Source organism: Balaenoptera physalus (genome assembly GCF_965194825.1).
Source record: "Balaenoptera physalus genome assembly, chromosome: 16".
Classification (NCBI taxonomy): domain Eukaryota; kingdom Metazoa; phylum Chordata; class Mammalia; order Artiodactyla; family Balaenopteridae; genus Balaenoptera; species Balaenoptera physalus.
The window spans coordinates 47,550,542-47,694,720 of NC_138898.1; the positions used below are offsets into that span (position 1 = coordinate 47,550,542).

Here is a 144,179-nt window from a genome sequence, read left to right on the forward strand (position 1 = left end):
ACAGGCAACTGTACTGAATATTTTGTAATAACCTATAAGGGAAAAGAATCTGAAAAAAATAGATATTTATGTATGTATAACTGAATCACTTTGCTGTACTCCTGAAACTAACACGACATTATAAATCAGGTATACTTCAATAAAAAAAAATGTTAAGGTATTTCCTTTATGCCTGGAGAGTCATGTTTTCCCCAAAGGGAGGATAATGTTATTCAACATTTTGGCTGTAGAGGGGCTTACCTGGTGGCACAGTGGTTAAGAATCTGCCTGCCAATGCAGGAGACACAGGTTCGAGCCTAGTCCAGGAAGATCCCACGTGCTGCGGAGCAACTAAGCCCGTGCACCACAACTACTGAGCCTGCGCGCTGCAACTACTGAAGTCCATGCACTTAGAGCCCATGCTCCACAACAAGAGAAGCCACCTCAATGAGAAGCCCATGCACCACAACAAAGAGTAGCCACCGCTCGCAGCAACTAGAGAAAGCCCATGCGCAGCCATGAAGACCCAATGCAGCCAAAAATAAATAAATAAAAATTTTTAAAAGGTGGAAGGAATCACTACTCAATACTGAGGTTTAAAAACAAACAAACAAACAAACAAAAATTTTGGCTGTAGAATGTCATGGGACAAGAGGAGATGACCTGAAGGGGCGGTGTCAGGAGATGGTGAGAAGACTCAGTCCTCAAAGGAATAAATCTTTCTCTCCACAAGTCCATATCCATTACTATACTAATGTTACTTCTCAGCTATCTCCTTTGACGTATCATGGGTTGCCAACCTCTGTAATAAAACATGGTATTTTAGGAAATATGTCTTTTTGTTCTCAGAAAGAAAGCATTGAGAGAAAAAGAAAGGAAGCAATAAATAAAGCAAACACTTTATGCAACAGCTATGATCGGTGACTTCATCTATTATTTAAACCTATTTAATCTAATCTTCACATTTTTACAGATGGGAAAACTGAGTTCAGAAAGATTAAGTAAAATTTGCCATCAAATTTTACAGTTTGATAGAGTAGGAGTCAACTGAAGTCTAATTCTAAAGCATGATTGCTTTTTACTATGCCATATTCCTCTCAAAGAAAACTAATCGGGATGAAAATACAAATATATCAGAGTCCTAAGCTAAATCTTCTAGCTTGAATACTTAAGAGTGGTTATTTCTGAATGTTATTTCAGAGGACTTTCCCCTCGCACTTTATATATTTCTTGGTTCATTTTCTTTTCTTTTTTGGTTTTTTAAATGAGCAATAGTACTTTAGCAAATAGAAGACTATTAAGGAAATACTAAGTTATGTATGTAAAGCTGAACTAGACTGGTAAAAACAATTTTTTTTTAATGATTATCCAGTGTTGGTGAGAGATGTAGGGAGAAAAGGTTACATCACACACCACTGACACGTAAACTGATACTGTTTTTTTTTGGAGGCTAATTTGGCAACTCCTACTAAAATGTATAATAAACTTACCCTTTGATCCAATTTTACTTCTAGAAATCTATCCTGCAGAAATATTTATACCAGTACACACAGATCTGCATGAATGTTCACTGCAGCACTGTTTGTAATAGAAAGCGAGAGGGAAAGGGAGAGAGAGAGAGAAAGACAGGAGGGGAAGAAAGGAGAGGAAAGAGCCTAAACTCATTAACATGGGACTGAAAAAATAACATATAGTAAACCTGAATCATGGGATATAAATAAGTAGATTCTAGAATGAGAACATCTACGTGCACTGCCATGAAAGCACATATTTGTACTAACAAGGAACATATGTATAAGTACTAATTTGGAGGGACTTCCCCGGCGGTCCAGTGGTTAAGATTCCATGCTCCCAATGCAGGGGGCACAGGTTCGATCCCTGGTGGGGGAACTAAGATCCCACATGCCACACAACATGGCCAAAAAAAAACAGTACTCATTTGGAAACTGATATAAAATATCTTTAAGTGAAGAAAAGAAATCAGAATATATATGAAATGATGCCATTATATTTTTAAAGTGTGAATATAAGTTCTAGATACATAAAGAAACAGAACTACAGAATATGTGTAGTCATACAGATCTAGAAAAACTCACACAGAAAACCCTTCATACCTTCATAGTGATTACTTCCGGAGATTAGCGTGGGATTGGATATTTGTAAAGGTGACTTTCACTTTTACCTTGGCTGAGTTTGACCAACATTTTCTGTAAAAGCACCAGCAAGTAAATATTTCAGGCTTGTGGGCCATATGGTCTCTGTTGCAACTACTCAACTCTGCCACTGATAAAGGTGTGTGGGTATGTTCAATAAAATGTTATTTATGAGCACTGAAATTTAAATTTCATATAATTTTTACATGTCACAAAATATCATTATTCATTTTTCAACCATCTCAATGTAGAAACCATTCTTAGCTCCTGGGCTGTAGAAGAACAGGTGCCTGGTTGAATTTGGCCTGGGGAGTTATAGTTTTGGAGCTACAGATAAAATTTTAATATATTGGGTTAAATAAAATACATTTTAATTTAATCTCACCTGTTTCTTTTTACTTTGTTTAATGTAGCTACTAGAAAATTTTAAATTATGTATGTGATTCACATTGTATTTGTATTGGACAGAGTTGTTCTACAATAATATACTTCAACAGTATTTTGAATTGTTTTTCAACAAGATTCTATTACTTCAGTAACTGTAATAATATTGAGCAGGTATCAATAATGCCTATAATCTACAAATCAAATATTTACATAATTTTGAGAAATTATATTGTAAATATTTTTAAGGACATTGTTTTATTACTGCAGTAACTACAGAAAAAACTCTTTTTATCACTGCTCTATTAACTCTGCTTATAGTCACTAGAAACTTCCAAACTTTCTGCTGTCCTTATAAAGAAAATGTATAGAAAACGAATATCCAGTTGAATAGTAAGTTTTTAAACTTTATCTAGATAGCCATCAGAATAGTCTGACAATGCAAGAATAGTTTAACAATAGTTACTCAAATATCACATAAATCCTAATCCATCACCCTTGTAAAGATGCAGGAAAGAAGTATCTTTGAGATCTCTTTCCCACTCCTTTTCAGAATATTTTTTCATTAGAAAAGATATATGCACCCCTATGTTCACTGCAGCATTACTTACAACAGCCAAGACATGAAAGCAACCTAGGTGTTCATCAATAGATGAATGGATAAAGAAGATGTGATGTATTTATACAGTGGAATATTACTCAGCCATAAAAAAGGATGAAATCTCGGCATTTGTGATAACATGGATGGACCTATTATGCTAAGTGAAACAAGTCATACAAAGAAAGACAAATACTGTATGAATTCATTCACATGTGGAATCTAAAAAAAATGAACAAACATAACAAAACATAAACAGAATTATAGATACAGAGAACAAACAGGTGTTTGCCAGGGTGAAGGGGAGTAATGGGAGAAAAATAAATAGATGAGGAAGATTAAGAGGTACAAACTTCCAGTTGCAAAATAAATGAGTCATGGGTATGAAATGTAGTGTAGAGAACATAGTCAATAACTATATAATGTCTTTGTATGGTAACATATCAAAACTAGACTTATCGTGGTGATCAGTTTGAAATGTACAGAAATATCAAATCACAATGTTGTGTGACAGGAACTAACATAGTGTTGTAGGTCAATTATACTTCAAAACCAACCAACCAAACAAACAAACTCATAGAAAAAGAGATCAGATTTTTGGTTACCAGAAGCGGGGGGTAAGGGGAGGGAGAATTGGATGAAGGTGCTCAAAAGGTACAAACTTCCAGTTATAAGATAAATTAACACTAGGGATGTAGTGTACAACATGATAAATACAATTAACACTGATATATGTTATATATGAAAGTTGTTAAGATAGTAAATCCTAAGAGTTCCCATCACAAGAAAAACAGTTATTTCTATTTCTTTATTTCTCATATTTTGTACCTATATGAGATAATGGAAATTCACTAAACTTATAATCACTTCACGATGTAAATAAAATCATTATGCCGTATACCTTAAACTTATACAGTGCTATATGCCAACTGTATCTCAATACACCTGGAAGAAAAAAAAGAATATTTTTTCACTTGAATCACTGTCAATGTCAATCACACTTTAAGTTCTCTTCTATTATAACTGTCAAATGAGATAAACACCTTAAGTTCACGAACGTACCTAGCACATTAGTAAAAGATTACTGTTAGTGGGTTTCAGGATTTTAGCCTTATCTCCACCTTACAAATGGAATATGTTCTAAAAAGTTCATTAGTAAGTCAATTGTTTAGAACCTGGCATGTGTATATATATATATACACATATATATGTACACACAAGCATATGTTCATATGTACATATAATTTAAAATAATAAAGTAATACACACATACGTACACACAATTTAAAAGTACCATTTCAAGATCAGAATATGGATGCCAAGAATAAGTTTCCTCTTTCTGGTACCAGAAGGGCTCCCTTCCCAATTTTCTAAAGCACTCAGGACACTCCTGATAATCACCTGATAAATAGTAATCACTTGATAAATTCTTGGTTAATAATTGTGTATGTTCACTACAGACTTTTTTTGTTTTGGGGGACTTTTTGTATGAAAAGGAGAAAACATAATATGATAATATGATTAATATAGTATCTTCTTATATTTAGAGGGCTTTATGGGAGACCAGACTTATAATTTGGCATCAAAGGGTTGAATTGGGACTGATATCTGCAAATGAGAGGGACATAGTTAGCCTCAGTATAAGAACTTTCTAATAACCAAAGCATAACAATGTTGTGGTTTTTATGAAGTCTTCTTTGAAAAGTGTGGAGTTCAGTCCTGGAACATCAGAAGGCTACACATCTGGACCATATTACTTACTTTGCTCCCACCCCTCAGTTACCTTAATTGAGCTGATTTGGTGTTGAGGTCTCAAATTTTTGAGGAATGGCCACTAAAACAAGCTAACTTTAGGAAATAACTCTGCTAGAAAACTATTAAGAATGTTACAGTATTCAGTGTTTCCTATATGAAGCCCCCTGTGAGGAATTTCTTTTAGAGTGCTTCTTTTCCTGAAGAATCGAGGCGGGGGGGGGGGGTGTTTGTTTTGGGTTTTGTTTTGTTTTTTCCCCTAAAAATAAGGAAAGTGTAACTGGCTTTTTCAGCTGACCACTAGGAAGCTTACAGCCAAGGTTGAGGTTCAACTACAGAAACTTGATAGGCTTTATGGCCCATAGATTTGATGTTTTTTCCAGCCATATCTTAACTTCTTACTATTACAAGATCCTTATTTACGAGGTCATGATTCTTACTAAATGTTTGAAGTATACAAACATATTTATTTAAAAGCTGCCTCATATCCTTTATGAATCAAGGTAGAAGAAGAAGTATATAATTAAGCTTTTCTTTTTTGCATCATATAACTAATTCCCCCTGAGTCTATGTCAAAACATTTACATGAGAGATACAACTTTCTGCTTGAATATATGGAAATGTGGCAATCTATACATACATAGAAAGCTAAGGACAATTGTGGTTAGACTTTCTGGGGTATGAAAAGTGTTTGATTTTCATGAGTATTTACCTATATTCATTTATTGCCTATGTAGTTAAATGCAGGCACATATGGAATACTGAATAGACAGAACATTCTGCATTTCTCCTTTTGAAACGGGTATAGAATAGACACTCTGATTTGATCATTTAAGATCCATGACCAAATCATCTCTTTATGCCACATAAATATTTTTTTTCAAGAGCAGAGCACTTAAACAACACTTGTACCTACTAAACCTGGGTTTTATGTGAAAATGATTTCAGAGGGCACTGGAAACCCCAGGTTTCTTTTCGATCCTCTCGTGTCTTTAGAAAGCAATTCCTAAACCACCATTTCCATCATCCTTTTAATCTTTGCAAATTGTTCATAAGAGCTGCAGCAAGGCAGTCTGTCATCAATTATGTTCATAATGACAGCTCAATCATATATGCACTACCACTGATTATTCTAAAGAAACACTGCATTTAAAAGAATTAACTCTAGAAGAAATCATCACACATACCAGACTGTTTATAGAAAACTAAAACTTCATACGTGAAATAGTTTTCTTTCAGATCTTTCAGAGTATTTTATATGTTAATAACAGTAAGCATACAAAACACAAATCAAAACAATGACTTTGTATTCCATCATCTAACTCCTAGAACAACTTATGCACAACACCCAACCGTAATACACCCTTCACAGTTCAAGATTTATTTATCCTATTAAAAAGTGAACTTTAAACAATTATAAATTGTATTTTAAATTTCTTTTATACTGTGTAATTTTAAAAAAATCTTTCACCCACTGAAGTTTGCCATTTATTCTTACACTTGTTAGTTTTGTTAGCTTTTTAAAATATTTTGCATATACATATATGCTTTCTATTTTAGAAGAAATGACCTATGCCAAATTTTACCTATTTCTTCTGTGAGATAATATTTATTTCTAAAGACATGCTGTATACCAATGATAAATTGCTTTCATTCAAGTTGGTACTGATTTTCTCAAGTAATTCTTACTTGGCAGTTTTGGCCAAATTCCAATAGCTAGTAGCTTGTGACACTTGTGAAATTTCCACTAATTCTAAAAGCAAAAAACCGTTTGAATCATCTTTTCAGTATTACCTCATGTAATTCCCTACACAGTTATAAGATCAAATTTAGTACCTAATTTTCAAATACTTACTAAACACTAGGTTTACTGAAGAGTCATCTTATTATTAGTTCAAATAACTGGGTATTTTGAGGCAATATTTAGTAACCTTCAAGTCCATCTGACAGGTATGTTGTGATTTAAGACTCATTTTACTAGGTTTTTATTTTTTGTTTTTTTAAAGGAAAACTTATGAGGAAACTTTTATCAATCAGTTCTCCTCACTGCACTCAGTGTCTGTATAAAGTAGATTAATAAAATTATTTCATATCAAGCTTTGTAAAGCGAATTATTGAACCAAAAATTAAATTGTTTAAAATCTACCAAAACTGACATTGAGTTATGAGGTGAACACTAGCCTACTGCATCAAGCACAATTCTCAACCTAGAATGCAGATAGAGACATAACAAATAGCTCCACGACATTCATAGTACACAGAACAAAAAGGGCAACGTTGGGCAACATTCTCTAATTATGTTAATTTCATAGTTCTTTCTTCTAAAATGTGTATAGTAAAACTTTATTAATAAATGCAACAAATAATTTATCAAAATGCCCCAAACTGAAGTTTCTCCTTCAAGTAAATGATAGCAGGTGTAAAGACTGATACTTTCCTTGATAATCACAAATTAATTTGTAAACATAAGGTGATAACATCTTTAATGTGACATGTAGGAGAGAAAGAGACTTTAAATTCAATGAACCTTAGATTTGGAAAAATTGCATGCACTTGAGAAAAAAAGTTATAAAAGTATATATTTAAAAAGCTATATGTATTCATGCAGGTATGTGTAGAGATATGGTACAACCTTTAGAATGACTAGCTCCTCACACAAAATAATAAATAGAAATACAATTTTGCTTAAAATTCAAAGCATTCTTTTTTCCTATAAAAGAACCATTTAATTACATTCCAAGACATGTAAAAAATGTCAAAGATATTGTTCAATGGAAATGCTATTATATTCTAAAAAGTTTAAACTTTCTGTGTAAGCAAGATATACAAGTAAACTTGTTATCACAATAAAGAATATATTTCAATATTGCCCTTGTTTCCCACATCATGTAATACTTACTCTAAAAATAATTTTTATGGACTTCCCTGGTGGCACAGTGGTTAAGAATCTGCCTGCCAATGCAGGGGATACGGGTTCGAGCCCTGGTCTGGGAAGATCCCACATGCCACGGAGCAACTAAGCCCATGTGCCACAACTACTGAGCCTGCACACTAGAGCCCGCGAGCCACAACTACTGAGCCCATGTACCACAACTACTGAAGCCCGCGCACCTAGAGCCTGTGCTTCGCAACAAGAGAAGCCACCACAATGAGAAACCAGCACACCGCAACAAAGAGTAGCCCCTGCTTGCTGCAACCAGAGAAAGCCTGCCAGCAGCAATGAAGACACAACACAACCAAAAAGTAAATAATTAATTAATTTAAAAAATAAATACATAAAAATAAAAATAATTTTTAAAACATAGAAAAATTTAAATTTCTAGCTTAAGCTCATAATCCTAGGGTGAGAGAGTTGTGCCATACTGGTCAATTTTCATATTTTTACCCCTTTGGTGTAGCCTAACGTTATTAGAAGGGGAGGTTTCTAGTTTTTCTTTTTGTTTTTTAAGAACCATTTAATTGGCCCTCATTATTATGATGATTCCAACAACAATCATGTCTTAACACCTACTACTCATTCTCACATTGTACTAATAATCATTTTAATTTAAAATGTATTCATTGGTCAGAAAACTATTTTCAATCTAAATATCTGAGTATCAGGAAAGAGAGACTCAAAATTTTTTTAATAGGAGTTAAACTGCAAGGAATTTGCATTTGTGAAGAAATTATGAAAGGATGAGGTGGGGGGTGTCAAGTTCTCTAGCCTCTTCCTCCTGTCCTCACAAGGAGAGACAGTCCCACTCCCCTCGGCCCTAGCTGCATTTCAGCACACCAGGGAAAGAGCTGAGGGTTAAGAGAAGGAGGCTTGGCAGGGAGGCATGTGGGTATTGTGGAAACCCTCCCCTCTGCCATCCCCTGTTGGAGGAGGAGGAGGAGGGAGAAATAACAAAGTCATATAAATACAAGTGTAAAATTATCATAAGAGACTCATAATAATTGAAATGAACATTCAAAACAGTCTTTTAGAAGGACTAAAAAGAAACCAAATTTCAGAAATTGGCAAACATTTTACAAATAATTTTTTAAAACTTTGTGTTTCATCTCTGTAGCAGTTTTGTTTCCTCTTTATAATCTCAAATTTTCCTACAAAATACTAGTATCCTGACCTGCTTCATTTTATTCCTTCCCAACTGCAAAGACAATATTTTAAAGCTACTTCCCAAAAGTGAGAATTTTATTAATCAAATTATTTCACAACTATTTTAAACTAATCACAAATGTAGCAAGTGTCTCATTTCTAAAAAGCACTTATCTTCTTGAGTGTCAAGCAGAAAGTTATATTTTCAAACAAAGTTTTTCTTTATAAGGAAATTCAGGATACATCAGAAATCTACTTGCCACCTTAGAAAAACAACATTTCCCTTTAAGTAACTGACTGGTTTCTCAAAGTCTCTCAGGCCCCTTTCTCTGAGCTTCTGTCTGACAACAGCAAATCCTCTATCTGGGGAAGGCTCCTACTTCAGAGTTGTTTTTGCCAAATAATTTTGGCCCTAAGGTTAACAAACACATGAGAAATTTTCATTAACTACCACATTTTTGTCAGAAAGCTAAGAGAGTCTACTGAATCTTTTTATCTAGGAAATGTTTCTATATATCTGCCACAACCCATGTATTAAGTTTTCAGTGGTGTGATGTATAAAATTACAAAAACCTTAACTGTGAAAAAAGCAAGGTATCAAACTATATGCTACCCCCTGTGTGTAAAATGGTAGTATGCTTCAAGATGTACAGACTATGCCAGAAGAAACAGGTAATAGTGCCTCTGAGGAGGGAAAGTGGGGGGCTGGAGGATGGGAAGGGGAGGAACATCTTTTCACTATGTTCTCTTTGGTAGTGTTTGTTTTTTGGGTTTTTTTCTGACTGCCAGCATTGTTTTTAAGGAAAGAAAAAAACCAACGAGAAAACATTTCTCAGAAACATATTTCCTATGAAATCCAATTTCACAAGTCAATAGTATTTAAGAATCTACTGAGTATAAATTTCCATACATAATTTAGGCAGGCAATATGATGAAATGAATTTGATAAAGAGCTTTCATGGAGCATCAGTTGGATTATTCTAATTTGTATCTGTATATAAATGTACATACACATCCTCCAGACTACACCTATTTCCAGAATCATCTGCACACATCCAAACAGTGTTTCCAGCATGAAGCTATGTAATTTCTGGAATGAGACACAAACAACTGATAGGGAAAAATGTTGAAGATTGTGGATTTTTTTTTCCAGAACTGGTCACCTCCAGTAAAGAAGTACTAATTAGGGTATCAAGTTCCCAAGCAGCCAGAAAGTGACTATCTGCAGAGAGCCCCCAGATATGATAAAGTGCTTTTTTATTTAAAGGTGGGAACTTTCCAGATGTAAATGAACTTGTAGCAGGACCCACTACAGTTGAAAAACAAAATAAGCAACAAATTGTAGTTTAACCACTCAATGTGAACTGCTCTCCTAAAGTTCTATAAAAATATTACACACACACACAAAAAAATTACACAAGATGAAATGTATAGCCTGAAAACCGAATAAATAATAATTGTCTAAAAAAACTATAATTGTAAACACTTTTGCACTTTGGGTAACTCAACAACACGAATGAAGACTGTGATAATAGGTTTCACTTCTAAAACATGTTTCAACTTGAAAAATAAAATGTAACGGTTCACAAATGACTTTTATATCCATAGATGTTATAAAAACTACTTTTACTTACTCTCTTGTCTCTGAGGAAAGTTTGAAAGGAAAGACTTCTTACTATTTTTAAGAGAATCAAGTAAACAATACAACTTGAATTAAACCAAAACTTAAAAACCAAACTGCAGTTTTGAAGATTCTAGCAACTACTTAAATACACACATGAATACTTCTTTGTATTAAATCAGTAATTTTAAAAAAAATTAAGTAGGCAATTCCAGTGCAGGTGAGGATGAAGACCTAGCCCAAGTGTTTCAAGCTGAGGAAAGACCTGTAAAAGTAGAGAGGTGTAAAAATTGTAGCAATACTAATCTTACTAAGTCAGCAACTGACATCTGGAAACAATCATGATACCTTGTCTTTCGGGTCTTTCAGTATTTTAAAATATTAATACTCTACGCACTTGCCTGGTTGACACTTTCTTCCCATAGGTGAATACTGGTCCCTCCCCCCCAACCCTCACCCCCAGATTCGTTGCAAAACTCACTGAAATGAACAAAACAATGATTAAAACAATAAGAGCAAAACCATGGAGGACATTTCAACCAAAGCACTGAAACCAAACAAGGAAAAGGTAACTGTTCTTCCCTTCAAGACTGTGTACTATTAGGTCTTATGTTCTATCAGGTTAAACTGGAATTGTTTTCATACATCCCGTTCTTCTTTTTTTAAACAATAAAACCTTGCTTAAGAAAGCACTCTCCTTGTTTTTCCTTCTCCTGCCCCAGTCTCCAGGAAAACTTTAAAACTGCATCTTCATTTCCCTGGTTGTTTTGTTTTTTTAACTGCAGGGCTGTTTTAAAAATTTAGTCAGTATGCTTCTCACACTTCTTTTGTCTTATTCTTTGTCGTGTTCAGCATTCAGAGGAAAGTTCACAATGTCTAAGTTCTTTGCTACGCAGGTAAATATGCAAATCAAAGGATGACAAAGTTTTTTTAAGAATCAGTTTATCTACAGTATTTTTCAAGAGAAACTACCATTTTCACCTGATCTGTGCATCCATTTCATAATCCTTGAGCAGGTTATATTTTTCAAAGAACAATAAAAAGACCCATTTCGAATAGCTATAAATATTTGGATTTGTGGGGTGTTTTCTTTCTCTTCTTTTTTTTTTTTTTTTTTTAAGTTTCTTTTGCTGTTTTTATTTATTTATTTATTTATTTATTTATTTATGGCTGTGTTGGGTCTTCATTTCTGTGTGAGGGCTTTCTCTAGTTGCGGGCAAGTGGGGGCCACTCTTCATCGCGGTGCGCGGGCCTCTCACTATCGTGGCCTCTCCCGTTGCGGAGCACAGGCTCCAGACGCGCAGGCTCAGCAATTGCGGCTCACGGGCTTAGTCGCTCCGCGGCATGTGGGATCTTCCCAGACCAGGGCTCGAACCCGTGTCCCCTGCATTGGCAGGCAGATTCTCAACCACTGCGCCACCAGGGAAGCCCCTTTCTCTTCTTTTTGATCATTGTAGTGATAGGCCAGTAAACCCTAAGTTGGATATTTGTACTTGGGGGGGGGGGGCGGGGGCGGGGGAAAAAATGTGTGTGTGGGTGGAAGAAACCTGTAAAGAATTTTGCAGGTGCAAGCTGAACAGGAAACATTCGAAAAGATAAAAATGTACCCTCTTTCCCTTACCCGACCTCCATCCCTACAGAGGAGAAACAGAATACTTACAAGTTAGCATCTGTGTATTTGTATCTCTATGTGTTTTCTCTCTTCTTTGGATTTGGATACTTTGAGCTAATTTGGAAGGGCCCGTTTGGTTGTCCACAAAATGATGCTTGAGAGTCTAAGGATGCATAAATTAGAAGCCCTACAAAGGCACAGGCCGGTCATTGTACCTCACTCTTTATTCGCTCTTATGGTGGGACCCAAGAGCCTTTCCTTTTCTCTTTCTTTCTTTCTCTTTCTTTCTTTCTTTTTTTTTTTTTTTTTTTTTAACACTTTAGATGAAGGAGCGAGTGAGAGGCTGGTAGCTGGAGACGAATAGGCGAGCCCTGCACCACCCCCCCCCCTCAACTTAGCACCACATCCCCCCTCCCCAATTACACTGGACTTTGCTACGAAGTCAGTAGTTTTAGGAAAACTGGGGTCTGGATCGGTAGAGGCGCGCAATCCTTCACTTCAAGCCTCGACGCCGGCCTCGGAGTTTCTATTTCTGCTGCTCGAGGGTTGGGATAACGGCCGGGATGAAGGCGGGAAGCATGGAGAAAGCAAAGGGGGGTGATCTTTTCAAGAAACACCCAACTGCCCCCTTTACCTTTTTGCCTCCACTATGGGGAGGTGGGGGGCCGAGAGAAAAAGATGTCAATGACCATTGTTTGCTCGTTTGCGATGTTGCTCCGCCCCCCGAGTCTGTCGTAAACCTGGCGCCGGACTAAAATAAACCCCAGATCCCGCAGCTCCGGGGGCTCGCCGCGCCGCCGACTCCTGGTCACAGGCGCTGCCGCCCCGGCCCAGGTGGCGGCGACCCGCGGCCGCCGCGTCCCGCCCGCGCCCGCGCCCGCCCCGGGCCCTCCTACCTGGCCGTCCGCCGAGCCATGTCGTTGAGCCCCAAGCACACGACGCCCTTCTCCGTGTCCGACATCCTGAGCCCCATCGAGGAGACCTACAAGAAGTTCGGCGGCGCCATGGACGGTGCGCCGCCCGGCCTGGGGGCGCCTCTGGGGGCCGCGGCCGCCGCCTACCGCGCGCCGCCGACCGGGCCCTCCTCGCAAGCGGCGGCCGTGGCGGGCATGCAGCCCCCGCACGCCATGGCGGGCCACAACGCGGCGGCGGCGGCGGCGGCGGCGGCGGCGGCGGCGGCCGCTACCTACCACATGCCGCCCGGCGTCCCGCAGTTCCCGCACGGCGCCATGGGCGGCTACTGCAACGGCGGCCTGGGCAACATGGGCGAGCTGCCCGCCTACACGGACGGCATGCGGGGCGGCGCGGCCGCCGCAGCCACCGGCTGGTACGGCGCCAACCCGGACCCGCGCTACTCGTCAAGTGAGCGGGGCCAGGAGCGCGGGACGGAGGGCAGCGGACCGCGCGGGCTTTTCCCGCCACAGTCCGAGGCGCGGGGGGCGCTGGGACCGGGCCCGGGGCGCGCGGGGTGTCCTGGGACCCTGAGCGCGCGGGCGGCGCTGGGACCCGGCCGGGGGCGCGCGGGGCGTCCTGGGACCGTGCGCGCGCGGGGGGTGCTGGGCCCCTGGGCGCGCGGGGCGTCCTGGGACCCGCAGGGGCCACGCCGGCGTCGCGGCCGCCGCGGTGTGAAGAGAGCTGGGCGGCGGCTGACCGGCATTCCCTTTGGGCCCCTCCCCAGTCTCCAGGTTCATGGGGCCGTCAGCGGGAGTGAACGTGGCCGGCATGGGGTCGCTGCCAGGCATCGCGGACGCCGCCAAGTCTCTGGCGCCCCTGCATGCGGCGGCGGCGGCGGCGGCGCCGCGGAGGAAGCGCCGCGTGCTATTCTCGCAGGCGCAGGTCTACGAGCTGGAGCGGCGCTTCAAGCAGCAGAAGTACTTGTCGGCGCCCGAGCGCGAGCACCTGGCCAGCATGATCCACCTGACGCCCACGCAGGTCAAAATCTGGTTCCAGAACCACCGCTACAAGATGAAGCGGCAGGCCAAGGACAAGGCGGCGCAGCAACTGCAGCAGGAGGTCGGCCTGGGCCCGCCACCGCCGTCCCCGCGCCGCGTGGCCGTGCCCGTGCTGGTCAAGGACGGCAAGCCCTGCCAGAACGGCGCGGCCACGCCGACGCCCGGCCAGGCCGGCCCGCAACCGCCCGCGCCGACGCCCGCGCCCGAGCTGGAGGAGCTGTCGCCCAGCCCGCCCGCGCTGCACGGCCCGGGGGGAGGCCTGGCGGCCCTGGACGCGGCGGCGGGGGACTACGGCGGCGGCGCGCTGGGCGCCAACCTGCTCTATGGCAGGACGTGGTGACGGCGCGGGCCGGGCGGGGTCCCTCCTGACGCCGGAGGGTCTGCTTGGACCGACGGCGGACGCGGAGCTCGCAAACGGCCGGACGGGTCGTGGAGGCGGGCGGGCGCGGAACCTCTCTACTGGGGGTGGGGACGCGACAGCCCCAGGATCGAATCACGAGCATCGCGCCAGGGGTCTTTGAGGTGGTCATTTCCTCCTTCCAGAGGTTCCTAAATTATGTGAAAAGCCGGCCGAGTCCACATCCACCACGTTCCTAACCAAAGCTCTCAGAGTTTTAAACATTGGAGACTTCGTTGGTGTTTGTTGCTCTAAAAACCAACCCAGCTTTAGCAATGAATTCTTCTTGGAGTGGAACTTAACTTGGGAGATTAATTTTCGAATCCCCCTCCCCTTAAGTGCAATTTCATTAATGTTTGATGGAAAGTAAATTGAATTGTAGCTCAAGGTGGATCATGCACATAGCAACATTATTGCAGAGGAGTTATTGCCATTTACAGAAATGGAATAAACTTAATCAAAATATTGCTTATACGAATTGATACAGCTTTTTAAATTTAATGCTGTTTTTTAAATGTTTTGATCATTATTTGGCAATGAGTGTTTGTAAATTACCCTAAAAGAGGATTTTCTCCCTAATATGCAGTTCATCAAAAGAAAGAAGGGTTGTAAGCTACTTTTTATATGGAAACTGGTCTCCCCAATGAATGGATAAAATAAATGACACCCTGTCTTTCTGTAGACATGTTATTTACTCTTTCTAAGATATTTGCTTATCTTAATTTGAATACCGTGATAAAACACTAGAACAAGTAAGCAAAATTGCTAAGATAGACATCAATTAATTAACCTGTTTGAAAGCATGTCAAGAAGAGAATAAGGTGATTTACTGAATTGTAATCAGTATGTAAAGAATAAGTAACTAAAATATTTATAATTTTCTCATATTTAGAACTTAATAGGGGTTACACACCGATTTTGTTGGTGTTTTCTTGTACAAATAATGTATTTACTCTTTAATATGATGATTTATATTTCCTGTGTTTCAAAAGGATATTTAAATATAACTTAAAAGAACCTTAAGTACTTTTTTTTTTTTTGGTAAGAGTCAAATGGTTATTTATTTTTCACTAAGGTGTATAGGTTTTTTTTTTTAACACTAGTTGGCATGATGTGACAACACAGCTCAGTTGACTCATGATTTAAAGAACTGGTAGCGGAGTAAAAATACTAAAAGAAAGCTGAAGAACATGAGCTTATGAAATGAAGAAAAATTAAAGACGTAACATGGATAAAACGTGATTTATAAATGACCAAAACATCTACCAGAGACCTTAAAGCTCTTCTACATTTGAAGTTTTAGAATTATAGTTTGAAGTGAAACATTTTATTTAACTTCATTGTTTGGGTGTTTTTCTGAATGTGCAAAGTGCATTCTTTAAGAAGGTGTTTTAAAAGTTGCACTTTCTCTAAATGTATTTTATATAATAAATAATAATAATAGTAATTTAAAACTCCAGTTCATTCCACAAAGAGAGAAAAAAAAAACACTAAAGAAGCAAGGGGATCAGCCTTTATCAAGGGGCTGTGAATGCATTTTTGTAAAATGATAACTGATTTTTAAAACATTTTACATAAAAAGAAATAATTTAAGCAGAAAAAATAGTATGACAATGGTGCAATACACCTGCAGGAAATTTTCCCAATTTGGGTTTTTGCATACTAATAAAATTGACTTTCAAAATATTAGCCAAGCTAGCATAACTATTACTGATGTGCCACATTTCAAAATGCTTGTTTATATTGATCGGATTCCTTCAAATTCTGAAATTTTACTTCTAGAAAACATGTTCTAAAAGTTCACATGGTTTGTAATTTTTTTTTTTTTTTACAGCCCAATACTTAACAAAAGCAAGAATAGCTTATGGACTAAGGGCTCCAAGTAACATATTTAAAGAAAATAAATCTTCATGGACAGTTTTTTCCTTGCTAATTTCTGGAACAAAAAATCCCTTAGACTAAGTGAACTCTCTATCAAAAAGACCATTAAGAAGAAACAGCCTTCTTTATACAATATCTTCTGAAAGTGTATTCGGTACAGGCATATCTTTTCCCTTTCAATGTTCCTTTAAATAGTAAAGGACCCAAGCCAGAAGTAATTGCTGCAGAGGGCTTAACATTCTACACCCAGAAACTTACTGAGTTTATGTGTGCACATCCTGAAAGTAGGACAAGGTTTGATTTTGAAACATTAAAATAGAAAATGTTTTTATTATAGAATTCCACATTCTGATTAATGCAAAACAAGAGCTTTTTTCTTCTTTTGCAGTTAGTGCTTTGCAGATCTTTTATAAAAACACAAACGGCCAGACTAGGTGAAACTCATTAACTGAAGAGGAGGATAAGTGTCTTCACGACCAAGAGGGAGGGCTGGCGCAGGGTCTAAGTGGAACAAAGCCCCTCCAAACTTTAGCAGAGGCCACAGTAAAACTCGGTTTCAGAAATGCTAACTGCAGATGTGACACTTTCCTAAATGTTTTGGAGTTTTACAGCATTCTAACGTATCTTTTCCAACTGAGGCACAGAAACCAAAATCCAGAATCAAAGTTGCAGAGAGGAACGGCAGGGATTGCAGGTACTTTTCTGAAATCTGTGTTGGGATGTAAATTGAAGCGGGGTGTTTGTGTGTATGTGTGTATGAGCGCAATGTTGAAGGATACAGGAAGGGTGTTTTGTATATGGAAGGGGGGATGGTGTGTGTAACCCAGTTGTCTTCTATTTAAGGCTTTGCTTAGAACTAAAACCTAATGGTCGGAACAAGTAAGTCAATCAGACTTTTATCAACACAGATGTTGTGTTCAAACTCCATTCTGCTATCAACTGTTTACTTTCAATTTAAAGCAAATCAGAGACGCAATCCTGTTCACTAAATGCAAGCACCTTCCAAAGACTTGCTTTGTTAGCTGCATTGAATACTGATGATTTATAAACTTTTAGAATAAATTGGTGAACCATAGTCACATAAAGACCCATTGATTGGATTTTTAGCTATGAATTTGTGCATCAGATAATGCACTGTGTAGTGGCAGTATAAATTTCAGATGTAGTTCAAAGCATGAATGATACTGCCCAACTGTTTAATATAACACTAACGTGTGGATAAAACCCTGTATGTTAATTACTCAAGTCCAGTTTTTAAAAATACTGCTACTTGCCATGCCCAAATACAATAAGACAGGGCACTAGGATACATTTTATTAAAAATGAATTAAATAAATAGACTTTTGCTGCTAGTGAGAATTGGTGAGCATCTAGACAAGATTCAAAGAAGACTTGAAGTCAGGAATTCGCTCTCTCCAGTAAGTATTAAGATAACTTTGTGATTTTAAGATCACTTTTATGTCATTATTTTTAAGCCTGGAGGTAAGCTTAAATGGAAGCTTCTGAAAGAGGTGTTTTGGTTTCATTTGTCTTTGCTTTAGAATGTTTACCTGCAGTTGAATGAAATGCCTTTTATTTCAGTTTCTAAATTCCATGTAACCTCTTATTTCACTAGTTGCTTAAGTGATTTCTAATAAAAGTTTAACCACGAATTTGCCCAAGTCTAAGTTGTGCAAGCTATTTTGGAGTAGTGAATAGCTCCATTCCCATTTCACACACACAAATTAAAGCATGTTCCTCTTTGGCCCTCGTGCATGTATACGGTGTCAGACAACAAGCAACGCAGGCATTCACTTCACCCCGAGTGGGGCGTTTGCTAGTTCATTAGTTTGACTTTTTTCCCGGTTAGAAGTAGCAGAGCCGTCGCTCGCGGGCACGCGTCCGGTGGGTCGGCTCCAGGCCGCCCTGGGGGCGGGAAGCGGCGCCGATGAGCGGGATGCGGCCGGGGCCGCAAGCCGCCTGCGAACCGGGCGTCCAGGTGACTTCGGAGAATGTTTACATTCTAATTTCGAAGCAAAGCGGAATTCGCTTACGTTCAGGCTTGGAACTTAAAACAGCAGCCTCGGGAGAAGACCCTTTCCGCTCTTTTCTTCCAGGTCCCGGTGTTCGCACCCATGCGGAGAGCTGAGACGACGCTGGGCTGGCGGAGAAGCTGCGGCGCGGGGGCCGGCCGGGGATCCGGGCCAGGATGCGGGGCCCCCCGAGCCTCGGGGCCGCGGGCGTCCCCGCTCCCGCCGAGCGCCCCCCGAGCCCGCCCGGCCGGCCCTGGCTCGGGCTCTGCCTGCCGGTCATTTCCCCGCCTGCCTCCCCGACGCTGCACGGCGGCCGGACAGCGCTTCCGGATGGATGGCCATGGGCTCTAAGAAGGCTTTGTGCCTCACTGGACCCTACGGGGAAGACAGCTGCTCACCACGGGCTCTTAGCGCCGCGATGAAGTCGGGCTGTTTCCAGGTTCTAAGATTCTTAAAAATCTTTAATGAGACCCTGAAAAAACTTGGCCCTACGTAAACATAGTACAATGGAGTTAATTACATAAAATTGACCCGTTGACTTTACATCCGAATATGGAGGGGATAGTTATAGCTTTAAACATGCCATTTAAAGTTCTAAAAAGCGTTTACTTGTTGGAATAGCAGGGCATTTTTCTGGGAGATTCAAACGTGGGGACAAGTTAGAAAGAGATGCAGAGTAAGGAGAGGGAAGGAAGCGAGGTCTCACCACCCGCTCGCCAGTGGGACTCTAGCCAGCTTAATTTTTCCGTCAGGCTTTTTGCTTAGGTGTCTTCAGAACACTTTAAACATTAATTTTCAAACTTGTTTTCATCCGTTACATGTAATGGTGAAAAAGCCAAATCAGAATTATTTTAGACACGCTCATGATAGCTTAAAACAAAATTAAAAACTAGGCCAAAATTAAAGATCTGAGAAAATATAGGTTCTGCAGAAGTGTGGGTATGGGGTACTTACGAAGCTCTGTACACTCCGAGAGACATGTATATGGGTTCCTTTGGAATATGCAATACTGATTTAGGCGCTATACATTTTCAGTATTTGGAAGATAGAGAAATCTAACAGAAGGTATTATTCCCACTTTAATGTATTGTGAAGTAATATATAATGGTTGTGTTAATTCCCGGCGGAGAGACTCTTTATCTCAACAATAAAGGACCCTGCTCTATTCACCCATCATCAGCAATGAACTCAATAGCTTCAAAATACCTTCCTATCCAAGGTTAAGGTGGGACTTTTTCTGAATAGATTTAAGATTAACAAGTGTGCCTTTGTAGAATACTAAAGCAAAAATGTCCTAGGTCAGAAAGTCAGAGAGAAACCTTACTTTACAATCTGAGGCTAGAATGGAAAGGTTTGGAAACACGGCAGCAAGTCTTCATACGTGTGTCTGGGTTTGTTGTGGCAATGAAAATGCATATGGAAGTGCTGCACGTGAACTGCAAGCGTAAATGTAAGGAATTATAGTGTGCTTAGTAGCAAGAAAAAAATAAGTACAAATTGGCATCTATTGTGAAATAATGCAGAAACTTGCCAAGGAGCATAGGCAATTTAGCTAGGAATTAAACTTTTTAAGTTTTCTTTCTTCTTTCTTTCTTTCTGCCCTCCCATTGGGTTCTGTGTACTGTTTTTTCAACTTAAGTACAACTGACCTACACCACTGTGTTACTTCCAGGTGCGTATAATGATTCGATATTTCTATACATTACGAAATGATCACCACAATAAGTCTAGTTACCATCTGTCACCACACAAAAATAATATTATTGATTATATTCCCCATGTTGTACATTCCATCCCATGACTCGTTTATTTTGTAACTGGAAGTTTGTACACCTCAATCCCTCTCACCTATTTCACTCATCACCACGCCCCGGAATTTTTCAACTTTTCTTAGAGATTTAAAATCAGTCCTTAAAACTGCAGTACAAATCTACATGAAATTTGTAAAATGTAAATAATTTATTCTCATGAAGATTTTATAATTCGCCAAATCAGTAGCAGACACATACATGGGTCGGTTGGGTTGTCTTGCTGACCATATCCTCTTAAAATCTACTTCTTCATTGATTTTCTTTCGACATCTAATTGTAGAAATAGTTTTCTGATATATTGATTAAAAAACAAAAAAACAACAAAAAAAAACCACACATGCTTGGCCAAGATTTTCAAAGTTTAAATACTGTAAAAGAAAAACAAGAGACCAGAGTTTTAAGTTTTTTTTTTTTACTAAAGTCCAGAAATTTCCATATGACAAGTACATTAATGAAATGTTCCCAAAGAAATACTGAACAATATACACTCTAGTTGGCTGAGAGTTCCAGCTCAAGAGTTGATAGCTAATTGTGCATTAAAAATCAGCATGGATCTTAGATGATCTAGAATACACTGTGTTTTGAAATCCACAGCTGGTTTGATTTTTGACCATAATGAAAAACCAGTATTCCTGTTCCATCAAATGTGTTTTACAAGCAATAATAAATTCAGATCCACTGTATTATGCAACACACATCTTTGGAAAGCAACATAAAACAGTGAGATCGGATCAGTAGAAATATACACAGTTAAAAGAAATACACAAAGTACTGTAGTTTTATTAAAAACTACTACTTGAGAAAGAAATCTTTCCACAAATAGCATAAAACTGTAGAATGACGGAAAGGATTTTGGAAAGCTTTACAAAAGCCTAATTCCAACTGTATCTTCCTGAAGGTGGTGGCAAAGGGTATTTCCTTCCTTCTCTGGGATATCCCTGAAAAAACAGCAAAAGAAAGAGTTCATCTTCTGGATTAACACTCCTGCAAAGAAATCTTACTTCTCTATGGAAAAACACACCATAAAGAAGGTGAATATGTCTTACAGGTATATCACATGGAAGATCTCCATAAACGGGTGCTTTTGGTCTGCAGCTTTATAGAAAGCTGCATGCAAAGTGGGACATCAGCATAAATGCTATCACTGACAACTAACCAAACAAGCCTTAACAAGCGCTTGAGAAATTCCTTAAAATGCACACAAATGAAGGATAGTTAAGTGTCTTGCGTAAAACACGTGTCATTCTCAATTCTCCCTACCACCCCCTCCCCAGCTCCTAATTCAAGCCACACTGTGGTAAGGTGCCCACATCATCTTCACACATATTATACTAGGAAAGTCGTTTTGCTTAACAAAGGCAGGAGCTTGCTGCATCAGCTGAGGCCTAATGAACTATTAATTTTAGGGTTTTTTGTTTGTTTAGCTATAAATAATAGTGTACCACATTAGGTTATTACATAATCAATTACTGGCAGTATTCATAACAGTTCCTAATATGCTTGCAAATAACATTTCTGTACAACCTGAAGGTAAATGTGATGTGTCTCCCATCACAATTCCCTTCCTACGGAGGATTCTGAAATGGACCCCCTTCCCCATGTTGCCACTCAGAGCGCTTCACTAGTTTAAATTATAACATGAATATGTGTAGTCCTTCAAGGTCATAATGTAGGCTAAGGACTTGTTTAGTCATATAAACTACACTAAAAATATAATGAAGTCATAATTTTACTGCTTTTAACAATAAACTTCTACAATTTAATAGCGCTTCAAAATTCTGATTTAATTTAAAAAAAACATCTCCGCAGAAAAAAGACTAAGAAAGAAATGTATTTCCAAAAGGTCCTAAAAGAATTATAATGTACAACCGGTTTGCATCTCCTAGGTGAATAAGAATTTTACCTCGTGTAACAGCGGAAAGCTCCTTTAAAGGGACGCGCTCCCCTAAAGGAGGCAGGGGAGGCGCTGAACTGGGGTCAGAAGTCACAGGCGTCCCCAGCTCTGCTGCCCAACCCAGCGGCAGGAGGGTTAAGCTTTCGACTCCTGACTTGGAAAATGAGGTGACTGGACTAAACTTCCTCCAGAGCTTCTTCTAGTTGCAAGTGTGCCTTCCTTTCAAAAATATTCATCATTTAGGTTGCCCAGTGTCCCCTCGACACTAGAAGCATAAACAGTCTCAATCTACTGCACCTACCGATAGCATCTGTAGAGATCTCGGGCTGAGAGTATGCAAAGTCATATTCTACAAATTGATTCTAAAGAACTGTAACAAAATTCTCTCAAAAGACAAGATGATTACTTTCTTGTAAAGTGAACTGAGACTTGTAAGAATACACCGAAAAAGTGTGGAAAAAAAGGATTTTTCTTAGCTGGCAGAAGATTTTTCTCAGCTGTCAGAACAAAGGGACACATGGCAAGAACCTGAGTTAGAAAATTAATATTCGAAGCACTGCAAAAGGCTGTAGGCGACACCAGGTAAGCAATTTAAAAACCACTTCACATCACCACAGGTGCCAACTCCAGGAATAGCACACACTCTGAATCACTGCATTCAGATCCTGGCAAGCGTTTGATTAAAGAGCATGTAAATACTGGCCAGGGTGTCCAATGGCTGGGGGACAAAGAGACTGAGGCAAACAGACCTCAGGCTTAAATGCTGCTAAAAGTGGATGCTATAAAGAGAAGGAAATAAAGCTTACATTTACTGAATCTGTCTAGGAATTATTATACTCACTCAATGTATAGCTGTTTAAATTTAGTTAAAAAAAGTGGGAAATTAGATAGGAAAGATTTCTTTCCATGAAGATAGAGAACAGATAAATCAAGACCGAAAACTACCAAGAGGAATAAAGATAACAGCTGAAAAGGTGAAATATTACTTTCAGCTTCTAGAACATTACATTTTGAGAGATCTAGTTTCTATGAAACTAAAAAGCAATACCCTAAGGATAAACAACGTGTTTTGGTGATGGACCATATTTGTGCTAAATATCAATCAGATTGCTGTGATTAAAGGGGCTTTTGGTCTGAAAATTCTTCAGCATCATCAAAGGATAAGCTATTTAGTGAGGCAGATACTCACCCCGTATACATTTTTAATGAGGGATCCAAGTTCAACTGAGCTATACTCTATCAGTAACTTATCCACAGATGTTTCAGAAAACCAAAACCAAAACCAAACTAAACCATGGAGTCCCAAGAGGCACGGTTCCATTCAAAGTGAGCAGTAAGCTTTCCACGCCACAGCCCCCGCTGCATCACCTGTCTCCCGCCGCGATCGTCACGTCTGGGTGCATACCCGCCCGGCCCGGCGAGCATCTGGTACTGGTTTGGCTGGAAGGCTGCGTTTGGGGTTTGGAGCATCCGGTTCCATGGCAGCAGAGGTTCGGCCCCAACGCCTCTGTGGAAAAGCATCATGTCTGCATTAAAAGTCAGAAGCCTAAAATCTGGCAGGTATCATCATCTCCAAATCTGAGGACAATCCGGTTTGCCTGGATTTGTCATAGGGGATATGTAGTATCAGAGTGGCCTTTATGTCCCTCACAGCGAGTGTAGTTTAACATGTTTCAGGAAGTATCAGCATTTATTTAAAAGGATGTTTAAACTCAACTGAATCAGAACGGTCTGACTTAAAAAAAATTTTGTTCACCTTCAACTGTCAAGTTTCCTTTTTAGTCAGTTAAAGTTTTGGACCCAAGATCACCAAGTTGGCTACATTTTAAGATGCTATCCAAAGAGTAAACATGTACAAGACAGGAGAATGAGGCTTTATTTTTTAAAATGTCCAGGCTGGTTCTTGGAGTCCATTCTTTCTAGTTAATTGCACATTGCAAATGAATTCTTACTGCTGAGTATTTTGAATCTAGGGTAGGGGACTTGGCTGTTTTTTCCCATCCATTATTCTGCTCAATATGTCAGAAGGTCTGATCAGGAGGAAACCTTTTCAAGTTCTATTGATGCAGCTTTCAATTGACCACGGTGACCTAGCAACATGAGCACTAATTGGCATGGGCTGACTGGCATTTGGTGTACAGTTTACATGGGAACACAGATTCAACAGCTATTATAACCCAGTTTGCTGGCCCAGATTATGGTCAAAAGAAATGTTTTAATTGTCTTCAAGTGCCTATTTTAACTTTGCAGATACAAAACAACAGGTATGATGTATTAAATCATAACAATTTAAAACTGTCACATAAACAATGTAGCAAAGATTTACCCTCTAAAAGTAATCACCATGTATGACATAACTTTCTTGAAGCATTTTCCTTAACTTCCATTTTATAGAACAGTCACTACAAAGAATAAACAGTAGCAAAATTCTCCAGTATATTTTAGCATTAGAAGCTTTGGGGCCATTACAGATGTTGGGAGGAATTATAAGCAAACTTTAAATTTGCTAAAGCACTGACTAGCTGGTATTAGCTATAACCGATCAGCATATGAATTTCACTTCCTAGGTCTTAGGGGGAAAAGCCCAAAGCTGGGCTCACTGGGTAATGCATTCTTCTCACAGCTATTCAAGCTTGAATCCATCCTCTCTACCCCCCACTCTCCTCCCTTCACTTGGAGCTTGCCTTCTTTTTTTTTTTTTTTCAAACACCAAAGATAATTATTTTTGTGTGATGGCTCTAAGAACAGCTCTTTTAAGAACTCTAGAAAGGCCAATGCTATTCTTCACAGTTCGTGGTGAAACAAGGACTCTAATAATATAATTTGCTGTGAGTCAAAATAAAATGAAAAATCTGTACCTCAGAAAGAATATGCATATATTCAGGGCTTTTAATTATTTTTTGGATTCATTAATACAAATATATTTTAGTGAGAAGGCCTCATCTATTTAGCAAGAACAGCTCCATATGTAGAGAACATATGGTCTCTTCCACTCTCTGCAGGACTGAGGGGTTAAGGTTTGTGCTGTGACCAAGGAGGCTCATCAGAACTGGGCATGCAAAACCCACTTGCATTAAGTGCAACTCACACATTGTATTAACTGTGATCATTTTTTCTTTCCAGTTTTATAATGCTAAAACTCACTCAACTGAGTTTCAGGAAAATCTGCTGGTATGGATAAAATACATTATAAATGCAATTTTACATTATTTTATGATTTAAAAATAGGTTAGGAACAAAGCCACAATTTAAAAGCACAAAGTTCTCCTTTTTTGCTTGAAATGATTACTTGAAATGTTTTTGACAAAAATAATATTTATAAAAATAATTTAAATTAAATGGAAAGAGCAAGTAAGAGGGACATGTACTACTCTTTTTTGCTTGTTAGTGGCAGAAAGGCCTTTATTTTACACAAGTTTATCATTTTTCTACACTGTACTAATTATATTAATTATATTAGTTTGCAAATACTTACAAACTGAAATTTGCCCTGGAAAATACATTTTAAATCTGGGATGGAAGCGCTGAGGCTGACACATTTTAACTTTTTAAAATCAGTAGCCATCGATTGAGGCAACTTATTTGAGGCATTTGGCATCATGGATGGCAACAATATTCTTAAGTTTCTAAATTACTGCTCTGGAAAGTAGCTGGTAATGTGACATAACTACATACTACCACTGGGATATCTTTAGTTTATATGTGTGTGTGTGTGTGTGTGTGTGTGCGCGCGCGTGTGTGTGTGTACATATATATATATATATATATATATATATATATATATATATATAAATGCGGCAAATCAGCTTTTAAAAATTTTCTGCGACTGAGCTTAGCACCCATTTAAGTTAAAAACTAAATGGCCACCTTGGATACGGCCAGCAAAGAGAATGCTCCGCTGGCAAAGAGACAGACAACAGGGCAGAAACTCAGGTGAGGAGGCACAAGCTGGACCTCACTCGCCATCAACACAACGATTGCTAGGTTGTCTCTGTGTGGGGAGAAGAAGGTGGGTGGGGGCAGGGATGCGCCCAGTGTATTTTTAAGTGAAATGAATATATGAATTATATATACCATTTCAAAGTAGGAATTAATTCAAGAAACAGTGTAGTTTATTTAAAAAAAAAAAAGTACACTCAAAATTTTCTTCTCTAATAGGGTTTTCAACCAAACACTCAAAACTGTGCAGTGGAAAAGTACTGAACTAATGATCAGTAAAACCTGGTTCTAGGAAGAATTCTACTTACCAGTTGTGACATCTCAGCAAAGTCAAAGTGACTATGAGTTTGTATTTTCTCCTCTATGTCTTGTAAGGTCAGAAAGGTTAGACTGACACGTGCTATAGAAACGAGTGATGTACTGTATTTGCTAAGAGGCTGGCTAATAGAGAAGTTCAGGAGGCTGAATTCAAACTTTGTTTTCTTTATGAATAAATGGTGTGTTTCTTAAATGACCACGATTTAAGACGTAAGAAAGAATTCTATCACGCTCACACGTAACTTCTGCTTTACAGCATGATTTTAGTTTCTGACTAAAACTAAACCAAAAACATCCACAAAATATGTCCCAGATCTGTTGGGTTCACAGAGTCAGTCCAGAAGATACCAACTTGGCTAGGGCAGAACAAAAAATAAACGATGGATGTCAGGACACAAGGTGATAATCTTAGGGAAACAATGTGTAGAGGGAAGGAAAGCTTTAGGACTGAAGAAAGGGTGCCTTGGAAGTGGAAGGGGCTCCTTTTCTTCTATGAAGTCCCCGTGGCATTATGGAATATGATGCTTAGAGTCAGTTTTCTGATGAGTTTCGCTTGAGTGAAAAGTTTCTTAGTAAAGGATGGTGAGGAAGAGAGACCTCAGATAAGCTACTGAACTGTGTGCCTCAGTTTCCTCATCTGTAAAAATAACAACATCCACTTCAAAGGGTCGCTAAGAGGAATAAGTGAATTCATGTTTCTAAAAGCATGTTAGCATAGTGCTGGCACTTCATAAGCAGATGATAATACTGGTGATTATTAATAATATGGGAAAAAAGCAAGCAACAAAGTGGAGAAACCAAATCTTAAAATCAAACTTGACAAATGTAATGGAGAAAGACAGTTATTAAAATGAGATCAGTGTGAATGTGATAATATGTAATTCAGAAAAAATTTACCCCTCACTCATTTAATCTGTTTGACAATGGTGCTACTCTGAGGATGCTGAAGTGGTACATACCGTGTGCCTTGAGCACTTATACTGAAAACAAAACATAAACACAGGCAGTAGCAGTTATTTTAAATTAAAATGCAGCTTGCACTAAGTAGCTGATACTATTAATAAACAATTGAATAACATAATTTCTTTTATCTTCTTGAAGAAAATAATGAAATGAGGTTTTGGAGTCTCTAAACAAAGACCTTTCTTAAAGGGGGTAGAGGTTATAACCCTGTTCAAATAACAAAACTTCATCCATTTCAGATGTGAACAGCTCAGACTGCTAAAACGGCAGAGGAGAGGCAAACAAAACAGATCAGAACTGGGAAGGCAAAGAAGGAAGCCGTGCTATGAGGGGGCTTAAACTCGTCTTAGCATTTACTGGTGCTGGCAAGACCAGCATGAGACGACAGACTTTAAAGCTGCCCTTAAAAAATTATTCTTCAGATGTTAATATAATTATTCATAACACGCCTGGCTGCCTTGTCATGCAGAGACCACCTGACTTCGGAGAGCACAACTTATCAATGAAAGAACACATGTCAAACATCCCTTGTTATTAAACCATGTCACATTCTTCCTCGTCCGTGGTACTTATTAGACTGCAGATCCCATAATCCTCTTCTGAGTCCCTTCTGCATTTAATTCAGTTCAGTCTTAAGTAGTTAAAGAAACTGTTTTCAGTGGCAACTAATAACTACTGACCTACAGTGACACTGCACTACAATAGGCCTGTCAGCCCTGAAAAAGTTGTACCAAAGAAGCTGATTAGGACTTCAAGAGGTTTGCAGCAAGAATCAATGGTTGGTCTGTACTGACGCTGCGCTGCCGGCACAGAAATGATAAAAGTGGAACCCCATTAGTTATGCCTCATTAAGCTGCACAACACTTCTAAAAAGAAATTTGTTTAGCCTGACCAAAACCTAATACAATTTTAAGCTCTCTGTGTTGCATTTTTCAGGGCACCTCAAAAGCATCAATAAAATAAAGGCCAAGAACCAAGAAAAGCAGGAAAGTATACAGGCATGAATCTTTTACTTCAACGTGTTAACCATCTATTTTCCTAAAGAAAGGGCACAAGAGAAACTATTTAGAGGGAAGAAAGTATATTTCATACCACAGAGAAAGCCCAAACTTCAAATGCCGATGTGAAAAGTTGCTGAAAAGTCATATTTGCTTTAATATTACCTGTCAAATCTTTGCTGCTGGAAAAGGGGAGGAGGACCTCGCCAGGAATCCTGGGGCCTCATATCTGGAAGATAAACAGGAAAGGATTGAACAGATTTTTTTTTTTTTTTGAAAAGTAGTCACTATTCAGCTACCCACATATATTGTAATTAAAAATTCTTGAAAAAAGTTGAGACTGAATATAAATTAAATAACTAGCATAATTACACACCCTGGAAATGTAAAAAGATATGAAACCAACAGCGTCAGTAAATCTGTCTGTTAAATTATTTCTCCTTTGATAACAAAACATAGTTTTAGAAGCCTTGGTCATTAAACTCACGTTTCTCTCTCCCTCACTATCTGTGTACGTACGTATGTAAAGGTATACATATATTTTACATTTATATTTTAAACGCTGTGCAAAACGATAGTATTTTGGTTTTATCCGTAAATACAAACTGAACGAGTAGTAACTTTAATAGAAATCCTAAAATTTGCCCCCGAAACGTGTAAACTGGAAAGAACGCTGACTTGCCTAGCTGTGCTACCATGAAGCAGACAGTACACAATCTCTCCAACAGGTCAGAAGACATGTTCATAAAGGGACTGCCCACTTCCCTATTGTTTCTGAGAGTCAAACCTCTTCCCCTAACAGAAGCTAAGCTGGGAACATAGAACGAATTACAAGGAATAGTTAAGTGGCTGCTGGTCCTCTGTGTAAATGGGATGAAGGGCACCCCCAGCACAGTCGGCAGGTTGGTGTCAACCAACCACCATTCCAGTCCCCAGTCTCAGCCATCTCGGCCACCTTCCGGCAGGGTCTGAGTGTGACCTAATTAAAGCAGCTGTTCCAGGAGTTGTCTAATGAGGTCTCCGCCTGAGGACAGCAACCTCCTCCAGACTCCCAAGGCCCAAGGACAACAAGGCTTACCATAATGTATTCAGGCTCACATTTTAATGGAAACACAAACTAGAAACATGCTTTTCGAAATTACTTTCTTAAAGGAAAGAAGAAATGAAAGCTTATCTCTGGTTACCAACCAAAAAAATGCAATCTGGGTTTACCTGGGGGCGGGGTGGGGGGAGAAAAGAAGAAAGAAAAGTAGAATTGTGCTATAAAACCCCCTGCAAAAGAGAATCTGGAACAAGTAAGGCACCTGGCTGCTCACAAGGGTTCCAGCATGAAACACCCAGCTGCTGCTGCTCTGGAAGCAACACAGTCGAGGTACTGGCCCAAAGAAAACCTCCTAGATGGACAAACCACCCCAGGGGAGCCACCCCAGCCCCTGGCCCAACGATCAGCGCACGCGCGAGGCCTTCACCACCATCACTTCCAAGCAGAATTCCATTCTGAACTGAAAGAAAGGTGGCATCCCTAGTCAATCTGCATTAAGTCCCCCTTTTATCTCTTAAAAACCAAATTAGTAGCGGTCAAACTGAGAACAATGCTGAGGAGGTTTCTCGGTGGTCATTAGATATTCAGAACCTGAATGGAAACTCAGGAAGCTCATCGCCACACAATCCACAGGAAACAGGGCCAAGATCCCTAGTCTAGGCCCAGAATAACTTCTGAATCACTATAAAGACTGTACACCACCAGAAAATCTAAATCAGAGGAGGTAAAACCAGAAATTCTTACAAGACAGCAAACCACCTGTGCAGTTTACTTCTATAGAGAAACTTAAAATACACTATACGATTTTCAATGAGTTACGAGAAAGCAATCTACCGAAAGTAAAACCAACATTTTGGCCACTTTTCCTGATGATGACTTTGTTAAACTTGTAGTCCATAACTATTCAGATACTGCACAAAACTTAGGTCAGTGAAAATTGGTTAAAATGTTCCCAGAAGTATTATATTTTAGTGTCTTATTATACAAAATTAGCTAATATAGCAAAGGTCAAAAGAAATACAGTAAAATTTCATTTGGACCCCTGTCTAGCTCTGTACTTCACATGTCCCAGAATCACTGTGGTCACCCTGGAAACACGCCTCTTTTTAACATAAACGCTTAATTCCGTGACTCTGGTTGCATGATGTCATCACAGAACACACTCTGCATGGTACTAATAAAAGCTTCCACACAGGATCCCTAATAAATGTGAAATTGAATGAAGGTAATAAAAAACACATTTACATTAAGAAAAGCCTTCAGAGAAATGTTTATCCTAATGTTTTATGAAATATAAAGTCAGGGAAAAAGCTGGTATATTTCCTCCCAGGAACAGTATTAGGTGGAGGGAAAGTCCTCACCATCAGATCCAAATACGCTGTGTGTTAGATTAAGCACACCGGTATTTCTAAGTAGAACTGGCATGTAATGTTCACTAAGTGTATATGTTTTTTTTGGAGAGGGGGAGCCCTTCTCAGTAGTCTGATTGTATAACTGTAAGTGTCTAGAAAAACAGCCAGAGCTCCTACCCCACCAATTCTGGTATGCCAGGTGCTGCCTCCTCTGTTTTGCTTTCACTATTTCTCACCTCCAGGACAACTTTTTTTTTTCCACACAAATTCAGCACATGCAAAAACTATAGTTTTTTGTTAAAAACCTAAGCAAATTGTGTTAAGACTTTAAAATATCTCTTGCTTTCAACCCAAGAAGAAAAATAAAAAGGAATGAAGACAAATTTCAAGGATACCTTTAAACAAATCTCTTCATGTGGCTCTGAGCAATATATATGGCCCTTAAGTGTTCATAAAGCAGAAATATTTCCTGGCTGAGAAGTAATGAAGTAGAATGTAAAACAAACTTATTATCATTCATTTATATGGCTCTAAAAGATCCATTTGAGAGGGAGAAAAAAAAAATGTGAGATAGTGAATTGCACTTCACAAAGGTACAAGCAAGAGAGAGAAAAAAAAAATGACAGCTAATTTTTTCCTGTGGTCTTTAAAAACGTATCCCTTTTCTAGAGCTCTACGGCCACAGAAACCAAGGCTTCACCAATAGCTCCTCAAGTGACAATTTACCTAATCAGCGCAGCAATCATGGAAAAGATTCCATGTTTAGTGATTGCACTAATCAAAAATCACTTTTCAAATGCAGCTAATTGACAAGTTTACCGACTGAAATGAAGAGAAGTGACATGTCACGTTCTCCAGGTTGCAGAAGCGAACGCTTTATTCATGTTGAGCACTTGGGGCTGCACTTGACTCTGACAAGTTCCCAGTACCGGGACAATCACCCGTCAGCCAAAAACTGACACATCAAAGACAAATCAAAGACTGACAGTGAGAAATGCCTGCAGCAGACACTCGACAGAGCTGGCAGTATGACCAATGGCTCTCCTTGATGTAACCCTGCACCACATGAAAAACCAGCTATGATATTGATACTACAAATATTTAAAAAGACTGACTAAACAGTTTCGATCTCAATTTTACTAAAACTATTTCTAAACAAATTTTAAAGTTCAAAATTCTATAAAGAGGAATGCTTATCTTTTATCACTGAATACTTTCTCAGTATCTACTAGGTGCCAGGCACTGTTTCAAGTACTTAATAACTTAAACTCACTTACTGTGGATATTTTGTGAGACGGGTGTTCTCTGTACCATTTTAGACGTGAGGAAAGGGAGTACTGACAAAAGCCTGCCTGAGGTCACAAGGCTATGAAGGGGTGGAGGGAAAGCCAGGACCACCTCCCCGACACACTACGCTGCTCCATGGTTCACGTGCACTTGTGCTATCAGCTGAGGTGACTCTTCATGTTATTTTATGTCAGAAGGACCAGGAGAGCTGCCTCCTCAACCAGGAGGCTCAGAAGCTCAGGGTCTCAAGAAGGCAAGACTGGGGCTCTGCAGACTACTTTCAATATTACCAAAGTTTAGAATTCACATGACTACACACACCCAATTAAGACAGGAAGGAAAAATAAACATACTTATTAACACATGCACTTCGGGAGTAAGCATCTTGACAAACACAGATTCATGGGGAGAAAATAAGAAAAGATCTTGGGTAAAACATCTGGAATCACTGCTCTTTTTTCTTTTAATACGATTTTTACATTCACTTTATTAGTAATTGAATGTGGAAACAGTTAAACATTAGAAAATAATTCTTTTTGACATCTGACCTTTTTTTTTGAAGTCCATAATTACTTTTTTTCTGTTTTGTAAGTTAGTTCATTTGTATCCATTTTTATTTTAATTTTTTTTGAATTTCATTTTTTTTAATACAACAGGTTCTTATTAGTTATCTATTTTATACATATTAGTGTATATATGTCAATCCCAATCTCCCAATTCATCCCACCACAACCCCCCACCCCGGAATCACTGCTCTTCTTAAAAGGGTAATACTACCTTAAAACACTTTGTATTCAAAAAAGATATGTAAATATAAATGTAAACGTAAGGGATCAGATACAAATTAGAACAGAAAATACATAGAGAGAGATGAATGGATAGACAGATGGATCAACGGATGGATGGACAGACTAGCTGGCATATACACAAGGATTAGGTCTGTCTGCATAAATATGAAATCTAGAGGTCACAAGAGACCATGAAATAAATATGCCAGAAAAATCTTAATGACAGTAAACTAAAAAAAAAAAAAAAAGAAAAGAAAAGAAAAACCAAATCTTATGTTGAGCCACATGTAAAGAGTATTGGGGAAAACATCCCAGAACATGGAATTTCCTTTCTTGACAGTTGGCAGCATTTGTCTGTGCTTATCATACAACTGTGACCAGTTTACTACCATGCAACAACTATTCTAGATTAGGCCGATTATTTCTCCAACACATCTCTTACAAAGGTTATCAGGGAATACTGTGTGAAATGACATGGTTGCCTTCTAGGAAGTCCAATCTCACAACCCCAGGCTGTTCTAGGTTCCCGTATAACCAAGGGCAATTAGAAATCTTTAACCTATCCCAATCCTGCTTAAACTTTTACACTTCTGGTTTATACGGATATGATTCCCAATTTCCTCTCTCCTGAGCAGGTATCAGATCCTTATCGCTACCTCCAGGCAGATGGCATCAATGTCTTCAGGCATTTCAACCTCCACACACATCAGAACTATCATGTTCTTCCATCTTCCTCCATCCTCCTGTGCTTCCAAACTCTCTAGTCCCCCAGGTGCCCTCAGTGCACAAGGAGCCTCATCTGGAATCTTCTCTCTCCCGCACTTCGCACGTTCAACTACACAGCCCTTTAGTGCCTCCATTCCCACCTTCTCCACTTGGAATCCACTTCGCCACAGATCAGTCCAGACTTTCACCATCTCTCCCTAAACAGAACCACCACCAAGTCTTTCCACAACCAAGTTGTGGTTCTAGAAACGAGATGTAACTGCACACTTTTTTGCTTTAAAAAGTTTTTTAAAAACTCTTGCCAAAAAAAGAGAAGAATTCAGTGGTTTGTGTGAGTCTAAGGATTAAGACATGACAACAATCTCACAGTAACCCTTACTAGAGTACAAAAATGTAGGAAACACTTTCTAACTTGTTTTATGAGGCCAGACGTGTGAAGAAAGCTATAAACTAATCTTTCATAACACAGAGATGAAAAAATAACCCACACTATGCTGACACACACACACAAAATTGATATATCACAAACAATTAGGCTTAGTCCAGTAATGCCAGGTTAGTTTAACAGTCAAAATCAATCTGTGTACATTCACCATGTAACAGAAGGAAAAAAACAAACAAACATTACCACCTCAAGAAATGGAGGAAAAGCATCTGATAAAATTCAATACTCACTAGAAACAAGGAATAGAAGGAAACTCCTTCTATAAATGAAAAAACTATAGCAAATATCATATTTAATAGTGAAATATTACAAGTTTTCCCCTTAAGACTGGGAATGAAACAAGGATGCCCATCATCACCACTTACACTGACTCACACTAGAGGTCCCAGGCAGTGCAATAAAACAAAAAGACCAAAAGACATCAAGATTAGAAAATGAATATATAAAACTGTCACAACTCACAGATGACATGACTGAGTAGGGAAAAAATCCAAAAGAACATACAAACTTTCAGAATACACGAATTTTAGTGAAGTTGTCAGATAAAGTCAATATTCAAAAATCAACTCTTTATATATACAAGCAAGCAACTGGAAAACGACATTTAAAAGATATTACTTACAAAAACATCAAAATACATGAAATATCTACGATTTCTTTGTCCTCGATTTTTTATTGTGATGATTCAAGACCCAGAGAAAAGCTACAAGAGCACAAGGAGTTCCCACAGGCACCTCACCCACTTTCCCCAAATGCTGGCTCATCAGATGACACTAAAAGGAAAAGGCAAGCTTTCAAGTGGAAAAAGATACTTCCAATACAAAAACCCCCAAACAAACTCATAACCAGACTATAAAAGAACTCCTACAAAGTAAAAAGAAAAAGGTAGACAACCCTGTAGAAAAATGGACAAAAGACCCAAACAAGCACATCACCAAAAAAGATATCCAAGCAGTCAATGAACATGAAAAATTGCTCCAAGTCACCAAGAAGAGGCTAATTCAACGTGAGTGAGCTTCCACTACCCGTCCAACAGAGTGACTAAAAGCCAACAGGCCGACAACACCAGGGGCTGGTTAGAGCAGGGAGCAGCTGCACCTCCCCCACACTGCTGCGGGGATGTAAACTGGGCCGTGTCTGGCACTTCTCACGAAAGCCGACCGTGCACACAGCCCTGACCCTGCAGTTCTGGGAATGGACCCACCAGAAGCGCTTACAACACGCACCAGGACGGGAGAGCTTCACAGCGGTCCGTTCCAAGCACCCCCAAGCTGGGGACCAACTCCACACTATCCCAACTGGACAGATAAATGACGGTCAGTCACATAATGGGACACAGGAAGCAATGAGAACAAATGAACTCTCGCTACAGCGACAGGCGGATAAATCTCAGAAGCAAAACATCCAACTAAAAAGGGCAAATTTAAAAAGGGTAACGGTGTTAAGAGACTGTTAGATACTACGTTAAAAAAAAAAAAAACAGACAAAACTAATCTATGGAAGTCAGGTTGCCTTTAATGGGCAGGGGCAGTGCCTGGGGGAGGACACAATGGGGGGCTTCTGGGGCACCAGTAACTTTTTAATTAATTTATTTATTTGGTTGCGCTGGGTCTTAGTTGCGGCAGGCAGGCTCCTTAGTTGAGGCAAGCGGGCTCCTTAGTTGCGGCTCGCCCGCTCCCCGGTTGTGGCATGCAAACTCTTAGTTGAGGCATGCATGTGGGATCTAGTTCCCAGACCACGGATCGAACCCAGGCCCCCTGCATTGGGAGCGCAGAGTCTTAACCACTGCGCCACCAGGGAAGTCCCAACTTTCTGTTTCTTGATCTGAGTGGTGGCTACATGACTGTGATCATTTCATAAAAATAAAACTGTACATTTATGATTTGGCATTTTATGTATGTTACATTTTAATAAAAAGTATACGTGAAAACATATGTATGATAACCTAATTTTCAAAAATTGCATATATGAAGAATTAACAGAAGAAACACTGCTTATTTCAGGATCATGGATTTACTGGTTTTTAAAATATGTTTTACTATTATACACCATATTTTATCTAACTAACATGTATTACAGTTAACATACATTTAAAACATCAGTTAAAAAAAAAAAAATCAGCCTCCCTACCTTCATAATCAGTTCCAGTGCATACTCTCTGACTAATTTTATATTCTAAGCTTAATACCACCTGAGTACTTGCAATGTACTTCAAGCTCATTATTTTCTCTCAGCCTGGAGTATTCCAAATTCCCCCTTGTTGGCTCGATTTAAATATCGCATCCTGGTTGATTTTTTTCCATAAACTTTTTCACTCCTCCCATCCCCACCCCCTTTGAAAAGATATGTTAAATACAATGAGAGTCCCAGCACTGATCCTCAGGTGACTCGATGTTTACAAGTCACCAGGCAGAGAGGGCCACTTGTTTCTTGCTCAAAGTGAATCCCTACTTTACAAAGCATATTTCCTATTTTTTAACGATGTAATTAAAGAGATTCTAAGTGGAGCAGATTCTAATCAAAGTTTCTAATCAAAGCTTCTTTGTAAGTATAAACAAATTTTATCTAATTAAGTGCTATAAAACAGCAAATGAGGAGTTAGTCAAAGTAATAAAAGGGAAAAGGGGACCCCACTATTTTAAATAAAATGCCCAGATGCTGACAAGAGCTGTCTGTTTCCAAAAAAGGCAAACTAAGAACTCTAGAATTGCAGGTCCCGAAGGGTATGAAAATCTTTACCTCTGGTATGACCTTGATAAATAAAAGAACTTTCTGACTTCTTTCTCTTACTGTTGCGGCAGGATCCTGCAGGGTGGAAGGGGACCTCGGATGCAGTACTTGGATTTATATGAATCCCACACTGAGTGATTTTCTGGGAAGGGACTCCATGACTTTTACAGATTCTCATACGGCCTATGATTCCCTGATTAAGCACCACTGATCTAGGCAATACGTCCCAAAGTGTGGTACATATCACAGGTGGTACAGAAGATGATTTTCTGGGGGTCCATGAACAAGCTTGTTCTCTTCGTGGTTGTATTCATTTTGATGTATATTTGAAAAAATACAGCAAGCACATCAAACCCATAATGTATTGATATACTTTACAAATTAAAAATAAGTCAAGGGCTTCCCTGGTGGCGCAGTGGTTGAGAATCTGCCTGCCAATGCAGGGGACACGGGTTCGAGCCCTGGTCTGGGAAGATCCCACATGCCACGGAGCAACTGGGCCCGTGTGCCACAACTACTGAGCCTGTGCGTCTGGAGCCTGTGCTCCGCAACAAGAGAGGCCGCGATGGTGAGAGGCCCGCACACCGCGATGAAGAGTGGTCCCCACTTGCCGCAACTAGAGAAAGCCCTCGCACAGAAACAAAGACTCAACACAGTCATAAATAAATAAATAAATAAATAATAAATAATAAAAAAAAAAAAAAAAAAAAAAAAAAGTCAATTTAAGTTAGTGAAAAAAAAAGACTTCAAAGTTTTAAGTAAGATGTCCAGGTGCCATCTGGATAAGCTATGGTGGCAGCAGGCCAGCAACTGGGCCTTAGGAAACAGGAGGTGGAAGGAAGCCACTTAACACAGAGCACGTGCTTTCACCTTTGCTACTCAAACCTCCTGCCACACCTCGGAAAGTCTACTCAGTGCAACAACCTCAGAAATTCCCCACAACCATGGTCTTGAGAAATACTGGCTAAACTAAGCCACAGAGATTATAGCTGGTTCTAGCACTCGCATCTCATTTTGTCCCTGTATGTGGAAGCTCTGATACCAGTAGAGACAGAAATAAATGGCAAAGAGCCACAAGGAAAAAGGAACTGATAACGAACGTGTGAGTAAACAGCTGGCTTTAACAATTAGCTGGAGATGTTCTCACCGCTCACTTGTGAGATCTCAGGGCACAGATAACTCTTTCAAAGTGATTAGACTTTTCTGTTGTATGTGGTACATATTGATACATATTCTGCATGCATTACAAATGGAAATACTCAGAAATGCTATTTGCTAAATTTTCGGGGGAAAGCAGCTGAGGGAACTACTGTACCGAGAAGATCTCCAAGAAGCCCATTAAACCCTGTGCCCCTTCTGTGCTTCCTTCACTAAATAGAATAAAACCGCTGAAGTCCACAGATTTCATGGTGGAGTCTAACAATTCAGTGTCATTAAGCCTCACAGAGAGACACACAGACAGACAGACAGACAGACAGACAGAACACAGTGAAAACAGGACCCTGAGAGAAGGAGACCATCAGAACTCCTTTCTTACAGGGCTTCAGGTTAAAAATGGTTTTGTAACTAAATCAGCATGAAAACAATACTAAGTACAAAGCATAAATATTTCCCAACAATCCTCACTTTAATCTGGTTCTCTCTTTGACAGGTGTAACTTTGGTTTAAAAGGAGTTCTGAGGGTTCTCTGCAATACAGTAGCCCTTCCTGTTTTTTCTAAATTTAATTTTTATGAACTATTTGAAACATTCAGAAAAAAACTTAAATGCTACGACACTTGGATTTAACAAATGTTAGCATCTCGCCGCACTGTCTCCCTCCTCCCCACGCAGGGGCTGGCTGGTGGGGCAGCAACCAGACGACACGGAACGCAGAAGCACAGGCTTCACCAAGAAAGTGGCTCAGAGCTTGGCACATGACCTACACTTCCCTGAAAATGAGCCCGGCCACAGAGCTCAGACACAACAGTTAATGGGGATACAGTTTAAAATTAATACAAAATCCGTGAAGCCCAACACTCAACTATTTTCTCCCATTTCCACTGCAATCCAAATGCCATATAATCACTTTCATAGTTAACATTTCTCATTCACTTCTGCCCACAAAACAAGTTATAAGGGGTGAAGGAAAGGCCACAGTCCTCACAGAACCACAAGGTTAAAGGCATATTTCTACCTAAGGCAACGCCCGTCTTTATGTTAGGCAGTTACTAAGATACAATTTGAATTAAGAAACAGGTACTGTTGTCTTTCAAGTAATTCCAATTCCATGTCTACTGCACCTGATTTAATTGCCCCATTACCTGTATTAATGGAATAAACAGGAGCTTGTTTCGCATACCTTTTTCTGCATATGTTCACCCAGAAGCAGATTTAGAAATGAAAATAAGAAATCCAATTCATATTATTCAATTAACTATATACAGATCAGATAAAAATATCTGAAAGTCTGTATGAAGTATTCTTATAATTCTTCTAAACATTAGGGTTTTTAAGTCCAATATGTTTGCACTGACATAATAAATCTTTTTAGCAATGAAGATCAGAAGCCACCCTTTGTTGCAGTACTTAATTTAGCAGGTAAAATAATCCATTACTGAAAACTTACTTGACATAAGCTTTGGAATCTGGGCTTGTCCTCTCAACAGTGGCCGGTACAAGTTTCCCTGGTAAGTCGCAGGTGGTGGTGCAGCATTGCTGTAAACGCCAGTTCCAGAGCCTCTGGGCATAACATGGCTATAAAAGGACCCCCCAGCCAGTGAAACAATTATATAGACATATATCCAACACATAATAAATAAATGCTGGCAGCCATCTTTTTACTACTAGATCTGATTAAGACAATGCAAATTTAAAAGATTTATAATGGACAAAGTTCAAAACAGTACCTGATAATGGTGACAGCAAATATTCACTTATCACACTAAAGATTTTTAATAATCATGTAAATATTTATTAATTACTTCATGCAAAAAATAATTTGAGTCTATTTCTCTTTTTTTGCATTATATTTAGTTTTGTCCTCAAAGACCCATGCTGTTGCTATCACTATGCAGTGGACCGTTGAACAACGTGGGTTTGAACTGTGCAGGTCGACTTATAGGTGGATTGTTTTCAATAGTAAATACTAGAGTCCTATACAATACACGGTTGAGGATTTTCGACTGCTCAGAGGGTCAGTGCCCCTAACCCCAGAGATGTTCAAGCGTCAACTGTATATACTACTACTCTATATCTTACTATTTTCAGTTTACTACTGATATATCAAACATTTCCCTATATCTTTCATAGTCTTCCTAGGTGTTAACATCTATACCTATAGAATATTTACATGTTGATATCTCATATTTTACTAAACCAGTCCACCATTTAGCACCAGTAGTACAGACAACAATGCCTAGAGAGATCTGGGCATATAACTAGGCTCCTCTAAAATATCTTCTCAGGATCAATTCCAATAAGCAGGAATCTGGATCAAAAGTTCAGAGTACCTTCAGAACTTAAAACTCTATTTAGAGGTATTTCTATGTTGCTTTCCAAAATGGCTGAAATAATGCAAAAAAGAAATCTTAAGAATATTTTAGATTTGCATTTCTTTTACTATTAAGAATGCAGACGACCAAACAACCACAATAGAAACTATCCTAAGCAGTTAATCCCCACAACAACTTCATGAGTTAAGTAGGTGTGATTATGATTCCCATTTTACACACAGGAAATGGAGGCACAGGGCGGTTCAGTAACGTGAACAAACGTATCAAGTGGTAGACAAGGCATCTGATCCAGACGTTTAGGATCCAAAGCCCATGATCCCACTGTCCCTTACTAGCCACTGTATAAAGTACATGCTGCTGATGGTAACCTACTGCCTAAATCCCATTTTGAATCTTCAGGTTTTCCTATGAACTGGAAATATCTATTTATGAGTTATCATCATTAATTCATAGATGATAACTCATTAATATTTACCCCAGCACATTGCTCTTTTTATCCCAGCTTTACGTGTTACTGTTTCAAAGCCCCCTCTTTCATATACGGTTGTCTCCATAACTAGGAAAAAGACAATTTGATAGCTAATAAGGGCAGAGGATAAAAATCAGAAATTCACAGCAGAGGAGATACAAATGGCCAGCAGACATCTTAAAAGAGACTCAACCTGACTAACAGGCCATGAAACACATTAAGGCAGCACGGAGACATCAGTGCTTGGGTACAAGCCCAGGAGCTGATAGCTCTGCACAGAGGTACTGGGGACACCCGGACATGAACTCGGCCAGAACTTTCTTGAGGGTGAAGAGCACGTTTTTTTCTTTTGAAATAACGGTCTTCTAGACAGCAAAATCTCTTAAGAGAAAATAACGGAATTCTCAAGCAACACGTAAAGCAATATATAGACCAAAGAAACAGAAGTAATTTTAAAAAACGAAGAAAAGCAGAAAAGTATCAAAGTCATTAAAATATCTGCAGAATAGCTGTATTTAATGGTCTTAAATATTTGTGGCATAAATGCTGACTTAATGCTTTGTGGAAGACCCAGAAAAAGCAAAATACACACACAGAAAAACCTACCACTCACCCCAAAGCCCTGAAGGCCGCTGGATCCAGGTGGACGGGCCGCCGGTCCCGGTTAAAGCTGAGCTGGGGCTTCCACTGCCGCCCGTTGCTGGATTTCTCCCAGTCGCCAGGTTTCAGGACCGGTGCAGGTTTTCTAACCATTTGAAAACACAAACTTTAGTTACAGGGATGAACTTCGTTTATACAAAATAAACCCAGAGAGTTTTATAAATGCATTATTGTTTACCTTGCTCCCGGAAGCATCACGGCTTTAAAAATGTAATCTTCAGCAAACTGTGGGTCTTTAAAATTAATACTAGAAGAGAACAATACATAATTTAATGATTATACTGGATTAGCCTCGCTTAACTACTATCATGTAAACTCTGGTACTTTTCACCTTTATTTTATTTATTTAATTTTTTTTAGGTTTTTTTTTTTTTGGCCACGCTGCATGGCTTGCAGGATCTCAGTTCCCCCACCAGGGATTGAACCTGGGCCCCGGCAGTGGAAGCCTGGAATCCTAACCACTAGGCCACCAGGGAACTAGGTACTTTTGACCCTTAAACAAAATAACTAAAATTCAAAAGTGTTCTCCAAAAATGATCTTAGTCACTGGATTTTGCCAAATTGCCAAATGGCTAAACATCTTCCTCACCAAACTGCCACTAATTTCCAGGATGGCCCTCGTGTAACTTTCTGTGCAAGAGTCATGTTCAAGCTAATTGTGAGTGATCACAGAGAAATAACAAGACATTGCCCACCCAACTCTTGAGAAATTCCAGTATAATATCAGAGACAGGTCCAAGAGGTTTGCAACAACAAAAAATAAAAAACACCTTTCATTTTTTTCAGTCCATGGCAAAGACCCTCCCTCTGGCATCTTAGAGAAGATCAGCTCTTGTTACAAGAAAGATGCAAACAACAACAGAAACATTTACAAAATCAAAAAAAAAAGAACACAAATAATCCATAGGGGAAAAAACACAAAACCTCCCAGTTGGAAGCCTGTATCCCGCTCTACAAACGTGTGTTTGTGATAATGTAATAGCCACCATTTGAACACTACACGAAGGCTGTACATTCAGACTAACAAGCTGGGCCAAACTGCCTTTCTGGTGGGGGGTGTGTGTGTGTGTGCACGCGCCTCCCAAAGCACACAAGTCTTCCTTCTGACACAGCAATGTCTCTTCTAGGACTCTGGATACGCGCCTGGTTTATACTTAAGGATGCTCATAACATCAGTATTCATAATGTTGAAAAACTGTAAAACCTAAGTGTATGGACAATAGTGGACTAGTTAAAAAAACTATGGTTCTTTCTAAAAACGGTATCCTCAATTGATATTTTTTAAAATGTAGTAACAAAATACTTAATGACATGGGAAAAGTACACATGCAACAGACTAGACACACATTCACCAAAAGGTTATTTGTACACTCAACCATTTCCTTTCCTTCTTTGTGCTTTTTTATATTCTCCAAAGATCCTCCAAAGATTACAGATTACAGTTGCAATCAGTGAAAAAAGGTTTTATTGAACTGGCTGACATTTTAGATAGCTAACTTTTTTTTCCTCTTCAAATACTGCCACTTAAAATAATTAGGGCCCATCTGTTATAGAGAAATTTTCGTTGCAGTAGGATTTAACTGTATATTTGAAGTACACAAAAATAGTTTCATTTATAATAAAGATGCTATAAGCTCAAGAACAGCTGAACAACACTTCATTTATTCAATCTGTTCCTCTTACAAACTCACTCTTCACCGCAACTGTCTTTATCTCAGATGTTCTCTATTCCAGATGGCTTAGGGCAGGGCCAGGCACGACAGGCAGTATGAAAGGTTTAAGAGGGTGAGAGAGAAAGAGATAGGTAGGTATCTGGGTCTGTTAGGGCTTTACAGATACATAGTAAAGAGAGAAAACTGGGGACTTCACTGGCGGTCCAGTGGTTAGGACTCCGAGCTTCTATTGCAGGGGGCACAGGTTTGATCCCTGGTTGGGGAACTAAGATCTCACAAGCCACGCGGCGTGGCCAAAAAAAAAAAAAAGAGAGAGAGAGAAATCTGGTGATAAAGCAAGACGTGCAACTAAAGTATCTCAAAATAGTTCTCTTAGTGTCAGCAGGCCTTTTCGGCAGTTTACCAAACAAATTTTCAGAGTGCCCACTGCATACACGGTCTCACCGTGGGAGCAGGGGCACAAACACTGACCAAGCATGGAGCCTGCCTCCCCTTCTAATAGGGGAAATAGATAGAAAAGGTTTAATAACAGTTTAGTAAGGAAGAAAGTGGAAAAGGCAACAACAGGCACAGGAAAGACGCTGAATCAAAGCATGTGAGTGCACATGCCTTCCACACACACGCCCTTGTGAGTGTGGGCTAAATGCATGTATGTATGGGGGAGGCGGGCCTTTCACCTGGGACCAAGGAAAACAGCACCCAACAGGCTATGGTTGAAGGTGGGACAGGACTGGCTGCAGGATGGAACAGACATGGAAAGTGGTAGCTCTGTTTAACTGGAGCAGCCTTCTCAATGGGGATCTGGGAGAGAAGTAACAAGCCCTACAAAAAATGATTTGAGTGACTACGTACATTCTCAGTTCTCCCAAGGAAGATACATAACCAGTGCCATTCTAAAGGCACAGGATACAAACTGGTTCATTACATGCAGCAAATGCTTTAAGTTCTCAAGACTTAATTCTCAGGTGAGACCAGAGTTGAGAAGGGCTGGACTGGAATGAAAAAGTATGTGAACAGAAGTGGGCAGTAAGACGGCCTGGTTGAACTGGAATGTTGTCATGAAGGGCTTGTTCTGACCACAACGTAAGGCCACTTCAAGTTGTCAGAGAGTAAAAGCAATCCAAGATGCAATTCAGAAAGAACCACCCGGCCACACTGCATTAGAAAGATGGGGCGAGAACCAAAAGGAGGTCACAGTCGTAGCCTAGGGAATGCTGGGCGAGCTAAAGAAATGGCAGGGCTGGAGCTGGAAGGAAGATCATGCTTAGGTGAGGGCTCTAGGGGAACACCTGCAAGGCACCCACAGAAAGAGCTGAAACTAAGAAGTGAAAGAAACAGCCAAGTAACAAGCTCCCAGGGAGAAGAGAGAATCCCAGGTCATAGTGATAATCTCTCTCAAAAGACAATGGTTACAAGAGGTTTAATAAGAGAGCTGAAGCTAATGTTTGAGAAAACAAATCCATTTATTCGTCAAATATGTGTTTATTATATGTCAATTATTCCTCAATAAAACTGTTTTTAAAATTCCATTATTCATGTTCATGCTCTGAAAGGGAAAAAATTTCCAAGCTAATAAGAAAACAATCTCCAAGATCTCTCCCACTTCCCCTCAGAACTGCACTCAACAGAGTGATCTTATACTTAATATGGTTCAAGCCATTGGGAGACAGAAAAGGATTTAAAAATAAGTTTGGAGGTCCCCCACTGAAGGGACAAGGGACACTACTTATAATCTGAAAGATTAAAGCGTTCTTTCCCCTTGGATCTTTGAGAAAAATTTGAAGACTTATTCTCTCCTAGAAAGAGTTAAGCTTTTACTGGTTGTGAGATTTTTTGTATTTTAATTTGTTCCCCAAAATATATACTAAGAACTATTATGTTTCTAGAAATTAAAGTAACAACAGAAGCTAAAGCACAACTCTACTGTACTTTTTTCCAATGTGATAACATCAGCCACAACTTAAACTTCCTAAAAGTAAAACAGACTTAGGCAGGAACCCATTAGGCAAAGGCCCAAAGGGTAACTTTTTATTTGGATCCAAACTTTCAAAGTGCTTTGTTTTTTTTTTCAGGTTAACGTAATTCAAATTTTTATAGGTAGAGCATTAAAAATAATGGAAATAATTCCATTATACTAAAATATATAGATAAAAATAATGGGGAAAAAATATAGATTACTCTGAGAAATTCCCACCATTAGAAACAAGAGGCATTAATTGTGGAGAGTTTACTGGGGAGGGAAAGCAGTAACATGGAGATAAAGTCAGAAGCACCCTCAGGGAGGAGACGAGTTAACAGAACAACCTCTGGACCCAACAGGCTGCCCGGCTAGGGTCAGAGAACTGTGCGTAGATTCATGTTGTTTCATCTAACTGGTGAACAGGGGAGGGAGCTTAACCACTCCCTCGGGGTGGAACAGTGCCGACTCAGCCAGCATCAGCTTCTACCCTCCAGACCAGCTCCGACGAGGGCTTGTAGAGTAGATCCCCTCCTTGGTAGGTAACCTCTCTATTATTTTAATCATTTAATTGTCTTCATAAACACACTAAGGACAATATAAATTAAAAATTTTAAACCTAAGCATAGTTGTAAAGTAAGGAAACTCAACAGTGCTTTTATTTTTATCACAAGTAGCACTTTAGACGCTAGATGTAAGAAGAAAATATTGCAGCAGTCTCAATAGAAAAAAAACACAATGCACAACACCTTTTCCAATTCCATTCACTTTAAGAATTATCCTTAGAAGTGCTACTTAAGTACTACTATTGAGAGTGCTAGCACACATCACAAAGAAAGCAGAAAACTCCAGAAATCTTTTCATTTTTACCTTTCCCTGATACATTCCATAATTAATGCTCAATCAGCAAACCACTGCAAACTGTTCACAATCCATATACTTGACATTTTAAAGCACTTAAAGAGTTTATAGGACTTAACAATGTCTTTTCTGACATCCTATCAGAAGAGGTTAACCAGTTGTGTCCTATGAAGTATTACAGGCAGTGAAAAGTTAAACCCTCCCAAGTGTTCCCAACCATCAAGTCTGTTACTGATTCCGTGTCCTCCACTTCTTCAGGTTTTGGATCTCAAGTTACCTGCTTGCCAACCATGAGTCTTACAAACACGGCAGTAATGGTCATTACATTACAAATCTATCTTCACGTACATCCACATTTTAAAAACATCTCCTTGGGGCTTCCCTGCTGGCGCAGTGGTTGGGAATCTGCCTGCTAATGCAGGGGACACGGGTTCGAGCCCTGGTCTGGGAAGATCCCACATGCCGTGGAGCAACTGGGCCCGTGAGCCACAGCTACTGAGCCTGCGCGTCTGGAGCCTGTGCTCCGCAACAAGAGAGGCTGCGACAGTGAGAGGCCCGCGCACTGCGATGAAGAGTGGCCCCCGCTAGCCACAACTAGAGAAAGCCCTCGCACAGAAACAAAGACCCAACACAGCCATAAATAAATAAATCCCATTTAAAAAAAAAAAAAAATCTCCTTGAAGACAGAAAACATTCTATCCCTTGCCTGATCCATCCAAAAGTGAACACAGAATGTTTGAGAAGCAGTCCTCTGAAGAAGTAAGTCTGGGCTCTTAGAAGACTCTGGCAAACACGGGTTCCAACACTATGAACAGCCAAGCTTTTACATGGGTTTAGAAGGATGCCAGGTGCCATGAGAGAAAAAGAGAAATCTGACAATGCCACTAATGAAAACATCTCTAAAGATTACATAAACCCAGATTACCTCTGAGAAGAAAAGCAATGAAGGGTAGGCAAAGGGAAGAGCATTCCAAGCACTGGGAGGAAGGCACAGAGATGAGTGGGACATGGAAGGGACCAGCCTGGAGAGCAAGGAGGCGGCGTCCCTGAGGAGCTGTGGGGACTCAGGCACAGAGCACGGCTCCACCAAATTATGGCAGGAACCAAAGATCGCCGAGGGGTGGCAGTGTTTAAGAAAGATGAGACAACAGATTCAGTGGGAAGGAAGGTGGCGTAAAAAAAAAATCAGCTGGGAGAGCACCACGGTAATCCAGGAGGAGAGAGTACAAAACAGGCTCACTGGGAAAAGCCAGATATGAAAAATAATTGGGAAGAAAAAAATATTCCAGAGCAGTGGTGTAGGTACATGGAGTCGTGTAAAGTGAGAAGCCAAAGCTCCTAAGTCTGGGCATCTGGGGGAACAGGAGGTCGAGGGACAGAACGGAGAGATGGGCAAGGAGGCGTGTGAGGGGCGCAGAACAAAGCAGCCAGTGTGGACACAGAGTCCGAGGTGAGATCAAGGGGGTGTGCGTGCATCTACTCCGCCAGACGGATAGAAAATTGTGCTGCTACACCAGGAAGATAACTTTTTTGTAATTTAAAAATCATATACAGGTTTTATATATTTAAATTTGACAAAGAATTATTCTAAAATACTCTGCTAAGCAAATTACAATGGTGGAGGAAGAGCAGAACGAGGAAAACTCAGGGAGATGGCTCAGTTCTGTTCAAGGTTACACTACTGCTATGTTGGACGATTTATGGAATCAGAATTGGAAAAAAAAATCCTAGGTAACAGCTGATTGTATTCTCTAAGAATCCTTCTATGAATTTAAGACACTTCAATAACTTCTAAAATATACTTTCTCAGTACTACAGATAAGACCTAACACGATGGGAAGAATCTACCTAAAGTCAATGTGAGGAAATAACTTCTCAAACATGGAATGCAATACCAGATGCATGCAAACAGAGAAGGGGGAAAATATTAAGAGTCAAAACAGACAGAAATAACTGGCAGCTGACTCTGGAGGCTACCTTTTCAGATTTTTTGTTTATACAGCAAAAAAACCCACTAGGATACACAAGAAACCCTGAAACAAACACACGCAAAACTACAGTAAACTGCATCTCAGCCTCAACATGACCCCTCAGAGAAAACACTGAAAATCACCTCATACGGTACGAGTTAACACTTTGGTCTTTCACGAATCTCTAGGAAATCAACTCAATTAAGTCAATTTTATTATGAAGTTATAGTCAACATATACCTGAATTTACAGCTGAATCTGAGATTTCTTTTATAAATTAATAAATCTTGTGAAAACAGTGGATACCAAACAACACCAAAGGCCATTTCAGGCTCAGAAATCACCACCACCATATCATCATACAAACAAACACTCCAGGATCTGTCAAGTTTGTAACTCCTCCCTTGGGCAAGTCTCTATCCTAATTAGATAGCTAAGAAGAATTAACTATTTCTAGAGGGCTGTGACGGAAGACCTTTGAGAACATGCTGAGAAATTGAGGAGCACAGCAAACAACGAGGACAGGCGGGAGTAACTGGCCCGAAGCTCGGCTGGGAGCCAAAGACCCCAGGGGTTACTACACAGAGTCCACACTGGCTCTGCTGCAGCCAGGCTGTTTGTGGTGGGCACAGCAGCTTGGCTTACGGTTCTGAATCCCACCCTTAACAAAAGAGCCCACAGACAAAGAGCCAGGACAAATTATGTGCAAAGATAAACAAAAATCGTGGGTAGAGATAAATAAAGGCAACTAATTTAGGAAGATTTTCCAAATTCACAATGGTTTTCTTTAAGTAAAAGCCTTTCTAGAATGGCAGTTGCTATCTAATTCCATGAAAGACAGGAAAATAAACATGCTTATACGTCACAATGAGAAATCTAAGTAAAATCCAAAATATTCCCTAAGAATGAGAGAATTAATGTGGGAAAGGAGTATTCAGGAACAGCTTTTACAAAATCCTTGAATTACTAGAATATTTGCCCTACTCTCATCTAAAGACTGAAGAGGGCTTCCCTGGTGGCGCAGTGGTTGAGAGTCTGCCTGCCAATGCGGGGGACACGGGTTCGAGCCCTGGTCTGGGAAGATCCCACATGCCGCGGAGCGACTAGGCCCGTGGGCCACAGCTGCTGAGCCTGCGCATCTGGAGCTTGTGCTCCGCAACGGGAGAGGCCGCGACAGTGAGAGGCCTGCGCACCATGATGAAGAGGGGCCCCCACTCGCCGCGGCTGGGGAAGGCCCTCGCACAGAAACCCAACTCGAACAGAAGACCCAACTCAGCAAAAATAAATAAATAAATAAATAAATATTAAAGACTGAAGAAAACAACAACATAAACCCTGCCATCAAGATTAGTAATTACATACAACAGTTACATAAATGAGTAGTAAGTTTGTTGATTTTTATCTAAATAGCTATATTATATTTTACATACTCAGTAGTAAATGCTGTCACCATTGAAGAAACGAAGTATAAGTTTTCCAGATAGCAGAAATTAGCCCCTTAAGTTTATAATTGTTGATAAAAAAATTCCACAAATTCATTCTATTTCATCTTAACCAAAATAAAGTATAGTAACAGTTTTGTTTTTAAAATCTGCAGGGCCACGACTATAAATGTAATAAATAGTCGTACAATACGGTGAAGCTGTGTGGGCCTCTGGGGTGAAGAGGTCTGTTTGCACATACACAGCAAACTACTCCTGGAAACTCCTACTTTCTACCTCCCACTTTTCTAATCCAGGAAGAATTAGAGGTTGTTAGGGGAAACCAGAAAGCAGAGAAGCAAGCTTGTTAAATCAGTAACCTTAACAATATACATAATTTAAAGTCAAGAGGCTCTACTCGGAGGTCTGCAACACAGGGACTCTCCAATCTCAAAGCACTGCTGTAATAACAGCTACCATTTCCCGGTGAACCAGTCTTCTTAAACTTATCTGCAAGTTCAGAGCTGCATTCTGGGCAAATGTCAGCAGTTTGGGGAAACTTACCTGATCGCAGCGTTCTGTGTCAGATCCCTTAACATGGGAACAGGAGAACATACTATTCTAAAAAGAAACAAGAGAAGAACCATCTATTTGTGAATTGTAACCTTTTAGATAAGTGGAAGCAAGATGTTGCTATGTTTCTGAGGAATCATTAAAATGCACCAGCAAAACAATATAATCGTATATATCTTTAACAAAGGGCCTTGTCTTCCTTGCTTGTGATCTCACTAACAGAAAACAATTATGGGCAAAGGGCTTTTATCAGAATTTGTAAAGAATACCTACAAACCAAAAAGAGGGAGGTGAGGGAACAGATAACTTAATAGAAAAACAGAACAGGTATTTCATAAATGAGGAAAACCAAATAGTTAAGAGATATACCATACGGCATTCAATTAGTAATTTCATTAGTAATCAGAGAAATACAACTGTCAACCACAAGATCCCAACAAGCATCCACCAAATTGACAAAAATTAAGGTCGTGACAATCCCAAGAGTTTACAAGAACACAGAGCAATAGGATCTCTCACAAACTGACACAGATTATAAAACAGTGTAATCACTTTGGAAAACCCCCTGATATTATCTAGAAAAGATGAAGATACACGTATTTTATGACCCGCAATTCTATTCCTGTATCTATACACCCTTGAGCAGCAGTTCTCAAACTCTGATATCAGAGCCCCTTTACACTCTTAACAATTTGAGGACCCCAAAGAACTTCTGTTCATGTTGGTTATATCTGTCAATATTTACCTATTACAAATTAAAACTAAGAAATTTTTTAAACACTAATTTAAAAATAATACTATTATTGAAATAAATAATATTTATTTATATATATATAAATAATATTAATAAATATAATAAATGTAAATATTTATATATATATTTATTTATAAATAAATAAATTTATTTATATTTATTTATTTGTTTATTATTTATTTATAATATATTTATTTACTATTTATTTATTTTATTATTTATAATATATTTATTTATATATTTATATAAATAAACCTATTATTGAAAACCTAAGACAATTTAGTAATAAACCTACCATTAATTTATATAACATTTTTATGAAAAAACCACTATATTTTACAAAGCAAAACAAAAAACAAATGAGAAGAATGTTATGTTTTGATTTTCTTTAATACATGGCTTAGTATCTATCTTAATAGCTGGATTCTGTTATCCACTTCAGATTCAATCTCTTGAGATATCACACTACATTTAGCCTCTGGAAAACTCCACCATACACTCAAGGGAGGAAAAGAGTGAAAAAGGCAAACAGCATCATAACACCTTAGTATTATTATAAAAATAGTTTTGACCTTGCAGATTGCCCCAAGAGCTGGGCTTTGACCCCAAGTCCTTTTTCATTCCAGGGGTATTCTGTTGTTGTTTTGTTTTCTCACTACTTTCTCATTATTACTAGAAAATGAAACATTTAGGCAACAAAGTAAAAATGCTAACTATACATCCTCCCAATCGTTTCAATTATATGCAATGAATGCTTACTGATCTGGAAGAATGGCTTCTTCATCCAAAGAAAACTTTCCTTGAATCCCATGACATAGTTCAGGTGGTACATCCATTGACTGTGGAAAAACACAGCCCTGATTATACACCCGAAAGAATGGAAAGCAGGGACTAAAACATATGCTTGTTCGTCAACGTTCACAGGAGTAACATTCCTAACAGCTGAAAGGTGGAAACCACTGAAGTTCCCATCAACAGATGAGTGGATAAACAAAATGTAGTGTATACACACAATGGAATATTATTCAACCATAAAAGGAAGGAAATTCTGACACAAGATGGCTGAACCTTGAAAAATTATGCTAAGCGAAGTGAGCCAGACACAAGAGGATAAATACTACTGTATGATGCGACTTATGTGAGGTATCAAGATTAGGCAAATTCATAGAGTCAGAAAGAAGAAGAGAGGTTACCAGAGGCTGGGAGGAGGGGAGGATGGAGAGGCAGTGTTTAATGTTGTTTAATGGGTACAGAGTTTCTGACTGGGAAGATGAAGAAGTTCTGGAAACAGACAGTTGGTGGTAGTTGCCCAACTTTGTAGATGGTCTTAATCACAGAATTATACACTTAAAAATGCTTAAAATGGTAAATCATGTTTATATTTTACCAAATTTAAAAAAGGTATTCCTGATTAATTAAACAAATAAATATACTGTTTAAAAACACTTCATGATGGAAGGGAGACCGTACCTCTGTGGAACCTGTCTTGTACAGCTCTAAAAGGAAGTCGTGCAGTGGGTGATGCTTCCCCACAAATAAGACATCGCCTCCAAGACTGTTTCTTCTATCTGGGGGGAAAGTAGGAAAAGAATAAAGATCAAACAATTATACCTGCAAGAGCAATTTTTATGACAACAAAATTAAAAGATGCATCTAAATTTTAAAAACTTAAAGTTTGTGAAAAATAATTTAACAATAATAGGTCTAAACAGGTGATATGTCTCTGCAGAAGAAAAAAAAACTTTGACGATAAGGTTTCAAAAATCAATGACTATCAAAAAAAAATTACTAAAATATACCTGAATTATTATGGGATTGCAAGATAAGGGTCAGAGTTTTCTTATTTATACAGAACTCAATTTCTTATTATAAGAAATAAACATTCCCTGAGGAAACACAAATTGTATCATCTGAGGACAAAAATTATACTAAGGATGGAGATACTATTTCTATAGGTTTGTTACACTGGTATTAAATACATTTTCCAATTGAGCTCAGCCTTGCAATTTCCCAATATTTTAACTGTCAGTATTAATGACAAAATCCCACTTTTTGTGAAAAATAACATTTCAAGTTAACACTCTGAGAGCAAATGCTTTTGACTCAACTTAACCTTCAAGCAAAGTTATTGTTATTTGGGGGGTAGGGGAGGAGGAAGGGAAGAAGGGAGATGGAGGAAATCTAACACTTATAACTTAAAAGTTTCATTTAATTACTATTCAATTTACAGATAATAAATTTTAAGAAACAAATTTAACTTTTGTTACAAAGAAGTAAAATCAATGATTTATGCCCCCTTTGTGAAAAACTCACAAATGAAAAAAAATGGTCTAATTTTATAAGGAAACGTGAAGTCTGTGTCCCACAGACTCACTGCTGCCTGAGTGGGGCGCTGGCCTTACTCTCTTCGGGGGTGAGGTCCGGGTACACCTCTTCCAGGGCAGCTCGCAGTCTTCGCTCATCCACGAACGGCAACAGAGCCACACCTGGGAACATAAACGCACACCAACCACCCAACTATTAGGGTCACCTAAATTCCAACTGGTCCAAATGAACATTTCTAGTAGAATATCCCTGCTAATATAAAAACATTCGGGAACTGAACTCTAATCTTTAGCCAAAATTCAACTGTAGAAGAAAAAATTCCAAATTTCCCACCCTTTATTAAAATGGCTCATATGGAAAACCATGTTTGATCTTAACTCTGTGATAATAAAATTTTTAAATTAAATGAACAAGTGGCCACCTAGACACCAGCCTCTCTCTGTTCTCGCCCTCCTTACTAGATGCCCTCGGGCAAACCAGTCAATCTCCCAAAGGCTTGGGTTTATCCTTTCATCTTTTTAGGACCTTGGTTTCTTCTTTTGTACAGAGATCATTCAAAAAAAATACTCAGAAGTTTTGTTTAACTAGAATACTTGAAATGACTCTTGCAGCTCTAAAATTGCATAATATTCTATTACATTTTAAGACCTTATAATTAACTTATACACACAAAAATTTTAGATACTTGTTTGCTTAAATTAACTTTAGGGGCGGGTAGAATAGATGATTATTTTCAGGCTGAAAATTGTTCCCTGGAGTGTGCTAGAATTGAGATCATTGCTTTATCTGGACCCATGTGCATAATCTTCAAAGAAACACACCAGTAATACAATATCTATTACTAGAAAAATATACGAAGTTATTGAAGCATAATAAGTGCTGCTGTATACAGTAAAAATAGTATTTTGGCCAAATAAAAATTTTAAGATAAATAGCAAAGAGAAATGTTAAATAAAGCTAAATAATTTTGAAACTATTGCCACTCAAAACTGCTGTATTTGTGATTTTTTCCCTTTAAAATGATGAGAAATGAAAGGTTTCCAAAGTTGTCATTAATTATTTAGCTACCATATTTTCAAAGTTAGGAAACGTCTTCAATTGTACTACAAGTAAGGAGAATACCTAGTTAAGGAGAATACTAACTTCTAGTGTGAATTTTATGGGGCCTAAAAAGCTGGTAAACACTTAGATGGAAAAAACCTAGAAAGTTGTTCAAGTGGTAATTAGTCATTCACTTAACAAAAGTTATAACATGAAAAACTACAACATTATCTAGCTTTCGTTTTCTACCTAATAGATTTAGGATCTAAACAAATTATCAGAAAGACTTTCCTACAATATCAACTCCAGAAGCTAACTCCAAACAGTAAGCAACTTGCAGTGCTAATGACAGCAATATGGTTAACAAGTAACAAACGAGCCCTACTGGCCAAGGGAGGAAGGACGCCTTACACCCAGGTGTGACAGTGGTAGTGCTTGAGAATGAGCTGATAGTACAAATGATAGCAGCAGCAGCTACTTTTTTCTGAGCACCTATTTCCTATGTTACATGCTTTGGTTCATTTATACCTCTCAACAGCCCAGAGGCAGCCCAAATGGTGATAATATTTAGTTAAACACAGTGGTCAGACTCTCTGGGTTCAGATCTTAGTTCTGACACTGTGTGACTCTGATCAAATTACTTAAATTCTCTGTTCATATATAAAATACATAGCATTCGAAATATCTATGCTATATTATTATATATAATAATTGTAAGTACACATGGTCAATAAATGTTGGAAAAATACCCAGATACATTTTATCATCTATCATTTTAAGATGCACTCAACTTAGGCAAGAACTTAACTAAGTATTATCATTACTTTCCATAAGATTTAAAGATAGGTATGGAGAAAAAACGACATCTCCTAACAGTAGTAAATTTAACCTCAAGAAAGGTGTGTTCTTGCTACAGAGTCTAATAAATGAAAATATTTATATAAAATATAAAAATATTAAGGTCTGAGTTCAAACCCATGCTAAAATTCTTTTGGAATCTTAAGGGACCCCAGACAGCCAAAACAATCTTGAAAAAGAAAAATAAAGTTGGAGGACTCACATCTCCTGATTTCAAAACTGACTACAAAGCTACAGTAATTAAAACAGTATGGTGCTGGCATAAGACAGACATTCTGACCAATGGAATAAACAGCCCAGAAATAAACCCTCATACGCACTCAAATGATCTTCAACAAGGGTGCCAAGACCACTCGGTGGGGAAAGGGCAGTCTCTCCAACAACCGGTGGTGGGAAAATGGATATCCACACGCAAAAGAATGAAGGTGGACCCTTACATTACACCATATACAAAAATTAACTCAAAATGGCTGAACATCCTAAATGTAAGAGCCAGAACTATAAAACTCTTAGAAGAAAATATAGGGAGCAAGCTTCATGACACTGGATTTGGCAGTGATTTCTTAGACACCAAAAGCAAAGGCAACAACAACAAAATAGTCCAACAAAAACTGGACTTCATCAAAATTAATACTATATAAAGTACACCTATAATGAAACAACAAAAACACAATTCAAAAATGGGCAAAGGACCTGAAAAGACAATTTTCCAAAAAAAGATACACAAATAGCTAATAAGCACATGAAAAAAGAAATGATCAACATAATTAATCATTAGGGAAATGAAAAATCAAAACCACAGTGAGATACCACTTCACACCCATCCAGATGGCTATTATCAAAAAACAAAATAAATATTGGCAAGGGTGTGGAGAAACTAACTGACGTGCACTGCCTTACTTTTCCTCTGGAAAATTTCTACTACAATGATAGTCAGCAAGTCATCTGCATGTTTATATATTTACTTATTCATTTAATGAACACTTACATAAATAACTTTATTTTTACTTTACTACTTCCTGTTCTCCTATGCCTCCTCTCCCTCTATGTTACTCCTCTACAAAGCATCTTCAAAAACAACCTAAGACCCCAATCTTTTTACCTATAACACAATATGCCCACAGAGTACAACACTTGCACAGCCCCAATCAACGGGTTGCATTTCCCACTATCATTCTGTTAAAGTAATATGAAATTCCTGTTACTACATAAATCAAAAGTCAACCCTAAAATCTCATAAAATAATTATTTCAATTGGTAAATTATTATTTATTCCCCTTTTCCTCCACAGTTCTCTTTGAGTTATTTTACTGGTCTCTGTACCCCAGAGAATAATCAGGGAAAAAGAATGAAAGCATGGTATTACCAAACATGCTTATCATTCTAGAAAAATATATGGTGGAAGAAGAGGTTAAAATGATTTGCTGAAAGGGACTCTGGTGTGAAACAACAATTGGCTTACTGTGTGAGACGCTTTCTTGTGTTTTACTGTCATCACACATTTTTTGAGTGGGAAATATCACCTTACATTTAGTACTAATTTTTATTGCCATTCTTTCTACAAAGTCTGTGAACAGAATGGAATGAGAAAATAATGTACAGATAAATAAGAAATAAACTTTAAGTATGATTAATGTTAAGTATGTAAACTAAATTTCTAATACATTTTTCAAAGGTTTCCACAGAGTGTAAGTATATCTCCACATGGACACTCTCATGTTTCTACATTGCTCAGCAACCTCACAAGGCGTCAGTGACTGAAAGGAGCAAGTCCCAAGTCCCATTAATTAATCACAAAGGAGATAAAAAATATGATTAATGTATTTCAACCCATTTATTGTTTACCATAGTGTGACTATTAGAATATCAATCATTGCTAATCCCAGTTTGGATGGCAAAATATAGAAATTCTTTCATCCCATAAATCATGTTTGTGCACAGTTTTACCGTGAGAAAATTATTTTAACGAAAAGGAATAATGTCTTAATTTTACCTTGCCATGCATACTTCTTCCCATTCAAATCAACAGCAAAATCTTCCGGGTAGAAGTCAATTATACTAGAATCCTATACCAGGAAGACAAGTAAAGATTCAAAAAGTGAAGTCACATATTTCTGTTACAAAGAATTTGATATAACATTTGATCATGTTATCATGCTTGATAAGAAAATGAGCGTCCTTTCCTTTTAAAAATGGTATTCTTTAAATTGCAGGTCTAGTGAAACAAAATTAACAATTATATTTTAAAAGATGAAAAAAAAGGCATTATTATAGAGGAATTTTAAAGCAGACAGCTGTGGACCCAGTGTAGAGTGAAGAGCTTACTGACAACCCCACCTCCCAGCTGGGTCTCACTCCTCGCCCACAAAACCAGCTGGGAGGGGATTTCAAGCGGGCCAGCCTTAGCTCTAGCAGCCACCACAAAGGCTGGAACAACCAAAAATAATGGCTTACAGGTAGGCTGAGAATAAAAAAACTGTTCTAAGAATTTCTCCCAAACACAAATGATTTTTTTTTTACTAAGTTGGGTCCTGATGGCCAAGGAAAGCAGAAAAAAATAAAGTGGTGAAAAATATATGGAACTCAAATACTTTTACTTTTTTTCTGCACTTCGCTCTCTTAACTATGAGATGCAAAACAAACTGTGGCTAATGTTGGTAAAATGTACGACAAAAACCCAGTTACCAACACACTCAAAATACTAAAAGACTCACGGGATCACTCATGAGCTTCCGCCATGATGGAGGTAGAAAGTTACCACTTGCAGCTGGAAAAACCCCCATAAGTTGTTCCAGTGGTTTAAACTGTAAAAAAGAAAAAAAAAACTTTAACATACAACACACAATTTTTATCTAAGCCAAAATTCTATAAATTTTATGGCTCTAAATAGTTAAGCTTACCGGTTTGGTACCCTTCTCAAAATCAGAAGCCATATCTGCAATACCTTCAAAGTCTGAAGCGAACGGTGCATAATGGAATGGATAATACCACTTCCAGGACGCACAACCCTGGAATCATTAAAAACAGCAAACCCAAAAATCTATGTTAATGATATACACAGAAAACAAATAAAAATTAGACTATTAACCTATATATTCTATTTATAAAACACGACTTCTAGTATATATTCCATGCATTAAGTTTTTCCATGAGTCCTAAGTTATTTTGATTAAATCTGAACTTTTTACTTCGTATCAATGGCCCTTTGATTTAAAAAATACTGCAAAACACCTTTAATAATCAGTAGTTAATGCCAAACTTTATATCCACAAACACAATTTGGTGAAGATTTTTATCCTTATAATGTGTTTGGTGGCATTTCTTTCAACTCTAGAGCTGCCATCATCAAATAAAATGAAGAGCAGCTGCAGCTGACACTTACTAAGCCTACAGGTGAGAAAGGGACATCACCGTGATTGAGAGTAAAACAGGCAAAAGCTTCATCTTACTATTCCCTATTATTTTCAGTGAAAACTTTCTCTTTATTATAAAAATATTTAAGTTAAGCTCATCAAAACGGAAACAAGTTATACTCATAGAAAAAAGAAGTCTTCCTGATATGTGTTTTGACTCTGTGCCTGGTGAATTAAAATCTTGGTAGGAGTAAAACATTAAATTAAAATATTTTATAGTTGATACTCAGCACATTAAATTACTTTCTACTTACTAATTTCAGATCACACAACAAACTGAACTTGCTTCACTCTCCGAGCACAAAACCAGATATTAACTATCTGTGTTACAATTCCCATGTCTACCTAACCTCTCATCAATCTGACATCCCAATTATCAAAGGCTTTAAGTCAGATACAGATGACTCCAATTAGAAAGCACTTCAAGTAACATCACTACGTTATACAGAGGAAATGGTATCATTCAAATTGCTTTCAAATTCTTACTAGTATTTTCCAGGCTTTGTCCTTTGTTCAGTCATTTAGTGACTATCTATTAGTTCCTCAGTTATTTTTTATTCCAATTAAAAAAACACTACACTTTAGTCATTTGAAAGACAAAGTATACTCAACCATACTCCTTGGTGTTGAAATCTTTTGACACAACAAAAAAAATAGCTTTGTTTATATATTAACACCTAAGGAGCTTTAGAAACAAATATTATTCAAAGTAATGAATTTCTAAATAGGAAGCTTAAAAAAAAGTCTAGGTTTAATCTCAGAATACAGCTCAATAATACATATTATTATAGAAATTATGTTCCTAAAATGACTAACTAGAGGCTTAGAGGAAAATATTCTCTTTGTACCTGGTAATAATATCGAAGAACCCAGCAGAGTCCTTCAACGTAAGACTGCACAACTTTACGTCGGAATTTCTCATCAGCTGCGTCAACATCAAATTTGTTCTTGTAGTACCGCTGTTTCCAACCAGCTTCCCATAACCTACAAACCAGGCAAAGCCAGTGTATGCTGAATTAATATGGTAACTGTCTACCTGTTTATCACCAAATCAATTTATATTTAATGTCCAGGTGAAATGTAAATGAGTTAATAAACAGTAATGCTAACAAACACGGTTTCATTTAACTATTTCTAAAAAGTCCACTTTCACAGGATTTATTACCAACTTAAAGATAGTTAAACATCAAAAACTCAAACACTGATTCCAGTAAGATCATTATAAAACTACATTTAAAAAAAGAATAATCACTTATGCTAATAAAGTAGATACAGTACACTTGTTTGCTCAAATTTTCATACTGTTTTACATGCTTTTTGATTGTGGAATAATGCTAAAACTACATTTCTTTTTTTAAATTAACTTTTTGGCTGCATTGGGTCTTCGGTGCCGCGCGCAAGCTTTCTCTAGTTGCGGCGAGTGGGGGCTACTCTTCGTTGCAGTGCGTGAGCTTCTCATTGCAGTGGCTTCTCTTGTTGCGGAGCACAGGCTCTAGAGCTCGCAGGCTTCAGTAGTTGTGGCACGTGGGCTCAGTAGTTGTGGCTCATGGGCTCTAAAGCGCAGGCTCAGTAGTTGTGGTGCACAGGCTTAGCTGCTCCGTGGCATGTGGGATCTTCCCAAACCAGGGATCGAACCTATGTCGCCTGCATTGGCAGGCGGATTCTTAACCACTGCGCCACCAGGGAAGTCCCTAAAACTACACTTTAAAATTTGCTGTAGATATTTTTATATAGTTCAAGTTCCTCAGTTTGTTAAAATATATTTAAACTATACAGAGAAAGTCAATTAAACACCTTAAAAAAAAAAGATTTGCATGGGTAATTCTTTTAAAGGTAAAAAGTGATTTATAAAAGAATAATCTAGAAACCAGGCAGAAATCATGTGTATACCTAACCTACTCTCCCTATGCTTGGGCCTCTTTGAGCTAAGAGTTGAAGAGAAGGACACGCATGCACATGTACACACGTATGTATGTATGTTCTGGTAAAACTTAGAAGCAGGTCAATTAATTCACTAAGTTATCATTAATCACTGAAAATACAACGTGAAGAACCACAAAGTACTCATTTCTCATTCTCCGAGAGATTAAAACATTTTCTTGAAGGAACACAAAGAAGCCAAAAAAATTTTTTTTTAATCAGGACAGATCAAGAACATCAAGATGATTCTACAGTAAGGCCATTTTCTACCATGTGCCAGATCTTACAAATTAACTGCAGTCATGTTTCAGAATACAGGTATGTCCTGCTTTTCAAAAGTTCACTTTACACCACTTTGCTTTTACAAAAGACCCCCATTAATACCTGTTTTCTCTAATCAAAAGAAATGCAGAGATTTCGCTTAAAAAAAAAAGGCAGAAAGTGGGAATCTCGTTTAGCACGTTTGTTTTCAGCGTGCACCCCAGGAGCAAGAGTGGCCCCGCCAGCCCCTTCCCCAGGAATCACACTCAGCGCCTTAGCATCTGCCGCCAGAGCTGTGAGCTGTGTCTGTGAGCATCTGGGCTTTATCTCCATTTATTTTGTGCAGCAAGATGTGACCTACGGTAACTGCCTCTTTACGCCATTTCGGCTCTGAAAGGTTTCATAGGCCCCCTCCACTTTCGGGGGAAACCCGCACACATTACCAATTTTAATTTCCCGCATACACAAAGGATTCACAGAAATCAATCAGGAGAACTATCCTCTATCCATAATGTGGATTATCACCATTTTACAGAAAATATGAACAAAATAAATGCTAAGAATGCCAAGCATTTCTTGACAAGCATTTCTACCTTGATTATCCCCAGCACCTGAATTAAATAATAAAGTACTAAATAAATCAAGTTTACTATTAAGCTAGTATTGATCATGATGACTTCATAGTAAAACAAAAGACACTCTAAGAGGAAATCCATTGTTATAGAAGCATAGGATAAAAACTCAGGTCAGGTAAATGTTCGATGACCAGTCATCACAGATATTAGAATCTAACATCAAAGAACATTTCTAATTATAAATACACCATCCACATCCTATATAAGAAGCACGAGATATGGACCATCATTGTTTGCTTAACTTTGAACTATATCATTTTTGCTAAATTCTTAATGAGTCACATTTATTAAGGCTGTTGGCCTTTTGCACTTCGAGCCCAGGATTCAAACCTAGATTTAATCACAGGAGAGGCTGTTAATCTTATTATATGATGATCTCCAACTTCTGGACAAATCAAAGAATCAAAGTTTCCTATTATAAATGTTAAGTATGGGACTTAACCACTGGTGGCACAGTGGTTAAGAATCCGCCTGCCAATGCAGGGGACTCGGGTTCGAGCCCTGGTCCGGGAAGATCCCACATGCCATGGAGCAACTAAGCCCGTGCGCCACAACTACTGAGCCTGAGCTCTAGAGCCCGTGAGCCACAACTACTGAAGCCCGTGTGCCACAACTACTGAAGCCCACGGGCCTAGAGTCCGTGCTCTGCAACAAAGAGAAGCCACCGCAATGAGAAGCCTGCACATCGCAACGAAGAGTGGCCCCCGCTCACTGCAACTAGAGAAAGCCCGCGTGCAGCAACGAAGACCCAACGCAGCCAAAAATAAATAAATAAATAAATTTATTTATTTTTAAAAAATAAAATAAATGATAAGTATACAGCTACAGGGAAACTTCTCTGTCATGAAATATAACTATGCATATACAAGTCTGTGGTTTTTAAAAATATATATATTTATTTCTTAACCAAATAAGTTCTACATATTTCATCTTGAGGAAGAAACTTTTCAACTAAGAAGATTAAAGCAAACTATATCAAGTATCCAAGTGTAACTGAACTTTCTGGGTTAAGCAGCTTGAAAATGTAATCTCCACACAGTGACCTTCAGATCACATAGTCAGAGCTAAACACCTCATGCTTAGCCCATCTAGCGCCTGCTCTCAGAGGGAAAAGTGGCTTGGAGGACGAAAACTTGCATACTAATCTAGATACTTAGGTTTAACAGCTATAGCTTACATATCTCACTGGAATTTACTGACTATTCTAACCCTCCACATTAATTACTGGTGGATAAAAAGATCACAGGCAAGCATCTGAAGGCACTGTTGCTCTGAGCTAATAGCATTAATTAGACCGCCTCTATTTCAGCAATTTGCTAACAAAGTGCTACCAAAAAATGGCTTCACCTGACGTTATCCTCTGGTTCAGGTTCACTGTCACTGTCTTCCGCTTTTCGCTTAATTCCTCCTCTCGGAGATGGGGAGCCATCAGAAGTGAAACTCGCATTAGGAGACACTGAAGGACTCTGCAGACAATTACGACATTAGAGAGGAAGGACTTAATTATTCATTTCACATAAGAAGTTACATCCAACTGCTACTACCACCATGCTTCACGGTAATACATTTTTTAAGGCTGTTAAATAGATATTGGTAAACGTATTTTGAAAGCACAAAGACTGATCTTGGACTACTGCACTTCCCCAAAAAAGAGTAATATGGTACCAAGCTTCCTATGCTTAAACTCAAAAGAATCTGAACATTCTTAGGGTAAAAACTGCTTCAGAAGAAAAAAGAACAATTTAATTTTATAAATTTTAAAACTTAATACTTAAATATTTCTTTTCTTTGGTGATTCGCTGATCTTATGAATTCACGATCACTTTCCACCAATCAAACAGCAAAACGGTAAAGGGGGAAAAAGATAAATATATAAATTAATAATACATAAAATAGTCAAGCTGGTGAAAATGAAGTTAAATGGTATGTGTTCAACCTAGTATAACCACTCTGGAAAGCAATAGTTTAGTAATAAGACCCTGTCAGATAACTGTAAATTGTTTTACATACACTATTTTAAAATTCAATGTACAAATAAAAATCTATTGGTCATCTTAGAAAAATGCACATCTTATTAGTATTTCAAAGACTTGGATACCACTTTAAATTCAGTATTATCTCTTCCCTTTGTACTTAACTCAATGAAGATAGGCACACCCTACAGTATTTTAATTTTAACTAAAAAATTAAAGTCTTCTGCAACTTTAGTTTTATGTTAAATGACAAAAAACAGAAGTGGCAAAAAAGGTTTTCATAGTAGAGGTTTTATTCTATTATTCACAATATATTAGACATTTTGAGTAAACTGAATTTTTTAAATTGAGAGCTCAGGAGGCTATTTTGTTGATACTATAATTAGCATAAAGGTAGTTCATACCACAGGCTAAGAAAGTTTGTTACAACAAAGCAAAATTATATTTCACATAGAGCTTATAACACTTTCCTTTTAAAAATGTATAGTATCAATTTTACCCATGATACTGTATGGCCAATACTGTCCAAAACTCCTCACAAAACCCAGTAAAAAAATAAATCCAGGAAGGCACTGTTGCACTGGGAAAATGAGATGGGTATTTTCAGTCAGACAGACCTGAGTTTGAAATACCAAACCAGCCTTTCTCGGTGCATGGCCTTGGGCAATTTATTCAACCTGTCAGCCTCAACTTGAACTGGGGATGCTACTGTTCTCATCTTCACAGATTACTGCCAGGATTAAATGAAACACCACATGTGACAGATCAATAGCACACCTGACTCACTAAGTCATCACTTTTATTTTTAAACCCCACACTAATCCATTTGGATTATATTATGAGAGGAAGTTGGGTAAAAAGCAAACTTTCCCAAACTGACAAAATATAAATTCCATCTTTAGATAACAAAAGTAATATACCTTCAAGGAAAACACGAAAGGCGGGTGTCTGCTCTTTAATGCTAACCCCCCCACTGCTCTTTTCTCCTCTCCCCCTACCAACAAAAAGACTCCTTCCAAAACATACCAGATTCATAACAAGTCATAAAAAAATTTTTTTTAAACAGCTGCTTTGTAATCATATTCTGTTAAATTGAGAATGGCTGCAGATACAATGAAACCATACTTCAGAATGCAAAAATTAAAAACACATATTTATGAAGAAACAGAAGCCATCTGATAAAACACTGACAATGTTGACCATCAGCAGACACTGGTCAAGTACTGCAGACTAACATGCCCAAACAGCTCAAAAAATCAATAAACAAAAATAAACAAAAACACGCCAAAAGAGCAAAAATCCGTAACTTTAAAGGCCACCTTTAAATGAACTGGTAATATGGCTTCATGATTACTTTAAATTCAAAACATTCTAGATGAAAATCCCTCTTTGCAAGGACTCCAAAAGAAATAAATGTGTCAAGAGGAATTAATACAGGATCAAATAAGCAACGTAAACACCAACCTTCCCACTCTCACTCCCATGGGAGACGTCACTAATCAACAGTGGGTCTGGTTCTGTGGAGCCTGACTGTAATATTGCAATCCTTCTCAGGGCAATCACAGGTGACGAAGTTTAAACCTACTGCCTCCCTGACGTTAAGAAAAAAGCATTCTATCATCAGTATGGTGTTTGAGAATGCCAGTCACTTTCAGTTCCACTCTGTGGGGACTGTAGTCACTATGATCTTAAATGATGGACATCAGCTTTTTCTGTCCTACTCAAGTGTCTCACTGCAATCCCTTTCACTGACCCTCCACATCTCACTCTGTATAAGAAAACAAAAATCAAAAAGAATAGATACATGTACATGTATAGGTTTGGCCAAAACGTTTGTTGGTCTTTTCCCATTAAGATGGCTCTAGTAGCGCTTAGTTGTCTTTAACTTCATTTGAAACAATTTTCTTTTCTTTTTTTTGGCTACATTGGGTCTTTGTTGCTGCACGCAGCTTTCTCTAGTTGAGGTGAGCGGGGGGCTACTCTTCTTTGCGGTGCGTGGGCTTCTCATTGCAGTGGCTTCTCTTGTTGTGGAGCACAGGCTCCAGGCACGCGGGCTTCAGTAGTTGCAGCACGTGGGCCCCAGAGCGTGTGGTCTTCAATAGTTGTGGCACGTGAGCTCAGTAGTTGCACCTTGTGGGCTCTAGAGCGTGGGATCAGTAGTTGTGGCGCACAGGCTTAGCTGCCCCGCAGCATGTGGGATCTTCCTGGACCAGGGATCGAACCCGTGTCCCATGCACTGGCAACCAGATTCTTAACCACTGGACCGCCAGGGAAGTCCGAAACAATTTTCTTAGATTGTATTGTGACAGCTGTCACATCAGTGTGTATTTAAAAAAAACATCAAGATTGGTGAATTTTTGTGTAGCCATTTTAATATTGAAGATGGAAGAAAAAAGCAGTATTTTTGGCATATTACGCTTTATTATTTCAAGAAAGGTAAAAACGCAACTGAAACGCAGAAAAAGATTTGTGCAGTGTATGGAGAAGGTGCCGTGACTGATCGAATGTGTCAAAAGTGGTTTGCGAAGTTTCGTGCTGGAGATTTCTCGCTGGATGATGCTCCACGGTCGGGTAGACCAGTTGACGTTGATAGCGATCAAATTGAGACATTAACTGAGAACAATCAATGTTATATACCACACGGGAGACAGCCGACATACTCAAAATATCCAAATAAAGCACTGAAAATCATTTGTACCAGCTTGGTTATGTGAATCACTTTGATGTTTGGGTTCCACATAAATTAAGTGAAAAAACCTTCTTGACTGTATTTCCACATGTGATTCTCTACTGAAACGTGAGGAAAACGTTCCGTTTTTAAAACAAATCGTGATGGGCAATGAAAAGTGGACTCTGTACAATAATGTGGAACAGAAGAGATTGTGGCGCAAGTGAAATGAACCACCATCAACCACAACAAAGGCCAGTCTTCATCCAAAGAAGGTGATGTTGTGTATGTGGTGGGATTGGAAGGGAGTCCTCTATTATGAGCTCCTTCCGGAAAATCAAACGATTAATTCCAACATATACTGCTCCCAATTAGACCAAATGAAAGCAGCACTCGACGAAAAGCGTCCGGAAAACAGACAGAAAACGCATAATCTTCCATCAGGATAACGCAAGACCGCATGTTTCTTTGATGACCAGGCAAAAACTATTACAACCTGGCTGGGAAGTTCTGAGTCATCCGGCTCTCTTCACCAGACATTGCACCTGTGGATTTCCATTTATTTTGGTCTTTATAAAATTCTCTTAATGGAAAAAATTTCAATTCCCCGGAAGGCTGTAAAAGGCACCTAGAACAGTTCTTTGCTCAAAAAGATAAAAAGTTTCGGGAAAATGGAATTATAAAGTTGCCTGAAAAATGGCAGAAGGTAGTGGAACAAAACGGTGAATACATTGCTCAATAAAGTTCTTGGTGAAAATTTAAAATGTGCTTTTATTTTTACTTAAAAACCAAAGGAACTTTTTGGCCAACTATATACAAGTGAATCATTTTGCTGTACACCTGAAACTAACAGAACATTGGTTTTTTTGTTTTGTTTTTTGTTTTTTAATTAATTTATTTTGGCTGCATTGGGTATTCGTTGCTGCATGCGGGTTTTCTCTGGGTGCGTCGAGCGGAGGCCACTCTTTATTGCGGTGCGCGGGCTTCTCATTGCGGTGGCTTCTCTTGTTGTGGAGCACGGGCTCTAGGTGCGTGGGCTTCAGTAGTTGCATCAGTGGGCTCCGTAGTTGTGGCTCAGGGGCTCTAGAGCACAGGCTCAGCCGTTGCGGCGCACGGGCTTAGTTGCTCTGCAGCATATGGGATCTTCCCGGACCAGGGCTCAAACCTGTGTCCCCTGCATTGGTAGGCGGATTCTTCCCTGGTGCTACCAGGGAAGTCCCAGAACACTGTTAATCAACTATATTCCAGTATAAAATAAAAATTAAAAAAAGAAAAAGAAAACAAAAATCAAACAGAACAAAAAAAACACAATAGAGAGGCAGTCTTCTTCTCTTGGGAGATGCAAAACCTCATTTCTCAAATTCCAAATCTAAGGTCCTAAAACTTCTAATTGTGAATTGATGGGAATATAAATTCAATCAGTCTCTTGATATGGCAAAAATTCCACGTATAGGATTGCCCTATAATAAGGGATTTTATCATCAATAGGATAACTAATAGAAAAATAAAACTTAAATATCCAAACTTATGCAATTTCCTTGCATCTATCATAGTAAAAGTTTACATGGTATCTTTTCTCCCTTTACAAAACTCTCTCTCTCTCATGTCTACTAGCCTGAAATAAGCAATAGCTTTATCTGCCGTATGTGTGCGTTAGTTCATGGTCTATTCCCTCACCCCTGCTTGCTGTCTTGCCACGTGCTCTGAGCTCTTGGTCTTTTGTCAATACAACAGGAAGCTAATGCACAGAGTAAAGCCTTGCTGGCTGAAATGACCTGCTCACACAGCTTGGATTACAAAGTTCAAATAAGGAGGGATACCATGAGGCAAATCCATTCTGAGTTCGGTAGCGAGAGCTACCTTAAAACACATACTCGGATCTATTCTATGACTGAGCTGGAGAGTGAAGCTTAGGCAGTAAGGAGTACCTGTATTTAACAGACTGAGGAATACCATTCTGCAAAATGCCCATAACTGATCCCTGGAAGGAAAGGGGAAATCAGGCAGCAAAACCCTCCCTCGATTCTCACGCCAGAGACGTGAGACATTTGGATGTCCCCTCATGCTTCTAGCACCATCACCACTGTACCTTTGGGGGAAGAGGGAAGCACTGTGGCCCATGTGCATTACAGAGACACTGCAGCCACTTAGCCATCTGTATTTACATGCATTTTCTTTCCTTTCACATCATTCAGATATTTTCATATTGATAAAGAATTTAATAGAATTAAAAATATCTCTCAAGGTAAAAGAAATTGAGAAAAACTATAAAACAAAACAACCCCAGGCTAAATGATCAAATTCACACACAACTACAGGGGCATCTGGTAAGTCACCACCCTCCAAAGCTACATAAAAGTGAGTCACTTACAGAGTTATTCTGCATCCTCATTTCATAGGCTGCTTGTCTCGGATTATGGGCTACTTGAGATCCTGGTGAGTTTCTTGAACCAAGGGCATGAGGGGTTAATATTCCACCAGGAGAGAAAGAAGGTTGATCTCTCTAACATACATGGAAATAAATGAATGTAGAAATTAAAATTAAATCACAACACAGTTAGATGACAGGAAGAAAAGAGGGCAATAGAAAGAGTCCCCACTGTAAGCACTTAAAAGACGAAATGGATTTCTGTTAACATTACAGGGTTGTCTACACTTTGATATAATGGTAACTTACCCTGTAAACAACAGTTTGTAATAGTAACTCTGCTCTAAAAGTACATATAATTCACTGTTCTGGTATATACACGTAGAGTTTGAAAATGCCCGTCACTTGCAGTTCCTCCCTGTGGAACTATTCAAGTCTCATTAGGCTGTTCTACTACGTTTACTCACAATTTCTGGACACATTCAAGACATAATTTTAGGCAAATAAAAATAACAAATAATAAATAACTATAACATTTACCTTAATGGTAAAAAAAAAAATAAGTCAAGAGTTTGATTTCTACTCAGGAAATACAGCTTTTATTTACCCTTCACCTTGCTAGAATTTAACTCTTTATTGCCAATTAATTACAGCTATGACTATAGCTATACTAGGTGACGGTTGTGGCTGACTGATAAAACAGATGTTTTAAAAACAGATATTGACTGAAAGGAAATAATAATATATGGTACAAACTATTATATATAAATTAAATAAGCTACAAGGATATATTGTACAACACAGGGAATATGGCCAATATTTTATAATAACTGTAAATAGAATATAACCTTTAAAAACTGTGAATCAATATTATATATACTATACTGTATATAATATACTCTAATCACCTGATTATATAATATTATACATCAAATATACCTCAATTTTTAAAAATTAATTTAAAAAAAGGAAAAAAAATAAAGTAGAAACCAAATATGCTCCTCCCAATCTAAGTGGTTGGCAACTACCTGCAACAATAAATTACTCTTCTCCCTTCTAGGTTCCCAAAATTGCTCAAATCCAATAAAATATGATAATAAGAGGCAGTCCCTCAACTCCATGAATTTAAAACCCAGGAAGGAAGACAAGATTCACCAGAGATAAAGGAAAGGACTGCTCAACCTGGACCACAAGCAGAGGCAGCAAGGGAGGCCGTGGAGAAGGCAAGGTGTGCGGGGCTGGAAGTAGGGACCTTCTGGAGGAGCCAAAGGGGGGCAAGGCTCTGGGTCAGGAGCGACATGGTGTATTTAGAGGACAGCAGGGGAAGAGCTGGCGGCCAGAATTCAACCAGACCACGGTGCGCTCTGCAAGGCAGACTGAGAGAGAACTGGATTCTGAGGGGACTAAGGAGTCACTGGTGATTTCCGAGCAGAGAAACAACAAAGCTACGGGTATCTTGTTCTAGGAAGATTAACCTGACAAAGATATAGACAGAGTATAGTGACTTGTAAGGGGAAACAAAGGGTTGACTGCTTTTATTACAAAAACAATATCTGATTATTGTAAAAAAAAACTCTTAAACAGCTAAATGCAACCTGCCCCCTCCTGACCATCAAGTGTTTCCCTTCAGACTCCAGAGAGCTTAGAAAGGACTTCTTTAAAATCAATACCAGGTAGGAAGGCAGCTGGGTGGGCGCCACGTCCCTAACCAACTCCCAGCTGGTAAGGAATAAACAGCTATTGTAATGAACATCTTCCTCCCAAATCGTAAACTGATACCATTGCCAGTCTTATGATATTAGCTAAAACTCACCTTCATTCTCTTTCTTTTTTCTTTCTGTCGTCTTCTAAAACTGTCCTAAAAGTATAAAATCCACATATTCTGTCAAATAATTACACAAAAATGTAAGAGTTAAACATTACCAGGAATGATTCGGGAGACAATTAAAGTTTTAAAGGAAGACCCCAGAAACCTAGGTACATAATTAAACCAGGCAATGGACTGTATGTTCAAAGTGCTGCTTATCAGAACTGCAGATGGATAGAGAGCATTCTAAATTGAGTTTAGATACAATTTAAAATGTTCCTCAATTTTTTTTTCAGGTAGTTTTTAACATCATTTCAGGAAAGAATGCAAGAGTCATGACAAGGACCCTTGGTTTTTCCCTGGAGTGAACAGGCTGCCAATAATGGAGAAGATACACATAAGTAAGAAAACAATTCTTTAAGTTGTAGCTGAAGATAGTTAATAATCAAGATGACAATTAAAAAAAAATCAACACGACAATTTAATAATGGGCCTCTATTACCAAAAAAGGGCTGGACAGTTTCTAACCCTGTCACATGTGTGGCACAAGTGGGTAAAGAGAGCAGCGGGGCTCTATGCAAACACTACCCACCAAGATTGCAACAAGTCGACCTAACGAAAGAAGGAAGAAAATTCAGATGTCTATACTGCTTATTCTGGGCCAGTTTAATTCACAGGAAAGTGTCCAGTCTGCCTTGATTCTTCCCTCCTCTCATTTTCAAAATGTAGCCATGGTTTCAACTAGACAGGATTTAGGGTTGGCCTTGCTCCCCACCAAATGAGCCATTCAAAGGCCCCCTTTCCCCAGAAAGCACTCCTCCCACGCCTGCATTTCTGTTGAGTGTCCAGGCACTGAAACGACAGCTAAGGTGACCACGGCAGGTACTATACTGACTGTCACCCTACTCGCAGCACTTCCACCCCTCCAAGGAGTACTGCCACCCGCAAGAGGACATCTAGCGAGATGTGAGCTTTGTGCTTTCTGCAGGAGGGGCTGAATGCTGGATACATGGTGACCTATTTCTGAAAACCTCCTAAGACGTGAACACCACCCACTTCTCTGATGAAGCTTTGCCCCTGTCGTTAAGGAAACGTCTCTTATCTGACCACGACTCCTCCTTCTGGAATGGTGCCCTCTGCACTGGGCTGCCAGGACACCACACTCACCTGGTTCCTTCACTCCTGCTGCTGCCTTCACTCAACAGCCCCCCAGCCCCCACACTGTCCCTGTAACGCTGGCGCCCCTCCGGGCCCGATACTTGGACCTCCCCACTTCCCTGCGCTCACAGAAGGAATCCTCTCATCTCATGACTCTCCAGCCAGAGCCTCTCCCAACTCAACACCCCCACCCGCACATCTCAAGCTTGATGTGTCCAAAACAGAACCCCACCCCCAGCCCTGCACCTCCCAGTCGTCTCATCACAGCTGCTCAGACCAGACGGTCTTTCATCTGCTCAGAAAAAATGCCTTAGAGTCATTCTTGACACCTTTCCTTCTCTCACACCTAGGATTTCATCCCCCATTGGTTCCTGCTTCAACACACATTCAGAATCCAGCCACCTATTCTCACCTTCACTGCCACCATGCTGGCTCCCCTGGATTATTGCAAAGGAGCCTCTTAACTGGGCTCGCTGCTGCTGCCTTTACCTCCATACAGCAGCTAGAGTGATGGCTTTACAGTACGTGTCAGATCTTTGTCACTTTTATGCTTAAATGATGCAGACTGAAAGCTGAAGTCCTGTTAATGACCTAGAGGGCTCTACGGGATCCACTGTCTTTCTGACCTCTTCTCCTGCTCGCTTCCCTTTGCTTCCTCTGCTCCCACCACAGTGGCTCCTGGCTCCTGGCTGTGCTCACCATCCTGTGTATGCTCCTGCCCTAGAGCCTTCGCACGGGCTATTCCCTGTCTGAAATGCTCTTTCCGCACACATCTGCATGGCTCACTCCCTCACATCCTTCAGGTCTTTCCTCAAAGCCATCCGTCAGTGAGGCCTTCTCCAGCCACCTTTTCTAGGGTTGCAACCCCCCCAGACACTTCCTCCCCTGCTTTAGTTTCCTTCATGGCACTTAGCACTCTCTAACACCCTGCACACTACACTTCGTTTTTGTCTTGATTGTCCATTTCCCCCAGAAGAATGTTAGCTCCATGAGGTCAGAAATTTCGTCTGCTTTTTTGTTTCATTTTTTGTTGCATCAGTAGCACTCAGAATACTACCTGGCACACAGTAAACAAGAAATATTTGCTGAATAAATGAACATTTGCAAGATGAAAGGCAAACATCAAAACTCATTAAATAAAAACTATACATTTCTGACCTAACTGTTCAATTTTAATAACAAATATTGATGTATTCCTATGCTACTATCTATTTTGCTATTTTTAAGGGAGGTGGCTACGTAAGCAGAACAGGTCCACCTGGATGGACCTTACTGACCTTTAATCTTTTTGTGTGCTATGAATTCCTTTGGAAATCTGTCAAAAGCCGTGGACACACTTCCCTAGATACTTTTATACTGAATTTCCCAGATACTTCCCCACCAAGTGAGCCAGATACTTTTACATTGAATTTCCGAGGGTTCATTAATTTCCCCAATGCCCAACCATGCTAACAGATATCATATGATGTCAAGGACACCAAAACCGATCCAAAGCTGTAAAATGCCCTCTCTGCCAGGCCAGCTGGAAACCACATGGCATACTTAAATCTGAAGCACTTTGCAATCTATCAAATCCTATACATCCCATTCTAATGCCAAATACCATCAATATTTAATAGTACAGAGTCTGCTAAAGCCACATAAAAGGACTTGTCTAACATGAGATTTTTATACCAAGTAGTACACAGTATATATAGTTTATTTCTTAAGCAAAATGGCAGCAGTTCAAGTGGAGCCACTGTAATTGTTGAAGACTTAGTTAAAAACAGCTGTTCTGGTAGATATTTGATATCCCAAAGTTAGTTGTTTGAATTTTACATGTGAAGATTATCAAATACCAAAGGCTTTGAAAGAATGCCTACAGTCCACTCACTGTTACACAAAATGGTACCCAAAGTTCTAAAGAAGAGGCCACTAGCTACAGTACACAAAATTGAAGAAAACATAAAATCTTGTCAGAGACAATGACATGTTTTAATCTGTTAGGAAATCGTGAAGCAAGGCAGTGATATTATGTTGCTATTTGCTCACAAGAGCCATATGACTTTTAGAAAATCAGTCTCTAAGGGATTTCCTCCACATTCTCTCTGCTCATTTCACCCACTGCTGGCCTCCCTGGCGACTCCCCCCCGTCATCCTCCAGCCCACTCGGCCTCCAGGCTGCTGCCCCTCCAGCCCTCAGCTCCCGAGGGCATCTCAAGCCCTGGCTGAAGACTAGGGGCCTGTCCATCCCGCTCTGACACCTCAGGCAGCACCGACGGCTTCTCCTCTCTCTAGGGACCTCCTCCCCTGGCCCCGCCTTCTCCTTAAACGTCCACACTCCTCAAGGTTCCTGATGGAGGCACTTTCACTCTATATGAGCTTCCAGGGACATCAAGTTCACACTCATGATGGGAGGTATCTCCCACATGCCAATGGTTCTCAAATCTCCTTTCAAAAGACTTATGACTTATGACCACATATATCCATCTAATTGGTTCATGGACTTTTCTCCTATCAGGTGTCCTGTGGCCCCTCAAACTCAGTACCTCCAAAATGAAACTCACTTCTACCTTATCCCCACCCCATCCTGCTCTACCCCTGGGGCTTGCTACCTTGGTGAATGGCACCAGCGAACTCCCAACTACCCCAGCCAGAAACCTGGACTTCTCACCTAAGCACTCACCCTATCACAGGTAACTAATTCCCGAGTGCTTTGTGACTTTTCCTTTTTTTATGTCTACATTTCTTACACAGAGCTGCAACCACCTGCCTTGACTGATGTAATCCCACCCAGACCCCCTATACTCTGCCACCAGAGTACAGAGTTCTTAGGTCCAGAGCATAAATAGTGCCTATAAAACACACTAGTTCAATTCCAGCATTCTTCTAGCTTTGGAACCCTCATTTCATGTCCTATTGATTAGACAAGTGTTTGGATTTATACCTTAATTAAGATTAAGAGAGAAGAAATCACAATGCAACTCACACAGGGTGCAGTACATAGTTCCACACAGCAAGCATCACAGCCTTTATAAAATCATCAAAGCACTGACCACTCGTGATTACATTGGTGTTTGATACACTACAATGATTTAACAGCGCACTCAAAGAGGTTAAAAGGACAATCACAGGATCATCACAGCCTATTAGAGACAGGAGCAATTTAGCTACTGCAATAGAAACACTTTACCTCATCATCCTTTCTCTTTTTAAAAATGCTATCCTCAACTTCACCAACTGCTAACATGATCATCTGTACTCTCTGCAGATTGACATAACCACTTTCTGTAAGGTAACCCTGTAAGTGATAAAATACATGTAAAATGATCTTCTTATAAAAGCAAATACTTCTGTTTTGAAATTATTCAAGAGTGAACTTACCCCAGTTTTGTGTACCACATTTTTGTATATGTTAACCAAACGGTCAATTGCACCTTCCCTGCCACCAGGAAACAAACATTATGCATTAGGACCAGCGTGCACTGTAAAGGCAAGAAGGCTAAAACAACAGTTTGAAGACCGACACAAACACACATACCTAATCTCTAAGGACGGCAGGTGAGGAAGGAAGTCATTTCCCACAAAGAAGCACATGAAGACCCAGTCATCAATGCTCCTCTCAACATCAAATGTGAACGGCAGGCTGGCCATGGTGAGCTCTCTTTCCAAATACTGCAACCAAGAAGGAACGTTGCCATTAAAGCCATGAAAAGGCACCCTGGTTTAGCGGACCGATGCCAAGGGTCACTGCTACATACCTCACGAAGAACACTGAGACGAAGGAAGATAAACTCTCCTTCTGCACAAGGGAGACTGTCTGCCAGTTCATCGTGCTGCAAGAAAGGGGATGAAGACTCAACACATCTACTCTGAACCCTGGAATTTTCTCCACCCACACAAACACTACGGCTTTTTCTAAAGCAAGACCCACTTTAATATTACAAGTATTAAATAAAAAAGAACTCACCAAACCATTTTAAAAATAAAAATTACCCATAACCTCAATCAGACCTAGACCAGGGATTGGCCAACGTTTTTTGCGAAGGGCCAGACACTAAATATTTTAGCCTGGGGAGCGGGACGTATATGGTCTCTGTTGCATATTCTTTCATGTTTTGTTTCGTTTTTACAACTCTTGAAAAACCAAAAAAAACCCTCTTAGCTCATACGTCAAATCTGGACAGCTGCAGTTTGCCAAACCTTGACCTCCACCCAACCAATATTAACATTTTAATGTATATGCCTCATCCTTCTCTGTGAATACATATACTTCTTACCTGCTTTTTTCACTCAACATGTCTTTTAAAGAGGTACCATATTCTTAAAACAGAAACCCCTTTAAAGGAGAATGGATATAATCAAGGGAACCCAGAAAATGTAGAAACTAGGAGTAACTTAAAAGTAAGTACCAAGGGGACTTCCCTGGTGGTCCAGTGGTAAAGAATCTGCCTCCCAATGCAGGGGACGTGGGTTCAATCCCTGGGCGGGAAACTAAGATCCCACATGCCACAGGGCAACTGAGCCCGCGCGCCTCAATTAGAAAGCCTGCATGCTGCAAACCACAGAGCCCACACGCCACAACTACAGAGAAGCCCAAGTGCTGCAACGAAGAGCCCGCGCCGCAACAGAAAAATCCCGTGTGCCACAACTAAGACCCGACACAGCCAAAAAATAAATAAATAAAATAAATAAATAATTTTTTAAAAAAACTAAATAAAATAAAATACATATGCCGTTAAAAAAAATACCAAGAAGTTTAACATACCTGATTTATAGTTCCTTTTAAGAAGAATAACCATTTGAGACAAATAACTTCTACAAACAAATCAAGTGCAATGGGCATTATTACCTATATGACCTCAGCCTCATGTAGATATAAGCTGTGTTAGGAAAGTGGGGAGTAGAAAGGATGAGTTCATGCGTGGTTGTGAATTTGTGTTTACTTTAAAGAGCTTTGAAAGATACATCTCTATGAGGGGTAACGGAGCAAGTAGGTAAAAATCTAATCAACCACTGTCTTCTCTTTCCATTTTTAAAATGAGGCAACCTAAATATACTTAATGCCATCGCACTGTACATTTAAACGTGGTTAAAAAGGTGTATTTTCTGTTGTATTGATACGTATCAATATCTTATCACAATAAAAAATAAAATTAAGAAATTTTAAATGAGGCTACTACCATCTCGAAGTTCTTACCTTTCCCTTCTTTTCTCTCGGCAAACCTTCACAGTCTTTGACCTCATGTCCAAACTGATTACAAAGACCACAGGGTTTGGGTTTGTTTGGCTTGAATTCTTCTCTGATAATGGTAAAGTTGGGCTCATGTGTAGCAAGGCCGAGCATAATGAGATCAGCTATCAATCAACAACAACAAAACAGCAAACAGTGAGTGCTCTAGAAGACCCTTACCCCATAACCAAAGGCAAGACATTATCATAACACAAGACACCAACGCAAAGAAAAGCCCAAATGAGCACACAGAGGCAGCAAAGCCAAAAAGCCTAAAACTTCCTAGAGGCCAACAAGATCTCCTACAGAAATGTGGGCCTAGAATCTAACTACCACTCAGGAGTCAACACTTGGAAACATTCCATTTTAAAGATATGTGTGGCCATATTAAAAAGTTGAAAAAATGTAACAACAACAACAAAAATTCAAGATAGGTGAATGTTAATCACAGATTGAACAACAACTCTATACTAGTTCCCCCTCACACATAAAATAAGCAAGGCATTTTAGAATTTCCAGGCAACCACAAATAATCCATTACTACACACCAACCCATCGACTTGCTATGGTTTAATCCAAGAGACTCAGATCCCAAAGAAGAAACTTACCATCTGCTCCACATAAGCAATGATGAGTGTTTGGGTCGTGGTTAGGCTGGGCTAGAGAGAAGGGAAATATATATTATATTTAAGTAAATACATTTTATACTATAGGAATATCACATTTTACCAAATATTTTCTATACAATGGCTTGTCTTTTTTAAAATGGAACATATAATCAAATATTTATAAGTAAATTTTACCTCTTTGTCTTCTAATGTAATCCATGATTTTATGTTCCCCTTCACCAGGAGCACTAGCATCAGATAAAATAACCTATAAAAAACAGTTTTTAACATTTGTAGCTCACCCCCAGTTTTCCAGCACAAAAATCAACAGAAGTGAATGTCTTAAAATAAACTGGGATAATTCTATTAAGATAGTGTTACTAATTGGAAATTTTTCTTAATTAGGTGTGCATGTGTTAGACATCGAAATTATTTCATCGCTAAACTTACTACTTGCAACAGAAAAAAATGAAATGTTTGTGTCAAACTTAGCCATTAGAAAAACAGATTCAGTTCACAAGTTTCTACTCTTCTCACTGCTACTCAAGTATACCGCACCGAACGATATAAGCCCTGAGAGTAATCAGTAAGAGATATCCATTAAATTAATGTACCATATCTAATTAATAGGGAAACAAGCTTATTATAATTTTTATTATATAAAAGTTTTGCTTAAATTCTCAGGAGAACACAGCCATTCTTTAGAGGCAGTCCCATGACTTTAATCTTGCTGTATTTTGATTTCTAATAACAGAAATGACTTTCATATATATGTATTTTAAATCATGAGTCCCATCTTACGGCTTCGCAGTGATGATAAGAGTACAAAATTGGCACTGAGAGAAAATCAGCTGTCTCTAACTGGACCGTGCAAGGCACCCCATCTCTAATAACCCCGGAAGCTTCTCTTTCCTCTAACAGCCAACCAGTATTTTATGGGGGGAGAAGGACAAATAATATCAGTCGTATCAAAGGATAGCCTCAAATCGTCACCTTAATCTTTTTGAAGTATAAAAATATGAAACTTACTGTCAAATTTTTCCACCCTGGGTCATTATTTAAACGATCAGCTATGTAATAGCGAAGGCATTTAGCAAGATTGTCCATGAACTCAGTTCCCTAAAATGATAGAAGGAAATAAATTAACCTATCATTTAAGAGTTAGCAATAACTAGCAAAGTATGAGACTACTTACTGGTGTAATGCAGTTGCTGTCAAATCTTTCCTTTATTTCTTCTGGAGGAAGAAAGCCACCTAGAGAAAAAGGGGCAATGCTTTGTTCTCCCCATAAACAGTGAGGTAACTATTCAACAGTAGGCCAGAACAACAAAAACAATAAGTTGAAATACAAAAGAAGGAGAAGCATTGTCACCTGAGGAACAATGATCCCCCTTTCTGAAGAAAATAAGATTCCTCCCCTCAAATTTAAAGTAAGCTTTAACGTGACTGTCAAACAATACATGGTACACAAAAGATACTATATTGTTACATAAAAATATAAAAATTATGACATTCTTCCTAATGCCCCTGGCAGCAGAACACACACACACAAACACACACACACACACACACACACACACACACACACACACACACAGAGGTTAGGGGCTCTGATCCTACTAACAGTTCTTAAGATGAAGGGGCCTTAGAAAAACAAAGTTAAAATGCTGAGTTTATCAGAGCTTTATATCACCTAGAGGGATTTAGAAATCCTATTTTTTCCTCTATGTCACTGATTAGCTTTTTCTCAAGACACAAATATATTTTATAACATCTTCAAGAAAGAAGACATCTCTAAAAGCAAAGACAACCTGTTATAAATATAAACAGGTTTTAGAGTATTAATTACAAGCTGCAGCTAAAATACTCACATACTTGCACACTTCCAGCAAATTAAAATAACATTAAAGGCTGTGTAATTATAAGCCTCAGCCAACTACACTATGTCTCTTTTTCCGCTTGCCAAATGCAACATCCTGAACCAATAATCGTGGCTTTCCTGGTCTATCATTTTGCCTCATGTAACAAAACACCAAACAAGCCACCCTGCCAGCACCGCCCTGCACCGCACCGCACCCACAGGCGTCTTGGAAGAAGCGGTCCCGGGGCGTCAGGGCCCTGGTCGTCCTCCTCTCTGACACTCAGCCAACTCCCACCTCTGAACCCATCAGGGCTTTGAGGAACTGCCAAGATGACCACATTCCACCCCACAACCCCCTCCCTGAACTGAGGGAGCCCTGGGCATCTCACTACCTCGGTGCCTGCCGCCTCAACCCAAAGTGAGAGTGTGCATGACTCGGGGAAAGCCTGGAAACATGGTCCCATCATCCCAGGCCTCCTCATCCAGACCTGAGTTCTTGGGAGAAGCAGCAAGCATGCCACCAAGACTGACTTGAGGAAAATGCTTACAGAACTGTAGCTTCCTAACAGCCTCCACAGAAAAAGGAAGTAAGAAGCATTCTTCATGGGTTTCTAGTTTACAGATATATAAAAGTGAGCTGAAGGGCTGCACTCGCCCTGATAGAAGTTGACAATTTGCTCTCCCTACCAGAATTCCCTCCTTTTATTCCCAAGTTTCCTGTTTACTATAGAGTTTGGAAATGAACAAGCTTATAAATGGAATAAACGATTCTATTAACTACTTTTCCTCAACAGTGAACGTAAACTTCCCTTGGCTATCCTGCGGTCCTGATTAAATTAAAACCGTACCTATTTGTAAGGAGAAGTCTCCACCCCTACCCCTGTCTGCATACATCTGATAACAAGTCCAACCTCAAGGTGCATGTTCTTTACCTTTTGCCAGTATTTCTTCCTTGACTCGCTGCTTCTCTACTGCTGCTTCCATTCCTTCTTTGGATGCTCGGAACCTCCTTGAACGCTGCTGGTTCATTTTAGCGCGTGGCGCCTGAAAACAGGTATTTCATAGTGACATAATACTGCTCCAAACATTCGTGACTAAATCTGTACATTATTTTGAATCCGTTAGTCTTACAAAAATAGTATGCTAAAATGGAAAAGTTAAGTAATATGTCCAAACAATCCTTTCATGACAGACAGTAGATCCTGGGAGCTTAAATTTGGACCAAGAACCTTGAACGCTGAACTTAGGTGAGTGAGTGACATGTCAAAAGAACAAACATCCTATGAGGCCACAGCACTTAATACTGCAGGGTCCATGCCCCAAGGCCAGTTCCACTGGGTTACGACGCTTTCAGGCACCCCAGATGGAAAGCTCACTTTACTCAAAGACTCAGCACACAGCAAGTTGAGTGGTTTCTACAGAACCAGGATCAGGAAGACCTTCCCTTTGTCCATGACTAAAAGGAAGGATGGTCTCCAAATGGGATTCACAAGACCTTAAAAGCCTTTTTGTATTTCCCACAATAAGGTTCATAATTATCACTCTCTGTCAATAATAAGGCACAGCAGGTAGAAAAGGAGCAAGGTTTTAATCAAAAGTACTCTTAAATCACTCGAACCAAATGTAACTTCAATCACTGGGTAAGCCTGAATGAAGTGAACTGAACTGCAAGGTTTTGCTATTACTGAACTGGGTTTGGGGCTGGAAGGGACTCTCAAGTATACTGCCTACATGAAATAAGTTATTTCATATTCTCTTTAAACAGTTCCCTTTCCTGTAAAGTGAAACCACCTATTCTAACTCTTTCAGGTTCTATGATCTACATTTATATTTTAACAAAACATGAGTTATAGACAAGTGCATGTACATACACGTACGAATGTGCACATAAATTAGACCTGATTCAGCAGAAGCGCACAACGGAGTACAGTGAAAGAGCTTCTTCAAGAAACTTAGCTAATGTGAACTGCAATCTGCTCCAAATAGGACATATTCCTGTTCCCTTTATTCCTCACTACACTTTAACTGCAACTTAAGTTTTCAGGTAGCTAAGGTTTTTCTTTGAGTAAATAGTATCTCACAGAAAAGTTAAGTTTCTTGGACCCAAGTTTTCCAGATTTTCAAAATTATTTCATTATCCACCAAAATTATTAAATCCAAAAGAAGGGAATCAATGTGCATATGGCTAAATAAATTTAGGGTTATGATTTACCCTAATTTTCCTTGAACCCTGATATATAGTTTGCTGGTCATTTATAACTGAAACCACTTGGTATTATTATAAGGTAGTCCCCTCCGAAGTTATTGTGATGACTACTCACTGCCTATAGGATAAAAGCCAAACTGAGTGTGACAGGAAAGGCCTTCTCAAGCCCCTCTCTCTACTTCTCTTTCCAATCTAAACACCTGCAGTTGCCCCAGCATGTCAGTGTGGCCCAAGACACAGAAAGTGTGTGACCTGGCACATCTGACACATCTGGAAGGTCCTCCTTCCCCACATCTGGCCACATCCACCTCCCTCCTCTGCCCCTGCCCCCACCAATCTCCAATTATTCTTAACTCTTCAAAAAATGGGACAAAAGCCCCCTCCTCTCTATTTCCTCACTCCCTTGTAGCACTGACTCCCCCTCCCTCAAGGGCCCCGCAAGTGCCGTCGAACGCCCAAGGAAGGCCTTGGGTAACTAACCTTGCACGTCTACCTCTGCCTCTGTCCCTTGAGTGGCGAGCCCTTCAAAGCAAGGGCAGTCACTGACATCCCCAGCCCCTCACGGGATGCGGCACAAAACAGGCACATACACAAAATACATTTGAATGAATGACTGAAAGATGAGGCTTTCTTTCTCAAATTCACTATAGTCAACATTTTTCACGATTTAGCTTACTTTCATTCTAGACACTGGGAACACAGCAAAAACAAAAATGGGGGACTCTAAGTCATTCAGCACTTACCACTCCGTCTATTGCCATGTAGAGAAGTCGTCTTGGTCTTACAATATTGAAAAGCCTGTCAATGTACTCAAAGATTGCAACCATCATTTCATCCTCGTTTTTCGGTGCTGGTCTACAATGACAAGCAAACAATGTAATATCATATAGTACTCCTCTGTAATTCGTGACATCAGTAACAAAAATGGGTTACGTACTTGTCTTCAGGATGAGTACAGGGATGGATGATTCCATTCATATCCAAATACAGATTATCAAACTCCACATCATTTGGATTAGGTTTACTGGCATCGACAGGAATCTTTACACCACTGCATTCTTTTGGCTATAAGGAAGTGATAATTAATAGTAGTTTGACCATTCAAGTCTGAAATTGACACATCGTAGGCTCAGTATGAACCTCCTTCGTTTCTGAATTGGAAATAAAATACTTTTAGTAATCTTTAAATTATGATAGGCTATTTTAGTCCTTAAAGATTCCATCGCAACAAGTTACTCTTGACTACGTGGGAGATAGTTACCAAATTCCCAAATCACTCAGTTGTCCAAGACAGAGACCATGGGAGTCATCTTAGAATTCTCTCCCTTACCGCCCATTACCAGTAAGTCCTGTCAGTTTAACCTGAAAAATGCCTCTCCACGCCATCTCCTCTCATTCCCACTACCAACATCAGGCATCACCTCTCACCAAAAGATTGGAACAGCCTTCATATGGGCTGCCCCACCTCCAGACTCTCCTGTCTCTAGCCCACCCTCTATGCTGTCAGTTTAAATACAAATGTGGCTGTGTCTTCATCTTCCCTAATTTTTCCAATGATACCACAGCAGGTGCAGACCAATGAGCCCAGCCCTTACCCACCCTGTCCTGCCAAGCACTGCTCAGGCCGCCAGATCCCCCCAGTTCCTGGAAGACGCCCTTCCACCACTCAACACCCCTGCTCCTTCCTCCTTCTTCCTCCCAACCAACACCCACTTCCTGAAACCTTATTAATTTTCCAAGGTCTAGACTCAGATCAAATGCCACTCACTTTATAACACTTTGTACACATCCTTCAAGAAGTTAACTGCTCTGCCTGCATTTCCTCCCAATTTTGCTTATTCACTTGCAGCACTTTTGTGGTCTTATAATTAGTTTGTCATTCTAACCCCCAGCTACACTGTGAGTTCTTCCAAAGGCAAGGACCGTGCCATACTCACTCCTGGAAACACTCAGTTGTATTTCTGTGGTAAGCATTATCTTTCTCTTTTTCTGCCAGAGCTTCAGTAAATGATAACAATGAGACTGGTTTTTACTCTTACTAACAGCAAAGTCACTTAAAAAATAACATAAAAAGTATCATTTGTAATAACAAAAAATTGTGAACAACTTAAAAGCCCATCAGGTACATGCTACGTCATGGATGAACCTCAAAAACATTCTGCTAAGTAAAAGCCAGTCACAAAAGACCACAAAAGATCCCATTTACAAGATCCAGAACACACAAATCTTTAGACAGAAATAGATTACCTTCAATCTGTGGTTGGGGGAAGGGTGAGGGAGATAGGAAGTGACTAAAAACAGTTACAACACTTCTTTGGGGAATGACAAAAATGTTCTAAATTAGATAACAGTGATTGCTGTACCACTGTATATATACTAAAAACCACTGAACTGTATAGTTTTAACAGGTGAATTTTATGGTATATAAATTATATCTCAATAAAGCTATTTAAAAAAGAAATAAAAACAAAAGGTCAACTTAACTAGGAAAAAAAAGAGCCTGTAGAAAGGACTGATGAACTGTGGTACGTCCATACACTGGAATGCCAGACAAAACTAAGATTCAAAGAAATAGGGCTGGAAGATCACAAATATCTTAAGCCAAAAAAGCAAGGTGAAGAAGAATAAACATAGTATACCACTTACAGGAAGTTATAAAATACACAAAACAGTATTAGGCATTGTTCAGGGATGAATACGGATGCAGTGAAAGCACAGGAAAGAGCAGGGGAATGATGAACACCAATTTCAGGACAAGTGGTGATCTTCGAGAGAGGGAAGGAATGAGACTGGGCTTCAGTTCGTATTTATAATGGGGAGAAACGGATATCAAAACAGGGAGGAAGCTATCAGTGATCTGTGCAGACTCCCTGTAAATCGGGAAAGAGGGGCTTGATCAGAAGCAGTGAATGGGATAAGTGGGAAGGAAAGCAGGAGGTCGATTTAGGAGGTCTATCAAAGAAGATAATCTGATGAGTCCAAAACAAAAACAAGCTCTATGAAGGCAGGAGGCTCTGTGCCTCTCCACCTCACCTCTACATTCAAAGTCCACATTTTCCTTTCTCCTGAGCCAAGCAGACACCACACTCAGGAGGATACAAACCCACTTTCTTTGTGCTCCCCAAGAAGCCAGACGGTAAGTATTTTAGACTTGTTGACCGAATGATCTCAGTTGCAATGACTCGTATCTGCCTTTATAAAGTAAAAGCAGCCCTAAACAAGATGGACATGAATGAGTATGGTTGCATTCCAATAAAACTTTACAAAAACAGGAAACCACTGGTTTACTATATTGCAGCTCTTCAGTGAATGCTGAGTGCAGCTGCATGAGAATTTCCACTTCCACTACCTAGAAAGTATAGCCTGGGGAAGGAAGTATAGGTGGGTCCTAATTTTGAGAAAAGAGCTCCAGGCATTCCCAATAAGAAAACGGAACATATTTTTCTCTCCAGAGTTCTGAGGATATCTTCAACACATTAATTATATAAATTTAGAGTTTCTTTCTTCAAGAGAAAATTCTGATACTCAACAAAGGAACTCACTCTTCAAGAGCCTTGCCATTAAATACAATGCCAGTTACCTCCTGCTAGGTTCAAGAGAGATTCTTAATCAATCAAAGAGTAGCTAAAAGGAGAGCTACTCTGAACCCTAAAACCAATTCATTTCAAATAGCTTTTCTTTATCTTTCGGGTCGTCCAGATGATAAACTGAGCACACAATGCAGCCTTCCCTTTCTATCCCCAGACCACATAAAAGACTAAAAACGGGACTTCCCTGGTGGTCCAGTGATTAAGACTCCACGCTCCCAATGCAGGGGGCCTGGGTTCGATCCCTGGTCAGGGAGCTAACTGCATCCAGCAACTAAGAGCCCGTTTGCCGCAACTAAAGATCCCGCACGCGGCAACGAAGATCCCACGTGCTGCAACTGAGACCCAGCGCAACCAAATAAATAAATAATTTTTTTAAAAAAGACTAAAAACAAATAACCACAATTGCATAACTGTGCTGAAAAACCAAAAGGAGATCCATCTGTGACTGATAAATCACAGGGGATGCCCAAAATGTAGAAAACTAGTAGATCTGATCAGATGGAACACACAGCCTCAAACATGAAGAAATGGGAGAACACAAGAGGGCTCTGGGCCCAGAGGGGGCTCACAGGACAGCGTCTGGATGATCTCACAGCAGGAACAGCCCGGCGGGTCAAGCCCTGCACTCTCCTCTCCCCTGGCCCTCTCAGGCCCCATGTGGACCAGTCAACTTCAGACAGTTATTCCCAGAAAACATGAGTGCTTGCGGAGGAAGGGCAGTCAGTACCCTGGCTGAGCGGCAGTTCCCCGCAGGGGCAGGGAGCACACCCACCCAAAGGCTGGCCGTCAAGGCAGTTCTGCCCTGCAGGAAGCCCACTGCATGGAAAAAGGAAGGGATATATGTATCCCGAACAAGCAGTTGAGAAATTACACTGGTTGTGCACAAATATGCCAAGGAATCAAGATAAAGAAGGTATTTGAAGAAGTAAAGATGGTACACATACACAAACAGTGAATCTGTATAAAAATACTCTCCACAGGTTTTGAAGTAAACCCACAGAATGAACTTCACACCAACCTACTCTTCCAGTCAACCTTATACGGCTTTCTGGCTCTTCAAATGTAAGGCAGAAACCACTACTATCAGTAATACCTAACTAAATGCATTTTTGTGTAAGTCTGAACAATATTTAACAGCAGCACTAGAAATATCAGGACTCATGCCTAAGGTTCCACTGTAACGAGAGCGTCCACTGTTGGACGGTAGATAACATACTGTAGAACTTGGTTTTAGACTTCCCTTAAAGCAGCTCAGAACTCCAGAAAAGAACTGCAAAACACAGGTGACATTTTGGGGAAAAAGGGTCAAAAGCCTACTGAAAAATATAAATTACAGTATTTGCGTTAAAAATTCAGGCCATAAATTTTGATGTAGCTGTCAAACAAAAACACTTAGTATTTTTAGCGATTAGTGTTTTTTCAAGTTGCATGTATATCAGCTCTCCATTTTTATACAGTGTTAGTCAGCAAGGACTACTAATTATCACTAACATTCACGGAACACTTAAAATGGGACAGACACTTCTCAGGGCTTTTACTCACGGATTATTTCCCTCTCTCCTCACAACAACCCTGTGAGGTACAGAGTATCCCACTTACAGATGAGAACACAAATGCTGAGAGGGGTAAGTGGCTTTCCAAAGTCACACTTCTGCCAAGTTCAGAGACCAGGATTGAACCCAGTCACCTGAATTCAGAGCTGGTATCTTAATTGGTATGTCAGACTGATTAATTGCAATTTCACTAGATTCAGCATAAGCTTACTGAACACCTATAATGCATGTCAAGGACTACACCCAGAACTATGGGGGACACATAATATGCAAAATGTGTGAATCTGATCTTCACTCTCCAAGACAGAGATCATACTGGAGAGCTCGGCTACCAGCATGACTGCATGAGGACTTCTGCCCACCTGCTCCCCAGCTGAACTAGAGAAAATCTTTTAAAAAACCAAAACATTTAAAGCCTTTGGAAACAGTCCAAGGAGCAAACAGCAATCTAGTCAAGAAAAGCTTTGAAAATTCAGAAATGACTTCATTTGCAACAGAGCATGGAGAAGTTTACACCCAAGGGCATTCATTCTCAAGAACGGCGTAAGGTGTGGTGAAAAGAACTGAGTAGAGAATCAGGAATCTAATGAAGATACAGCCTAGACCACAGACCAGCTGGTCTGCTGGAGAGAACTGGGGAATAAGACAGCTGGGAGGAACCCTCCTGGGGTTAGAACAGATACCAAACATTAATCTCAGAAGCTAATCCTTGGAAGGTGCCACAATTTCACTGCATTAGTCTGTAGAGGAATTTATTCCCTGAGTGCTGTTGAAAACAATGGCGCAATGGACAAAAATCCATGGAATTTAACTGCTGGGTGATCACACCGAGCAGTTAAGTGGGTGAGAATAGGAGACAGCCCTACGTGTGCCACTGTCATCGCAGGGTGACTGTGGGCACATCCAAACTGCACCTCCCTGAGGAGCAGTATCAGAGGCATAACAACACACTGAGGAAGAAACTCACCTCGTTAAAATAATCCAGCCAGTAGCTACATAAATAACATATCTGGGAACAGCTTGGGGGGACCAGCACCTAAAATATCCTGTTTGCAGGAAAAAAAAAAATTCCAGGCATGCAGAAAAACAGAGAAGTATGACACACATCCTGGAAAAAAGTCAGGCAAAAGAAACTACCTGTGATAGTGTCCAGATGTCAGATTTAACAGAATAGAGTTTAAAGCAGCTATTAAAAATATGTTCACAGAATTAAAGAGACATATGGTTAAAGAATTAAAGAAAGGTATGATAACAACTTTTATCAACTAGAGACAGTAACAAAAATAAGAATTATAAAAAACAAACAAATGGATACTCTGGAGTTGAAAAATACAATAACTGAGATCAAAAATTCACTACAGGGGCTCAACAATAGATTTGAACTGGCAAAAAAAGAATTTTTGGGACTTCCCAGGTGGCACAGTGCTTAAGATCTGCCTGCCAATGCAGGAGACACGGGTTCGAGCCCTGGTCCCGGAAGATCCCACATGCTGTGGAGCAACTAAGGCCGTGCACCACAACTACTGAAGCCTACACTCTAGAGCCCGCAAGCCACAACTACTGCGCCCGTGTGCCACAACTACTGAAGCCCACGCACCTAGAGCCCATGCTCCACAACACAAGAAGCTACCGCAGTGAGAAGACTGCGCACCACAACGAAGGGTAGCCCCTGCTCGCCGCAACTAGAGAAAGCCCACACGCAGCAACAAAGACCCAATGCAGCCAAAAATTAAGTAATTAATTTAAAAAAAAATTCACTACAGGGGCTCAACAATAGATTTGAACTGGCAAAAAACAGAATTCTTGGGGCCGCCCTGGTGGTGCAGTGGTTAAGAATCCGCCTACCAATGCAGCGGACACGGGTTCGATCCCTGGTCTGGGAAGATCCCACATGCCACGGAGCAACTAAGCCCGTGCGCCACGACTACTGAGCCTGTGCTCTAGAGCCCGTGAGCCACAACTACTGAGCCCACGTGCCACGACTACTGAGCCTGCACTCTAGAGCCTGCGAGCCACAACTACTGAAGCCTGCAAGCCACAACTACTGAAGCCCACATGCCTAGAGCCCATGCTCTGCAACAAGAGAAGCCACCGCCATGAGAAGTCCGCACACAGCAGAGAAGAGTAGCCCCCGCTCGCCACAACTAGACAAAGCCCACGTGCAGCAACAAAGACTCAACACAGCCAAAAAAAAACCAAAAAATAAAAAAAGAATTCTTGGGACTTCCCTGGTGGCGGAATGGTTAAGAATCCACCTGCCCATGCAGGGGACACGGGTTTGATCCCTGGTCTGGGAAGATTCCACATGCTGCGGAGCAACTAAGCCCACGTGCCACAACCACTGAGCCCGCGTGCTGCAACTGAAGCCCTCGTGCCTAGAACCCGTGCTCCGCAGCAAGAGAAGCCACCGCAACGAAAAGTCTGTGCACCGGAATGAAGAGTAGCCCCCGCTCACCACAACTAGAGAAAGCCTGCGTGCAGCCAAAAAAAAAGAATTCTTAAACTCAGATAGATTAATAAAGATTATGCGAGCTGAGGAGTAGAGAGAAAAAAGGATGAAGAAAAATGAACAGAGCCTGAGAGAAATATGAGACACAAATAAATACATGAACATACAATTGGAGTACTGGAAGGAGACGGGAGCAAGGAGCAGAAAAAATATTCAAGGAAACAATAACAAAAAAGTTCCCAAATGTATTGAAAAACAATAACCTACACATACAGGCAGCTCTAACAACTCCAAGTAAGATAAGCACAATGAGACCCAAAGACAGATACATCAGAGTTAAAATGATGAAGGTGTAAGACATGGAGAAAACCTTCAAAGAACCAATAGGAAAAATGACGAGTCACTTACAAGAGAACCCCAATAAATTTAACAGCTGGCTTCTAGCAGAAATAACGGAGGCCAGAAAGCAGTGGGAAAACATATATAAAGTGCCGAAACAGAAAAAAAAATGTTAACCAAGAATCATATATCCAGGAAGGCCACTGTTCAAAATTGAAGGTGAAATAAAGACTTTGCCAGATAAACAAAAATTGCATTTGTTGCTAGCTGACCGGACTTACAAGAAATACTAAAGGAAGTTCTTCAGGCTGAAAGTTAAGTGACCCCACTAAAGATAATAATACATTTTTTAATCCTTTCTTTTCTTAACTGCTATTGCAAAAAAACAATGGGATGAAATGATATTTTGTAAAATACTATGGCTTACAACACACACTTTAATATAAATGTAATATATTTCCTAGTAACAGCCCAAAAAGAGGTGGGTAGAAGCAAAATAGCAATGTGCTATGGAAATAACCACAGATGGTAAAGTAATAATTATAGCAATGCACTGTTGGGTTTGTAACATTAATAGATATAATACATATAATGGCAATACCATATAAAAAAGGAAAATGGGGGGACTTCCCTGGTGGTCCAGTGGTAAAGAATCCATCCTGCAATGCAGGGGACGTGGGTTCAAACCCTGTTGGGGACCTAAGATCCCACATGCTGCGGGGCAACTAAGCCCGCGTGCCACGACTACTGAGCCCTCGTGCCTCAACTAGAGAGCCCCGTGTGCCGCAAACTACAGAGCCCATGTGCCACAACTAGAGAGAAGCCCGCACGCCGCAACTAAAGATCCTGCATGCAGCAACTAAAGACCCGACGCAGCCAAAAATAAAATTAAAAAAAAAGGAAAATGGTAATCAAGCCATACAGCAGTAAAGGTTCTGTATATTACTGGAATTCAGCTAGTATAAATCTAAAGCTAACTCTGGGCTTTCTCTGCTGGGGGCCTGGGTTCAATCCCTGGTTGGGGAACTAAGATCTGTAAGCGTGGTGCGGCCAAAAGACAAAAAAAAAAAATCTAAAGCTGATAAGATGTGTATAGTAAGCCCTTAACATATATTTTTTAAAAAGATCACTAATGAAATCTAAATGCTACATTAAAAATACATATAGAAAACAAAGTAAAAGGACAAATGTAAATTCAGTGATGTCAATAACATTAAATGTGACTGGATTAAACAATCCAATCAAAAAACAAAAGTTGTCAGACTGGATTTAAAAAAATATCCAATTATATGCTGTCTACAGGAGACACACTTGAGATTCAAAGATACAGAGTGAAAGTAAATGGATGGGGAAAGAGACTCAAACAACAACCACAAGAAAACTGGAGTGGCTGTACTAGTATCAGACAAAATACCTAGACTTTAAAAAAGACTTACTGGAAATAATGACGTTTTATAATGATAAAAAGGTCAATCCATCAAGAAGACATAACAACTAGAAACACATGCACCTAATAACAGCATCAAAATACATGCAACTTTTAATAAATGACAAAAATGAAAGAAACAGACAATTGAACAATAATAGTTGGAGACTTCAATACCCCATTTTCAATAATGGACAGAATTGGACAGAAGATCAACAAGGAAACAGATAACTGCAACAACACTATAAACCAACCAGACCTAACAGACTTTTACAGAACACTCCACTCAACAGAATATACATTCTCAACTGCATATGGAACATTCTCTGGGAAAGACCAATCGCTGGGCCATAAAACAAACCTCAATAAAAGCATAAAAGTGATGCCAAGTATGTTCTTCAACCACAACAAAGTAATGAGCTCAATAATGGGAGAAAAGGTGGCAAATTCATAAACATGTGGAAATTTAACAACACACTCATGAATAACCAATAAATTGAAGAAGATATCAAAAGCGAATCAGAAAATAATTTGAGAGGAATAAAAATGAAGACACAACATATGAAAACTTACAGTGTAGAGCCCAAGAGCAGTGTTCAAAGGGAAATTTATAGCTGTAAATGTCTATAATAAGAAAGATCTCAAATCAACAACCTAACCTTTATTGTAATCATGTTGATTATAACTGATCTGAAGAAGGCCAAGTGAACTGCATAAGATCACTTGAACACCATGTCTCTTGTAACTATCCTTATATTCTTCTCACAAAAGGTCTATAAAGGGCTTCCCTGGTGGCGCAGTGGTTGAGAATCTGCCTGCCAATGCAGAGGACACGGGTTCGAGCCCTGGTCTGGGAAGATCCCACATGCCGTGGAGCAACTAGGCCCGTGAGCCACAATTACTGAGCCTGTGCGTCTGGAGCCTGTGCTCCGCAACAAGAGAGGCCGCGACAGTGAGAGGCCCGCGCACTGCGATGAAGAGTGGCCCCCACTTGCCACAACTAGAGAAAGCCCTCGCACAGAAACGAAGACCCAACACAGCCATAAATAAATAAATAAATAATTTTTTTAAAAGTAAAAAAAAAAAGGTCTATAAAATATTTGTTTAAAATTTTTTTGTATCAAAATACTTGGAAAATTAGAAGCTTCTTTTTAACATGTATTGATATGACTTGAATTATTATTTTATGAAATTAAGAGCCCTATATACCCATAAATCTTTTCACATATCGTTTAAGCTTAAAAAACAAACAAAAAAAAACCTAACCTTCCACTTTAAGACACCAGAAGAGCAAACTAAACCCAAAGCAAGCAGAAAGAAGAAAACAACAAGTATTAGAGAAAAATTTAATGACAGAGAATAAAAAGAACAATTTTTAAAAATCCATGAAACCAAAGAAGATCAACAGAATTGACAAACCTCTGGCAAGTATGATCAAGAAAGAAAAAAAGCAAGGTGGGAAACCTAGATTTCACTACATGCAAACAGCACAATTCTATACTACGCAATGTTACCAAGAGTCAGACACAAAAATATCCCCACTTTTACTTGGACATATAAACTACCAAAAATTAACTTACCAAATAAAATTCTGAAATATCAGTGCAAGGCACTGTTTCATGCACTTAACTTGGATTAACTGACTTAACCCACACAACCACCTTATGTGGCACATATACAGCTGATCTTCTTTATTCACAAATTCCATATTTGCTAATTCACCTGCTCACTAAAATTTTTTGTAAGCCCCCCCGAATCAGTATTTTTGCACTCTCAAGGTCATTCACAGACACAAGCAGAAGGGTGAAAAATTTGAGTCCACTGACACACACATTCCCAACTGATGTTAAACAAGGCAACATTCTGCCCTATTTCAGCTCTCACACAGAGATGACCAGAGCACAGAGACTGTAGGAACAGGGTGGTGAAATGCAAGAAACTCCAGTTCTTCACCGTTTAGGAGAGTTGAAGTCATTTTCCCAAGACCAGAAAGCTAATGAGTGGAGGACTGTATAAGCCAAGGACACAAAGTAAAGAAACTGATGGTTGAATGAATTAAGAATAGTTAAAAAGCCAAAAAGAAATAAAATGGAATCATAAAAAAGCAGAACAATTGTAAAATGGAAACAAAGCACAGATGAGACAGACAGCAAACATATAGTAAGATTACAAATTTAAATCTAACCATATCAATAATCACATTAAATGTAAGTGTTCTAAATGCCCGATTTACAAGGCAGAGATTGGGAAAACAGTTTGGCAATTCCTCAAAAAGGTAAACATGGAATTACCATATGACCCAGCAATTCCACTCATAGGTATATATACCCAAAAGAATCAAAAGCAGGGACCACTCATAGGTATATACCCAAAGTATTGATCTATTGTACAAATACCTGTGCACCAATGTTCACAGCAGCATTATTCACAATAGTCAAAAGGTAAAAATAACTTGTGTCGGGATATCATTATACAAACTTAAAAATTAACAGTTATAGAATATATGTATCTTCAGGTTTTACAGATGCTCCCAAACTGTTTTCCAATAAAATTCATTGCATTTTCATACAATGGGTTCCACAGGGAAATACTACATAGTAATGAAACAAATATAGATAAATCAAAGAAACATGAAATCTCATAAACACAGATACAAGAGAAAGTAGAGGTTACAGTACCATTTTTAACAATATAAGCATTACCAAAACTACTCTTTGCTATTAGAAGACAGGATGTGGGGTGGCCACTGTCTAGAAGGGAGCAAAGGGGAACTTCTGGGGTACTAATACTACAATAATATTCTGTTTCATAATCTAGATGCAAGTCATACATTTTTATTTTGTGAAAATTAACAAGCTATACACATAGTTATATAACTTCAATATATGAAGAGTTTAAACATTTAAGTGACTATACATGCATATATGTATTTGTGTATATATACTTCAATTAAACGGTTTCCAAAATCTGAAAAAAAAGAGAAAGAAATTGATACATGCTAAACATGGATGAATCTTGAAAACACTATGCAAAATGAAAAAGTGAAATAAACCAGACACAAAATGACAAATATTATATAATTCCATTTATATTAGCTCCTAGAATAGGCAAATTCATAAGATAGAAAGTAGGGGGGGAACAGACCATGTTAACACTACTCAAAAGATCTGGTTACATTAATATTGGACAAAAGAGATTTCAGAGCAAAGAATATCACCAACGATAAAAATCATTTTATAATGATAAAGGAGCACATCCAGGTACTTCCCTGGTGGCGCAATGGTTAGGAATCCGCCTGCCAATGCAGGGGACACAGGTTCGACCCCTTGTCTGGGAGGATCCCACATGCTGCAGAGCAACTAAGCCCACGAGTCACAACTACTGAGCCTGCTCTCTAGGGCCCACAAGCCACAACTACTGAGCCTGCATGCCACAGCTATTCAGTCCGCATGTCACAACTACTGAAGCCCACGTGCCTAGAGCCCGTGCTCCACAACAAGAGAAGCCACCACGATGAGAAGCCTGAACACCGCAATGAAGAGTAGACCCCGCTCGCCGCAACTGAAGAAAGCCCGCGCGCAGCAACAAAGACCCAATGCAGCCAAAAATAAATAAATTTAAAAAAACATAAAAGTATCAAATCTCCAAAAAAAAAAAAGAAACACATTCATCAAGACGACCTAACAATCTTAAGCATTTATGCACTAATAAAAGAGTTTTAAAATGCAAGGAGCAAAAACCAACAGAACTGAAAGAAGAAACAGACAAATCCAAAAAAATTATAGAAGATTTCCATACCCCTATTAAGTATTGATAGAACAGGAGACAGAAAAATCAATGTGTTGTTCAAGTCTTCCATATCCTATCAACCAGCATGATAACATTTATAGAACACTCTACCCAACAACAGCAGAACTTGTGTCTTTTTCAAGTCAAAATGAAACATTTACCAAAACCATATTCTGGGTCATAAAACAAATCAGTTAAGCTTTAAATATGTAATTCAAATTATGGAAAGTTACGTTCTCTGACAAGGGAACTAAATTAGAAATCAATAACAGAAAAAGAATGCCTGGAAAATCCCCCAAATATTTGAAAATTAAGGAACACTCTTCTGAATAACCAATGGGCCAAAGAAGTCAAGGGGATATGAGAAAGTATTTTTTACTGAATGAAAATGAAAAGACAACATGTCAATGCTTGTGGTGTGCCACTGGAACAGCACCTAGCAAGCAGCTTATGGCACTCAACAGAAGCAACTCAAAGAAGCAGCATCAATACAATAACCTCAGCTTCTACCTTAAAAGGACAAGAAACACAAGCTAAACTCAAAATGAGCATAAGAAATAAACAATAAAAATAAGAACAGAAATTGATGAAGTAGAAAACAGAAAAAACAATATAGAAAAATCAATGAAACCAAAAGTTAGTTCTCTGAGATCAGTCTAGCCAGACTGATAATGGAACAAAAGAGAAAGGACAAAATTAGTATCAGGAATGAGAGAAGTGACATCACTATATTTTCTATTGATATTAAAAAGATAATAAGGAATACTATGAACAACCTTATAGCAACAAATTGGACAACATAGACTAACAAAATCTGTGTAAGATACAAACTACAAAAGCTCATTAAAAAAATAGATAATCTGAATACCTCTATGTCTACTAAAAAAATTATATTTTTAGCTTAAACCTTCCCCAAAAAACTTCAGGTCCAGATGGCTTCACTGATGAATTCTACCAAATACTGAAGGAAGAAATAATACCAATTCTACACAGACGCTTCCAGAAAACTAAAGAGGGTATGTAGCTTGCAACTCAATATGAGGCCGAGATTACTCATACCAAAACTGGACAAAAACATTATAAGAACACTATAGACAAACATCTTTTTTGAACATAAATGTAAAAATTCTCAAGAAAATGTTAGCAGACTGACTCCAACAATATATAAAAATAATACACCATGACCAAGTGGGATTTATCCACCTGAAATGCAAGGTGTGTTTAACATTTAAAAATCAATGTAATTCACAATGAAAAAAAGCCCCTAAAAAACAGAAAGCATAGTATGAACTAAAAGCATAATAAGACATCTCTAAGAAAACACAAGAAAAAATCTTGGTGACCTTGGCAAAGATTTCTTAAATATAACACAAAACGCAGGAATACTGAGGAAAAAGAAAGAAAGCAGACTACTAAAATTAAAAACTTTTGCTCTTCTTTGCACTGCTAAGTAAAAAGACAAGCCACAGATTAAGGGAAAATATTTGCAAAAAAAAAAAAAATCAATATGTAAGAAACTCTACAATTCAGTAAGACAAACAACCTAACTTAAAAATGGGCAAAAGATATGACTAGACACCTCACTCAAGAAGACATATAGAAAGCAAATAAGCACCCAAAGAGATGCTTAACATCATTTCTCATTAGGGAAATGCAAATTAAAACCACACTGAGATAACACTACACTAGAATGGCTAAAACTAGAAAAACTAACCATACTAAGTGTTGAACAAGGAAGTGGAACAACCAGACCTCTCATACACCACTGGTGGCAATGAAACGGTACAATCTCTTTGGAAAACAGTCTGGCAAGTTTTTCTTTTTAAATAATCAAACACCTACCATACAATGCAATCAATTCACTCCTAGGTATTTTCTCTAAAGAAATGAAAGCATACATTCACACAAAGATTTGTATACCAATGTTCATAGACTTTTTTTAATAGCCGAATACTGGAAACAATCCAAACGTTCACCAATCAGGTGAATGAATAAACGTGATATATGCACAACACTGAATACTATTCAAAAATAATAAGAAATAAACTACTGATACAAGTACCAACATGGATGACTTTCAAAATAATTATTCTGGATGAAAGTAACCAAGTCAGGTTAAAAAAAAAGAGTACATATTGTATAATTCCATTTATATAAAATTGTAGGAAATGAAAACTTATCTATAGAGTCAGAAACAAATCAGTGGAGTCAGAAATAAATCAGTGGTTGACTAAAGATGGGCAGTGGGGAGGGGTTATGGGGAGGAACAACAAAGGGGCAGAAGGAATGTTTCAGAGATGATGTTCATTATCTTGATTGTGGTGATGGGTTCATGAACATACACATATGTCAAAATGTATTAAACTGTACACTTTAAATATGTGCAGTTTGTTCTAGGTCAATTATACCTCGGTGGAGGAGGGAGGAGAGAACAGAGAAAAGAAAAATAAATCAATCTAGGAGGACCAGTATTCAGAGTTCAGAGAAGGCAGAGTAAAAGGAAAACAAGAAAAAAATCAAAGAGCATTCCCTAGAACTAAAGAACACAAGCCTCCAGACTCAGAGTCAGCCAAGCACTGATCAAAATGAATTGAAATTTTTTTAAAAAAATCTGTACCTAAGTACATAATTACAAAAGCTAATACCACCAAGGATAAAGATCTTTTAAAAATTCAGAAAGAAAAACAGATCAACTACAAAAGAATGAAAGCAAAAGAACACAGAAACCAAGAGCATGGGCTTCCTGGTTTTGACACTGGCTCTGACATCTATTAGCTACAAGACCTTGAGTACCTTACTTAACCCCTGTGTGCTTCACTTTTCTCATCTGTAATAAGAAGAAGGAGAAGGGGGAGGGAGAAGGAGAAATAGTTATGTGGTTGTTATGAGGATTTAATAAATTAATCTGTGAAGTGCCTAGTACATGTTAAACACTACATAAGTGTTAGCTAAATAAATAAATCACATTAACATTCAACTTCTCATCAACAATTCTGGATGACAGAAGTCAAAAGAACAATGCCTTCAAAGTTTTGAGGGAAAGTAATTTTCAAACTCTGCCTAGCTAATGATTATCCACATATACAAGGGTAGAATAGACTTAGAAAACTCACATACCACACACCACTTCTTAAGAACTCAAGGGCTTCCCTGGTGGCGCAGTGGTTGAGAGTCTGCCTGCCAATGCAGGGGACACAGGTTCGAGCCCTGGTCTGGGAAGATCCCACATGCCACGGAGCAACTGGGCCCGTGAGCCACAACTACTGAGCCTGCGCGTCTGGAGCCTGTGCTCCACAACAAGAGAGGCCGCGATAGTGAGAAGCCCGTGCACCGCGATGAAGAGTGGCTCCCGCTCGCCGCAACTAGAGAAAGCCCTTGCACAGAAACGAAGACCCAACACAGCCATAAATAAATAAATTAATTAATTAAAAAAAAAAAAAAAGAACTCAAGTAAGAACAAAAACCAAGGAAGGGTTTAAGCCAAGAGACATAATGATTAGAAAACAGTACCTCCAACTGAAGAAATTTTTTAAAATCTCAGGAAGCAGCTTTCCAGCAAGTCTAAATAACTAGGTGTGACAGCAACAGAAATAAAGACTTCAAGCAGTCTCCACCTAGAAAGACAACTCGACAGAATAACTGATGAAGGAGAGTCTAGATGGGGAACCATGTTTAATGGAAAACAGGCAACATATAGAAAAAGACAAAAGTAGCACAAGAGAAAAAACAGAGTCACAGTACATAACCTGAATCTACACAGTGACAATAATCACCAATACTATTTGATTTTTCATCTTTTGAAACAAACCTGTATAGCCAAAGCCCTGACAATTTAATTCTGGATGCCAACGAAGCAAGAGCACAGCTGAGAAGCTTGGGATGAAGAGTAAGGAAACAGCAGTAGAAAAGCTAGTACCTAACCTCAGGATGTGAAGAATCATGGGATACTTTGTAGAGGAGATGGAATAAAACAATAAAGGAATATTACTTAAATTTATCAAGTTTACCAATAGAAGAAATAAAAATAATGATTAGGAGGATGGGGGCGTGTGGGGAAGGGTGCTGTATAAGTGACTACATCCTCTTCTATCATAGCTAGAATTCAACAGATACACCCAAAATCAATAAATCAGACGCGAACAGGACATTTAGAGATAGAACCAAAAATAGTTTAAAGCAGTTATCACTGGAGAGTAGAAATGGGATAAGATGGAAATAAACTTAAAAAAATTTGATAAAAGTTTTAAAAGCAAAGGACATGAGCATTCAGTTTAACAGCTTCTCTTTGAGAAAAATACAGGGAGTATTGGAAATTCATCAGAACAAGGGTTTCGGTTCCTCCTAGGATAGAAACTAAGCAAAATCAAGATCTCACATCGAATGAACCCTGGAGATCCATCTACCTGTCCAAAAAACAAACGAACGAACAAACAAATCTCACTAGCCTAAGCAAAAAGTTCTCAGTGTCGACTGGGCACTTCCTTCAAAAACGAAGGGGTGGAGAGCATAATGTGCCCCTGAACTTCCCAATCCGGAAATTCTCATTAAGAGTACAAAATCGAACTGGGACGGAAACAAGGAAACGGCAAATACAAAACTCAGGAACGGCCAACAGTCTACGTAACACTAACAAAGCAACAGCAAAAAGTGTATTGTCCAAGTGCATTCAAGAATTCTGAAAATGTCAAAGGCATGCTGCCCAGCAGTCGGGCACCTAGACAAGGGGGCACTTAAGGGACGTCTGTCCTGTCCTAGACGTTTCCGAGGTGCTGCTCTCTCCGTAGGACCTGACAAGAGCAACAAATGGCCTCTCCCCTAGCAGAAAACCTTTCAGGCTGGGACAGGAAACGACAAAAAGCTGCCTCCCCGCCCCCCCCCCCCCCAGCATTACTTCACAAAGTGGTTAGAGGCCGGCAGGGGCACCCGCGCATCCCTAACCAGCTAACTCAGCTGACCAGCCGCGCGCTGCCCGACGGCCGGGGAGCCGCTTCCGAAACCCAAACCTTGCGAGCAGGGAAGAAACAAAGCCGTGGGCGGGGCCTTCCGCCGGGGAATCTGCGGGCCGGGGAGGAGCATCCCTCCGCGAGCTCCGCCGCTCGGCCCTCGCCCCGCCCAAGCCACCCCCAGGAGCCGGAGTCCGAACGCCAATGCCCGCGCCCGCGCCCGGCGGGCCGCGGCTGCCGGGGCGAACGCAGCGCGGGCCCCCGCACGGCGCCCCCCGGGCGGGCGGCGGGCCCCAAGGACCGCGGCCTGGACGCGCCGGGGCTCCAGGCGCTGGCGTGGCGGCCTCCGGGCGCCTCCTCACCTTCTCTTCCACGCAGTTGACAACGATGGACGGGTACTTGCGGCTGAGCCAGCGAAAGAAAGCCGGGACTCCCATAGCGGCGGCGCAGCTGTAGGCGGCTGCCCGGCCCGCGAACGGACGTAACCAGAGACACAGGCAGCAGCGGGCCGCGGGCACAGGCACTTCCTCCCACGTGCACCCGGCGACAGGAAGTGAGGTAATGGCGCCGCCGCCGGGGAAGCCGGGAAGGAAGCTCCGGCCCGGCTGGGCGGAGCGGGCCCGGTCGGGGGCGGGGCTGGCCAATGGAGCGGGCGGCGAGGACAGCAGCCGGCGTGGCTCGGCGCGCGTCCTCTGCGGTACCTGTCCCGGAGCCTCCCCTGCCGCGGGCGCCCCTCGGGCGGAATCCCTGCGCTCCGCAGGCCCCCAGGGAGCCTTGGCCGGTCTGGTCTCCTCTTTCCCACCCATCTTGATTCACGTAGAATCTAAGCATCTACACGCACTCGTTATTTCTGCTTCCTGCTTTCTCCCGGTTTTATGCCACAGTACGCATCTGGACTAGCAACCGTATTTTTTTTTTGATTTTTTTTTTTCAGTCATCAATTTTATGCACATCAGTGTATACATGTCAATCCCAGTCGCCCAATTCACACCACCATCCCCACCCCACCGCGGTTTTCCCCCCTTGGTGTCCATACCTTTGTTCTCTACATCTGTGTCTCAACTTCTGCCCTGCAACCCGGTTCATCTGTACCAATTTTTCTAGGTTCCACATACATGCGTTAATATACGATATTTGTTTTTCTCTTTCTGACTTACTTCACTCTGTATGACAGTCTCTAGATCCATCCACGTCTCAACAAATGACTCAATTTCGTTCCTTTTTATGGCTGAGTAATATTCCATTGTATATATGTACCACAACTTCTTTATCCATTCGTCTGTCGATGGGCATTTAGGTTGCTTCCATGACCTGGCTATTGTAAATAGTGCTGCAACGAACATTGGGGTGCATGTGTCTTTTTGAATTATGGTTTTCTCTGGGGATATGCCCAGTAGTGGGATTGCTGGATCATATGGTAATTCTATTTTTAGTTTTTTAAGGAACCTCCATATTGTTCTCCATAGTGGCTGTATCAATTTACATTCCCACCAACAGTGCAAGAGGGTTCCCTTTTCTCCACACCCTCTCCAGCATTTGTTGTTTGTAGATTTTCTGATGATGCCCATTCTAACTGGTGTGAGGTGATACCTCATTGTGGTTTTGATTTGCATTTCTCTAATAATTAGTGATGTTGAGCAGCTTTACATGTGCTTCTTGGCCATCTGTATGTCTTCTTTGGAGAAATGTCTATTTAGGTCTTCTGCCCACTTTTGGATTGGGTTGTTTGTTTCTTTAATATTGAGCTGAATGAGCTGTTTATATATTTTGGAGATTAATTCTTTGTCCGTTGATTCGTTTGCAAATATTTTCTCCCATTCTGAGGGTTGTCTTTTCGTTTTGTTTATGGTTTCCTTTGCTGTGCAAAAGCTTTGAAGTTTCATTAGGTCCCATTTGTTTATTTTTGTTTTTATTTCCATTACTCTAGGAGGTGGATCAAAAAAGATCTTGCTGTGATTTATGTCAAAGAGTGTTCTTCCTATGTTTTCCTCTAAGAGTTTTATAATGTCCGGTCTTACATTTAGGTCTCGAATCCATTTTGAGTTTATTTTTGTGTATGATTTTAGGGAGTATTCTAATTTCATTCTTTTACATGTAGCTGTCCAGTTTTCCCAGCACCACTTATTGAAGAGACTGTCTTTTCTCCACTGTATATCTTTGCCTCCTTTGTCATAGATTAATTGACCATAGGTGCGTGGGTTTATCTCTGGGCTTTCTATCTTGTTCCATCGATCTATGCTTCTGTTTTTGTGCCAGTACCATATTGTCTTGATTACTGTAGCTTTGTAGTATAGTCTGAAGTCAGGGAGTCTGATTCCTCCAGCTCCGTTTTTTTCCCTCAAGACTAGCAACCGTATTTTTGAAAAGTATTTTGCACTAATGATGGCTGGTTTGCATAAGTAACTCACTTTAAATAGTTATAAAATGGAATGTACTGTTCAGCATCTAATTCAAGCATCCAGCTACATTTATGAGTATAAAATAATTACTGGTATCACTCTCCAGCATTTAATTGAGCTTTTACAATGTGCTAAAGCATTGGCTAAGGGATTCTCAAATTTGATCGTCACTTGGGCATTCTGAGGGTGCTTTTATCATCTTCACGTAACAGATGAGAAGGCCAGGTTGTAGAGGGATTAAGTCACTTGCTTATTCACACAGCTTGTGCTTCAGTCCAGGTAAAGATCATTTAATCCTCTGTCCTTGCACTAACAGAATACTTTTGTCCTTTGTTTTCTGATGGCTTCAAATACATTTTTTTCCAACATATAAAATGGGAGGTGTGGAAGGGGAGTTATTTATGTCCATTTGCTCAAGCCTGTAAGTCTGTCTCCCTGGAATCCCCTCTTGGCTTGATAAATCACACTCAATCCTAAAGACTCACCTCAGGAGGCCTCTGTGAAAGCATTTCCCCCTGCTACCTGGCATGCAGTATTCATGCCCCCTCCTCTGTGGTCTGATGCCACTTTGTTTAAACTGCTGGTGTGGAAATTAGAGAAATGGTGAGCCCATATTTTACCTAAGGACAACCAAAACTACTACCGGGAATTCTATCTGTGGTAAAGTCCTTCATTTCTCCTAGAAACAGCCCCTGCTCAATATCTGGCTTCCCTGCGGAAGTATCTTATAGGAACACATGCCGTAGGCATTTGGTACGGGGATGGGTAGCTGGGCAAGCTTGGCCATTGAGAGTCCTTGCCCAAGCCATAAGGATGGTGAGGCAATCCCTCCCAGATGGTTGAAAGCCAAAAGATAAGAATGGGACTTACTGCCAGTCTGCAATGAGAGGAGCAGATTTAGTCCCTGGTTTCAGTGGGTTTTGAGTACAGCTAAATCCCTCTTCCTCCAGTTTGGTTGGTAAACCTGTCTAATTCCATGAGCCAACAAATGATCCTTTTGCCCTAAGATGTTTTGGGCTAAGTTCCTATCCTTCGCAAAGGAAAGAGTCTTCTGCCAATTCATATCCTATGTATTCCCTCTTCCCCCTCTTCTCCAGAAATATCTCCCAGCACATGAGCCCAGACTGGCTCCTGCCTGCCCTCACCTTCCATAGCACTCCTTGACTTCTAACACATGGTGTTGTGTCTTACATTGTTTCCTATCTCATCTGTGAACATCCTCTTTCCTCTAACATATCAGGATAAGCTAGGCTTTGCTGTGGTAATAAGTAATGCCTGAAATCTCATCAGCTGACCATATGTGCGGTTGAGCTACCCTACAGGGCTGTCCTCCACGTGGTGACTCAGGGATCCAGCTGCTTTCATCCTGTGGTTCTGCCAGCTCAACACATGACCACCACAGCCACTACCAAAGGAAGACAGGGCAGGAGGGCTGCCCTGGATGTTTTGAAGGGCCAGACTTGATGGTGGCTTACATAATTTCTACTTGCAACCGTTTGACCAAATCTCAGTCACATGGTCCCAACCCAACTGGAGACAAGATTGGGAAATACAGTCTTTTGGAGTGCTCAAGAATAGGAAAAGGAAACAGGACTGGTGAACACACCTTATCTCTGCCACACTCTTTAATTAAGCTGAAAATCAAATTATTAAATATGTATTTAAGGTCCACAGTCCCTGCTGCCTGCCTATGTTGGGCACCATTAGCAAAATAAATCATTGCTTTCAAAGAACCTACCATCAGTAGCAAGGACAAGATACAACCACAGCATAATAATTAAGTCACATTTTGACCTACAGTAAACAAGTCTCATACCACAGTGTATGATTAAAAATCCCAGATGAATTGCACAGACAATAACTGCTACAGACATTTTAAAAAGATAGAGATCTAGTCATCTAATGGGGAAATCAGAGGAAGTAGAATGACAACGAGTCTTGAAATCTCAGTGAGATTGGATTGGAAATAAGGAGGTGTGTGTGGAAGGAGACACTGTGAGTTCCCTGGAAGCAGGGACATGTCTTTATTAATCTTGTTGTGGGCATCCAGTAGATTGTCAATATTTTTATTGAATTGAATTCTTAGAGCAGTAGTTCTCAAAATGTGATCCGGGGACCCCTAAGATCCCAGAGACCTGTTCAGGGGGTCCATGAGGTTAAAACTAGTTTCATAGTAATATTAAGATGTGATTTTGGGGACTTCCCTGGTGGTCCAGTGGTTAGGACTCCGTGCTTCCACTGCAGGGGGCATGGGTTCGATCCCTGGTCCAGGAACTAAGATTCCGCATGCCGAGCGGCGAGGCCAAAAAAAAGATGTGATTTTCCCTCTTCACTCTCATTCTCCGAGTGTATTGTTCAGATGCTATGTGATGTGATAGCGCAACAGATTGAATATCAGAAGCAGCTGTGGCAACCCAGTTGTCTTCTATTAAGCCAGACACTGAAGAATTTCAAAAAAAATATAAAACAATGCCAATCTTCTCACTAATTTTGGGGCGTTTGGGAAAAATCGTTGTTTTATTAAAATATGTTACTTATGTTAGCATGTTATGGGTTTTTTGTTAAAGTGAATTAATAATTTTTTTTCTTTTTTGGCTGCGTCGGGTCTTAGCTGCGGCATACGGGATCTTTCGTTGCAGTGCACGGGCTTCTTTCTAGTTGTGGCGTGTGGGTTTTCCCTCTCTAGTTGTGGCACATGGGCTCTGTAGTTTGCGGCACGTGGGCTCTCTCCTTGAGGCCGCAAGCTCAGTAGCTGCGGCGCCTGGGCTTAGTTGCCCCGCGGCATGTGGGATCTTAGTTCCCTGACCAGGGATCGAACCAGCGTCCCCTGCATTGGAAGGCGGACTCTTTACCACTGACCACCAGGGAAGTCCCAATTAATAATTATTTATTTTAGTATTCTAAGCATTTTTAAATTTTCTCCGGTTTGATTTCTAACATGGTAAATATTGACAGATCTAACTACCTGAACAAAACCTCTTTGGGGTGCTCAATAATTTTGAAGAGTATAAAGGAGTCCCAAGGCCAAAAACTTTGAGAACCTCTGTCTTAGGACACAGAAACAGAAATGGAATCGACAAGTTTCTGCTCTTAGAACCCATCCAAAGCTACTTTTTCAAATTTCTAGGATTTTGATATATTCAGATCTTGTCTTAAATGCTCCTTGCAGCACAAAACAATGTGCAATCATTATCACCAGGTGTAATTCACAGGTACGAATGACCATGACGGTGGTGAAAACATGTTTGTTCCTGTGCAGTCCTGTCCTCACTGAACTTAAGAATGCAGCTCAGAAATGTAGGGACAGAAAGGTAATGCAGACATGGTGATAACTGAAAGATGCATTTGTTAAGGCCTCAATCTGTACACACTGCTAAATGTATTCAGAAAGCTTATTTCCCTGTAAACTTTCTCAGTCTGTACTCACACCTTAAGTTGACCAAAGACATAAAACAATGAGCATCGTACCCCCAAAGTGTGTGAGAAAGGGGATCTGTAGTCACGTGACTTGAGGAGCTCTGGGTTAAACTGAGTTAAGCAGACTACATTCTGTGGCCATCTTAGAGCCTTTTGGCATGCCCCATCTCACAATTTCTCTAACCACAAAAATCCTTTTTTTTTTTTTTGCAAGGCCTTGTATCCCTCAGATACTTTTGGAGTGTATACAGTGTATACAGGCTGCGACTGACTTTGGCTGTATGTAGTTCAGTTTCAAAGAACAGGATTTGACCAAAACCACAAATCTAAATCCATACTTGTTATTACATGGATTTCAATGACAAATCCCGTGCTCTGAAATGTAACCCCAAACAGTCAAAGCCCGCCAGAATGTGATTCGCTTGTAAAGCAGGTATAAGACATCCTAGGTCAGCACTATGAAAGGGTCCTGCTCCATTTCATTCCATAATATGACATTTGAGAAGATTCTGGCAGATTTCTGTTTAAGGCCACAGGTTGTATTGTCTCCTAAAGCAAGACAGGAAGTTGACAGAAGGCACATGTTTCAAGGAGTTGACGGTAATAATTCCCTCTGGGGGTATAAATGGAGAAACTGGATGGAAAAGGCCTCCTTTAAAGGATAATAAATTGTGAAGCACTCAGAAGTGTTGAAGGTATGACCTCAACCCTACAAGCTGATAAGCAGGCCCAGACTTTTATTTATAGTGACATGAGTGACATTTATCTGCCTTTCACTAGAACATCTAATCCGCTTGTCAAGGTGTGTCTTAAGCGGACACCTGATTTCTGGTCAGGGTTGGCAGGCTTCGAATACAAATGTGACTGCCCTGGCTGAAATTCATGACTGAAATTCATGACTGAAAAAAAAATCATGGAGATATGAAATCATCGGGGAAATATATCAACTAGATTTCAGTTTGCCACAGAGAGGACATCACCTGAAGAGGGTTTTGGCTTTGTGGTAGAAATTATGGTCTGTCAATTAAAGTAGAAATGGGTCCAAAAGGGAGGGGATCTCTGTATGTGTACGGCTGATTCATTTTGTTGTGCAGTGGAGGCTAACACAACATTGTAAAGCAACCAGACTCCAATAAAAATTAATAAAAATAAATAAAGTAGAAATGGAGATGAATTACTGAGGGGTTCACAAACCTCATCATCTCCCTATGTAGTCCTTAAGTTCAATTATGATAGAGTTGTAGCTGTCTCTTCCTTCTGCCAAATTGTTAACAGAGTCCAGTTTTAGGAACTGAAAATCAACATGAATCAAGCACATCCACAAAAACTGCCTGACTTCCCTGTAGGAACTGAGGGGGGATCCGGGCTGTGGTTCTCTCTTCAGGGACTCGCAGTAGCAGACGATATAAGGTGTAATCACATTTAAAATTAAGTAGCAATAAGCAATTTCAATAGCAGTACAAGAAAAAAAAAAAAAGGAACTGATGAACTCATAAAAGTGCTAACAAAAGATCAAGATGAAAATAAATAAATAAATAAATAAATAAATTACATGGGACTGAGTGAACTGATGAGGATGAGTATAATTTTTGTGACTTTCTGTTTGAATTAAAAAAAAAAATCCCACAAGGACTCAGAGGCAAAGAATATACAAATCAATTTTCACTGCAAAGTAAAGGAGCTGCTACAGTGGAGGATTACTGGACTGAATGTCAATATTATGACATTAAAAAAAAAAAAAAAAAAAGGCCATGGTTACTTCCAAACAAATTAAACAGAACTTACTGTAAGAGTTCAGAGGAGAGCAAGAAGAAAAGGCTGATGTGGGCAGGGAGTCAAGCAAGACTTCATGGAGAAAGTGGGACTGGGAACAAGTCTTGAGGGAAGAGCCAGATAGGTAAGATTTTCACTAGAATGACATGCATTAATTAACTCCAGGCCACAGGGATCCCATCCCCCCTGCACGCACACACGAACGCACGCACACGCACTCTCCTCTCCGTTCTGTCCACATGCTTCCCGGGCCATGGCACCCACACTGCTGTCCATGGTGCTGCAGTGCGGGGCCTCTATGTCACAGGCTGCAACTCACCTTCAGACAAGAGGACAAGCACCTTAGGAAGGTCTGTCTTGTTTCCTCTGCCTTGTGTGGCATTTTGCCCAAGTACAGTTCTTTTTTTTTTTAAAACCAGCTTCGTTTAGGTATAATTTACATACATTAAAATACTTCCATTTAAGTTCAACGAATTTTAACAAATGGACGTACTTGGGAAACCAACACTACAACAAGGATATAGAACAATTCCATCACCCGCAAAAGTTCCCTGTGCTCCTGTGCCTGTGGTGGCAACTCCCTCCTCACCCCTGGCCTCAGGCAACTCTTAATCTGCATTTTGCCCCTATAGATTAGATTCGGTTTTTTTTTATTTTTTTATTTTTTTTAGTTTATTTATTTATTTATTTATTTTTAAAATTTTTCTATTTTATTTTTTTATTTAGATTCGTTTTTTCAAGAGTTTCCTATAAAGGAAATCTACCGTTTATAGTCTTTTGTCTGACTTCTTTTCCTCAGTATAATGTTTTTGAAATTCATCCATGTTGTGTGAATCAGTCCTTTGTTTATCACTATGTAGATGTACCACAATTTGTTGGTCCATTCACCTGTTGACGGATATTTGGGTTGTCTCCAGTGTTTTGGAATAAAGCTTCTGTGAACATCCGTGTACGAGTTTTTTTGTGTGTGTTTGCAAATACACTTTCATTTCTTTGGAGCAAGCAAATACTGGGAATAAGGGCTGCTGGTAGGTATATGTTTAATGTTGTAAGAAATTGCCAAACTGTTTTACAAATAGTTGTACCATCTTACCTAAACATACATTTGATGATTACATTTGATGATTATAAGAATGGCCTCCATGAGCATTCTTGTCATTGTCAAAAACCTTGGGAGGCTCTCTGATTGCTATAGAATGGAATTGATACTCCTTAGACTAGCATCTTTGGCCCTCTGCCATCTGCCCTTATTTTGCTTTTCCACCACCCTAGTATATGCTTACTTCGCTCACTCACACACCATTGAACTACCTGCTTATCCACAACTGAGCCAAACATAAGTGACAGTGCTTCCAGGACTGCACGTGGATTTGCACTAGTCCAGCTCCTCTTTTTGCCTTGTTGTCCATGTGACCATGTACCTACCAGCCAAATGGTCAGGGTTAGGCACCAACTTATATGTGTGACATCACATTCTTAAGACAAATTTCACAGACATCATTAATCTTGAAATTTTGTCTGTCTCTAAACATTCCAAACATGTTTCTAGGATTTCAGAAATCCTCTTTTTTTCTTTTTTTTAAATTTATTTATTTGTTTATGGCTGTGTTGGGTCTCCGTTTCTGTGCGAGGGCTTTCTCTAGTTGTGGCGAGCGGGGGCAACTCTTCATCGCGGTGCGCAGGCCTCTCACTATCGCAGCCTCTCTTGTTGCGGAGCACAGGCTCCAGACGCGCAGGCTCAGTAATTGTGGTTCACGGGCCCAGCTGCTCCGCGGCATGTGGGATCTTCCCAGACCAGGGCTCGAACCCGTGTCCCCTGCATTGGCCAGACAGATTCTCAACCACTGCGCCACCAGGGAAGCCCCAGAAATCCTCTTTTTGAAGGGAAGGGAGTACAGAGAGCATTCTGTTGACAGATTCAGTCTACAGACATTTAGTGAGCATCTACTAGGAGCAAAGCATAGTGGGAGATACCATTTGTAGAGTCTCTATAGGATGGATGTGGGTCAATGCAGCAGTCTAAAAGGGGGAAGTAGCAGACGGCGCTAAGGGAGCCTGAAGTAACCACATGGGCTGATGCAATTTTACCTGAAGCACAAATGGGAAAACTGGAATATACAGTTCATGACAATTACGAAGAGGAAGAAAAAGCGAGCAGCTCACCCTGTCTCATTATTCATTCATTGTTTAAGCAAATAAACCTCAAGTGTCCATTTGGTGCTGCTGAATTGCAATGATGTCTATCGCTATTAGAAACATCATCATGAGGACTTCCCTGGTGGCGCAGTGGTTAAGAATCCGCCTGCCAGTGCAGCAGACATGGGTTTGATCCCTGGCCCGGGAAGATCCCACATGCCGCAGAGCAACTAAGCCCGGGCGCCACAACTACTGAGCCTGTGCTCTAGAGCCTGCGTGCTGCAACTACTGAGCCCGTGTACCGCAACTGCTGAAGCCCACGCACCTAGAGCCTGTGCTCCCCAACAAGAGAAGCCACCACAATGAGAAGCCCACGCACCGCAACGAAGAGTAGCCCCCGCTCACCGCAACTAGAAAAAGCCTGCGTGCAGCAATGAAGACCCAACACAGCCAAAAACAAATTAATTAATTAATTATTTTTTTTTAAAAAGAAGCATCATCATGAAAAAGATCTGTAATGTCTCCTGGGCTCAGATGCAGTCTCTTCCAGGTAAAGCCAATCACGAAGATGAAAACGGGATGGAGGGGAGAAGAATCGTGCGTTTACAAAATCGCCAGCGGCCCATTTTGCTTGTTAAGACAATGTCAATTTGAAGGAGAAAATACATTGGTATAGGAAGTGTGCACGTGCCATTTTTTCTTCTATTTTTTTAAACCTGATTCCCACTGTTCTGCAAATCCTCATGTTCTTTTCTGAAATGAATCTTCCACCTGGACTAGTGCATTTCTTTGTCCTAACACATTACTCAAATAGAATCACTCAAGAAACTTGAATAAGAACTAAGACATAGAATTGGATGCTTGTGTGGTGCAGAGATGAGTCATGATTTGGCTTCTGGCTGCACGATGTGGGAGTTAGTCCAGCACCATGGGAGAGCGCCTTAAATTAGAGCTCTCAGAAAGTTAACAAAGGTAAGAATCCAAAAGCTTTTCTGTGCATGAATGGCAGTCACGTGTTTCTATCTTTCTATCATGGGATCGCTTGCTTAAGGAGAACTGGCTTAGAAACTTCTATCTTTTACAGAGAGCACTTTAGCCAATGGCCGGGAAAAACAGAGGCTTTTATGATACCAAAGACCAGTAGTATTTTTCATGCAGCTGATCCCTCGACCCGAGGTAAATCAAATAAAACTCCAAAGAATGCATTTCCCTCGGTCTAGTACCCAGAGATCCCGTAGCATGTGAGCCGGACTTTTATCGTCCAATTCATAGTCTCTTTCTAAAATCTCATTCGTTTTTGCCCAGCCAGCCAGCACTGTCAGGCTAGGGATGCCACGATCCTAAAAGATGCTGCACTGGAGAGAGGGATAGACACCTGGGGCTTTAACTTTACCTAGTGACCCAAGTCACAGACCTGGCTCTAGACCTACTGTTGTGTGGCCTTGAACGATCCTCTCGCCTCCTTGGGACCTCACTGCCCTCACCTGTAAAGCGAGTTGCTAAACCAATCACCTCTGAGGATTCTTCCGGCTCTAACCGTCAGCATTAGACGCCACTTTCCTTGTCTGAATGCCTGTGTCATCTGTGGTCAGTATTTAACACGTTGACATACACAGCTTGTTGCCACTTGTTTTCAGCTTTGTGGGGCTTCCCTCCCTGGAGTCATTAGAATGCTTTCAGTAACATTTGGCAAATCTTGACTGTGCAGCTGTGTGCCAGCCTCTTTTGGAGGTGCTAGGTGTTCATCGAAAATTGCCTGTCCTCCTAGATTCTACAGTCTTGCTTAGCACGGGGAGTGGAGTGGGAGAGAGACAGCAAATAAGTGAAGAAACAACGTATAATACTGTGTTGGGTTGTGATAAGTGCTCTGGAGTAAAATAAAACAGGGTGCAGGGAAGGGGAGTGACAGTGGGGTGGGGCCTCTATTTTAGGGTCAAGGAAAGCCAAACTTCCATTTTTTAAATTGGGGTATAATTGACATATACGCTTCTGACACCAATTGCAAAGTGTAATTGCAATTCTCCATCAAGCAATGCTCTGACACCAGCTGGGTGTCCCACAATTCAACTCAGTTCTGACACTGTCTACCTGGAGATGGTGTCAGATCCCACAGGCTGAGGGCTCAGTCCCCCGAGACTGCCCCTCCCCCCACTTCAGATGCCCCTCGCAAGTCTGGTCGTCACCTGTGCTTCTGACCCACTGGCTGTAGATCAGGGGTTCCCATGACCTCCTCCTCAGGTTAGACTAATTTGCTAGGGTGGCTCATAGAACACAGAGAAGCATTTTACTTACTAGCTTACCGGTTTGTTATAAAAGAACACAACTCAGGAAACAGCCAGATGGAAGAGATGCACAGGGCAGGGTGGGGAAAGGGCGTGGAGCTCTGGGTGCTACCACCCTCCCCAATTTCAACATATTCATCAACTCGGAACTTGTACTTTTGGGTTTTCTGAAGGCTTCATCTAGTGGGCATGACGGATCATTGACTGCATTTCCAGACCTTCTCTCCTCCCCTGAAATCAGAGGGTGGGACTGAAAGTTCCAATCTAATCAAGGTTGGTTCTCCATCCTCATTAACATCACAAAAGACACCTCTATCAGCTCTGGGAAATTCCCAGGGTTTCAGGAGCTCTGTGCCAGGAACTGGGACGAAGACCAAATACATATTTCTTATAATAAGTCATAATACCACAACCTACCATAAGATGATCAGTTCTCAAATGTTCAGCCAATGAGTTTTGGCAACTGTGCAGATGTGTGGTAAAGTTAAAACGTGTCTGAACATTCCATAGCACCCTCCTCATCACTTCCTTCCTTTGAATTTGGACTGGCCTTAGTGACTTGATTCCAAGGCACAGAATGTGGCAGAAGGGACAGGATGTGACTTCTGAGGCAATACATCTTCCACCTGGAGCCGTGTCTACCTCTCTCTCTCTCTCTCAACCCATCCACCATGTGTGAGGAAGCCAAGCAGCCACATGGAGAGGCCAGGTGTAGCCGTTCTGGCCGACGGCCCCAGCTGAGGACCCCGCCAGGGGATACTGGTTTTCTCCTTATCACACCTGACGGGTGAGGAGGTGGGGAATCTGAGCACAGAGCTCAGGGAACCCCAGGCAGACAGCCTCATGAGGGAAGGGTCGGCAGAGGCCAGGGGCAGAGCGCTGCTGGCTGGGGACAGAGGTACGGGGGCTTCTCCCCGACCTGTGGTCTGCCTCTCTTGGGCCAGGGAGCCTCCCTTCCCCCCACCCCCATGATGGGAATGTGGCCACCTCAGAGTCCCTGTCTGTAACTACCAGGGTGGGGAAAGATGGCCATGACCCCAAACTGCAGCTATTATAATATTTGACATTATTAAAAATCTCAGGATAAAGCTTTCAGCTGCCCTAAAAAAGGAGCCGGTTGTGTTCAGCAAATGGATGCAGAGTTAAGATGGAGGGGTCAGGAAAGGTCACGGACCAGCTTCGCAACTGAGCCATGCAAATGGGGACCCGGTGTGCTATTCTGTACTCACGGGGGCCAACGTCATGCCATCATCTCCCACTTTCTGACAAGAGAGGCTTGGAGTGACTGGAACTTTAGGCTTCTGAAGGAAATGATAGAGCGAGGCGCTGTGATGAACGCTTTTCTGGCCAGGGCAGCAGGGGCAGCATAAAGATGAAGACGCTCCGCATTTGGTGATGAGCTCGGGCTGGGACGGGCCTCCAAGGGGAAAGCTCAGTCTCTTTCTGTTCACTCTGAGCAGGGCTCGAGTGTCCTGCTGGGCTGAGAGGCTCTTCAAGGATCTCAAGTTTGCCCAGCAGGGGTGATATTGACCTTCTGTTTTTAATCAGTTGTTCTTCCCCTGAGGCCACACAGAAGATGGGAAGCAATCTGTCCTTTCCCAGTTCTTGCAGAGCTGCTTCCGTAGGAAGAAATAGGAAGACATCTGACTTCCCAGGTCCTGGTATAGCCTGTGGGGGTCCCTGCAGCATTCCTTTTTCTGGAGGTTTCCTGGGGAACGGAGGGTCGCAGGCAGGAACTGGCTAAAACAGGGTCATGGTCCCTTTCCCTCTGGGCAGGAAGGGACTCCACCTTAAAGGATTGAGATCACAATAAACCTTTGAAAGTCCTTGTAAAACATTTTTTAAATGTTTAAACATTTATTAGAATAAAATATTGACTCCCCCACGTGATGTGAGGGCAGTGTAAGTGCCCCAGGAAACTTCAGAATCCTTCCTCACAGTATCAAGAAGAAACTTGTGAATTTATTTGGCTTTGGGCAAGATAATGTGCAAACCGAGAATTATTACCATGGATATACCTGTTTCTTCACGCAAAAAATTTTGCTTAATGCCAGGACTAGGGTTGATAGCTCCCCCATATCCTGGACTCCCCTCTGTCTCTGGAGATGTCCTACTGCCTTGTCCACCAACAGAGGCAGGAAAGCCCTGGGTTAGCTTACTTTCACCCTCTTAACACCATTGCTGCAAAAAAAATGTTATCTTCCTCTCTCTTCCCACGCCCAGGTCTCACTCTTTCTAAGCAACCCCTCCAGAATGATTCATCTCTACCCAAAAAAGATGGAGCGAAGACAACACGATGGAGCCAGAGGTTCCCACAAGGGAAATGCACAGCTTGGAATTACTATCCAGAGAAATCAATGAGCCACCAAGAAATAAAATAAGAACTGAGAGAAGACCCACGAAGAAGCCAATATACCAAGTAGTGAGAACACTGGGTGTTTATGGGCGAGCATAAATGAAAAAGGTATATGTGGAAGCTCTTACTAACCTGGACTAGTTTAGAATAGTGGTCACCACAAATTAGCAATGGCTCTCATTGAAACACAACCTGTGAAGGAGGTGGACCAGGAGAGGAGCGAAGGGCGGCCCAGGTAATAACCACAGCAGGACTTCAGTCATGATCTTTTTCTCCAGTGAAATGCCTTTCGAGAATTCTTCATGTCTCTGAAAACCAAATGCAACGAGTAAGCCTTGGTGGCTCCTGGAGTTAGAAAAACATTATAAGAGAAATTTTGGGGGCACAAATGGTGAAATTAGAATAGGGACTATATATTGGAGGGCATTACGGAATTAATGCTAGTTGTCTTAAATATGATAATAGTACTGTGATTAGGTAGGATATGGCCTTATTGTTCAGAGATGCAGGCTGGAGGATTAGATCATCAGGAAAGAAGAGGGGACCACGGGGGAAGGGAGAATGAAGGTAATGAGAAGCCCCAGCTGGACTGCTCACGACCTCACTCAGCCAGACGGGAAACATGCGGCTTTGAGTATCTATCGCTGCACAAATCCACCAGCCCCAAACGTAGAGGCTTAAGACAAACAATTGCTTATTTGCTCCCAACGTGGACTTCGGGCAGGCAGCTCATCTTGGCTTCACGCAGACTCACCAGCTCTGGTGCTCACAAGGCTGGAGGCTGAACAGAACGACTTGCTGTTGGCTGGGTTCCTCGGTTCTCGTCCACGTGTCCTGCCCACAAGGCCAGCATGGGCTCCCTCACAGCTCAGTGTGGGCTCAGAGCAGCCAGACTTCTGACACGGCCCCTGGCTTCCCTCAAAGTGCCAAAGTGGAAGCTGCCAGACCTTTCTAGGCTCGAGGCCTGGAACTGGCACCGTGTGGATTCTGCCACAGGTCACAGGGCCAGGCCAGATTCAAAAGACTTAAATACCAGGGGGAGAGGGTCACTGGGGGCCACTAGATGGACAGTTCACCACACACAGGGATGTGGGGCTGTGGCCAGCGGCAATTTCCTATAGGCCAGCCAGCAACCACAGGAACAGGGCACATGAGAGATGGCTGTGTTTCCAACACCTTCGGCTCCTTGATTACATCAGGGCCACTCTGTCGAAGCACAGAGATCAAACTGCTCCACGAAAAAAAGGATAAACAAGGGTTTCCTTACGCGGCACCTCCCCAAGAATTTCAGAAGCTCATATCCGTGGGGGGTTTAACATAAAGTGTTTCCTGAACCTATCTGACCATGGTGCACACTTAAAAAAAAAAAAGACTACCATTTGGTACATTGGGACTGTAATGACTCCAATTTAGTTGTGTTTTTTTAAAATTTAATAACACTAAAAAATTGTGGTAAAATACACATAACAGAAAATTTACCATCTTCACCATTTTTAGTGGTAAGTACATTCACATTGCAGTATAACCATCACCACTGTCCCATCTCCAGAACTCTTTTCATCTTGCAAAACGAAAACATTAAACACTAACTCCCCTTTTCCCTCTCCTCCCAACCTCCCAGGAGCCACCATTCTACTTTCCATCTCTATGAATTTGACTACTCTAGGGAACTCATATGAGTGAAATCATACAGCATCTGTCTTCTTGGGACCAGCTTCTTTATAGCCACCCCTGCTCTCTCTTTTTTTTTTTAATTTTTATTTTATTATTTATTTTTGGCTGTGTTGGGTCCTTGTTTCTGTGCGAGGGCTTTCTCTAGCTGCGGCAAGCGGGGGCCACTCTTCATCGCGGTGCGCGGGCCTCTCACTATCGCGGCCCCTCTTGTTGCGGAGCACAGGCTGCAGACGCGCAGGCTCAGTAGTTGTGGCGCACGGGCCCAGCCGCTCCGCGGCATGTGGGATCCTCCCAGACCAGGGCTTGAACCCGTGTCCCCTGCACTGGCAGGCAGACTCCCAACCACCACGCCACCAGGGAAGCCCCCTGCTCTCTTTTGATTGCTCTCTGCGTGGAGTATCTTTTTCCATCCTATCACTTTCAACCCATTTGTGTCTCTAAATCTAAATTGAGTCTCTTGTACGCAGCATATAGTTGGATCATGTTTTTTAAAATCCATCCTGCTGATCTCTGTCTTGTGATTGTAGAGTTAAATTTGTTTACATTTAAATAATTACTGATAAGGAGAGACTTACTTGTATCATTTTAACTTTTTTTTTCTATATGACTTATAGCTTTTTTTGGTGCCTCATTTCTTGCATTACTGGCTTCTTTTGTGTTGAGTTGATTTTTTGCAGTGAAATGTTTTAATTCCCTTCTCATTTCCTTTTGTGTATATTCTGTAGCTATTTTCTTTGTGGTTACCACAGGGATTACATTTAACATCCTAACATTATAGCACCAATTGGAATTTATGCCAACCTAACTTCAATAACATAAAAAAACTCTGCTCCTAAACAATTCTGTCCCCACCCCTTTCAGTTATTGATGTTACAAAGATGTCTTTACATGTTGTGTGTCCAAAACATAAACTAATAATAATTTTTTATGCATTGATTTCTTACATTGTGTGTAAGACAAAATGTGGAATTACAAACAAAAGTTATAATAATAGCTTTTAAGCTAATATTTTAAAAAATGTATTAGTCTCTTCAATCATGTAGAATATAAAAAATTGAGTTATAAACCAAGGTTAAAATAATACTAGTGTTTACAATTGCCCACATCTTTATCTTTACTGAGATCTTGATTTCTTCATACGGCTTCAAGTTACTGTCTAATGTCCTTTCATTTCAATCTGCAGAATTCCTTTTAGCATTCCTTGCAGGAAAGGCCTAGCGGCAACCAACTTTCTCAGCTTTTGTTTATCTGGGAATGTCTTCATTTCTCCATCACTTTTGAGGGACAGTTTTGCTGGGTATAAGATTCTTGGTTGACAGTTTTTCTTTCAGTTTGAATATAACAGCCCCACTGCCTTCTGGGCAAAAGATTCTGGTGAGAAATCTGCTGATAATCTTACTGGGGATCCCTTGTATGTGATGCATTACTCTTCTCTTGCTGCTTTTAAGATTCTCCTTTTGTCTTGGCTGTTCTATAGCTTGATTATAATGTGTCTTGGTGTGGGTCTCTTTGAGTTCATCCTATTGGAGTTTGCTGAGCTTCTTAAATGTTTACAGTCATGTCATTCATCAAATTTGGGAAATTTTCAGCCACTATTTCTTCAAATAATCTCTCTGTCCCTTTCTCTCTCTCTCTTCTCTTTCTGGGATGCCCACAATGTGTTTGTTGGTCCAGTTTATGGTGTCCCACAGGTCCCTTAGGCTCTGTTCACTTTTAATTTTTTTTTCTGTTCTTCAGTCTCAATAATTTCAAATTGTCCTATTTTCGAGTTCACTGATTTTTTTTTTTTTCTTCTGGCTGCTCAAATATGCCTTTGAATCCCTCTAGTGAATTTTTAATTTCAGTTATTGCACTTTTCAGCTCCAGAATTTCTTTTTAGTTTCTTTTTAGGTTTTCTATTTCTTTTTTGATATTCCCATTTTGCTCATACATTGTTTTCTTGACTTTCTCCATGTCTTCCATTAGTTCTTTGAGCATCTTTAAGACAGTTGTCTTTGTCATCTGGCAATTCTGCCATCTGGTCTTTCTCAGTGATGGTTTCTGTCAGGTTCTTTCTTCCTTTGAACAGGCTGTTCTTTCCTGTACGCCTTGTGAATTTTTGTTGAAAACTGGACATTTGAATCTAGTAATTTAGTAACTCTGGAAATCAGATTCTCCCCCTTCCTCAGGATTTGCTGCATTTTGGTTTTGTTTTGTTGCTTGTTGTAAGCTGTGTCTCTGCTGGGGATAAGCCTGAGGTATAAACGTCGATCTTCTCAGGTCTTTTTTTAAACCTGCATATTTCCTTGGGCATGTACCTTTCTCTGGCCTTATGTGTTGACTTTATAAATTCCCCTGTATTTGTGGTTCCTTTTCAAAGTCCTAGATTTTAAATGTCTGGCTCCCAAAAGGGAAAAGCAGAAAAATGAATGGAAGGGGAAAAAAAGGGTGCTGGCCCTTTAATTCCCGTGGCAGTTGCTTCAGCTGGAGAGGGAGGGGCTTGCAACACCGAGGAGGGGTTCCACATGGGCCACCTGCCTATGTTTCTGCACCTCCAAGATCAGAAGCAGCAATCAGCAATCAGAACACAGAGTCCCAGTTTTTGGAGGTCAAGGTCCTTATTGCCCACTCTGGCTCCCCAAAGTTGCCCATAAGCTGCTCCAGGAACTCATGCACAGCTGCCTGCCATGTGGATAAGGGTCAGGGGTGGGTATCAGCCACTATGCTGGGAGCTGAAATTGGCTGGAATTAACTGCAGTTTACCATCCAAACCCTCCCCTGGAAGTTGCAAGCCTTTGGATAGGCTCCAGAGTTCAAAGGCAGTTACATCAGCCATATCCTGCCAGTGCAGTTGTTGTCCGGGTGAGGAGACAGAGTCCTGGGGCTTCCTACCCCACCACCTTCCCAGAAACCTCTCTCCTCCTGTTTGGACTCCTGTCCTCCAGACATGGAGGATGAGTTTCTCATTGGATCATAATCTTGGCTTTTCTGCTGCCTGTCCTCAGTGCCAACATGGCACCTGTCCCCTGATTCTCATGACGTACATTAATAGTCTTTCTTCTCCCACATCCTCCCAAGGGGATTTGCTGAGGTTCAAGGTCACCTGGGGTCAGAATGTGAGACATGAGAGCCTAACATGAGCTCTCTTGTTATACAAAAATTCTAATTGCTCACAGGTAAAAATGATCACCTGGTCATGAACCTCCCTTGGCACACGCATGCCCGGAACTACTGAGCTCCCAGCGTCCACTTGCCAAATTCCTATTGGTTCTTCGAGACTCACCCCAAAGGTAATGTCCTGATTGCATCCATGCACAGACAGTCTATCCAATCCTTTAGGTGTGTTTCCACAGTACAGCAAATAATACCGTTAGATAATATTTACTGTGTGCCTTTGTTAAATGAGTGATTGAATAAATCATTACTTCTTATATTATTGCCAAAATATCTATGAGAAATGTTTGAGCTGGAGACCGGAGGCAGGCACCTCTGAAAAGGGAGAGAGAACTAGTCCTTGGCAAGCATTGGGACAAGGATGCAAGACTGACAGCATTCCCGTGGCTCTGGAGGGAGTGATGTGGTCTGCTTTCGGTTGATTTCATACCATTGGCGTAAGTACACTCACAAGTGCTAGGAAGGCCTGGCAACGAGACCCTGCAAACGCCACTTAGTAAACTACTACGGTGATTAAACTGCAGGATGCCGCAGAGTGCCTTCTTAGCTCTTTTCTCTAGCATGTTCCCTCAGTTGGGAAGCATCCGGCTTTAAATTTGGGAAAGCAGGAGACGGCAGGCGTCCTGTCCATCAGCATCATCTGTCACCATCTTTGAGCTGCCAGCATGACAGCTGGGGAAGAGCGGGTTCAAGTTGACTGGCAGAACGTTTTACATCGAATGAGTTTGTGTGGAATAACAGTATAATAAATAAGGCTCTAGAGGAACCCGGTTATCACTTGCATTCCAAAAGTGAGATATGGCCTCACCAGGAGCTCACAGAGCCATCTGTCATCAAATAGTCTTTGTGTCAAAGGCTGGACTGGCCTGAGGAAATGGAAAACATCAGCAGAGGAAAGCAAATGACGACGCTGTGTCTTTTCAAAAAGATTTACAGGGAGCCACCTCCGGGAGCCAGAGATTTCCAGACGATTTTGAAATAAATATATAAAACCACTACCCAAACTGGTGAGACTTGAAATCCTGGCTGCTGAATGCTAATGAGTCTTCCCACTGGATGAGTTCAGTTTCTGTCACTCGGGGTACGTTCTTGAGTAATATAATCCTTATCTGCTTGGATTTGGGGCTGGGATTACTGTGATCTCCTTTAATGTGTTTTTGCCAGTTTGATATATCAAAATCCGATCGTCCCTGAAGCACTCAGCTGATGACACAACCGCTGGTGACAGGAACACTGAAAGTAGATGAAAGCTTGAGAATTGGAGAAAAGCTGTAGGGATTTGCGGTTGTTTGGTTTCCTCGTTTTTTTGTTGAGGAAAAGGAGGAGGGAACTCACAGGCTGACACAATAGAGAATTGGGCGTAAACAGCACCTCATGGGTCAATAGCATAACCGCCAGCTGAACGCCACAGACCACGTGTCGATGGGGAACGTCTGGGAGGGCAGAGAGGCGCTCTGGCCATTGGAAAAGGAAATGCATTAGAAGAGCAATTCATTGAGATGAAAAGTTCAAGGCTAGCCAAGTCCCAGGGGCAGCAAACGTGGGAGATTCGATGGGCTTTATCTGTGTAAGGTCTTCAGCCTGGACTGGTCCTGGTAAGGTTTAGTCCTGGAGGATGTGCGAGGTCCCACTGTGATGGGAGACCCTGCAGTGGCCGCCCTTGGGAATTACAGGGGTGGGTCCCTAGGGCCAGAGTTCAGCGAGGCCGACTTTGGTGGTTCAAACTCACAGAATTCGCCTGTGATCGGGTTTCCCTGTTTAGAACAATCCTTCCCCAGTGTATCCCTGGACCAGGACCAGTGGACATTTACAGCACAGACGGCAGAGTGGTCCCCACCTCCATCTGCCCCCTGCAGGGCGCCTCCCTGCATGGCAGAGCCTGCAGAGCTGAAAACGGTACCCTCCAGCCTCGACTAGAGTTCGGCTGTGATTTAGGGAGGTCCTACCAATCAGACGGACCTGTGTGAGACTTGGAGACTGGTTTCGCTCTGGTGGCCAGGAACGGGAGTTATTGCATAACGGGGACAGAGTCCCAGCTGTACAAGACAAAAAGAGTTCCGGAGACGGATGGTGATGACGGCTGCACAGCAAGGTGAATGTCCTTAATGCCACTGAACTGTACACTTAAAAATGGGTAAGGTGGTAAATTTCATGTTATGTGTATTTTACCACGATTAAAAATTGTTTTAAAAAAATTTTTTTTTGGCCTCGAGGCTTGTGGGATCTTAGTTCCCTTACCAGAGATCGAACCTGGGCCCCCGGCAGTGAAAGCATGGAGTCTCAACCACTGGACCACCAGGGAACTCTAAAACAAATTAAAAAAAAAAAATCATTCCACTCTTGTGCATATATAAAAAGGAAAATACAGGCCGAATCAATAAGTTAATGCTTTTCTAAAACTCACGCATGTGTAGAACTTACTCCTTCTAAATCGCTTTTTGATTCAGAGTCACTGATGCCGAGGTTTAGCAGCATCAGCGTTCTCAGTACCACGAGCAGCGCAGCGAGGGTGAGGCAGCATTTAAGGCCGCTCCACCATCTCCAAGATGTTCATCCAGGTTTCGGACACCCATTCTGCAAGTCCTGATGCATCAGCGACACCCACGCCCTGACTGCTGACTGGCCAACACAGCATAGCCCAATCTCAGAGCTGTTAAAACATGGGGAAACAGTGTGTGCCAGAAGCAATGAAATACTCTTCTTCACCTTTATTAGCTGGCCTGGATGAGCCTAAAACGAGGCTGCCAAAACGCTCCCTCTAAATGGAAATCTCGTCCCCTGTTTTAAAACCCTTCAATGGCTTCCGAACATTGACCAAAAGAACAAAGTCCAAACCCCTCTGCAAGGGATACAAAACTCTTCACGACCTGTTTCTTTAAAAAATTATTAATTATTTTAAGCACACAAACATGTAGAGAACAACATAACATAAATAACGTGGCGCAAGCAACCAGATTGGACAAATATGACAAATGTTTGCACTTTGCCATATTTGCCTAGAATATTTGGTTTTTAATCTAAAGGAATAAGCTGTTCCCGGTGCATCGATGTTCTCTGTATGCACTGCTCGTCCTATTGTCCTCTTCTTCCCAGGGCCAATCACTCTCTGGAAGATGAGACACGTCCCTTCCATCCATGTTTTACACTTTCACTTTATCTGAACCCTTTCCTCCCTCCCTGTAACAACACACTGGATTGTTTTGTGTTGTTCACTTTTACGTATATTTTATTAACTGTCTAAATCCTCCAGCAATGTGTGTTTCTCATCGTTTTCCTGTTGGTGGGCGCTAACGTTTCCCAATTTTTACCATTTCAAACAATAGGGCAATTAACATTTTGAGCATGTCTCTTTGTGTACGATAGTGAGAGTTTCTCCACAGCAGCTTTGTTAGTAGAAATATAATAAAGCCCCAAATGAGAGTTATATATGTAACATAAAATGTTCTAGTAGCCACATTAAAAAATATAAAAAGAAACTGATGAAATTAACTTTAATAACATATTTTAACCCAACATAGCCAATATATCCATTTCAACATATAACCAATACGTTAATGAAACACCTTACAGTATTTCGTTTAAAAAAAAAAAAAAATTTTATTTATTTATTTATTTTTGGCTGCGTTGGGTCTTCGTTGCTGCGAATGGGCTTTCTCTAGTTGCGGCGAGCGGGGGCTATTCTTCGTTGCAGTGCACGGGCTTATTGCGGTGGCTTCTCCTGTTGTGGAGCACAGGCTCTGGGCGCGCAGGCTTCAGTAGTTGCAGCACGTGGGCTCAGTAGTTGTAGCTCGTGGGCTGTAGAGCGCAGGCTCAGTAGTTGTGGTGCACAGGCTTAGTTGCTCCGCGGCATGTGGGATCTTCCCAGATCAGGGATTGAACCTGTGTACCCTGCATTGGCAGGCGGATTCTTAACCACTGTGCCACCAGGGAAGTCCAGTATTTCTTTCATAAAGTCTTCAAATCCAAAACGAATTTCTCAGTTTGGATGAGCCACATTTCAAGTGCTCAAGAGTCGCACGAGGCTGGTGATTACCGTATAGGACAGTGTGACTGTGAAGTATGTATTTAGAGATGGAAACATAGGGTCACAGGATATGACATGCCATCTGCAACCTTGCTTGATATTATAAACATGTTCTTCAAAATGTGCAAAAGTCCCCCTTCCCTGGTGTCCTTCCCGACACTCAAGAGTGATCTGCCTGCCAATCTTGGCTTGTCTGCTGGGTATGAAAAGGCACCTAATTGTACTTTTCTGTGTTTGCTTTCCTGGTAAGTTTGAGTACTTTTTCATGTTTACTGATCACTTGGGTTACTTTTTCTATGAATTTCTCATTCTGATCCTTTGTTCATTTTTCTGAGTTACATTTTTCTTGTTGATACGTGGTTCTTTATATATTCTAGCTACAGAGATTTGATGGACATGTATCTTACAAACGTCACTTTCTAGCCCATGATTTGTCTTTGCATTTTGTCAGCATCTTTGTCATACAGAAAACTGTAATTTCAATGTAATATTTATCAATATTTTCCTTTATGGGTTTGTGCATTTTCCGTGTCGGTTAAGCAATTCTTCCTTGCTTGGAAGTCATAAAGACACTTGCCTATTATTTTTTTCTTTAAGAGTTTTAAAGTTTTCCTTTTCACATTTAGTTCTTTATTCTAGGTGGAATTTTCTTTGTGTTAAGCTTGATGTAGAAGTTTTACCACCTTACACTCAGTAGGATGGCTGCTATCAAAAAACACCAGAAAATAACAAATGTTGATGAGGGTGTGGAGAAATTGGAACACTTGTACACAGTTGGTGGGAATGTAAAATGGTGCAGCCACTGTGGAAAACAGTGTGGCAGTTCCTCAAAAATTTTAAAATAGAATTACCGTATGATCTAGCAATTCCACTTCTGGGTACCTACCCAGAAGAATGGAAAGCAGGGTCTCCAAGAGATATTTTTTATGCTCATGTTCACAGCAGCCTTACTCACAATAAGTAAAACATGGATGCAACCCAAGTGTCCATTGATAGATGAATGGAGAAACAAAGTATGGCACATATATACAATGGAATATTATTCAGCCTTAAAAAAGAGTAAGTTCTGGCACGCGCTACAACGTGAATGAACCCCAAGGACGTTATACTGAATGAACTAAGCCAGTCACAAAAAGGCATACTGCATGATCCCACTTATATGAGGTACTTAGACTAGTCAAAATCACAGAGACGGAAAGTAGAACGGTGGGTGCCAGGGCTGAGGGGAGGGGAGGATAGGGGGTTATTGTGTCATGGGAACGGAGTTTCAGTTTTACAAGATGAAATGAGTTATGGAGATAAATGGTGGTGACGGTTGCACACCATTATGAATGTATTTAATGCCAATGAACTGTACATTTAAAAAATGGTTAAGATGGTAAATCTTATGTATATTTCACCACAATAAAAAAATAGAAAAGGGAATTCCCTGGCGGTCCAGTGGTTAGGACTCTGTGCTCTCACTGCCGAGGGCCCGGGTTCGATCCCTGGTTGGGGCACTAAAATCCCACAAGCCACACAGTGTGGCCAGAAAAAAGAAAAAGAAAGGAAAAGAAAAATGTACTGGGGCAAGTGGGAGGGCTTCAAATGTACCGTGAATGAATGAATGAATGAATGGTGGGAGAGGATAATGCAGCGAGGGAAGGAGAAGGGACTTTAATCTAGAGAGAAGATGCCAGATATTAAGAGATGACAATGGAAGGAGGACTGGGAGCTTCGACCTCAGTCTCAGCAGAACAGGGGCAAGGCCACCTCCTGACCAGGGGAGGGCAAGGCCACCTCCTGACCAGGGGAGGGCAAGGCTCGAGGTGCGGGTGTGGGGCATGCTCCCCTCGGGAACTGACAAAGAGTCACTACAGATGCCACTATCCACTGAGAAATAAATCGAAGCAAAATAAATACTTTATGATTGCCATATAACACATTTAATTTTGTGTTTTGCCATGTGGATTGCCAACTGGTCCAGCATCATTCACTGAAAAGTCTGTTATCGCCTCATTGATTTCTCAAACATCTGTCTGGACCCAGCTCTCACGCCTGGGATTTTTTCTGCGGCCTCTCTTCTGCTCCAAGTTTCTAGCTTTGAGCCGGGACCACAGGCCTAAGTACTATTTTTATAATAAATCTTGACATTTGCTATGGGAAGACCTTCTCTTCTTTATTCTTCAGAACTGTCTTGGCCATTTTGGACCTTTAAATTCCTTCCGAGTTTAATGAGCAGCTTGTCAACTTCCGGAAATGACCTGTCGGGATTTTGATTGAAATAGCATTGACTTTTTGGATGAATCTGGACAGAACTCGTGCTTTTAAGATAGAATCTTCCCATCCATGAACATGTAGTTCTTTGTTGTCAATGGATGTTTAAAATTTTGTCTTTCACTAATTTCTTAAAATTTTAAAAGATTTTTGACATGTAATTTTTATTACTGTAAATGGCATCTTTAAAAAAATTATTTTCAGGACTTCCTTGGCAGTTCAGTAGTTAGGACTCCACGCTTCCATTGCAGGGGGCGTGGATTCGATCCCTGGTCGGGGAGCTAAGATCCCACATGCCGCGCGACATAGCCAAAAAAAAAAATTATTTTCAAACTGGCTTTCCTGGTGTGTCACCATATTGCTGATTTTTGAAGTTGCTCATAAGTTGCTCTTATATCAAAACTCTCACTGGTTTGAACGCTCTGCTCCAGCGTCTGGATCTTCTTTGGGGACAACCGTATAGCCCGTCAACCACACACACCTTGTAGCTTCCCCCTCACCCCCAATCTGCAGCCCCACTTTGTCTTGGGCGCCCCTCCAGCCCTCATCCTTGCTGCACGTGTGTCTTGCACTAGCCTCCCGTGAGGACTGTTTCATTTGCACAAGTTCTGTTGTGCCTCTGGGCCTTGTGGGGGTCATTTCTCTGCCTGGAGTCTCCTTGTTCCCCCAGCTCCACCAGGTCTCGTGCAAATGTCACCACCCACGTGAAAGGTCCCTAACTCAGCCGCAGGAGGAATAGTTTCTTCATTCCTCAGAACTTCGGGGACAAAGGCATCTCCCGTAAGGGACCATGCACGACGTGCTGTGCTTCAGGCTTTGTCGCCCTTGTTGGAGTGAGGGCGCCCGAGCTCAGTGACTGTGTCAGATCCAGCTCTGTACTCCCAATGACTGGCCCCCCCAGAGCCTGGCACACAGGAAGCGTCAGGAAAGGCTTGATCAAGCTGTATCCGAACTTCAGTTGGTAAAGCTGGGATGGTGGTTACCCCAGATCTAGAGTTGAATCCTTAACACTGTGGGTTCCAGGAATTGATTTCATCACATTAACCAATCTCGCAAAGTTTGATTTATAAGTTGGAAGACTAGTGTGAGAAAAATGGATTGTGAAATATATATTGATCTCTGTCCCCGGTTCCTGACACAGAGCTCCTAAAGCCCTTGGAATTTCATGGGTAAAGGAGTATCTTTTTTTTTTTTTTTAATGAGATGACTCGGGCGGCGGGGAGGGGGCGGTCCTGAAGAGCTTCAGGAGTGGGGCTGGTCACTCGAAAAACCAAGCCATGATTAGAAGCTTGGGACTTTCAGCCCCCTGCTCCCCTTCTCTGGAGAGCAGAGAGGGGCTGGAGGTGGAGTTAATAATCCATCATGCCTACCTGATGAAGCCACCATAAAAGCACCAAGGATTCGCAGAGCTTCCGGGTTGCTCAACACATGGCGGTGCCAGGAGGGGGGCGCACCGGCGGGGACATGGGAGCTCCGTGCCCTTTCCCCAGACCCCCCCTATGCATCTTTCTATCTGGTTGTGCCCTAGCGTTCATCATATTCTTTCATCATAAACCGGTAAATGTAAGTAAGGGTTTCAGTAGGTCCTATGAGCCATTCTAGCAAATTATCAAACCCAAGGACGGGCTGTGAGGAACCCACCTTACAGACCAGTCAGATGAAGGTTTTGGGAATCTGGGACCTACTACCTGTGATTGGCGTCTGAAGTGGGAGTTAGCCTTGTGGGACTGAGCTGTGAACCTGTGGGGACCGCACTAACTCCAGTTACCGTCAGAACAGAACTGAATCACAGGACAAGCAGCTGGTGTCAAGAGAATGGGTTGAGATGGGGAAAAACCCCGCATCTGGTGTCAGAGGTCTTGTGAGTGTGGTAGTCGTCTAAGAGTAAAGGAAAACACAGTTTATTAACCTAGGCTGTGACTTTGCTCTTACCTGAGAAACAAGACAAGCCATGGGCCCAGTGCACAGCCTCCCCAAGAGCTCAGCCCCACCGGAGACCCCAAAATAGATGAGGGAGTCGTTGGTGAGCAGAGCTCCCAGCTCCAGCCAGCCAGCCTTGCCCTCCTATCACTCGTACTATCATTTTCTTTGTATATACGTATTTTTTAATATAAATTTATTTTATTTATTTTTGGCTGTGTTGGGTCTTTGTCGCCGCGCGTGGGCTTTCTCTAGTTGCGGTGCGCGGGCTTCTCGTTGCAGTGGCTTCTCTCGTTGCAGAGCACGGGCTCTAGACATGCAGGCTCAGCAGTTGCGGCTCGCGGGCTCTAGAGCGCAGGCTCAGTAGTTGTGGTGCACGGGCTTGGTTGCTCTGCAGCATGTGGGCTCTTCCCGGACCAGGGCTCAAACCCACGTCCCCTGCATTGGTAGGCGGATTCTTAACCACTGCGCCACCAGGGAAGCCCCTCTTTGTATATTTTTTAAAAGTCAATTATCTTCTTTCTCCTAAAATGTATTTGAAAAGGAAAATTTATATCACTTCTTTACATTTTAAACCAGGGTCACCGGAGATAAATAGAAAGTAACTGAAAAGAAAAAAAAATGCATTAAAGTTTAGCTGGGAAGTTCTGCCTGCTAACGGCGCTGGGCCCCAGGCCTGCCCTACCTACCACGATTCAGTGTAAGACACGTTAGTGCTGAAGGCCAGCACCAACTGAGGCTTCCTCCTGGACCACTGTCAGTGGTCACAGCCTGTGGTCTCTAGAAGAAGCTGATCAGAGGCAGGACTCTGTATACTCCATCAGCATCACTGGCAATATCTAGTTAGCGTCCTGACTGAAGGGCTTCTTTTGTTTTCTTAGTGGGTATAAATCATCTAAACCTGGTAAGATTTAGAATTAAAATTAGAAATGTTTACAAGAATTTTTACAAGGTTTATATACATACAAAAAGCTTGGAAGAGTATCGCCCAAATGTCAGTCATGTTGACTGCTGGACTTGTGTGTGTGTGTGGAATAATTTTAGATTTACAGAGAAGTTGCAAAGATAATGCAGAGAGTTCTTACGTACCTTTCACCCAGTTTCAGTTTCCCCTAATGGTACATTCCTCTTATCTCACATTTCTGTGGTGCATTTGTCAGAACTAAGAAACCAACACTGGACATTACTATCAACTAAACTCTAGACTTTATTTGGATTTCACCAAATTTTCCATTAATGTCCTTTTTTTGGTTCAAGGATCCAACACAGGGTCCCACCATTTCACTGAGTTGTCACGTCCCCTTTGTCTCCTCTGGTCTGTGACTGTTCTGTCTTTATTTTTATGACCTTGATGAGTGTTTTTCTCTGTTGTTAGTGCTTTGGGTGTCTTTTCTAAGAAACCACTGCCTAATTCGAGGTCACAAGGGTTTTTACCCCTGTGTTTCCTTCGCAGAGTTTGTTCAGCTCTTACATCGAGGTCCTTGACCCATTTTGGGTTACTGTTTGTACACAGTGTGAGGCAGGGATCCAACTGCATTCTTTTGCATGAGGCTGTCCAGTCGTCCCAGCATCATCTGTTGAAAATACCATTCTTTCCCCACTGAATGGTCTTGGCAACATTACTGAAAATTAACTGACCATAAATGTGAGAGTTTATTTCTGGATCATCAATTCTAGATTACATATAAATCAATATTTCATGCAGTACCACACTGTCTTAATTACTGCAGCATTTTAGTAAGTTTCAAAACTGCGAAGTGCGAGTCCTCCAACTTTTTCAAGACTGTTTTGGCTATTCTGGGTCCCCTGAATTTCCATATGAATTTTAGAGTTAGCTTGTCAATTTCTACAAAGAAACCAACTGGGTTTTGATGGGCACTGTAGTCATCACTGTGCTTTTTGATAACACGTAAAAGCAAATATGCCAGTTCATAGTTATGTCACGAAATTTCACTGGAATAACAATATGGTCCCAACTTTTCATATTAAACAATTAGAAAACTTAAAGGGACACGTTTATTTTGAACATCACATCTGAACACAGGGGTTTAGTTTGTTTAAAGACTTTATTTCTAACAGATGTTACAGCTTATAAGTCATAAAAATCATCAAAATCATCGGTGGACGTGTTATGGTTTCTAGGACGTAAGGCAGCTTCGATCTCTGAGTTACTGTCGTCAGACTCGTCCCAGAAGGCTGGAAGAGAAAACCAGACAGCTGCTCAGCATCTCTGCAGTCTGATGAGCTCGGCTTAATCAGCCGTGGCCCGCAAAGGGCCTCCTGGGGGCCCTGGGTGGTGCACCTGAGCGGACGCGCCCGGGGCGCAGGCCAGCACTGCACCCACGACTCGCTTCTGCGTGCTCCCCGTGCTGCGATGGGAACTCGTGGCGGAACACTTGCTCCTCCCTTCTGCCCAGCTCTGCACTGTAGGATGGGAATCTGTAACCTGGGCGAACATGGGGGCAGGGCGGCTGGGTGCTCTATCGGGCCCGGGAACAGCTTGCCTGACTGCTCCTCGCCGCGAGCTCCCTCTGTTCCTCAGCACAGGGACGCGGTGGAGGAACAGCAGTGAGGTCTGCGCTGAGACGAGGGCGTGGGTACACACAGTTCATTTGGGAGGTGACCCTGGGCAGGACGGGGGGTGGAGAAGGTGTTAACCAGGAGCAGGGCTGGCAGTGGACGGCTGGGGTCTGTCCTGCCGGGGCCTCAGAGAGACCTCAGAATGCTCCTCAGATGGTCCCAAAAGCCAGCAAGGAAGTGGGGTTATTTATCCACCAACTCCCACCCTTCAGTGGCTGGGGGTTGTTCTCAACCAGGCGTCGACTCCCTGGAGCTCCTGGCTCCTGGGGCCAGAGAAAACCCCCGAGTGGAGCCGCAAGCTGCCCGACGGGGAGGCTGCAGGCTCGGTCTGGAGCGCCAGGGTGTGGTGGGCCCACCGCCTGCGACACTGACCACCCCTCTGACCCCCGTATCTACAAGGCATGGCCTGCCAGCGCCGCGATGACTCCTGAGATGTGACCCCATCTAATCCTCGCCCCAACCTGGCGAGGTGAGTACAAACACCTGTTTTCCCAAGGCTGAGAGGGTAAGTACGTGGCCCGATCACGGCGGCAGAGGGTGCTCAAGCCCCAAGTCCCACCGGACCGGCTGGGGACAGGGTTTCAGAGGCAGGAGTAGAGGCGGCCCAAGCTCGGCAGGGGATACGCCACTACCAGTGTAGAAGGAGGGTGTTGAGGGATACATAGGAGCTCCCTGGGCAGAGGAAAAGGGACAGGAATGTCACAGAGAAGGAAGGGCGTGAGCGAAGGCACAGAGGTACGAGGGTGGAGCCCAGGGAAGGCTGGCTGCGGCTGGACCCACCGAGGAGAGGACGAGACCTCGGAGGAACAGGGCTGGGAGCAGGGGCTGCGCCAGACCACAAGGGGACGTTCCAGACTCTACCCTGCAGGTGGCGGGGGCGCTGGCCCTGCTTCCCCAGCAGGCAGACGTCTGGATGGGGATTCAGAAGCCAGGGCTGGGGGAGGGGTGGGGGAGGGCTACCGCAGGAGCCCTCAGGTCAGAGAAGTGGGTACCTGCGGGCAGTGGCAGTGAGGGCGGGGACAGAGGTGAGGACGTTTCATGTGGAAGACGTGGCGGGGGGCATGGGGGGGAGGCCAGGATCCCCTGCAAAGTCATACCTGCAGAGTAAATCGCTGGGCACCGTGGACCCCGGCACCCGTGTTCTCAGGAGAAGCCCCCAGTCCTCCCCCAGGAGAGCCGCAGGGCCCGTGAGCACAGGCGGGCGCCTCCGCCGCCCCCAAGGTTGCCTGACACCACGCGTCACAACCACCCTTTTAGCTAAAACACAAAATGAGAGTCTGGTCTCTGGTTATTTCTCTTACCTTTAGACTTTAAATTGGTAGTTAGTTTCTTTTTGTTTTCATGCCTGGAAAATAAAGAAAGAACCTAAGTCCTGAAAAAATAAAGACAATCAGACGAATAGTTTTACAAGGAGCGCACTAGGGAAGAAGCACACATTACTCACTGGGGGGCCAGAAGGTTTACATTTACTCCCCGAATTTTAAAAGCAAAAAGCCCTGCGGATGCTCTGGTGGGAGGGTCCCGGGCGCATTGGGCCGCACGCTGGGCGCTCACTGGGGAGGCCACCAGGGCAGGAGGCAGGCCCTGGGACATACCGAGCGGGCAAAACTCAGCGCTGCCAGCTAAGCTGAAAGCAGAGGGTCTGAGGAACAGGGAGAAGTCGGCCAGAAGGTTAAGACACTTACCTTTGTCAAGCCAGCAATACGATACTCAACTGCTTAACAAGGAGTTCAAAATTAACTGTTTGCTTAATTAAGGGTATTAACTCCTGGTAGAGAAAAACGCAAGACTCCTGTCACCCGTGTTTAGGATTCTCAAATTCTTTAAAGTTTGTCCTAAATGGTCAACGAGATATTAAAAAAGAAACAGTCACTTGTGTATGGCTTGACATTTTGATGTTTTTCTCATGCTCCTGTTGAAGGTTTCCCTCGCGTTTACATGTGCAGATTACTCCGTGCAGGCCGATTCCAGCCTTTAGGTGGGAAGAGTGCTGAGAAAAGCCAAGGACACATCGTGCAGCAGCACTGCTGCTCTCTCGGCGGGACCCTGGCCCTCCTGATGCAAGAAACCCTGGCAACACACCTCTGTCACTTTGGGTCAAGTCTGGCTAACCTATGGTTTGAAAATCTGCCTTTTGCCATAGCTGCCATAATTTACATTTGTTTTCAGTAAAACAAGCTCCATGAAGGCATAATTTTCTAGGCAGTCTGTCCTCTGTCAATGTTCCCTTTAAACTTGGTGCCTGTTTCTTTGTTTTGATTGAAATATAGTTGATGTACAATATTATATGAGTTACAGGTATACAACATGGTGATTCACAATTTTTAAAGGCTATACTCCATTTATAGTTACTGTAAAATACTGGCTGTATTCCCTGTGTTGCACAATGTATCCGTACCTCTTAATCCCTTCCCCCTGTCTCGCCCACCCCCCAGCCCCCTGCACTGGTAACCACTAGTTTGTTTCCTGTATCTAGTTTTTTTTTAAAATTTTTATTGGAGTATAGTTGATTTATAATGTTGTGTTAGTTTCTGCTGTACAGCAAGGTGAATCACGTATACATACACACATATCCACTCTTTTTTAGATTCTTCTCCCATATAGTCATTACATTACAGAGTATTGAGTAGAGCTCCCTGTGCTATACAGTAGGTCCTTATTAGTGTTCTCTATATCTGTGAGTCTGTTTCTTTTTCTATTACATTCACTAGTTTGTTGTATTTTTTAGGTTCCACATATAAGTGATATACAGCATTTGTCTTTCTCCGACTTATTTCACTTAGTGTAATACCCTCTAAGCCCACCCATGTTGTTGCAAATGACAAAATTTCATTCTTTTTTATGGCTGAGGAGTATTCTATTGTGTATATATGTACCACATCTTCTTTATCCATTGTCTGTTAATGGGCACTTAGGTTGCTCCCATACCTTAGCTGTTGTAAATAGTGCTGCTACGAACATTGGAGTGCATGTGTCTTTTCAAATAGTGTTTTCATTTCTTTCAGATACATACCCAGGAGTGGAATTGCTGGGTCATATGGTAGTTCTATTTTTAGTTTTTTGAGAGACCTCCATACTGTTTTCTACAGTGGCTGCACCAATTTACATTCCCACGAACAGTGTACAAAGGGTTCCCTTTTCTCCTTGCCAATATTTGTTATTTATGGTCTTTTTAATGATGGCCATTCTAACCGGTGTGAGGTGATACCTCATTGTGGTTTTGATTTGCATTTCTCTAATAATTAGCAATGTGGAGCATCTTTCCATGAGCTTGTTGGCCATCTCTTTGTCTTCTTCAATAAATTTGAAAAATGTCTATTCAGGTCTTCTGCCCATTTTTTAATCAGGTTGTTTTATTGATATTGAGTTGTATGAGCTGTTTATGTATTTTGGATATTAACCGCTTATCAGTCATATCATTAGCAAATATTTTCTCCCAGTCTGTAGGCTGTCTTTTCATGTTGTCAATGGTTTCCTTTGCTGTACAAAAGCTTTAAGTTTAATTAGGTCCCATTTGTTTATTTTTGCTTTTATTTCCTTTGCTTTAGGAGACAGATCCAAAAAAACATTGCTACGATTTATGTCAAAGCATGTTCTGCCTGTTTTCCGCTAGGAGTTTTATAGTATCCGGCCTTAACATTGAGGTCTTTAATCCATTTTGAGTTTATTTTTGTATATGTTAGAGAATGTTCTAATTTCATTGTTTTACATGTGGTTGTCCAGCTTTTCCAGCACCACTTGTTGAAAAGACTGGTCTTAACTCCATTGTATATTCTTGCCTCCTTTGTTATAGATTAACTGACCATAAATGTGTGGGTTTATTTCTGGGCTCTCTATTCGGTTCCATTGATCTATGTGTCTGTTTTTATGCCAGTAATGTACTGTTTGATGACTGTAGCTTTGTAGTTAGGGAGTGTGATTCCTCCAGCTCTGTTCTTCTTTCTCAAGATTGTTTTGGTTATTCGGGATCTTCTGTGTTCCCATATGAATTTCAAAATTATTTGTTCTATTTCTGTGAAAAATGCCCTTGGTATTTTGATAGGGATTGCACTGAACCTGTAGATTGCCTTGGGTAGTATGGTCATTTTAACAATATTAATTCTTCCAATTCATGAACACAGTATATCTTTCCATATGCTTGTACTGTCTTCAAATTTCTTTCATCAGTATCTTACAGTTTTCCGAGTACAGGTCTTTTATCTCCTTAGGTAGGTTTATTCCTAGGCGTTTTATAATTTTTGATGCAACGGTAAATGGGATTGTTTTCTTAATTTCTTTCTGATAGTTCATTGTTACTGTATAGAAATGCAACAGATTTCAGTATATTAATTTTATATCCTTCAACTTTACTGAATTCATTGATGCGTTCTAGTAGTTTTCTGGTGGCATCTTTAGAATTTTCTATGTATAGTACTGTGTCGTCTGCAAAGAGTGACAGTTTTACTTCTTCCTTTCCAATTTGGATTCCTTTTATTTCTTTTTCTTGTCTGATTGCTGTGGCTGGGATTTCCAATACTATGTTAAATAAAAGTGGCAAGAGTGGGCATCCTTGTCTTGTTCCTGATCTTAGAGGAAACGCTTTCAGCTTTCCTTGGTGAGTGCCTGTTTATCTGATGTGACCAACTAGTGGCCTATGCCATTTCTCCATGAAGAGTGGACGGCCCCACAGCCAGTGCTGACTGTCATGGAGGCTGCCAGTCAGGTGGCTGCTGACAGTATAAACCGGAGTCCACCTTCTGTAAGTGTGCATGCACACCCACACACACACACACAAAACACCACTGTGGGTTGTGTCTACTCTCTATCCAGCTCCCACTTCATGAGGACACCAGGCTCAGTGCGGGGTGGGTAGGCAGACATAACAATGCTGTAAAGATGGAGAGAGACTAGTTTGCCAGCTGATGTTCAAACAGTAAGAGCCACGTAGGGTTGTGGGGAGACGGCAGGAGCACCACAGGCAGGAGGCAGGCAGGAGGACTGAGAGAACAGGTGGATGATGGGGCGGGTGGTGGTGTGGCTGCAGGATCCCAGGGGAAGCAATGCACTCCCTGGACTCTACTATGAGAGCTGGAAAGGATTTCCAGGCCAGGACCAAGGCAAGGGCATAGAGGCAGGCGAGCACATGCCAGGTCCTTACAGCCTGGCCCCTGCTCTGAGCTCCACATGCATGTCCAGGGCTCACCTGCTGGCTCCACTTGGCTGCCTCCAAAGAGTCTCACGGCCAACACGCCCATCCACAACCAAACTCAAGCTCCTCCACCAAACCTGGGCCCTTCTCCTGTCTCAGCTAAGGCACCCCAAGCCTCAAGTCCCTCCCAACCCCTCGCCACTCCTCTGCCCTCCCACACCCAATCAGCCCCTAGGTCCTGCCAAGTTTACCTCCCAGCACTTCCAAGGGTCCTCACCCGTCCCCTACGCACTGCCACCGCCTGGTCGACCAAACCAGCATCTCTTGCCTGGACCTTCTAACAGCCCCCTAACTGGTGACACCACATCCACCTTGTCCCCTCTGACCCACTTTCCACTCGGCAGCAAGGGTGAGCTTTCGAAACACAGATCTGATCCCTCTGCCTCCTTGCTGAAAACTCTTCAATGCCTTCCCACTGCTTTTGGCAAAAGAACTAAATCCTAAACAGCGCCTCCAAGGTTGACGCCCAGACTTTGTTGGGCCTCCTGCTGTAGCCTCCCCATCCCCCACACCCCACCCTCGACCCCCGAGTCCTCACTGAATTTGCTACTTCACAGCCATTTCTGTTGCTGACATGTGACTGCCCTTAGGCTGTCAGCTCCACGAGAGCTGCCACCGTACCAGTTTCAGTCCCCGGGGTACCCAGTGCTCTGCACTTAGTAGGTGCTCAGTGATATGTGTAGAAGGAATAGATGAGCCTCACTAAGCATAGGGCCTTGCCTAAAGGCACGTGATCAACATTTGATGTTAGATTATTTAATTTGCATGTTTCTACTTCTATCTGAGTTCAGATCAGGTTGTTCAAGTGTCTTCCCAGAAACATGTTTCAGAACTAGACGCATGTGTTCACCCCTGAGGAAGGTGGAAAATGCTTCCAGGTGTTTCCGACGCCATCCTCACCCCTTAGGGGAAGTATTTTTCCCTTTGGGAAATCATCTCTGCTAGTCGATGTGACATTGCAGTGCAAGGTTGATTTTTCTTACACATGACTCGTAGGGTCAATATTTCTTTCTCCAGGTCACACCTAACGTCTAAAGCTAAGTCAAGGCCAAAGGGGATGGTGTGAGATCTTGGAGTAGACAGAGCCAACCTGTTTAGCTATTATCGTAAATGAGAGAGAACCCAAACCAAATGCACTTCTGAAAGCGTAAGAATGCGAGAGTTCAGGTTATAAGCCACGGGCCATGGTCCCTGTGCTCCATCAGATGTGCCTGACCTTCCCTGACAGTGTGGACGTCACACCTCCATTGTGTAAGGCAGAGGCAGCGAAGGTGAGCTGTAGAGAGCCAGTGAGTAAGTGGTTCAGGTGTTGTGGTCTCTGTCATAACTACTCTACTCCAGCTGCTGCACAGAAACAGCCACGGACAATGTGTGAACTAGCGGATGTGGCTTTGTTACAAGCAAACTTCACTCAGAGACACTGCAACTTGAATTTCATATAACTTTCAGGTATCGTGCAGTATTATTCTTCTTTGGATTTTTCCCAACCATTAAAAACCATACAACCTCTCTCAGCCTGCAGGCTGCACAGAACCAGAAGAGGCCCAGGGCCAGGGCTGCCGAGGCCTTCATGAAGCGCTGCCACCACCTGATGCCCGGCAGCAAGCCAGGGAGCCCGCCCTCCCCGGCCTGCTCGTGGGCGACTCCTGGAATCCAAGAGAGCAGAATTTTAATTTTTTCCCTAGAAGTTTACAATTAGTCTGGAGGTCCTACTTCCAAACAAACCACTTTCAGGTAAGACACCACAGATAACTGATTAGATTAAGGCGTGAGCATGCTCTGCTGGTCTCATTCACGGGACACCGTCTCTGCGCAGTGTCCCGGGAGGTGTGGCACCTCCCCCTCTGCACAGTGACCACCATGTGCCCCCCAGTGAGACGCTCCCTGTCAACATTTTGCCACACTGGCTCTGTCACATGTCTTCTCTCTCTGTCCATCAAGCCATCTCAGTTTTCGATGCTGTTTATAAATTCCCTTGCTATTGATAAGGGATTAGGACAGACAGGTAAGGACAACTCTCATCAAAATCACTTTTGCTCTCATCCTTGCTACACATAAGAAGTTATGGTCAGCTGGGGTCTTAACAGCAGGTTTTATTCTAAGCACAGCACCTAGTGAACGCCTAGGATGTGATCCTGCTGACACGGGTACTAGAGAAAGAGTCAAAAGTGTCGACTATTCATTTAATTTTTAAAATTTTAAAATTTTTATTTTGTTTTTAGTTTTGGCTGTGTCAGGTCTTAGTTGCAACATGCGGGATTTTCCGTTGCAGTGCGTGAGCTCAGTAGTCGTGGCGCGTGGGCTTAGCTGCCCCGCGGCATGTGGGATCTTTGTTCCCCGACCAGGGATTGAACCCGCGTCCCCTGCATTGGAAGGCAGATTCTTTGCCACTGGACCACCAGGGAACTCCCTCGACTATTCATTTTATATGAACAAAAGGCTAATAATATCACTAGAAATAGGCTACACGGGCAACATAAGTACAAAATTAGGTGGCAAGGATGTCTGCCAGGATTCAGGTTTGCTTTGGGGGGCCAGCAAGTAGAGACAAAAGTGAGGCATGGAAAACCTACGATTCCTAGGAGACTCATCATTAAGTCATACCAGGGCTCAGGAGGCAGCGCGCTATGTGAGGGGTGACGGAGGCTGTCGGGTGAGCACAGGGTCCCAGGGAGGTGCGCCACAGGAGCTCCTCAGAGCGGCGGGATGTTCTAATGTTAGTGACACAGACTCTCAACCTCATGGTCAGCAACATATTTTTGAAAGAAAAAAATATCTACAGCCCATTAACAAACATACCCAACTTATTGTGGCTTTGAGGCCACGTCCGTCAAGTTTGGCAATGAGCTTCTGAGGGTCCTGCCAAGAACATGGCCTATGGTGTCGGGGGTGATGAGGAAGGGCGCCAGCGGGAAGAGCCCTTGCAGTTCTAGAGTCTTATTATAAGCCTGAAAACAGTAACTAACTTATGAGAAGATGTGGTCTCTACACTCTGAATTCTGTAAGTTTAATGATTTTGACTAAGCTAAAATCAGTATTAAAATGTCTCACACAGCATCTTCAGCTAGAATTTTCCTCAAAACAGACATGTTTCTGAAAAGCACAAGGCAAAACAAAAATTCGGAAAGAAAATAAAAAATCCCAATCACTGTGCCAACAAATCCCTGTAAATCCTCAATTTTCAGTGTTAGAGGCAGACCGGTCTGAGACAGCTTTAATTTGACAAAGTCTGAGTGCCCCCTGATGGTCAACCAGGGGCCCTGCAGCAGATGCCATTTTTTAGGGGTCAACTTCTTTACTCCTTCCCTTCAGCCAATCAAGCAAAGACTGTTCTTTCGTGCTGTGTCGAAAAAATAAAGTAGGCAGGCTTATGACAAGAAACGTGGAATATTTAGGAAGCTGCTACTTTGGTAGAATTTAAGGAAAATGTAGGTTTGCTAAACCAGAGACAGAGACTGGGGCTTTTATACCAGAACATAAAGGACTTCCAGGAAAACCTCACTTTTATTTCTCTGGACTACTGGTTCCTTGTGATTCACCTTATCATCCCAGGGGAAGCGGCCCAGGATCAGGCAAGAAGAGACAGGACGGCCCCACCGGAGCAGCAGCTGCCGCCTGGTGCCCTCCGCTGGCCACTCCCATGGCTGCAGGGCTGGCACCAAATGCCACCAGCGGCCCTGCCAGGGTGCGGTGGCTGGGTGACTTCTGCTACCTTTTCCCCAGGCAATTATGTTGCAAGCACACATCTTTTTCTTTCGGTAAAATGTTATCTCAATCCAAGCAGTAAACCGCAGTTACATGGCAGGCGGTTAAAATACGCTCTCTGTTGAATAAATGGATCCGGGAGAGTGAAAACGGCTTCCTGGGGAAGGTGGGGCGAGACAGTGTTTGCGGAGGAGAGGAAGCTCTGGCATGCACCTCTCAACAAAAGGGAACAAGTGGTCTTTACTCAGAGAACAGCTTCCTATTAGGACTCACTCCTTCGTACATTATGCCTTTCATCCCCACTCAACCACAAAATGATTTTGCTGAGGCAAATACAATGGTAGAAAAAGATTTACACTGAAAGAATCTTTAATAATAAACTGTTGCCGATCTGCCTACTTGCCCGTGATTTATAATACAATAAACATCGGATTCTATTACGGCTCATGCACTGAAGCCGCTGCTCTGGAAAACGGAATATGAAAGCACGGGGACCCCACCACCATCACAATGAAATGAGCATGGATAAATGTGCTAAGAGTATCTCTTTGCATCTTTTATAGCTTGTGTGTATTAATCTGTAACGCTTATTAAGAAAGTCATTGCTATGCAAAGCAGCACCCAATCCCTTTCTCTGGCTTTTCAACAGAGTGCACTGTTTAGCCAATAGGACGGACCCTCTGGTCCTCATTCTGCATTCATCACAGGCAACATTTGCACAATGTATCTCTCAAAGGCGGCTGAAAGGAAGGCCTTAATACTCATGTAAACAACTGCAAACCAATTACTTAATGAATCAGGCCCACACATAATGAGGTGCAGACAAAGAGCTATAAATGCATTTTTGCGCCCAAGCCACTGCTTTAAAGTAAAATCCCTCAGCTGTAGTTTGGGCTTAACTAGCACATCATAATTATTGTCTCTAGGACATCAGAGGAAGCCTTTTTTTTTTTTTTTTTTTAAGGTCCAGCAGGGTCTTTTTTTTTTTTTTTTGAGGTTGCTCATCAGCTCACTGACAAAATAGAGCAAAGAAGAATTTTTAAAAGTGCTACAGCAGTACTGCACTGTTAACGTTTATTCTCAAGTACTGGGTTTCGAGACCACTTGTAAAAGCAATAAAGCACGAGGAGTGACTGCAGTAAGTGGGATCCTTAAATGTAAGCCTCTAAGAAATTTCAGAGAATCCAGGCACAAACAGCAAGCCCCGGGCTCTCAAAAGCCTAAGGCGGCGTATGAACACCAAACCCAGCACAAGAACAAGCCGTGGCAAACAGCGCACCAAACCCACACACTCCATGCCCAGAACTTTCATCTCTGGATTATTATCAACTGTTGAGAACCAAGGGTTCCTTGAAGGCCTCTTTTCTTTTTTTTTCCGTAAAGGGGATGATGTGATTACTTATAATTTAGGAAATTAATTTCATGCAGAAACGACAGTAATAACAAAAGGCTCCTGCCTAAAATTGAAAGGGAAAGGAGTTTGATTTTATAATGAAATACAGATGCAAGATATGAAATGTCAAATGATCAGACTGAGAAAATGTTCTACAGAATCCGACTGCTTTCTAAATGTGTTTAAACATTACCCCAAGAATATATATATATATACACACACACATATATATATAAATAACAGTTTAAGAAGAATTGGTTTTTTTAGTGCCTCTAAAATATAAAGAAAATAAACACTTCTAACAATCTTGAAAACCTAAAGGGATGTATTATTAAGCCAAATGGTGACATTAAACCCTAAAAACTACCTGTAGAATTTATTATCTTTTAAAATTTCTTTCAGGAGACCTAGAACTTGAATTTATAATATAATCATAAAAATATAATACTTTTAACACTCTTCCTGTCCCATAATTCATTATCTCTCACTTCCTTCAAAAACAGAGATGAAAGATATTAAAGATAATAATTTCTAAAAATTAAATGAGTGATTCCCTAAAATTGAACACACCAGGTTTCTAAAAGTAAGAACTTAATATCAGAAAACCAATCTCATTTAAATATATCCCAGGTCCTAAAAATACTGTAGTGTTTTTCAAAATAGAAATGAAAATGAGATTTTTTTTTTTTTACTGTAAAAATACCACAATTCTGAACAAATAATTTTATCTTACGGGACATTACAAACGTAAAGTTCCTGTTTTAAAATTTCATCAGGGCGAGCAGTTAATTCGAATGTAATGCAATCATCTACAGGACATCTTTTGAGGGGAAATGTTATTACAAAAGGCAAACTTGTGTTGTTTTAAATGCTATTTAGCCCAAAGCTGAAAGGTAGGTATGTCATCAGACAACTGCTTCTACTCCCATCCACAAATTCTTCCTAAGTGACTCAATGCCATTGCACGATTAGTATTTTATGTTGATGACAAATCTAGCACACAACTCACTTATCACTGCTCCAAAAACTTACAAGGAGTGCTACAGTTTAACAAATGTGAAAAGATAAATTTTCACATTTGAAAATAAGCAAGAAAGTATCAGAAAGGGAAAGAATAGTCCAGCCCAAATACTAGGTAAAAAAGAGGAATACAAAAACAAATATCCAGCAATTGCTTGTATATATCTCCACGTCTCAGAAAGAAGAAACAGGCCACTTTATTTCTTTTAAGGCCTGGCTCTTTCTCTCTGCCCTCTCCGACACCCTCCATTGTGTGGTTTCTAAGCAGCCCTACTGCGAGCAGCTGTAGACGCTAATTTGTGGTTCACTGAGGTGTCAATTGAGTCTTAAACCAAGGAAACAACAGCTGCAAAACAATACTTGGCTCTGGTGCAAATATTTTCAAAGGTAGACTAAAGTTTCCACTGTCATTTCAGATAAACAAAAACCCAAACCATAACCTTCCATCAAGTCACAGAGCAAAATCATCTGCAGCCAGAGTTTAATTCCCTGAGGAGTGACATTTCTCGTCTTGCTGCCGCTATTCAGAAAGGCTTGCACGACTTTACCTTGACAAAGGACTGCCTTCGCTAGACGAAAAACTCGCTTCTGAAGAGATCTTGTGAGTTGTCTTTGTCTTGAATGTACCGCTGCCAATATTCAAACCTGTGACAAGCACATGCGTGGAGAGTGAGCGTGGCCATCGCAGTGAAACCAACATCAACAGAGGAAGAGCTGTCCCCAGAAAGCGAGGGGCTTCTGAGGCAGGGAATGACACGGAAAGGAAGGGGGCGGCTTCCCGTGACAGTTACACAGAGTGCGTAAAAAGTAAAGTCATTCAAAGAGCACCATTTTAAATGGCCATGATGCGTGTGTGAGCACATGGGTCTCCACCGTGGCACTAAGCTCTGGATAATTCGAGTTGCTATAACACGTGGGCAGCGCTGGCTCACCGAGCTAATGGGAACTGGGAACCAGTCTCAGAAGCAACTGACAGCTCTGGATGACATTACTGCCCACCCGCCTTTAAGCCCCTCTGCCAAATCCTCTCTTTTTCCCTCTCGCGGAGGAGAATGAACGTCCACTGAAAACCATCGAGGCTACTCCTTAACTAGCCTGAAAAGGCTGATGGGGAAGATGCACAGTCCACCCCCTTTCCCTGGAGCCTGGGGAACCAGACCACTCCACAGTGCTCCCAGCTTGCAGGGCGATCCCTGACCTCTGCCTCCTGGGCGTCCTCACCTTGGACGTTTCTGCTACAAGTCTGATTCTTAACTGGCAGTCAAACAAGATTGCGGATAGAGGGTGCATAAGCATCGCCTTGAAAGGCACTTGCTGCATTCCTAACCTGTAACCTGCGTGCCTGCTCATAACCTCTGAGGCAAAGTGGTTCTCTTAACAATGTGTCTATGTTCAGCCCCTAGAGGGTCTGCACCCGCTTAACGGGACCAGGTCTTTTCAGACATGAAAACAAAGTGGCTTCCTTGGAGACAGGTGTGGAGACAGAGACCTGGCGCCTGACACAGGAGATGAGCCACTTGCCTCCTCATCCATGGTTACATCTGGGGTGGCTCTGCGTTCAGTGTGTGACAGTGTGTGACGTTCCACACCGGGCACGTGGCCCTCCCACCCACCGCCTGCTTCTCTTGGGAGCTCAGAGAAGTCCCTAGGGTCAGGGTGAGGGCGAGAATGAAAACGTGATGCGTGACCGAATGCACAGTAAACTCCAGAGCCAGCATCTAACTCCAACGCCATCCAACACTACCAGGAGCACTTTGAGGGTCCCAATGTCTTACAAAGCACACGGTATGATTTTGACTGTGGAGGAAGGGAACCGAATCGAGGGGTGCTTGGCTGTACAACCCGTGTTGTGTGGATCACGTCATATGAACAAATTCATATGTTAATCATTAGCATATTAATAGTACTATAATTTTTGATACACATCCAAGGGACTACAACTTATGTCAAATTTACTCATTGTTTGAGCCTGTCCTATTAGCCATCCAAAATATACTTACCAAAATCACATCTGTAGAGTCACCTTCCAAACCATGTATGCCTGCTAATGGGTTGTAATGCTCCAAAAGAGGCATTACTCTCTTGGGTAATTTGTAAAATGAGGGGGTTGGATAAATACTTTCTGAGATCCCTCTGGATTCTGGTTCTGTGATTCAAATGTGAAGAAAGTGATGAAAAGCAAACAGTGAATAGGGCTTCCCTGGTGGTGCAGTGGTTAAGAATCCACCTGCCAACGCAGGGTACACGGGTTGGAGCCCTGCTCCGGGAAGATCCCACATGCCGCGGAGCAACTAAGCCCGTGCACCACAACTACTGAGCCTGTGCTCTAGAGCCCACGAGCCACAACTACTGAGCCCACATGCCACAACTACTGAAGCCCACGCTCCTAGAGCCCATGCTCCACAACAAGAGAAGCCACCTTGATGAGAAGCCCACGCACTGCAACGAAGAATGGCCCCCACTCGCTGCAACTAGAGAAAGCCCGCATGCAGCAACAAAGACCCAATGCAGCCAAAAATAAATTTAAAAAAAATAAATTAAAAACAAAAAACCAGTGAAGGGCTCACAAGAGCTGTATCTTTCTAGAGTGATGCAGACCTCCATTGGGGCAGAGGCCTGTTTATACCTCAACAAACTACAATGTCTCATGTTTGCGGAGTTCAAATCACCACCACCACCAACATGGCCAGCCCTCCCCGGGGGCTTTTCTCTACCAGGCACTGTGCTGGCATTTAACCTGCACTGGCTCACTGAATCCTCACAACAACCAAAATAACTGAAATTTGCAGTAACTCTAACATTAATATTATCTAGGAAATAGCTCTCCAAAGACAGACAGCTAACTCTGATGTACCATAAATATCTCCCTCAAAAAAATGTCTGTCTGATGGAGACATCTTTGAGACAATTGAGAAATCTGAATATGGACTGGGAATTATGTGATATTAAGAAATCATTCTAATAGGTGAAATCATTCTGATAGGTGAAATTCATTCTGATAGGAGAAATTCATTCTGATAGGTGAAATCCCAGCGTGGTGGTTTATATAAAAATTAGAGTGGGGACTTCCCTGGTTCTATCCCAGGCCACTGGGATAAAATAAGAAAAAGCCAAAAATAAATAAATTAATCAATAATAATAAAAAAAAAAATTAGAGGGAGTTCCCTGACAGTCCAGTGGTTAGGACTTGGTGCTTTCAAATGCCGTGGGCCTGGGTTTGATCCCTGTTCGGGGAACTAAGATCCTGCAAGCTACGCAGCACAGCCAAAAAAAAAAAAAAAAATAAGTCGTTAAAGTATACTTCCTTCTGTTATTAATCCGTTTACTTTCACAAAGGGAGTTGAGGTGACTTATACCAAAAAAAAAAAAAAGAAAGAAGTGTGATAAAGCAAAAACCACTGAAAAATAATAAAAATACAATAATAATGTATAAGAAAACTAAGAAGATTTCAATTAAAACAAAAATCCTAAATTGAAGGAACTACATTTAAGCTTAAAATTGAGCTCTTACTGGGACTTACAGTCTTTTCATTTGAAGAACCCCAAATCCCCCATCATTCAGGCAAGGGAGGTAGCCCAGATGACACTCCCCACTGCTGATTAACAAACTGGGAAGAGGTGGGAAGGGAAGGAATTTGGGGTGTCTCCTGTGGTGCTTAGCGACAAGGTACCATTGCGACACGTCAGGCAGAATCCAAGGGCCTGTAAGGCCATCGCCAGCACACATCCTGGAGGGAAGCTTCTTCCAAACTCCTGTTCATTAAGGACTAGAAAAGTACTGGCTCATTCTGAGATGGTGACAACTTGTTACACAGCAAACTCCAGAAACCTCCGACAGGAGCACATCATAACACTTCCCTGAACACAGCCCTGGCCGTAGCCCTGGGTCTCCCAGATGCTGGCTTGTCCGCCCTGCTTACCTGACAGCTGTGATGCAGACGCCTCAGCCTTCTG

At 41.1% G+C, this 144,179-nt stretch overlaps 3 protein-coding genes and 1 long non-coding RNA gene across 4 annotated transcripts in view; 1 reads left to right on the plus strand and 3 right to left on the minus strand.

Moving 5' to 3' along the window:
- The window catches only part of LOC309645927, a 4,619-nt gene extending 2,631 nt beyond the window's left edge, over positions 1–1,988 (minus strand). The window contains exon 1 of the long non-coding RNA XR_014255132.1: positions 1–1,988. This exon is cut by the window's left edge and continues 1,854 nt beyond it. This is a non-coding gene — a long non-coding RNA (uncharacterized lncRNA).
- An 11,106-nt stretch (positions 1,989–13,094) lies between these two features.
- NKX2-4 (NK2 homeobox 4) lies at positions 13,095–14,472 on the plus strand (the record flags this gene model as incomplete). Its single annotated transcript, XM_082428474.1, has 2 exons — positions 13,095–13,542; positions 13,859–14,472. 2 exons carry the CDS (start codon positions 13,095–13,097, stop codon positions 14,470–14,472), a joined length of 1,062 nt encoding a protein of 353 aa, XP_082284600.1.
- A 6,156-nt stretch (positions 14,473–20,628) lies between these two features.
- Positions 20,629–99,503, minus strand: XRN2 (5'-3' exoribonuclease 2). Its single transcript, XM_082431643.1, has 30 exons — positions 99,312–99,503; positions 81,798–81,925; positions 81,604–81,715; positions 79,587–79,698; positions 77,989–78,047; positions 77,823–77,912; positions 76,989–77,061; positions 76,794–76,844; positions 76,153–76,310; positions 74,714–74,788; positions 74,494–74,627; positions 74,337–74,394; positions 74,146–74,253; positions 69,822–69,866; positions 68,012–68,143; positions 62,347–62,465; positions 59,032–59,167; positions 57,671–57,778; positions 57,485–57,574; positions 56,764–56,836; positions 52,949–53,032; positions 52,017–52,114; positions 51,306–51,385; positions 49,784–49,840; positions 41,516–41,584; positions 41,291–41,422; positions 39,323–39,450; positions 28,511–28,574; positions 23,496–23,634; positions 20,629–21,171 (listed from the first exon to the last, which is right to left on the minus strand). The coding sequence occupies exons 1-30, from the start codon at positions 99,384–99,386 to the stop codon at positions 21,106–21,108; spliced, it is 2,853 nt and encodes a 950-aa protein (XP_082287769.1). The 5' UTR covers positions 99,387–99,503; the 3' UTR covers positions 20,629–21,105.
- Positions 99,504–128,386: 28,883 nt separating this feature from the next.
- The window catches only part of KIZ (kizuna centrosomal protein), a 108,896-nt gene continuing 93,103 nt past the window's right edge, over positions 128,387–144,179 (minus strand). The window contains exons 11-14 of the mRNA XM_082431744.1: positions 144,146–144,179; positions 140,774–140,870; positions 130,221–130,264; positions 128,387–128,535 (exon numbers count right to left, since the gene is read on the minus strand). The exon at positions 144,146–144,179 is cut by the window's right edge and continues 71 nt beyond it. Coding sequence (XP_082287870.1) covers positions 128,429–128,535; positions 130,221–130,264; positions 140,774–140,870; positions 144,146–144,179 — 282 coding nt within the window. The 3' untranslated portion in view covers positions 128,387–128,428. The remainder of the gene's footprint in view (positions 128,536–130,220; positions 130,265–140,773; positions 140,871–144,145) is intronic.

Excerpts from the sequence above, each read along its gene's own strand:
- XRN2 (XM_082431643.1), bottom strand. The coding sequence starts at position 99,386 with ATGGGAGTCCCGGCTTTCTTTCGCTGGCTCAGCCGCAAGTACCCGTCC. Across the intron at positions 77,913-77,988 it reads ACAGCAACTGCATTACACCA|GGAACTGAGTTCATGGACAA; the intron begins GTAAGTAGTCTC and ends CTATCATTTTAG. Across the intron at positions 49,841-51,305 it reads GAAGCCATTCTTCCAGATCA|AATAGTATGTTCTCCTGTTC; the intron begins GTAAGCATTCAT and ends GTTTCTTTTTAG.